General features: G+C 41.6%; 1 protein-coding gene across 1 annotated transcript; it reads right to left on the reverse strand.

Moving 5' to 3' along the window:
- Window positions 1-21,906: 21,906 nt before the first annotated feature.
- On the reverse strand, window positions 21,907-93,385 carry MET (MET proto-oncogene, receptor tyrosine kinase). The gene is made up of 20 exons (XM_075716226.1): window positions 92,177-93,385; window positions 77,613-77,804; window positions 65,771-65,905; window positions 64,226-64,399; window positions 58,596-58,756; window positions 57,296-57,398; window positions 56,947-57,083; window positions 54,311-54,475; window positions 53,344-53,443; window positions 43,886-44,104; window positions 37,959-38,105; window positions 35,766-35,922; window positions 34,909-35,049; window positions 32,251-32,481; window positions 29,760-29,840; window positions 28,959-29,140; window positions 27,289-27,398; window positions 23,443-23,608; window positions 22,405-22,541; window positions 21,907-22,117 (listed from the first exon to the last, which is right to left on the reverse strand). Exons 1-20 carry the CDS (start codon window positions 93,374-93,376, stop codon window positions 21,907-21,909), a joined length of 4,149 nt encoding a protein of 1,382 aa, XP_075572341.1. The 5' UTR covers window positions 93,377-93,385.
- Window positions 93,386-144,179: the final 50,794 nt, after the last annotated feature.

Raw genomic sequence — 144,179 nt, forward strand, 5'->3', positions numbered from 1 at the left:
ACAGAGGGGTTAGCACAGCACACTTCCTCTGCCCTTCTGCACTGACCCCAAAGATTGAGATAAACAATGCAGAAAAACATAAATTACATTTTCATTCTTCTTACTCAAGACAGGTGATTGACGTTTGACCTATTGCATCTGTTCAGGTATATTTAGTGCCTACTTGTTTAAACTGGAGGATGTACTACACTGTTTCCTAGGACAAAAGTGGACTCCGGCCAAGCTCTGAGCCCCGCTCAGATGCTGCTCCTGGCAGAGGGCTAGGAGGAATGCCCAGAAAGGTGTGGCAGGCTGTGTCGCTGTTGCCTGTTCCTTTCTGTGGGAAGCGTCTCCCTGCAACCTGATACTTGTTGGTATCAGGCATAAATACACACATTCCTGCGGGTTGGTGGGAGGCATACTCCAGTTCCTGAGATTCCCAAATACGTATCAGATCTTAGGGCCTTGGAAACTGCCTGCCAATTTGTGTCTGTATTTTGGGGGAGCTGGTGTTTGCAAACCTCTTCGTACCTTATAGAACCTTAGCGATGAAAGCAAATAGGTTTGTTCTAGAGAAGTTGTTAAATCCTTACAACAGTGTTGGAAAGCAAGCTGTGACAGGAAGAAAGCAATAATAAAGCTCAGTTGTAGAGCAAACTTGAGACTGAGCTTCCTTCTTAGATAACACTTAGGATCTTTTAGCCTACAACAGATGTTCAAGAGGATGACTCAGTAGCCCTTCACCTACAGTGGAGGTCCCATTTATAGAGCAGCCCAGGTTAGAAGGGACCTTGAAAGATCATCTGGTCCAACCTTTCAAGGGAAAGGGAGCATAGGTGAGATTATCTAGCATCCTGTCCGATTGCATCTTGAAAACCTCCAATGATGGGGACTCTACCACTTTGCTGGGGAGGTTGTTCAAGTTAATGATTATTCTCACTGTAAAAAATGTCTTTCTTGTATCAAGATTTTTGTTGGTACCTTAGAACTTACTGTCCTTTGTTTTCTTTGCTCATGAAGTTCACAGTCCTGCTTACTGTGGCATTTTTAAGATTGTCGCAACATTCTTTATGCTTCACAACTGTAATATTTTTATTAATTTTGCATCATATTCTAAGTTTCTCACAGACACTGTGCATGTCATAATTATTTAGATGACCAACTTGATATTTAGAGTGGATATTTTTGGTCAGTTTTAGGGGCCTTTATTCCCGCATCTACCCTAGAAGCTCTTTATATGCTCCTCTTAGGATTGCATTCAGATCTTATCCAGGCTTGCTCTGTGACTTCCTACTCTGTTTCTATTCTTGGGAGTTTTCTCGGCTTCTTTCTCCACCGTGTCCCTTCCAAGAATAGTCAGCTATATATCTTGCCTTATGTAATTCAAATTCAAAGTCTTGCATTTGCCTTTCTTTTGACATGTACCTATGTTTTAGGAATTAGATACCAATGTTGTTTCTTAGATTTATCTTAAAATGCAGACCAGTAGTTTACTTCACTGGTTACAACAAGATTTAGTTCTCCCGTAAATTGAGGTGCTTCGAAGCAAATACACTCTTTCAAGAACTAAGAGTGGGATTATTTATTTGTGATACAGACTCTTTATTCAGGGATGGGAATGTGCAAAAGCAGGGTGAAAAAGAGCAAGTGTTGAGCATTTTAGAGGAAGGCAACCAAAGCAAGGAAATACACCTAAGTCTTACTGGCTGCTACTCCTGCTCCATCAGAGATGAGGAGGTTGCAGGTCTTGGAAGGCAATGGGCAATAGTGCAGCAGCATCTGCAAAGAGCTGAAGGCAACAAGAAGATGATAAGGATGAAGTGCTGTATACTAAAACATCTACTTTTGGTTCTAGTCAGTCCCAAGCTATCTTCTGGAAGGAGCAATGCTTATATAATCCAAATTATGTACAGATTTTCAGAGGTGCCAAAAAATTTCGTGTTCCACTGATTCTGAAGCCTGTAATCTTCATACATGGGGTATGTGTCAGTAGGTTTCTCCTAACATGTTTGTTATCTTTGCTATCTTAGTATGTTAACTGTTTAAAAGCCACAGCATTAGCTTTTAAAGTGTGGTCTCTGCCTGCCAACTTCTTTTCTTCACTGTCCCTTTGACTTCTTGAGTGTATTGTTTGATAAAGTTGTCAGACTTGCAGAAGTGCTTCATCCACAATTCTCTGATGAAAGAATCAAGATTTCCTTCTGAAATGTAAAATGAAGTACTGTCAAGCAAAAAAGAGTAGTGTCTGCTTATAAAACGTCTTTCATTACAGAATATCTTCTTTCAATGCTAATTTATTTATTTCTGATGCAATGTAAGGAACAACAGCGTAGTAAAACTGCATTCTAAAAGTATTCTTGAAGTTAGCAGTGCATCATGGATTGCCAGTACTGAGCAATTTTAGGGGTTTAAATTACAGCACCAGAGTTTTCAGGAAAAATAGGACAACTAGAAAAGTTTTCTCTAGAGTTGTTTACAGTGTCTGTGGAAAAGTTGCTAACTTAAACATTAGTCTGTGCTACAGTGATAAATATTTCATTAATAAATTATATCATAGCCATGTGCTGTTGACAGTGCTTTGGAAAGAAGAGTATTAGCATGTCTATTTTACAGCCTGTTTTTCAAAGGTAAATAAATTAGCTGTAGAGAGGTACAGCTACAGGGTTTCAAGGAGAACATTTATGAATCGTAAAGGGTTCAAAGAGTAATAAGGGACTGGAAAATGTGAGCAATCCAATCTGGTTAGTTTATCAGCAAAAATGTTAATAGGATGTTTTGATGTATTAGGCTATCACAGGATTCATGGCTAGAAGTTAAAACAGGACAAATTCAGGCTAAAAATAAACTTAGTATTAATAAATAAATTTAGTATTAATTGTCAGAGTAGTTGACTACTGGAACAATTTAACCAAGGTGTCGTGCTTTAGCCCCAGCCAGCAACTAAGCACCACGCAGCCGCTCGCTCACTCCCCCTGCCCCGGTGGGATGGGGGAGAGAATTGGAGGAGTAAGAGTGAGAAACACTCCTGGGTTGAGATAAGAACAGTTTAAAAATTGAAATAAAGTAAAATAGTAATGATAATAGTAACACTATAATAATAATAATAATATACAAAGCAAGTGATGCACAATGCAATTGCTCACCACCTGCAGACCGATACCCAGACAGCTCCCGAGCAGCGATCGCTGCTCCCCGGCCAACCCCCCCCAGTTTCTATACTGAGCATGACGTCATATGGTATGGAATAGCCCTTTGGTCAGTTTGGATCAACTGTCCTGGCTGTGCCCCCTCCCAGTTTCTTGTGCACCTGGCAGAGCATGGGAAGCTGCAAAGTCCTTGACTAGCATAAGCAGTACTTAGCAACAACTAAAACATCAGTGTGTTATCAGCATTATTCTCATACTAAATCCGAAACACAACATTATGCCTGCTACTAGGAAGAAAATTAACTATCCCAGCCAAAACCAGGACACAAGGCAACATTGGCACTAGCAATTTTAGAATAAAGATTGACCATTTTTCTAAAAGATATATTCTACAGTTCAGCAAGGACTTAAGGAGTCTTGTGGCCTGTGTTGCAGAAGAAGGTAGCAAGGAAGATCCTGAAGCAATCCTCTCTGGCATTGTATGGCATGATTTTCTGAGCCCTTTTGCCATTTAGCAACTGATGGAGAGAAACTCAAGTGAGAATGGAAGTGGCTCCATGGAAGAGCCAGAGAGGAGAGAGTATAGTTGGAGCATAATTAACTGGATCTAGCAAGGGTGGAGTACAGAAGGGGATCTGGCTTTTAAAAGGGAGTGAAGAAAAAGTACCAGGGAAATTACTGAGGTTAGAATGGGTATTAATGAAACAGGGAAGACCAGGGTCAAATAGAAAGTCTGTAAAAAGGTTTAGTAGAATATCTGAAATGGGATTATTTGGGGAGTATTTTTGATACTTAATTTATAAACACCTGAGTCTGAGCTGGTGATCCTTGGCTCCCATTACATCAACAGGGAGAAATAAGCACTCCAAGGGTGAGATTCATCTGACCTAGTTAAGGTGTCTGTCTTAGGATAAGATTATCAGCTGTAATGAGGTGGCTAGTTCAGACACAGCTATCTAAATATTAGGTGCCTGTGTTATGACAGCCAAATCCCCTTTCAGTGTTAGAAGATCAAAGGGCAAGAAGGTGATGGACCAAGGAAGGGGGACAAGGGCTAAGGGAAAAACACAAAGGACAGCTGAAGTTACACGGCTAAGGGAAGGGAGGAAGGACTACACCTGTAATTCAGCATTGCTCTGTGCTCCTCAGGAACCTGTACTTAAGGACGTAAAATCAGATGCTTCTCCACAAAGGACTTTGTACCAAGAAGGCTGTATTTGTGCCTTTATTGCAGCTCCTGCTTGGACATCAGGAATGCTGTATCAGTAGCTATTGATAATACAGAGAGCAGGACTAGGATTAACAAAGGGAGAGGACAGGCTGGGGATTAGGAAGCAGGAGGGAATAAGTTTAGGGTTCTGCGCCCCATGATGGCTGAAGAGGGCCTTCAAGATGACTGTGTGCCTTACAATAACTCTGAGACTTCTCCAGCATGAACCAGTCTGGGTCCTTTGGTGTACATTATTTGTTTGCCTTTGCTCTGTACCAGGATAGGTTGGGAAGAGAGGGGGGAGCAGGAGAAAGCAGCAATGGTGCTAGGAGAAAGCAGATAAAACTGAGGAAAGCAAACGAGCTGAAGCACTGCTCTCCTCAGCCATTGACTTGTTGCAGGAATAGAACATTAACTCACAGGAACAGAGCCACCACCTGATTTTGAAAAGCTCCATGAGGAAACACAAAAATTCCTTTCCTTCCCTCTCACTGAGCCTGGTTCCTGTTTAAATTTTTAGTTATTCCTTTCTGAAAAAGGAAAGTGTAGTCTTCTAGCTGGATTTATTTGCTTTCATTTTAAAGGAGACATTGTTTGGCAATTTTATTTTTCAACAGGAAATGGCAAATGTGCTGATTTGTTTAATGAAGTTGAGATTCACTGGAGGAGTCCAAATTCCTTTTTCTTTTACTTGCTGTAGAACTGAATGTCTTATGAAGCTAAAATCTCAATAAAGGTAAACCATGCAAGCAGATGTGGCTGAAGGGCTGAGAATTTCTGTGCCTGTGTGGAGAAAAGTGCCTCAGAGACAGTGGTACATCATGCTGCTTAACAGTGGTGTGGGTCCTTAATTTTTGATCTTGTGTCACATATTAGAAGAAATAGTAGGAAGAGGAGTTAGACTTTTGAAGTAAAGCAATGTAATTTTATTTTTATTGTTTGGCTTCTGAATAATGCACAAAATTAGTACTTGAGTACACTTGCTTCTGACCTCAGTAAAAGTCCTGGATGCTGCTAAATACTTGTGAAAATTAGGACGGTGTCTGAATGTTGATGTGGGAACATGGCTTCAGTCATCTACTTTTGAAACAGTTGCCATGTATTGATAAAAATCACATGAATCTGTTAAAAGATTTTTTTTTTTTTTAAATTCTGCACTCTGTAATAGAAGACTGGCGCAGATGGTGGTGCAATTTGCATATAGCAGTCACATAAACCCTGTCCTGCAGAACTTACCTGTGGCCTTAGAGCCCAAGATCTGCTTCCTTGGGAGATCTGTCAGTTCTTATCTCTGCACCAGGATGCAGTGAAACCACCTTAGATGTAAAAGAAACTGAGGAATTTATCTTACCATTCTCCTTCAGCAAAAGTAGTCCTATATATGACTGTAATAATTGTGGTGGTCTCCATTTTCTGGTGCTCTGGAAATTCGTAGGTCTCTGTCTGACTACAAGAGAGCCAGGATTTCACCCACCTGGATTCTGAAGTTGATGATGACCATGGGCCTTTTCAGGCAAGATTAAATGATCAGGAATCAAGGGAAGAGGTTACAGACAAATGGGCAGTATGTCTGTGGGAGGCAATGCCAAGTTTTACATGTCTATACATTGTCTAAAGATAGCATTTATCTTGTTTGACTTAAAAAAATCCCCCATTTTCTTATTTTGAGGCCGCAATTTTATGGTTAATTGGGTTATATAATGGTACAGAAGTCTGTGGCAAGGAGCAAAATTAATATCAGAAACATACAAAGCTCAATGCAGGAATTATCCGTCGTCTTATTTCATGCTTGTTTTGTACTTGGCTGTGATCGGCTTCATAGGCTTCATATTGACACCCTTTTATTCAATGGTTTACAAGGAAGAATTCCTGCCCCCTCCCCCAACCATTTCCACTATGGATTATCTCTATGGGAATGTGATTTTGATTAGGTTAATAATTCTGTCTGTTCCTGAGAAGTTTGTAAAAAGGGAAAAAAGATGGCTTTTTTTTATTGCAGTAAATTGGGATATAGGGAGAGTTGGTCAAATTCTCCCTCAACTGGCATGAAAGACAACTGACAAAAGTCTAATGCAAAACCAGAGGAAATACATCCCTCCATAATGCCCCCTCAAGAAGTAATCTTTTGGTTAAGAACAACTCAGAACAAAAGTAATACAAAGATTAAAGGTCAGATTATGCTACTTTCATTTCTCCGTGTTCAAGAAATACACAGAGGGGTAAAACACTATGCTTACTCTGAAAAAAATGCTGCCATTTTCCTCTTTGTGGCCCTTTAGCAAACATTTTGTGTGAACTAATTGGGAGTGGAAAATATTAAAACCAGAACTGTGTTTTGGAAGTAATTAATAACTCACTAAAGAATTTCAGTATCTAGATGAACTATTTGGAACGAAAGAAAATGCTTTTGATCCTGGAAAGGGAACAAAGTTTTATTCCATATGTGCTTTAAACAGTTTTCTGACTTTTAGAGAATTGCATTTGCTGTGTATCTGTGACTGTTTTAGCTCCTGTTGCTGCGGTTATAAGGATATCCCTGACTGATACGGATCATTAGTCTGACAGAAAGCCTCATGTACTTTCTTCCCAGATGGTAAGCTCAGGCTTTTGCAATCTGTGGAAGTTAGTGCAAATACTGTGTTCTACTTCCTTCCTCACCAGAAGATTTTGAACTTCTGGTTTTAGTCTCTCATGTCGGATCAGGATATACAGCAAAAAAAGGAGTCTCATCCCTGTTGTGCTGAGTAGGATGAGGTGCCGAAGAGATACAAATAGAGGAGGGATATCCAGGTGTGTAAGGTAACACCATCTAGTGTGAAGGAGGGGGGGTCTCTATTCTAACTACTCTTTTCCAAATTTTCGTAGCCCTCAAGTCAAAAGTCATTTTTAGGGAAAGAGGCAAAGGAGAGCAGCAAGGAGCCTTTGTATATGTTTCAAGTGCAACACAGGAGAAGACAAAGAGTTTTCTTGAAAATGTAATGGTGGCAGGATGTGAGACTTTGATAACCTATGAAAGACCTAGAAGGAATGATAATAAGTAGGAGGTGGTGAGACACAGGTGGACCACTGTTTTCGTGTGCTGATTGCTGACATGATGATATGAAAAGCTGTTTCTAAACCTAGTTGAGCTTATTTGCAGACCTGCTGTAACTGAGTCCAGCTTTCTCATGTGATCTGTGTCCTCGCACAGCGCTGGATGTTGTTTTCTGGCTGTTCCCTTATGTAGCATGTGATGGTTGGACCTGTATGTGTTCACTTCTGGTAGTTTTTAGCTCTTCATTGCTACTTACTTGTTTCTGGGTTTGGTCTTAACATTCCTTTTAGTCACGGTCTTTTCTTTGAGTCACATCAGGTTGCTGCTGCCACCATTGCTCCCTGCCTTGTGTGCTGGAACTTCTGTGAGTCAGAGAAGAAAGAGAAGACCTAGGAAAGGACTGGGAAAATGGGAGGGTGGAGAGGAGAGGGAAGTAGACCTCATGTCATGTTTTTTCCTTACAGCATATTGCCCTTCAATTTTTCCGTGCAATACAGCATGCATCTTGTTGTGGGCTATATTCCGAGGAAGGATTTTTCAAACGGGCTGTTAATAAACCCTCCATCTAGTCATAAAATTCTGTTGCAGCCCTCTAAACTTGGCAAAGTTGGGGTTTTGTCATGTGTGCGGTGGAGGACCTGGTGGGGTCACCTGCTGGCGACCAGCCCTGCAAATGGCCAAGGCTGGGAGGGACAGTGGTGAGGGCCTGCTCCTACCCATGGCACGAGGTGGAGGGGAGCGGACAAAAACGGGCCAGGTCTATGTCAACCCGAGGGCTTTGTTTTATGTTTTAACATTTACAGGAGTTTCTGTTAGCCAAGCAAAACAAAACAAAGGGAAACCAAAACAAATAGTGAAGTGGTTTCAGTGGGAGTTGATGGACTAGTTCCCCTAATGTCAAGGGAGGAGCTGATGAAGGAGACAGAGAGGAATTTCAGTCTCAACTAGGCTGCAAAATCTGAAGGATGCATGCTTGACTTCAGTGCATGCTGCACACATCTCTGTGCCCAATGTCATCTGAGACGTGCCTGACACTATTTCATATGGATTAAAGATTAGTAATACCAGGCTATAGGTGCAAAAAAATCTGGTGAAATATGAGTCCTTGGGGTAGAAAGGAATCTGAGACAATTGGCACAGAGATTGTAATCTTTACTTTCCCGCTGCAGGATATACAAGCCTTTATTTTATGCTCCCTTTTATAGTTTAAGGCAATTTATGTTAAGAGCTGACAATGAATGTACATTAATCTAGTGTAGAGGGCCAAGTATGATGCTAGGTGCAGTGGGAGGACTCTACAGGGTTTTGGGAAAAGGCAGCCAAGTCAGTATTCAGTGTTCCTGAAAGTGAACATTTAATAATAGGGGACATTAAAGCACCGAGAGAGAAGCATAAAATTGGGTGGCAACAAAATGGGTGAGGAATTCTGTAGAATCATGACTTCTGCGAGGGCTCCTCACGTGGGTTGGACCCTGGCTCTTCTAGGGAAGAGAGTTTAGAAGCAAGCTGTGTATGCTTTGTCAGTGACATATGGGCAAAAAAAAGTTAATGGCTTATATTTCTCTGATAAAAATGATCAGTGTCCATTAGCAAGGGGTATATTTAGCAGACCCTAAACAGATAATACACTACAAAAAATAAAATGGTATTATCCTTTTTCGTTTTCTATTTTTGCTCACTGTTGTGTATACATCTAATAAAAAGCCATGAAAGATATTCAGAGATTCTTATCTGATGTATTTTAGTGCATGTTATAAAGATACCATCTAAAGACAACAAAGAGATGTTCTGTTTTGAATCAGAACAGTTTAGAAACCTGGGAATTACTGTCAATGGAGAACTTCTATTTATTTCGGTTAATTCACAGTTAGTAGTTAAATCTACTCATCAAGTAGATTTATCTTTATAGTTTTATTCATTATACAAATGTAAATACGATGTAAGACTTGCTTCGTCTGGAAGTCACGTATTCCCCGATGGTAAGACTGGGGACTTCAGCCATATGGAGTGTGATAGTAATTTATCAGTCCTTTTTCATTAGCGTTAGGAAATAGCTGCAATAAGGACTGATGCGGGTGGCTCTGTGTGGTACCCTCTGAACACGGCGATGCACTAGATGGCACTGTTGGTTTGAGTTTTACCGTTGTCTTCCTCTTCCAGGGAACTTGTCTTAATTAGCTTCCTTTTGAAAACAAACATGCTGTTTCAACAGAGGGTCAGTGTACATTGTTCTGGGCTGCTGCTTTTATGTTTATAGTCATGAAATCAATATGTTGGAAGGGTAATTAATTTTTAACTTCAAGCCAATTGTAGATCAAATGCCAGTAGAGTTACTGGGTGGAGACAGTTTAATTTCTTTTGAAGCAATGATACTGATTAGCTGTAAAGGGTTTGCAGTGAGCTGCTAGAGATCCAGAAGACCTTCTGCTTTGAAATTCTGGTGTTAACTTTAAAGTAACATTATTACTGTGATACAGATTAATGAGTTGTGGCATAATTCTGATAAAGTTCCTCTCATGTACTTACTACATTTTGTCCTGTCAATTCCTATTTCAAAGCAGCTTTATTTGCTTTGACTATTCTGTTCCTATCAAAGGGATGGTACAAAGTCAACATTAAATTGATCAAACTCACTTTCTGCTTTTCATCTCTTTTCTCTCATTATCTGTCTTCAGGACTTTAGAGGGCCCACAGCTAAGGATGAGATGTGATCCTCCACACAGCAGCATATAGGATACTGTAAGAAGTGAGGGGATTCTGAAATCTCTCCAGCCCATGTGTGTGGGGTACACTGGTGTCCTGGCCTCCCTTCCCTTTCTCCTGCTTTCTAGGGCAGCTCTGGCCATCTTGCAGGTTGCTTACTTGGAGATACTTGCTAGCTAAATACTTCCAAGTGCTTTCAGCTCATCCCCTTGATGCTTCCTTGTCCTCTGAGCTGACCTTTCTTGACCATATTTTCATCCCTTGTCTCTCTTTCATCTTCTTCCTTGCCTCTGTTCTTCAACATTCAAACAAATTAGAATCACACTACTCAGCTCTCCATCCCTGTCTTACGACTTTAACATCTTCTTCCTGCTCCTTTTTTACAATCAATAAATGGGCCATTTTCATGGATAGGCTATTGATCACTTCTCCAGGTGCCTGGATTCTTTCTGATCTAGTGTCTGTGCTTTCCATTAGATTAAAATTTCACTACAGGCACTGGCTATCCATTCTTGGGCAAGTCTCAGAGCCTCTCTGCTGTCCTCATCTTCCTTGATCTCTTGGCCGACTTTTGATACTTTGATCATTTAATTGGATTTCATGCCAGGTAAAACCATGAGCATGGTTTAATCATAAATTAAACTTTTGTTTAGTCTAACATTAAAAAATAAGGCCAATTTCAAAACAAAAATATTTCTCTTTCTCTGAAAAAAGCCAGCCTATCGTATTTTTGGGCTTAAACTATTAATTAAATTCAGTCTGGACTGAACAACAATTTCTGTCTGTCTGAGTCATACTTTTGAGTAAATCTTATCAGTTAATGGGACGGTGTTACTGAACTGCGTTGCAAACGTCTCTGATTTCTGCTGGAACCAAGAATAGCCCTCAGTATGGATGGGCACAGCCATCAGCTATTGAGACTTGTCAGATTTTTAACCTTTTCAGGAAGACAAAACATCATAAGGAGGATAATGATCAGCAGAGGTTAGGGTCCACACCATTACATTTTCTGTCAGAAATGAATATTGCGAGTAATAAAGGCAAGACTGCAGTTACTGCAGCAGACTGCTCTGTAGACTGTAGTCTACAGTTGTTTGTAAGATATTAGATTAAGATCATGAAATTTATTCTAGTTTTGAGACAAACTAGAGATGGATATTTGCAGCATACGAGAAGACTGAAAAATCAATTATCATAACCACAAGAACTGAAAAGAAAAATCCATGCTGTCTTTCTGTCTGTCGGTTCTGCAGGATGCATTTTTCCAGTGATCTTAGTCACAATGCTTCAGAGTACTACTTTTATCAAAACTGACCATTTTGGGAGGTGTTGGGGTGGCAGAGTAACATATACTAATGTATTTACAGTAGGGGGAGCTGATGTTTAATGTGTGCATTTGTGAGTTTTTACTGCCGTGCCAGTCTTTGTACGGTATGAGTCATTACCAGTGAGCATGTAAGCACTGCAGAATAAATATCTTCTTCTCTCACTGGTTTGAGGGGCATACCTCTGCGTCTCTCACCCACCAGCTACAGTCATGATGGAGCTCTCTGGCTGGACAAGTGGCCTCAGAGGGCACTTGTTAGAAAGAGATACCTCCCGGGGCCCCTGGGCAGTCTTCCATGCGGTAGGTTTGGCATGAGAGAGAGTCTGGCAATAGTGTTAGGACGACATTGCAAACACCCAGCCTCAGCGCGCCTCCTCCCTTACCTACTGAAGTCTGATGTTTCCATCTTTCCAAATATCATAACTTCCTGTTACACCGCAAACAATGTCTCTTTTGTGCTCTTAGCTTTGCTCTGCTCCCTGGGTTTGGCCTGGATTCTGCCTGACCCATCTCATGAATAAGTGCTCAAGAAATTCTTTGACTTACAGCACTCTATTTAGAAGCCAGAGATCTCTAGTTCTCTGGCACTGCCTGGCTGGAATATGCAAGTTATTCAAAGTTAATTGATCAAAGTTACTTAAAATAGAGACAACGTAAGTGTGAAACAACAGAGTACATATACATTCAAAAATATGAAGAAGTGTCATTCTTATAAGTTAATTTTGTTGGGTAATGTGGGTTAAGGGATTGAAGGATTTGGGTTCCAACTAACTTGAATTCCTGCTCCTGGCTTTGCCGTAGCTCTTTGGGTGAAAGCTGTCCTCTTGGTGAGGCAGCTTTCCTGACTGCAATGGTTCAGCGAAGGTAATCACAAAAGAATTAATTAGGGAAGGGACATTGTCCTGAGATAAACGTAGGATATATACTTAAAAAAGAGAGGACTCAGAGAATTGCAGACCCATCTAACTTGTATAACCAGCAAGATCCTCAAGCAAGTTACTAATTTGCCTTGTTAGCACCTAGAGCCATAGTTCTCAATCCACATCTGTTTGTGGACAAAACCACTAAGCACGTAATGTGCTGTAGTACCTTGCTTTTCCAGACAACTTGGATTATATTGCTAGTGGCTTTCTTTAGCCATGAGCAACAGAGCTGCTGACCTAATCACTCTATAAAGTAGTACATTTTGAGAGTACCGAGTTCAGCCTTGGCACCACACTTAAGAAATGTGGATAAACTGGGAAGAAGCAGCAAGAAGAAAGTTACAATGTTTAGAAAATAAAGGATATGAGTAAGGGTTGAAAAAAACTTTTTAGCTTAGAAAAGATGAGATTAAGATGCGACATCTTTGCTTGAAGTTTTTCTGTAAATAATATGACAGTCATTTGTTGGCTATGCAGCCAGTGTTGGGGCAAAAAAGAAAGGGGGAGGGGTGTCTCATGCTGCAGCAAGGAAGACTTAGAAAAGAAATCCAGGAGAACTTTAGCACTATACAAATAATGAAGCCCTGAAATCCTTTTAGCTTGCACAGGGTTTTTTTTAAGAAAACTTTAGACAAATGCTTGCGAAGGCAGCTTAGGTGCGTTCACCCTATCTTAGTGACATGGGATGGACCAAATGATCTCCTGACATTTCTTCCAGCCCTACACTTCTGTGCAAGTGCTTTGAAGTTTATTGATGAAAAGCACTCTGTCCAAACTGGGTGGTACTATTTGTTATACTTCTTAGCCTAGTTACAAAGAGAAACTCTTCTTCCAAAATTGGTTCTTTCTGTTCATTCTGTGGTCAGCTTTCCTCCTCAGGCCTTGGCACTTGCCATTATCATAGCAGGCTGAAATTGTCACTAGCTGTTTAAACAGAGGAGTGTTTGATTAGAAGCATCAAGAAAGGAAACAAGGAGGCTTTTACGATGACATTTCGATTAGGGAATTCTCCCAATGTTTCAGTATTTCCTAATCATGAGTAATTTTGGTATTCATTTCCTTAACCAGTCCTCCTCAGAGGACTCAGAGTCTCAGAGTGATTTTTGAGCTGTATGCTGTGGTCCCTGTTACTGGGTAATACCTTCATGTTGGGCAATGTACTGATGTTATCTCAGCTGATCACAGAGGTGGGATGGATTTGTCTCTTTTTCAACAGCCTTTTATCAGTTTACACTTGTCTTGAAGTATAAATTATTGTAAAATGAGGAACATCTCTCATATTCTCTAGTGTAGCTTGGCTCTCTGCGAGGATGTGTTATATATTCAGTCTGTACCTAAAGAAAACCCACTCCACAACATAGGTGTCTGAAGCTGTGGATACCTTTCACGTACATGAAAAATACAACGTTGGCATTGCAAAACATAGATAAACCAAAGCAGCAGCACTCCTCGTTCAGATCCTCTATATCTGACTGACAGAGCTTACCTCTCAGCTATGCTTTGCCACTAAATAGAAGTTCCCTTTCAATTCTGCAAGTCTGTCACTTTATGCTTAGATATTTGAAACTGGCAATACATCTGGGAAGTGAAAAAACACTGGGAAGCATTTCAGATCTTGAAGGAGTTGAACGCTTCAAACAGATGGCTTCTTTCCAGAGAAAGCTCTTCCAGCTTTCAGAAATGCTCCTCATAAAATTTGACCTAGCTGTTAGGGGTAGTATATAACTAAGGGGGGGTGGGGAGGAGTGCTACTAAACTTGTAGAAAATAGCATTGGGTACCTTGAGCAGTAAAATCCTTTGATCTCATTGCAGTCTCTAATTTCCTGATTGTGGCTGAATGTATGAACAATGGACAAAGTTTCTGTATTCTCATTCAGGTGGTAAAGGAAGTTTTGTTTTGTTTTTTTTTTTTTTTAGTTTTCTCTGAAATGAGATCTTCTAAGTCTGAATTCAGGTTGAAAATACCAGTGTGTTGCTCCTTTATGTTGTACTTTATGAATGAGTCTGTTTTATAATATCTGCTTGGCAGACTAGTGCATAAGTACAGTATAACAAATACGATCTAAACCAAGCATTTCATTAAGGAAGGACATTTGTTACTGGCTTTCAGTATGGGCTGTTAACCTTCATGGCCACCAATTTCCCTGCAATGAGGTTACTATTTTAACACCATTCAAGCTTTTATGCAGTAAAATATAGGACTACATAAATTTTAATGCAGTTGTGGTAAGTACTATAGGGACTTTGGAAGGGGATGCATGGGAAAAGTGCTGTGTTGATAATGATTTGTTCAGCGCAGCAATAAGGATTTGTTTATATTGATCATGACCATCCAGACATTATCTTCCTATTCAGGATTGTCTGCAGAAAATAATATTAGGTAGATATTTGCACACAGAACCTCCATATCATGATGCTTTCTGGTAGTGTGAAGATACTAGAGACTAGAAAAAGGACAAAGTATTTGGTAAATCAGTTCTGGTGGACAGAAGAACCCTCAAGTACTGCAGAGAATTCTACTTTCTGCCAAATAATCCAAAACCAGTTTCCCTGGACTCCTTCCCAACCAACTCAGCTTTGAAAAGAAACAAAACCTATTTCAAGATGTCCAGAATGGCCAATAGAACAGCCAAATAGGCTAGCAGATATATTTTGAAGGCATTCACTCTCCTAGACACATGACGTAGACTTAAGCATATTTTAAAATATTTTACTTTGTATTTTTGTGATGGTCTTCAGAAAATCCTACTGCTATAAATTAATGTTAAGATACCTAGCAAATTTATTTTATCATTGTTGTTGCAGATGTACTAATATTTCTCCAGGATATTTTTTATTAAACTTAATATTCACAAAAAGAAGTAGAAATAGTCCTGGTATAGATGCCCTTTATTGACCTGCATTTCATACAGCAGCCCAGGTTTACACTTGCCAGTGAGTTGAGTTTGTTTTCATCGCTTCAGTGACATGATTCAACATTCATGGGGACTGGCACAGGCCTGACAAACCTTTACCCTCTCCCCATCTGATTCAGAGCTGCTGTTCAAAAGTTCTGCCAATAGCTGCAACAATTTGGTGCTTCAGAGGTGTACGGAGGACACGAGTGCCAGAGCGTTTCTACAGTTATTGAGCCATTGACCTTAGAGGGAAATACTTCGAATGCTGTTATGGGTCTTGTGGCCAGGTGGCAGGTATATTACACAGGCATGGATGGTAATTTAATAAGCAGGCTGATTTCTACAGACATGTTTCCTGTAACTGAAAATGAATTAAGAAGCTATTCAGATACTTACCTTTCTCTACAAAATGCAGAAGTTACATGGTGACAGTGTTTTTATCTTCTGCAGCTGGTTGTCCTTCCTGTAGCAGTAACCTCTTCTAAGGAAGAGCTTTCCTTAAGAAAACTATTAGCATATGATTGGGGTTGGATGTGACTCATTGCTTGTTATGTCCCACTTGCTGACTACAGTTTATGTGTCACATCATTGCACGTGTTTGCCATGAGTTCTGCACCATGATCTCCAACAGGCTGCAGCTCCGCTGTCTTTCTTGAATTGCCTGTATTTTTCTCTGAGCCACACAAAAGATAGAGAATATACCACCGCTGTCTGAAGTGCTTTTTTTCCTCGCTAATTAAAGCGCAAACTGTATTTTTAGCATTTGTTTTTGGTTTTGTCGTACTTGCAAAGTTATGCCAACAGCTTCAGTGAGCTACAGCCTCATGGCAGCTGAGGTGTCCATGTTTGGTCATGCACCCTAAAGTTTTTGGCAATAGCATTTTTCATGTCCTAAAGGAGGATATTCCGCTGTCATTTATACCAGAGAGGCGCTCAACGTGTGCTTGGTAATTAGAACTCTGGCAAGTGTTAATACATAGTGTTTGTAGAAATACCCAGGGCCTCGGAGGCCCAAGCGAGGATGACTTCCCTGTTAAATTGTCGTAATGAATGTGAGAAGACATTCAGCAGATACTAATGAACCTCCTAACGGTGCTAGGCTGTGGCAAAGTACTTACTACTGAAAGAGAAAAGTGCATGGAAACCAGATTAAATAAATCACCCTTCTTTGGTGTTCTACCTTGGATTGTGCAAACAAAATCCTATCAAGCCTGACCTACAGCTTCTTGCTATATTCACTTAAACTTGTGTCCAGTTTTGGGCCCCTCAATACAAGAAAGACATTGAGGTGCTGGAGCATGTTCAGAGAAGGGCAACGAAGCTGGTGAAGGGTCTGGAGCACAGGCCTTATGAGGAGCGGCTGAGGGAACTGGGGTTGTTTAGCCTGGAGAAGAGGAGGCTGAGGGGAGACCTTATCGCTCTCTACAACTGCCTGAAAGGAGGCTGTAGTGAGGTGGGTGTTGATCTCTTCTCCCAAGTAGTTAGTGATAGGACGAGAGGAAATGGGCTCAAGCTGCGCCAGGGGAGGTTTAGGTTGCAAATTAGGAAAAATTTCTTTATGGAAAGGGTGGTCAAGAATTGGAACAGGCTGCCCAGAGAGGTGGTGGAGTCCCCATCCCTGGAAGTGTTCAAAAAACGGGTAGATGTGGCACTTCGGGACATGGTTTAGTCTAGCCTACCCTTGATTGGCTTAGAGTAGACTTGGTAGTGTGGGTTAATGGTTGGACTGGATGATCTTAAAGGTCTTTTCCAACCTAAATGATTCTATGAATCTAAATCCCTGACTACAACCATGCTCCTTTGTTGAACTCGGGCACCTCGTAAGGCTGCAGACCCAGAAGGTCAGTCTGCTGCCCCGAGGCTTCCTGTGCCAACTCCAGACCAGGGGAAGGAAGGGATGAGGTGACGGCAGGGGGAAAAGAAATCTGAATGTGCCTCTCCTCCTCCCTCTAACCCCAAATAAGCTAACAGCTGATAAACTAAAAGCCCTGCATGGTCTGCATGTCAGAGTCTCCCATTTAAGCCTGATTCGGCTGGACTGCACCTGATTGCTGTTCAGCCGGGAGGCTCTCCCTGGGCTGACCCCGGCAGGGATTTACCCTCGGCCGAGGGCTTGTCCCCAGGGATGGTGTGTTGTGAGGAGGCTGCTGGCTCTGGAGAGGAAAGCACCGGAGTTAGTAGTAACACCAGCCAGGGAAGCAGTGTTCCTTACAAAACAGAAACCTTTTCTCTCTGTTCCCCCGGAGGTCGTGGAGTGGCTACAAGTGCTTGACCTTAATCAGAAAAAGAGTCTTTTGGCATCCTCATTGGAAGTGATTACACCTTGAGCGTTAGCAGGTGGATGGGGATTTCAAAAGGCAAGTTCAGGTTTAATGTCAGAGCATATAATTCTAGTTCCAGGGTGAGGGACTGATCTCCTCCAGGCTGGTATCTGCTGAGTCAGTCCAGTTGCTCTGAATTCTCCCTGCTGTCTGTGAGATCACAATTTCTTGTGAATGTTTTAACTAATCGGTCTGGCAAAATCCTAAGATTTTGTATGTATTTCTTTGATACTCAGGTCATTACCTATTTGCTAAAAATAATGGAAATTGGAATTTCTCAGGAATAGGTGTTTTGTTTAGTGAGTAAAAAACCCATTACGATTTGAATTTCATTTATCTGCTATGACCTTTTCCTGGGATATAGTGTTATGGCTGAATTCCAGAAACAAAATTTCTAAAATTTCTAACAAAATTTCATGAAATTTCTAAATTTCATGTTTAGGTTTAAAATTATTTTTATGCCCTTTTGCAGTTGCTCACCTGTACTGCTTCTGCCACTGTAACAAAAATTGCAGTGTACCTTTCCTCTTCATTTATCTACGTAAGGCATGTAGGTTCATTCTTCATGATTTAATTTAATGCCCGAGACAGAAAATTAGCCATATGCAAAGCCTTAGCAACCCAATGGTACCATGTACCGTTTTCCTTGATTTTTAGAGACCTTTAATATTTTTGGATGTATTGAAAATCTTCCTTAAAATTTCTGTGGGGTGAGGTTATCCCTCCCTATTTTTTTAATCTCTTGGCTTTTGTGTAGGGTATCTGTTATGCAAAGTTTTGACCACAGGCCACTGTTGATATTCATGCAGGAGGAAGGCTGCCAGTGTAAGTCAGCTGAAGATCTGTTGCAGCGTGTACCTGGCAGAAACAAAGTTACTAGGGTGAAAAACTGAGCATGGGAAGCTTGTGATTGCATTGACCCTTTCAAAAAGGCAATAAATAGCATCCCTTAGAAATCATGAGAAGTAGTCAGAGGAATGTGTTACAAATCTGGTATTTAAGTTTAGACCATCATTTGGTTGTGTGTTATGCTGGTTTAGATTGAAGACCCTGGTATTAATAGCGGACTGTCGTAAAACCGTGGAGATTTTTTTACTGACTTTTCAGGGAAATCCTGAGAATGTATTGCAAAATAAATTAGATGTAAATAATTAGAATAAAAAACATCAGACCTTTTAGCTGGATTGGGCTTGTGACACAATAGAAGAATGTTTTCATCCTTAGCTGCTATTTTCAATGCCTTTTTTCCCCAAAATACACTTTGAGTTGAAACCGAGCATATACATTTTCTGTTCAGAACTAAATGTGTCTGGAGAAAATGTGTTTTGATGTTGGCTTGCTTGACATTTTGAAATTATAAGAGTGTATAAATGCTGGTTTTGATCAGCCAGACTTTGTGCATTAAAATATTTCTGAGTGAGTTAAGTATAAAATGTCCCCCTGAGGTAAGCCGCTGGAGAAATGAGCTTTTAGTGTGTTGTCTGGCTTAAGAGTGGCACAGGACAGTGCATGTTGCAGTGTTTGTGGGGCACCTACTTAAAATGCACTTCACAGAAGTGATCTTGTGAATTCAGTGGGAGGCATCTAATGTAACTGGGAGGAAATGCGTGGGAGAAGAGCAGGGCTGGCTTCTGTTCCCCCAGAAGAACCAAGAGCCCTGGGGACTGCAATGCCTTCTCTCTTCAGGTGTCGCAAATACAAAGCACCTTGCAGAGATGAAACGTGTGGTGGATGACCATGAGGGACATAGGGTCAGGTGCTTGAACTTTCTTGTGGATCATGACTGATTAGGGAGTTTGGATGCTAAATGTAAGCCCTGGCATCCTTCTTGGGCCAAGCGGCTACTCTTTATGGTGCCCAAATTCTGAGCTTCAAATGTCACCTCCAACTCTTAAGTGCATGAAGAATTTTAAGGCTCTGCATGTGGTTAGGCAAGAGACTTCCTATGCAAACAGACTATGCCATAGTTGTTCATGACAAATATTCTGCACCTTTCTCTGATCTATTAATGGGTCGGAGGCTGAGGAATGGCGTGTCTGATTTATTGGTGCGCCCTCCATATTTTTATGTTTCTGAGTTGTTTCCTCTCTCTCACACAGTTCCACAGGTTGCTCTTCCTGTGTTAGTCAGAAAAAGCATAGACTTTTATCAGCTTAACAGTCAAATGTTAACAGTAATTACAGTACTTGGAGTGTAAAGTATTACAACAATTCATTTTAATAACATGTTTATTAGGTCGTAACAACAACTATAAACATAAGTACCATTCAGCTCTTTTGCAGATATATGAACTTACTAACATCAAATCTTTATCAGAATCACGTATTCTTACAGGTGTCCCAGACACAACATTAACTTTATTAAGCAAAAGTTCATAAATAGTAAAAATGTCCTCTGTTTCACATTGCAGCGTTCCTCAAGCATGTATGTACAAGTTTTGGAGTATCTTCTCCAAATCTATGTGTCATAAACTTCCTTAGCTCTTTTAACTACCATAGAGATGATTTTTTTTATGCCTGCAGCAAAGCCTTTTGTCCTTGAGCAATCTACAAATAGTATTGCTCTCAGCAGACATGAAAGTTTGTTTCTGAAATGAAAGTGGTGATGAAACACAATAACAGTATTATCTGCTCATAGTTTGCCTACACACTCTGCCCTCATTATAAATCTTTCAATTATAACACTGTCTCCCAAGAACAATATGTGTCCCTTATATCAGTTCTTTATCTGCACTACCTCTATTTGAAGATCTTAAAATGGTTGGCTTGCAGCAACGGAGATATTATATTTAGGGTGGAGTGTGTTTACAGTCAGTTCTTTTCCTTTTTAATATTTACACAGTATTTTTTTAAGGTTGCTACAATTTATGAACCATGTACATTGACAGACATTTTCTGAAATGTTCACAGTGCAGTATTTTGTGGCCTAACCAAACTCTGTAAATGTCATTAAAAATAAACTTTTTTTTAATATAAAAATAGAATACTTTATGTGTTTACACCAACAAACCCAGTTCTATCCTATACTAAACAAGCTATACAGTAGTATGCACAGAATTCCACAGGAACAGAAATGACATGTGATGCTTGCCCTAAAGCTATAGTACTCTTCTCTGATGCATGAAAGTTTTATTTACTATCTCCTTTCAAAGTTACTTTTCTGGTCATAATTTAGGAATAAAAGTAGGTATCATAATTCACTGGGTTGTGTGATCCAAGAAGAGGCTAGAGGTGCCTAAAGCTGTTTCTTCTTTTGATTGGTCTTCTCGGCTCTGTAGGGCTGGCATGAAGAAGTTACTAACAATCCTGCTATGGCAGTGTCTTTTTAGGTCAGGGCTGGCTGCGATGCCTCTGCTCTTTACTCACCTTTGGCGGCAGCTCCACCCAAGGGTAGGTGGCAGAGCTTCAGCGACTTGCCGTGTGACTCACCAGACAGCAGCTCCAAAAGGTTGCCAGCCTGCCTGTCTCCTCTTCCTCTAGAATAATGTAGTCCATATTACTACATGCCAGGGATTAGCCTGGCATTTAATGTGGATGCCTTCAAGTTTTTATTCTCAGAGAGTGGTTAATTCTTTATTGAAAGAAATGGAGGCTTTGCATTTTTCAGTAGGAGATCTGTCGATATAGGCTGTTACTCAAAGAAGTGGTTGAATGTTGGAATAAAGTTGATGCTAGGAATACTTTAAGCTGGATGATTTTCCCTTCATTTTATGTACCGTCTGACTACACCAGAGGACTGACAAGGCTGACATACTTATTTTACTGCACACCATTTTTTGATGTTGATTTCTGTTAAGACATTTACCATGAGGCTGGCGCTCCTGGCTGTCTATGTTCTAAGAAACCCTGTTGATATAGTGCAAAAATCCAAAGTTTGGACTGTGCAGGAGGAAAATACATTTTAAACTCTTGTAACTCTCATTGCTTGTCTTAGCCTTTTGTGTGAAAACCATTTCTGCACCACTCATTATCCTAAAGTACATGCAACAGTAACAGTCCTTCCAGCCGTATTGATTGGTATTCTACTTTCTCCTTCATGGTATTAATGATGAATCTTTGTTCTTGGGTCTGAGCACACATTAATGAGAGCTAGTGGGGACTAGCTCTGGATGGTAGCACACAATGTTTCCATTTGGTAAATTGATGCAGTTGTCCAAATACTTGAAAATTACTGTGATGGTTTATAGAATCCCATAGCCTTAAACACCATGATGTCATGTCCTTGTACTAGTGCAACTTGGGCAACAACATAAACATGTGCAACGGTGTTCTCACAAAGATCGGGCAGTAAAAACTAGTGGACAAAATGTTTTGCTTTTTGTTCATACAACCAAGAATTAATTTTCCTCTATTTTAGACATACCCGTCATGTGTCAACATCCATGTCTGTGTTGTCTTGTGATGATAGAAGAGAAGGATAGGGAGCAATGCACTTCACGTTGACATAAGTAGCATTGACATGAACGTAGTGTTCCCCAATAAAAGTGGAGAAGATTGTTGATATTTTTGAAACAAGTTCAGAAAATGCTGGACGCATCTCAGGTTTTGGATGCCAGCACTTCAGCATAACTTCATACCTGTCATTCAAATAAAAGAAGTGTTCAATTATGAAATCATGTAAAAAGGGGGGAAAAAAAAAACCCTCTTTCCTCCCACAGTCTCACGTATTATATCAGAATAAGCAGCATTTGCAGAAGGCTTTGCAAACTATTTACTGCCGGGTTAGTTCAGTTGGTTAGAACACGGTGCTAATAACGCCAAGTTCACAGGTTCAATCCCTGCTTACTGCATGGGGGTTGGGCTCGATGATCTCTCAAGGTCCCTTCCAACCCAAAGCATTCTATGATTCTATGATTCTACTTACAGTGGGTCGGGGCAGTATTCAGGTTGTAGCAGCCTTCGTCCTTGTAATAAGTAAACAGTTATATCAAAAGAATTTACATCAGGATAAGGTGGTGCCCCTCGAGTCATAAGTTCCCATAACAACACACCAAAGGACCACTAAGAAAACAAAGAAATAAATAATAAGTGATAGGGTTGGAGGGCTTTACATTCCAGATTTCGAATATGGTTTGACAGATTTAAGCATTCAAATGCATGGATTTTCCCTTTGAAAAGTTATTTTACTGCATTCAGCTTTCTTTTAAGTGGGCTAATAAATGCTGTAGGGACTTGAGGAGCCACTTAAATTAGAGCCAGAGAAACTCAGCTAAGTAAATGAAAGAAAATAAAAGCCTATAGGCCTGCTACTTAGCTGGTATAAATTGGCAGACCTCTTTTGAGGTTAATGGAGCTCTGCCAATTTACATGAGCTGATGATCTGACTAGCCCTGTGTAAATACATGAAGAGAATATACATGGTGAAAATTCTATGCATCACAGGCTAATTTGAATATGGATTGAAAGGAGAGCGAAAATACAAAGTGATCCAGCCAACTAATGACTTCATGTTATGATTTTTTCTTCATAAATGGCCAGGTAATACTTGAGATTGCTGTAGGCAGTCAGTAAGTCTTTATAAAGCAAACAAGGTCTTTTGGGAACTATTACATTTTACTACTGTCGAAGTTAACCTGTTTTGTCAAGCTTTCCAGAGCCCCTCCTGTAGCAGGGTTCAGCTCCAGCTTGGCCTCTCGGAATGTCCTTAGTTTCCCTTGGAGTGGGATTAAACTCCTAATTCTTTCCTGAGCAGTAACAGATAATCAGGTCAACAGCTTGTTGCTTTGTGATTGGGACAAATACCTTTTCTGGATGTAGAAACAGTCTCTTATTCTTATGTGAACTAAAGTGAGATTCAAATACAAGTTTTGGTTTGGAGTTAGTCCATTCATTAAACACTAGAGAGATGTCTCAGGCAATATAATAGAAACTAATAGGTGATACAAATATATTTGTACATTACCACATCTGACTTTGTTGTGAACTTCTGAGTTTGTAAACTTTCTAAAGCCATCCATTTCACTGGCAGTTTGGCTCCTGTTTTATTGTGCACACTGTAGTATTCTTTATCATAGACATCTCTAGCAAGACCAAAATCAGCAACCTTGACAGTGAATTTTTCATCCAACCTAGAGAAATGACAAAAAGTATTATCTACAACTGAGCAGGCAAGATTTACAGTGATGGTGGATTATAATGAGTGACTTGCATTTTTGAGACTGTGACTTTGGAAGGCGGTATTTTGTCTTGGATCTATTAACTAATGTAACACTGAAACAAAAAGTGCAGCAAAGTATATTTGATACCCATTTAACACAGTGAATGAACTCAGGAAATTACCAATATTGTTTTGATAATATAATTTGAATTACAGTTCTTTTAAAACAATTGCTCTGTGTAAAAAGGTTTTTGCTAATAGCCTATACATCCTGATTGAGTGCTACATCATTTCTTCCACAGCTGTTTCTTCTTCCGTATCCTTAGAAACCTCTCATTTTTATTTCCAAGTCAAGGTATCACCTTTCCTATTCACTTTCAGTTTTGATAAGGAAGGACCCATCATTATCTCAGTGACTGCCAATATATAATAATGCAGTCCTGTAAATAAGGATGTGTGTGGTGTTTGTACTGGGAAGGAATGGTGGCATAAGGAAAGTTCTGCTGGGGTTACAGCTCAGCCATACCAGAAGATCTCCCTAGCTTTGCCCCTCCTAAGCTTGGTGTTTGTCCTGATAAGCAGTATCATTGTCAGAAAACAGATAGAGCATGGGTGTTGACATGCTTAAGCCTATCCTTCATTATGTGTGCAGACCTAGCCACAGCAAACACCTGCTTCTGGGCTTCTTTGCAGAATCACACAATCGCAGAATGGGTGAGGTTGGAAGGGACCTCTGAAGATCATCTAGTTCACCACCACCTCCCCTGCTCAAAGCAGGGTCAGCTCCTGCAGGTTTCCCAGGACCATGGCCAGTTGGGTTTTGAATATCTGCAAGGATGGAAACTCCACAACCTTTCTGGGCAACCTGTGTCAGTGTTCAGTCATCCTTACAATAAAACCGTTTCTTCCAATGTTTAAATGCAATTTTCTCTCTTTCAATTTGTGCCCACTGCCTCCTGGCCTGTCCCTGGGCACCACTAAGAAGAATCTGGCTTCATCTTCTTTACTCCACCATATCGTTTGTATTTATATGTATGGATAAGATCCCCCTGAGACTTCTCCAGGATAAACAATCCCATCTCTCTCAGCCTCTACATGTGGCATTTCCCTATCTTGAATTTATGAGGTTTCCGTCTGGACAATGCTCTGGTCTGTTGAAGTCCCTCTTGAACAGCACACGACCATCTGCTGTATTTACTGATGTAATAACTAAATCAATACCAATGAAAGGAGTAGGAGGGAACTTTGGTGGGTCAACAGGGGACAGTTTATGCCACAGCAGGTTTCTGCACCTCTTCCAGGATAGTCAAGAGTCCACAGGGACTGTATTTGCATCCTGGTTTCCTTTCTGATGGACATCGCCATTGTGACAGGGGCGGTGCTTCTGAGTGCTGGATTGCAGAAGGCCACTGGGGAATGTGGGTCTTCAACCCTACCTCTTCTCATGTGGCAGTGGCTCTCCAGGCTCTGAAGTGCTGAGCCATATAGAAGTACAAGAGGAGCCATTCAGTTGGCAATGTGAGACATCCTGGTAGCTGTTCCCTCCTCACCCAAGGAAGAGACAGTAGGCTGGAGGGAATGTCCTATTGCCACTATTTGGACTTTAGATGAACCAGGACTTCTATCCAGTAACCCCATTCCTTTCTCCTTAGGAAGCCTGAAAATCATAGAATCATAGAATCATAGAATCATCTAGGTTGGAAAAGACCTCTAAGATCATCCAGTCCAACCATTAACCTACACTACCAAGCCCACTCTAGACTAATCAAGGGTAGACCAGACTAAACCATATCCCGAAGTGCCACATCTACCCGTTTTTTAAACGCCTCCAGGGATGGTGACTCCACCACCTCTCTGGGCAGCCTGTTCCAATGCCTGACCACCCTTTCCGTAAAGAAATTTTTCCTAATTTCCAGTCTAAACCTCCCCTGGCGCAGCTTAAGCCCATTTCCTCTTGTCCTATCGCTAGCTACTTGGGAGAAGAGACCAACACCCACCTCACCACAACCTCCTTTCAGGTAGTTGTAGAGAGCGATAAGGTCTCCCCTCAGCCTCCTCTTTTCCAGGCTAAACAACCCCAGTTCCCTCAGCCGCTCCTCATAAGACTTGTTCTCCAGACCCTTCACCAGCTTCGTTGCCCGCCTCTGAACACGCTCCAGCACCTCAATGTCTTTCTTGTAGTGAGGGGCCCAAAACTGGACACAGTATTCCAGGTGCGGCCTCACCAGTGCCGAGTACAGGGGGACAATCACCTCCCTGCTCCTGCTGGCCACAGCATTCCTGATACAAGCCAGGATGCTGTTGGCCTTCTTGGCCACCTGGGCACACTGCTGGCTCATGTTCAGCCGGCTATCTACTAACACCCCCAGGTCCTTTTCGGCCAGGCAGCTTTCCAGCCACTCCTCCCCAAGCCTGTAGCGTTGCATGGGGTTGTTGTGACCGAAGTGCAGGACCCGGCACTTGGCCTTGTTGAACCTCATACAGTTGGCCACGGCCCATCGATCCAGTCTGTCCAGGTCCCTCTGCAGGGCCATCCTACCCTCGAGCAGATCGACACTCCCACCCAATTTGGTGTCGTCTGCAAACTTACTGAGGGTGCACTCGATCCCCTCATCCAGATCATTGATAAAGATATTGAACAAGACTGGCCCTAAAACAGAGCCCTGGGGAACACCGCTCGTGACCGGCCGCCAACTGGACTTAACACCATTTATCACTACTCTCTGGGCTCGGCCACCCAACCAGTTCTTTACCCAGCGAAGAGTATGCCTGTCTAAGCCGTGAGCTGCCAGCTTCCCAAGGAGGATATTGTTGCTTGTGGCTTTTTTCCTCCCTTAAAACCAGCAGCTGTAAGACAATGTTCTTTTTCAGAGGCTGTCCAGCTGCACGAGTGTGCACCCTTTGAAAAAGAATAAGAAATCTGATGTCACAGTTGAATAACCTTTTTGCAGCCAGAGTTCCAGATTATGACGTGCTAAAAATAAATCCTAACGTTTAATGCGGTACCTCATTAATTCACAACATAGGTGATGAATCAGCATAATAGTATCAGCAACTCCTGTATCAGTCTTTGTGTGAACTGAACTGTCTGGCTACCTAGACACTAGTAAGATTCTTTGCATGCTCTGTTTTTTTAATGTTAATTTGTGTCTGCAACTGAGCCAAAGTAAGCTCATACTCATGTAATGAAAGATTACTGTCAATAAGTCTCACTGCTGTTTCTTTGCATTCCTGTTTTTCTCACAAAGTTCCCCTGTGTTCCTCTCCCTCCTGTTAGGTGCGGCAGCAGAGACGTGCTGCTTCTGAAGACGTTGGGTGGAAGCACAGCAAGTTGAGACAACAGCAGTTTAACTTCCCTTAGGAGATGCCTTTTAAATGCTCTAACCAATGATTTTGAGAGACTACACTTTCACCTCAGCTTTTCTTATTTCCCACACTCAAAAAAAAAAGCTTATGTGTAAGAAGTGAGCCCTTAGCAACCTGAGTGGCTCATCAGTATGCAAGACAAACATCAGTATAATCATGGAACAATGAAAAAAACACCCTATTTTGACTAAAAAAGGAAAATCCTGGAAGCTTTCATTTACCTCATCTCACTGTCTTACACAAAAGAGTATGCTAGCATGGCTGGAATTAGGTGTTTGTACTTACATACAGTTTCTTGCTGCCAAGTCTCTATGGACAAACTTTTTGCTTGCAAGGTATTTCATCCCTTTTGCGACCTGAAGGCCAAATCCAATTAAATCTTTTACTGTTGGGTTCTGTAAAATACAAACATTTGTGATACAATGAACACAGAAGCCCAAGGAGCAGACTGGTTTTTGCTGTGGCTCTCAGTTTTTGGCACAACTAGCTTGCCACCAGAATGATCAAGACAGGTTGGTGCTTGTAGTAAAACTGGCGTAAGTTTAGGTCAAGTTCTTACCTCCAGTGGGGAAATACACTTTATGAAATCAAAAAACCTGACAGACTCCAGCAGAGTGGAGCTTGCAGCATAAGCAGCATGAGATGGGCTGGGAAGTGGAACAGTATGCTGAAACCTCAACATCACATTTGTGAACTCAGAATAATAGCATGTAACTCTGTAAAAGGTGCTAACGATGAACTTGGAGCTGATCAGCTGGAAATGACCAAGAAAGGAGAGAGTCCTATTTGGGGCAAAGTAAGTGCAAGCTATCATCAATATGATGCCATGGAAAAGGCAAATGAGGCCTTAGCGGTTACCAAAGAAAGATTTTCCACAAGGATTGGTATCTCTTTCTGCCGGTCTACAAGGTGAGGCCTTACTGAAAATGTTAAATATAGAAATAAATATAAACATGAAACTGTAATTCTTTTATCCAACATCATGACTTGTTATGTAGTAGTATGGTCCGACAGATTTTTGTGTTGTTGCCATTGCTCCATATATTCTGTGGAACAATCCTGTTCAACTGTGCTGCTATTCTATTTCAGGAAGGACCATGGCACTATTCACAGGCTAGGTCCCTGGTGCTTGTAGAATGAAAGAAGCTCAAAAGGGAAGAGGTCCCTACCTCAGAAAGCTTAACTCCCCCAACAATTTTTCAAGATGCATTTTTTTTTTTTTAATTTTACTGGCTATTGTTGATTGTCATAGAGGCAGGGATGAAATCCCATTGGTTCAAAAGTCACTTTATATTGTCCTAGCACTGTGAAATGGGTGAAATACTACAGTATAAAGTGAGCTTACGCTAACTGAGCTAAGACCTGTGGTCTCATACTTGAGAGAAAGCAGTGAGACACATTTGAGAAATCTGCAGTCTTTCAATGAAACTTGGGAAAATCTCTGATAAGAGAGTACTCATTGTTTATATAACAATTGCTGTTTTTCTCTTTTAAAGATAAGAAGAAAAAATATTGATAATAATGGGACTGTGACACTGTCTAGCTGGACATGAAGATCCCTCACCTAGAAGTTGGAAGAGCAGATGGTGACAACTGGCACAGCTGTGCTGAATTCAACAGAGATGTGCCAGTTTAAACCAGCAGATGGTTGGGCCCCTTGACTTAGATCTCATAAACACATTTGTTTATAAAGAGGCTTACGGATGGGAAATGAGAAATACTTATTGCTGATAATTTCTGGGAAACATTCTGGAGAGGAATTTGAGGGGGAAGGGAAGGAGTGGCAGCACTGTGGTTGGGCTTGGTGCCAGCCTAAGCAAGTGCTAAAGGTTAAGGTGTAGTAACAGCAGCAAGTTATAGACGTAATGTAATTATCAGAGCTTATAACCTGTGGTGTTGGAGCAGGGCGTGGCTAGACATGCATTACCATTTTGTAGACCTCACGATGTACTTACATGAGTCTCATTCCTAATGAAGTTTCGAAGATCTCCGTGTTTCATGTATGGAAGAACAACTAAGGGGGAGCCTTCATTGGGCAAACAGATTCCCAGGAGCGACAGAACATTGGGATGAGTGAAATCTTTCATGATTATTCCTTCTTTCAGAAACTGAGCTACTTCTTCCAGGTCTGTAATCCCTGAGAAATCCAGTAATAAAATGAAATAATTAAAAAAAAATGCAAACAAACTACGGTTCATTTCTGTACAGCATGTCATTGCACAACAAAGTGATAATAAGAAGCTACAAACACGATCCCCACCTCCCACATTACAACTAGGTTATGTGCATCAGTTTTCTTACAATGACTAAATACAGTTTGTTGGTGACTTCAATTCCGTTTCTCCTTTTCTTATTATGAATTATTTAGAACTGAATAACAACACTTGAGTAAAGCCTTTAATAAATGTTGTTACAGCTTCTTCCTGTTTTTCCAGCAGCTTTGCCCACTCTTTAGCAATTTAACTTCCAAAAACAAATCTTTAGTAGTCAGTAGAATAAAAAATGACACTGACTTTCCCTCATTTTCCTCTGTCCTTTTCTTTGTAGAGGAAATACATGGGCACTTCATTTGTTGCACAAATATATGCCAATGCCTTGTGGTAATCCAAAGTCATTGGAATTGCTCCAGAGATAAATCTGGTCCAGCTGCAACTAAGAATCTTTGTTTGTAAAATTACACTTCACTGTAATTAATTAGTTCACCCCAGTTATCTTTGGAATGATGGTAATGTCTCGCTATTAAAAATGTAACTCACTATTCAGTGACTTCACAGCACAATGAATTTTTCTGCCATCGTTATCCAGCAACGTCCCATGGTACACACACCCAAAATGTCCTGTGTAAAAAATGAGCAAGATTAGCTTTAATAAGTAAAATTAGCTTTCTGGTATTTTCCACTGAGTCGCAATTATGATTTAATAAAGTGATCACACTCCATTTCTGTCCAATTCCCAACACTTGTAATGTATACTTCATAACGAACACATAAAACAATCATTACATAAAGCCATCATTACATAAAATAAAAACTTTATTTGCAGCATAATTGATATTTCTTGACCTAGATGGAGAATATAAATAATGACAAGGCTGGCGCCACAACTGCTTCATATTCTTGGAATGACTATGCACACAAAACCCATGTCAGCCCATTCCCACCACGCTCTCCTGTTAGATATATGTCAAAGGAAGACACTGGAAGGCACAGGGAAGCAATTAGAAGGAGCTGATGCGACCACTGGATCGGTGGTTCCCGGGGATCTGCAAGCCCATGCTAAGTGGTCCACTGGACTGTACAGCCTTCATGCATCTTCAGTGGCAAGTTGCATAAGGAGGGTCACTGTGGGCTTACAGTCTCTCAGGTTGTGCTATTCCATGGAAAATGTTCAATGTTAAAAGTGGTGTATTGGCCATGAAAGGTTTGGGAGTGGCTCTACTGATCGCAGACTGACCACATCACTAGTCGGCAGTCTACAGTCTCTGCTGTGGCCTAGTTCCTAGTGCAAAATATCACTAAAAGATGATGAGCGAAATTTGCCTTCTTGCTGGTGATCTAAGCAGTGAAATAAACTGCCAGTGACACCGAAATCCTTCCTGATCCTGTGCTTTCCTGTGAAGCCATCAGGGTAGTCTGCAGAGCAGCGAAACCTACTATGATAAGTCAGATTGACCTGTCTGGGACACACAGAGAACTTTGAGTTCCAGGCACATGCATTAATTTATTCAAATTAAATTATGTACGTGTAATGGTTGCTTTCCTTCACAGATGTACTATTTACTGGACACTTTAAAAATATTAATACTTGCAGTTAGAAAGCAAAATAGTTTTTTTGTCAAGTGTGAGTTCTGCGGAGAACAAGACTATCTGATTAATTCTACCAGGTTCCAGTCATAAGTGCTGGTGAGAGCCCAATTGGCTTTGATTTTGGCTTGGGGTAAAATTAATACAAAGTTTGTTTTACAAAAGCAGCTAAAATCCCATCAGACCACAGATTGTTTGGAGCCTGGGCACAAATCCTAAAGCTTGGATTGGGTGTGTCTGAAATATTTTTGGGTTTGGCCTATTTCTAGTTATGGAGGAGAAAATTAAAAAAGGTTAATTATATTGGTCTCATTCCTGATATTTTTCAACTTTTAAAAAATGGGAAATTACTTGGCCTTTTCTGAAACAAGAAAGAAAAGAAAAAGGCCCACCCTTGCTTTGGGGATGATGAAGTGTATGTAATACATGGAAGGGAAACACACTGAATGTTTATTTGATTTGTGGCTATTTTCCTGCAAAAGAGGCATTAGGAATATCACTTATAGCCAAATTTTTATCAGTATTCTGATAGTCAGCAAGAGACTGCTCATGCATGATCTGCAGAAGTATTGAAAATCCAGTTTCTACTTGGGCTACCAACAGGTACTCAATTAGGTCAGAGTTTAATAAATGCCCCTAACAGAAATACTGGCTCAGGCTATGAAGGAGGGAGGGAACCTGCTTATGGAGATGTAGAGGAATAGGAGTCATAGGAGAAATTCAGAAAAATACGTGACTTGCTCTATCAGGAACAAAAATAAGGGGAAGTGAATCAGGAGCTATGCATTACTGCAGCTGGGATGACAGAGGAATGAGGGGGCACGGAGAGCCTTTGGCAGGAGGAAACAAACAGCAAATTCCTCAGAGCTGGGGGAAATTTGTGGAGGAAAAAGGGGTGTGTGCATTTCACCTGGCCCATGGGGACTTTCACTGAATGCACTGGTGACTGCAGGAGTTTTCACTGCGGTGTAGCCACCTTGCCAGCTCTCAGGCTCTGAGTTTAAGGTCGCTGCTGCCCCTGCCTCGGCATCCCCTGCCATTTAGGTGTGTGCCTTAGGCTTGTGCAATATTCTGCGGCAGCCTCACTCTTGCACCACAGCCTCATGGATCAGAAGCCCTGGCTGAGCTTTCCAATAGCCTGGAAAAGGGTGACAATGAGGCAGCTGAGGGGGAACCAGCAAGTCTCTGAGTTCCCAAAGGAGCCCCATTAATTGGCAGACTCCCTCCCTCTGGTGTCTTCTCCAACTGATCAAACGCACAACCCTTCATCTGACTTCAAAAGAGAACCCCTTGGTTCTCCCCTTGATTTGGTGCATGGGATGCAGTGCTGCAAGAGGTAAAAAGCTTGAAAAACCTCTGTGTAGCCACCTTATTCAGAATGGTTTATAGTGAATGGGTGCGCAAAAAGAACAGCAGTTTGCAATGCAAAAGTCGCGGTACCCACCTCTTCCTATCACTTCACTGAAGTGCACAATCAGGCTGTCGGCACCAATAACCACATGCTGCACTTCTTTGACCAGGTCAGGGTTTAAGGCACTGATGTCAATGTGGACATTAGTTTGGAGAAGTGGACTGGCTAAATCTGAGTCCCCGCTGGACAGAATTGGGGAGAGGTCAGAGTGAGGATACTGGGCAGGTCTGCACGATCCATTCTGAGACATGCTTGGAAACTGATCTGCAAGAGGAACAGAAACTGTTATAATCCTTTCAGACTTCTCCTTGGAAAATGCAGAGCTTTATTTCATTGGTGAGCATGGGTTTGAGTTTATCAGTTTGGAAGTGGCTTGGCTTTGCAGAAGTTTTGGTCACAAAGGGAAAATGAAAATATGCATTGCTGATCTGCCAAAATCCAGGAAAACCATGTCACTAGAAACTTATGCTTGTCTCAGCTCTACTTTTATGAAAGTAAATGGCAAAACTTCCACTTTTCTGTGGGGATGGAATGAAGCCGTGTCACTTCTTGCCAAGTGTCGGTTATAGCATTTCTAGTAATAGGGAGTAACAAGATTAAAATGGAAAAATGACAGCGATATGGGAGGAGGAAGTAGTGATCAATTAAAAACATGAAACCTTTTATTATTGTCATGTTTTAATTTGATAGGGAACTTTACATTTCATGAAGGTTTCCAAACTGCTGGTGACTAGCTATATTTATCCAATGGTAAATATTCAACCAGGGAAATGCCTAGAGGTGATTCATATCCTGTAACTACTGAAGATAATACAGTTGGTGCTAGTCATGAAAAGAACATGAGCCAGCTGATTTAAAATAGCAGAAATTAAAATGTTTCAGTCAAGCAAGGAGTATTTATTTGAGAAAATTATTTTAGTCAACAGCATGTTGTTCAGGTATTGTAAATTGCTTTTGTTGAAAAGATTTTTCCCCTAGCATTTTGTGTAATAGAATCAAGGAACTAAGTTTAATTTACACCAGTTTCAGTCTGGAATGATTCCAGTGGAGTGAATGAGCAGAATTTAGCCCAGGGTCAAAAAGAAAAAAAGGGAATAAATTTAACAACAGAAATTATCAGATATTTTATCACAAAGAGTAAAAGGTGTTGTACAGACATGTCATATATTTATGTATAAAACCTGGGAAGTTTTCATATAGGGCTGTTATCACTCTAGATGCTGAGAACTCAGTGCTGCTCTATCTAGAAGCGAAAATACAAACTCTTATATTAACAAAGCCACGTTTATGTCACCAAGAGCAAATATCTATTTAATAATCACAGTAAAATATTCCACCCATGGCTGAAAAATGTTTTTTACAGCTGCTACATGTAAATCTGCATGTTTTCTAATGTTCCTGTAATTTTATTCTTTGACAGTAATTGATGTGAACATTCCTACAGGACATTAAGTGAGTGCACCTCCTCCTTGGGTGCTCTCTCTGCTGTGCTTTGCCAGTGGACAGTGGCTCCAGGACCGCTGCAGATTTACCTTCCACCAAGTCTCTGCATAGTTTTGTCTCGTGTACCACTTTCCCTTCTAAACAGTGGCACAGGCTTTCCTTTTCCTTTGGGAATCTTTCAATCAGGAAACTTCCTGTGCGAGCTGGCAGCAGCAATTAAAGAATCATTAAAGGAAGCTGGGAACTGGCCTGGCTCTCAAAGAGCCCCACAATTGGGGATTACAAAGGTTGAATAAGGATTTGGAGTGACGTCTGTTGAGTTGTATATGGCAGCACCTGAAATAGTACAAGACTATGTCTACACCAAGACTAACAAATATCTGTGATATCTCAAATATCATAATATGATAACCCCTAATAGTTCAAAACTCTTTAATGGTAATCACAGAACATGGTCTCCACATGCCTTAAAGGACATGTTCAGCCTAAAGCAGTAGGATTAATGCAGCAGAGTGCTTTTATAGAGAATACCCACTCTAAAATGGTGTTACAAGGCACAAAAATGTATTCAGCATAGGGTTATTCTTCCCTCATGCCCACAGGCGTGAAACTGAACAGCCTGTTTCCTGAGACTAACATCTCAGTACACATGGACTTCCCCTCAGTTTGTCACAGTTTTCACATCCCTTTGGCTTAATTTTTAAAATGAACATTTCTGTCTCATACATTGTGCCATTTTATGGGAGGGGCATGAACAGACAAAAGAATATCAGTTTACAAAACTCCATGTCCCATGTTGGGCTGGCAGAACTGCTTTATAATGACTGTATGAAGTCACTGAGACACACTAAACCTATGGCCACTCGATGCTATCCTTAAAATCACTTTTTTCAGAGTGTATTTACGCATGGTGTGATGGACCTCATGATAACACAAAATCATTACACCCACTAGCTCCTAATAAATTGTGGAGCATACTTACAGAGAGTTTTTACTAATAGCATTTTATATATTCCTCCAACCTGAATAAAAGTAAAAATCCTTTGCACCTTAATCTTTGGAAGGACCTGAGAAGCTCAGTTCAAATAGCAAGCCTATGAACACATGAAAGTCCCAAACAATGCAGACACAGACAAACCAGATGAGAAACTGAAATTGAGATATTGATCAAAATAGCTATCTTCTGAAGACATATGAAAAGTGAGATGTATAAAATACCATCCGTACAGACTCATAATAGAGGTGTACCTTCTAGAAAAGTTGATCTGTAGTCTACAGATTCGCTTGAAACCATTTCTGTTGTTGGGCTTACACTCCTCGCGCTCACCAGCCTGTCCAGGTGAGGAGTGTGCACTCTGCCATCATAGCGCACTAGGTCACTTCCCAGATCTGAAGGGGGAGGAGAAACAAATATTAGAAAACCCTCATGTTTGCTGTGTGCCAACATTCATTTAGGTATTTATTTAAGTTTAGATGTTCTGCTCTGCTGGGAAGAGGGTTGGGTTGTTGCTGAGGCAGGCATGTGCAGGACCTGAACTTGAGCTATTTGTACAGCACAAGATTTGCTGTAATGTGTGTTAAAGCCCCACTCTTGGCCACACTGGAAGATCCAAGAGAGCTTCGAAGTGTCATGATCTGATTGTGATACTGTGTGAGAACAAGACCTGGTTATATACTAGCTCCCCTCGTCCTCCCGCCTTGCGTAGGGCAGCAGTTCCCACTGGAAGGAAACCCAGGGACAGGGGCCAGAGAGGAGGCACACTCTGACCAAGTTCCCAATTTGGGCCAAGTACTTGTGATTCCACGCATGTCATTTACTCGTCCCCTCTTCCAAGGCTGATTGGGGAAGAGAAGTTACTAAGTTTTGCTAATAGCTCAGAGTTCCTCTGAAATCCTTGTCCTTTAGGCATAGTGTGGCCCTTCACCCAGCTCAGGCGAGAGCCAAGGGCTGAAATGTAACTAAACATTGGACTTGATTGTGAAACCTCTGCTGACAGGTTACAGCTGGGCATTGCATGGCAGTTAAGAAAAGCATAAATTGACGTCAGTTTTTAAAATCTAAGATATAATAATGGAATTGTTTGATGGAGTTGACTATGATGGACCTTTAATTTGTTTCTTCTTCCTTCTCCAGAGGAAAAACACCAAAAAGATAAAAATTAAAACTGATGTTGAAACAGCTCCAGCAATTAGTCCTGTGAAATTCTGATCTTGCTGGATCAGCACTTTTCCGATAACTGTTGACAAAACTTCTTGCTTCCACTGAAAAAAAAACAAAGAAGAAAAACAGTGTGATGATTTCAAAATGCAAGAAAGAAGTAGATTATTAGTACTAAAATATGAGCTGATATGTCTCATATGTATTAAAGCTTGATTTTGTGAAGCTATACTGTGGTAAGACACTGGGAGTGGAGAAATTATTGTATTGGTGTATGCAAAAGCAGATCTACATTTTTATGATTCATTACATGCCTTCAGGAGCTCCAGTAGTGCCACGGCTATATGTGTGCTACACCGCACACACGGCACACGCTCACACACACACTCTGGATAACAGGGTCTTGCTGCTACCAGATGTTAATTTAAAATGCTAAGTTCATACTTTTACTCAAATGGGGCAGGGAAATATATGGGCCTATTGATATGTGGGCTGAGATGTATGTTAAAACAAATTAGCCCAAATGTCTTTAATATGTGTCCTTCTGGCATAAATACGCTGTAATATCAAACTCTCTCTCTGTTGACAGCATGCCTGTATTTTAGTTCCCAAGGTCACGTGAATCTGTCCTTTGCCAGCTTCGAGCTTGTCGACAGTTTAAAGAAACAAAACAAAACAAAACACCAACCCCAAAAATCAACAACCAAACAAACACCAAGCAGCTAACAGGACAAAACTGTTTTAGGTCACACAGCACTAGCTCAGTCAGTTGGAATGCATTTGGCCATCTTTTCTCTTCCTCCCGTGGAATTCATTCCTCTGGGTACTGTAATGATGGATTTGCCCGTCAAAAGAGCAAATTTTCTTCTTCGCTGGGCAGACTGCAATTTCTGAGGCTCCTTGTCAGTAAACAAGCAGAAACCTTATTTAACCCCTTTATGTTGTGTTCTTTTCTGTGTAGGAAATATGTGTCACGCATTTCTGTTTCTCAGAGGTTAAGGAAATATCACATAGTAGAACTGATTGAATGTAGTGCCAGTCCTGGTTGCATATGTAAAAATACAAACAAGTACAGAATGCAACATATGCACAAGTATTATATGAAACTAGGCATTCACAGGTTGGGGAAACAGATTTGCCAAAAGGAGAGGTGCAACTAATTTTATAGTTTGCCTGATACATCCAAGAAATTTAATTTGTACTTTTCAAAGTAAATTAATATTGAAGTAAATTAACATTTACTGTATTGACAAAGCAAATCAGTTATTACTATTTACTTAGGATGCAGTAGCACATAGGAATACCATTCATGGTCCAGGATCCTGTTGAGATGAATGCCATAAAGACACAGAAAAAATAGATGGTCCCTGCTCCAAAGAGCTTGCATAGACTTTGATCCCAGTCACACTTACATGACTGGCAAAGTTTCCATTGTTTTCTATGAATCAGAGTCCATTATCATCAAATTTCATAGTTTAAAGGTAATTTCCTTCCTCTGTGATTTTCCTTTTTTTATATTTAAAAAAAATCCAAAGATACTGAAAGATTTGTGTCTTATTCTATGAATCAGTAGGTCAAAACTGTCTACAATTTAAATTTGCAGTAGCACTCTCAATGACTCTAGTGAGACCACCTTTAGAACAATAATTTTAGAACTCAAACATTTGTCCTGAGGGTCTGCATCTTACAAAAATAATTGAAAAGAAATTTTAAAAAGAAGACAAAAAATTGTTTCAGAAAGGATCTGATCCTATTGACTGCAGCAGAATTTTTCACTAAAAAAAAGGACTTGTGAGCTCCAAAACAAACCTACTCCATTATAGCTTCCCATTCTTCCCCATAGGTTTCCTCTTGTGTTTGGATTAACAACTATGATTTTATTTCTGTGCTTACTTTAGGTTCTGCTTTGTGCCTAAGGCTCCAGAAAGTCCCTGTACGAACAGGTAATAACAACAATAATGATAATGTTTCTTTTAAATTAGTCAATATGATTTGAATTTCCATCCCAAACAAACAGGGATAGAGATATCTCTGTAATCACAGGCTTAGGCTTAGATTTAAAGTTTATAGGTTCAATAGTGACATTGAGAATGATAATAAAAATGGCATTAATATCTCATGTGTGATGTAGCTGCCTCACCTCTATATTTAGCTCGCTGTTGGATTTCAGGAGATCGCTGGGAACCGTACACAGAATTGATTCCGACTGCAGGAGGAGGTTTTCGCAGCTTTTATTTCCAACTTTTAGCACCTCTCCTTTAACAGCTTCTGGATCAATATAATTTCCCTTGGGGAAAAAAAAAAATCAATTTCATATTACATAACCGTCTCACAGAAGTTAAGGAGAAGCCCTTTTATTACCTTGGAAAATGTTTTTAATAGAAAAACGATTGTGAAATAAAAGACTAATGCAAATTTACATTGCCCTGTCAATATGCATGTATCAGTTTTTTTCATGTAAATGGGAGTTTGACAGTCAGGCCAGAGGGGGATGATAAAGTTTATGGATAAAATCTGCTGTCACTAATACTTATACAGCCCATACAGACTTCTAAAAATGTAAATGTCCAAGGGATAAATTCTCTTGGTCCTGTTTAGATTTTTGCATAATTTGCACAAGAAAGGAAGCATTATGTAACCCTGTTTTTTATACAAAACTGACATTATATTATCCACAAACTAAAGGCATCTCAGACATTTTGTTTTGCAAGTGGTTATGGTAGCAGGAGTGAAGCTTTCAAAAAGAATTAATTATAATAATAAAAATGCACAAGTCTGTTAAAATTGTGTTCCACAGACCAAAGAGGAACAAACCCTAGTAAAGATGACAGCATGAAAAGTGCACTCCCTACTCAGAAAACCTGCTTTCACATCCCAGACTTGGATGAAATATTATTCCTTCTGGTATTGTGATAGTAGTGTCCAAAGGCCAAGTTCAGGATCTTTTGCGCTCAGGAGGGTGTCAGTATTTAAGAAGCTGCTGTACCCCATGTACAGCCCAGCTTAAGATAAGATGAAAGAACAGGCATATTAAATGGGAGTAAAAGGGGAGAAGGGAGGATGGGGAGTAACACAAATACAGGCTATTTATGTGGGCTGGATCTGGGAGTTTCTTATGAGAAGGGAGGAAGGTGTCATGGCTGATACTGCTATGAGGCCTCATACACTGGAAAGAAAACAAGAATCTCATTCTGAGGAGCAAAAAAAATCTTACTTTGGAATATGTTTTGAGTCTGCTGCAGAATCAGACTGAGCCCTGGGAAAATGTTAATAAAAATACAGGAGAGCCAGTTTAACGTCCTCTTTTGACTGGCAAAGCCACATCTCAGGTGAGTGCTATTTAATTGCTGACCAAACAAGTCCATTTTGCACTCCATCTTCTGTCTACTTGGACCCATTCTGTTTTGTGTTAATTAAGTAAATATTCAATGTTCATTGCTTGTTAGTATGGAGGCTTGCTGCAGATTGTGAGCCAGTCATGTTAAAATCTTTCCTTTGAATGATGTACCTCAAAAGACTTGAATGTGGGTCTTCCATCTCCAGGACAAATGTACTATGCTGGAGAGTGTGGGTGAGTGGCCTCTCTTTTTCTTCTACACCAAATCTTAGAATTTTTTCTCCACCAAACTGATACTTACCGAAAGGAAAAAAAAAAAAAAAAAAAAATATATATACTGATGTTTCCCAAGGTGGTCCTTAGCCATTTACAATGAAGACAGTAGTTTTAACTTATAATCATTACCATTATATTACCTTTAATATATTATAGTTTCATATATATGCAGTATAATATCTCAGTATATTGAGAGTTTCAAAACTCTTTCAGCAGTGGTTTTGCTCTTCTAAGGATCACAGAATTTGCCTGTGATTTTAAGAAAAGGAGGAAACTGACTCATCTGAGATCTGGGAAACAATATTTTCTATTTTAAAATGCATATTACCCCCTTCTTACTGAGCAATGCCCTTGCACACAAGCTGGAGAAGCTAGTTACTGGACTGAGTAGCTGTTGCAAACCAATCTAATAGACCAACTACCTCACAACTTAGAGAGATGGGAATAATTTGGGTGAAGGTGTAGAAGCAGTAGAAGGACCACAAACCAAGGTGTGGAAATTTTGAGATTGGTGTCAGAAAAATTTGTGAGGTTTCTAAGCAGAGTGAGTTGGCTTGGGAAGAATGAAGAGTTACTGCAGCTGCAGAGCTTCCATTTCAGCTTGCTCAGGTTTCCATATTGCAGTCTCTTGGACCAGACATTGAGAAAAACATAATTTTCTGTGTGATGTGGATGAAGATTGAAAATAGAGTGACCTATAAATAGACAATTTAACAAGTCTTGTCGTGGTCTTAGTTTTACAGCAGATGTGCCAGAGGACAGTCAAGATCTTGGATGTGATGTGTAACATGAAATAACAATTGTGCTACTTTTTTTTGTAGTGGAAGATTTGTATTTATAAATACAACTTAGTCACCTAGTGGCCCATTCCTAGGCCTCCTCTTGGAGCATGCAGGGAGTCCCCACACCAGGTTGGTGCACAAGCACAACCCCAGACCAGGACAGGCCTCTGGGCAGACTGAGGTAAGAAACTGTTTCTTTCCTTATCTGTTTGTTAGTTTTTTTCACAGCTAAGACACACTGGGCTGTCAGCAGGCCAGCTTGCAGGTCTGAGTAGTGGGTTCCATGGGAGGCAGCAAGTAGACTCTGTCCTCTTGAGCAGACTCAGGTCTTTGGTCATCCCCAACAGCAAAACACCAGAATTTCTCCTGCCTTGAGAGCTTCCCGTGTTGGTGGGAGACGGGAGCCCTTCTGAAGTGGTGTCTTCACAGTGTTGAAGCAGAGAAGTGTCTCAAGCTACTCTGCCATGACCCCTCTGACTGGGGCATTGTGGACACTGAGAGACTCCAAAGAGCCACATACTTGGCAGAGGAAGACAGTGATGATGTGGGACCTTGAGAGACTTGGTAGTGTGGAAGACAAAAGGGCTGGCACTGAAGACAAGAAGGGCTGGCATTCATGGCACACAGTTCCCTGACTGTGTTTTAGATAGCAGACTTAATATTTTCTTGTGTGTAACATTTTCTTACAAATACATCTTCTGGTCATCAGGGGAAACCAAACAGAACCTTTCAATCGCTACCCACCATCATTTGATGAAAGCCAAATATGTCACACTAGATTAGTTTGATTGAAAAACTTGTGATAAAAGCTCCCTCCACCCCTCTGAAACTAATTAAGAAAAAGATAAAAGAACTTTGGTTTGGTAGAACAGACTGTTCACTGAAGCAAGCTGCCATTTAATTTCATGCTGAGCTTGCTTAATTACTGCACAAAACATGACCATGAGGCATGTAAACTTGTGTGTGTGTATTTTTGAATGTGGGTACGGGGCAAGGGGAAAGTGTTGCCAATATAGCTTGTAATGACCTTTTGGCTCCTGACTATAATTTCTGAAAGTCGCCTCAGTGTTTTGATAGAAGCGTCCCACTATAACTAATTCTATTTAGAAGAAGATGTTAAATTGGTGCTTGTTCATGCTTTGTTCTAGGAGACCAGCTTTCACTAATGTTATTCTCCAGTTAGTTGCCGGGAAATAACCAGAGCAGTAGGCTTTGGTAGACATCTGCATCGGGTGCCATGACTACAGGTGACATCAATAGTACAAAACTGTGACTTTGGTCAGTTGTCAGTGGGACAGTCCTCAGCCAGCCTTTCTCATCTGAATGGCTTCTTCCCAGCAATAAACAGCACTAGGGACTTCTTCAGGGAGAATAAAAGGTTCAAGAGTAAAAGAAGAGAGTTAAAAAACCAACTAGTTTTTAACCTTCAGTCTCTAAGAAGATTATGGAGCAAGTCCTCATAGAAGCATTTCCAGGCAGAGGAAGGACAAGAACGTGATTGGGAACAGCCAGCACAGGTTTCCTAAGGCTGGGTTTTGCCTGAGCAGCCTGATTGCCTTCTGTGCAGAGACAACTGGCTCTGTAGATGAAGGGAGAGCACCAGACAATGTTTACCTTGATTTTAGCAACACAATCTCTCCTAGCAATGAAAACAAACTGGGATGATATGGACTGGATGGATGGACTATAAGGTGGGTGAAAAACTGACTGGCCATCAGCTCAAATCTTAGAAGTCTAGCAAGCGGCATTCATCAATGGCTAATACTGGGACCAATACTGCTTAAAATCTTTATTGACAACCTGGACAAAGGGACAGGATGCACTGTCCTTGTACTTTCAGATGACATCAAATTTAGGAAAATGACTGATATACTGGACCACAAGGGGAAATGAGACAGCAGTGTGCCATTGTAGTGATAAAGGCTCAGCACACACTTTAGCAGCAGCGAAGCCAGTAGATTGAAAGTGATTGTTCTCTGCTCAGCACTTGTGAGGCCACACCTGGAGAACTGTGTCGAGTTTTGAACCCCACAGAACAAGAGAGATACTGACAAACTGGACGAAGTACAGTAGAGGGCCACTGAGCTAGGAAGGGAGCTGAAGCACAGGATGCACAATACAGGGCTAGTGGAGCTGGGTTTTTTAAAGCTGTAAAATCTTCATTCTTGGAGCTTTTCAAAACTCATCTAGACAAGGCCATAGGCAACCTGACCTAATTTTTAACTTAGCCCTGTTTTGAGCAAGGGAGTTAGACTACGAAGACCTCCAGAGGTTCCTTGCAATCTAAGTTACTCTATGATTCTTCTCAAATTAGTCTTCTTTCCAACTGGTTGATATGCATGACCTGGAAAATACTGGAAAACACTGCTGTCACTGCACAGAAGCACTAAGCCATGCAGCAGCTATATATATTCCCAGCTCTCCATTGACCCGCACACCAGAACTCTTTCTAGCGTTTCTCCATAACTGAACAGGAGAATTGCTCTGCATTGAGGAAGGGGTGATTGTACGGCCACAAGTTCCAAGTAGAAAAACTAAACAAAAAAATGAAAATCAGGCTGATTATTCTTTGGAATATTCCCAAAACACTTTGTGGAGACAGATCAACATTCAGAGTTTGACTGGAACCCAGCATGTCTGACAGAGGCACTGAGGTAATGCCCTCTGATTTCCTGCAGCTCAGGAGCTGGCCCAGCTAGACCATCTTGGAGTCAAAGACCTCAGGGCTTCCAGATTTCATGGCTGTCATAGGGGAAAAGTTTTGGCTTACAGAGCTATGGAGCAGCTACACAAACAGCATTAAGGCTGACTCTCTCCTGTAAAGCTTTTTTTATAGATTATATTCTATATAAATTACAGATATTCTTTATAAATTACATGTACATAATAATAAAGTTTCATAAACATTCATTGTAAGTTAGAAATACCTGTATTTATACTGTTTCTATTTGATACTCTAACTCAGAAAAGCACTAGATTTCAAGAAATCGGGCTCTCGCAAAATGGATTTAACTTTCTCTGCAGCACTTCAGTAGAGAGCAGCCTGCGCCTGCAAGGGCCCCAGATTCCTAAGAGATGTTTCTCAGTGCTGTGTAGGCTATTCTCAGTGCTCTTTTAACAGGCACTCAGCATCAACTTTGCATTTTTCATGGATCCATAAATATTTAGGCTACAGCGGTGACTGATCCTCATGGGTGACTTTGTGCCCAGGCCAGAGTTTTCCTCAGCTCTAGAGAGCCAAAGCTGCTAGGCCACTTTCTAAAGGCAACTCCACGTCTTTTGTGAAGAAGGACACAAAACCATGTGATAGTAAGAGCCGGGACTCACATGGAGACCACACACTTCAGGTTCTGGGCTGCTGGCCATATTTAATCCTGAACTGGTGACGCAGCTCATTGGAAGCTGACACAGCATGGTCCTCCCACGAGGATGACGAAAGCCTCTCTCCCACCCCACCCGATGCCAGCGACCACCCTGGTATATCTTTGTTTTCAGCTCTGCATCTTTTAAGTTGTGACAGCTGGGGGCTCGGGTGAACGCAGTACTGAAAACACTTCTCTCTCTGCACTTGCCTCCTTGGGGCTTCCTTTATTTCATCAAAATGTCTGTTCCACGCTATGCTGCTGATGTGCGCTTGCGAATAATTTGAAAACTTATTTCAACGTTTCTTACCTTAATTTCCAGAACGTTGTGGTTGCCTCTTGAGATGAACACTGGCTTTTCAAAATGCTTAAATACAGGATTATTTACGTAATCAAAATCAAAGTACAAAGAGCTGACGCCATCAAAAATAAAGAACACTTTGGTTACAAAGGGTGGTTGAAGATTGAAGGCTTTCAGTGAAGGAGTTGTACAGCAGATTATCTCTGAGCTAGAGCGGTGGCTACATGCCTATAAGAAAGAAAGAAAGGTAATTGGAGTAAGTACGTGCATAGGAAGTCACTGATGAATGTCACTGTTCTTTAACAATACACATATATTGAAAAAATAAACACCAGAGGTCTTGTTCTTCTTTAACCAAAGCAAAATCCTGATCAGTGCTACACAGCGTTTATTTAGAGCTGGGAGAAAAGTATAAAAACTTCATGTCAATGGTGTTTGCACTCTTGTTGAGGAAACGTTCAAGTAAACAAGCTTCCTGGCCTGATTGTTCACAGCACTTTTAAGGTAAATATTTTGCAGATAATTAATGGAAAATTATTTCCAAAGCCAAGGAACATCAGGAGGCTACCCTGTACTGGGACACAAAGCAGCCATAATACAGTTGATCCAGTCTATGCCAGAGGGACTGCCACATGGATTTCTCTCCTTTTTACGCTACCAAAGCAATAGCAAGGGACCAGAAGAGAAGGTAAAAATAGGGCTAATTAATCTGACTGAAATAATGGAAAACAAAAGTAAAGCACCACTTACCCACAGTGTAGGTAAGTGGCTATGTTTCCAGAAAGGCACTGCAGATGCTGTGAGAAAGCGCTTTAAAGCCAAAGCCACCTTGGGATTCTGGGCCACAAAAGCTCAGCAAAGTGTATCTGCTTCCTAAAAATGCATGTGTAAGGCCCCAGACGTGCGGCATTCAGTGCTTAGGTACACAGGTGTCATGCAAGTCCCTCCTGGGAGTGTTGCCTGCGGGACGTGCTTCACGCTGTGTCTCCTTGGACGCACTGGGATGAGATGTTTGCCCCTCACTGCAGGGCAGGAGCTGCGGGACAGCAGGCGTGAAGCCACGCTTGCTCCTCACTCTGCCATTATTCCTCGTGAGGACCTGCTCTGGAAGTGCTTCCCAGGTGAAAGCCACTGGTCTTCTACACTTCAGAAGACCTGCCAGAGCATGCTTTGTGCTGTGGGGGTGCAATCCAGCATGAAATGTCTGGCCAGGGTGCTTCCCTCTATCCCATACCACCTTGACACTGGACTGGTGAGACAGACAAGACGGACCCAGGTCCTTCCTGAAAGGATGGCTCTGTTGCAAGCAAGGACAGCGGGGATTTGTAGGCAGCCTGATCTGAAGTCGAGTTTAAGCAGTTTGCAGGGTTAATATGAATCCTTGCAGATGGAATTTATCCAGCCTGCATCCAGACTGGAGTTAGTTGGGTAAACTGCCTTTATAGTCAACAGGGAAACAACAGGCTCACCTAGAGTGGGACTCATCCGATCCATTTTAGACAACAGCTTTAATTAGATTAACGGTGCTCTAGAAGGGTCAACTTCTCTCTCTTGACTCTGAAAGCTTCGACATGACTAATTTGATTATAATGCCAACAGCACATCTAGAAGCATCGATGGGAGGCACGGTGGGTGCTGGGCGGCATCACGCAAACCGCAGGGTGGCTGGTTTGTGACTGTATCGTGTACCCCCTTCGCTGTGCCTCCCTTTCATGCTGCCTACTGCGGATATGGTTGAAGGACTTCTGGCACAGAGTTGTTTCAGCTCCACAGAAGTATTTCTCTTCCAACTGTATAAACCTTCTGTAAGTAGTTCCCTGTACACTGTGCCCTGACAGCAGAGATTACACTTTTTTTATACATAAATAGAGTGGCTGACATGTGGCCTAGTAAGAAAGGGGCTTAGCTCCTAGTCATCATAAATCTTACATTTGCTGTACAAGAAATTTCCCTGGAAAACCAACAGTGCTGTTGAGTACCTTTGCGCATCTAGAGAAGGCCAAAAAATACAGATTTTTCTGTTTTGTTTTTCAAATTAAATTGGTTCTCATTATAAAATGCTGCCTGAAGGAGCTGTGAAATTAGTTTACATTTGTCTCTAACATGCTAAATTAATGCAATGTAATTTTGCTGTTTCAAATCAGTGACATAACCGTTCAAGATATATCGGTTATATACTCACATTAGCTTGGAAAGTGGGATTAAATTAGCTATTTGCAAATCAGCACTTTTTCTTATCACCGCAGCAATTCATGTTTCTGTGCATAATACTGTGAAATCTTGAATCTGCCAAGGGAAACATTTTCAAGGTTCTGAAACTGAGCACTAGAGTTTTAGAGCTCTACTACAAGGGTTACATGTCTGTGAGCTGTGAGTTCGGCACTCAGTTAAATAATTTGGAGCAGCTCTTAGTGATGCTAATGGGACTTACACCTATGTAACTAACAGCACTTTTAGATTCCTAGCACAAATTCAGAAATATTTGTGCATCCCCCATGACAACAAGGTAATCTGTGGGACACAAGACAAGGCAGAATTTCGGTCCGTTTGCTTACAGTATTAGACTGTTCTTCCTCTTTTGAATACCTTGTTATACACCATTTACCATATCTCAGGCTTTGTTGTATCACATGGATCTAGAAATTCATTTGAATCAGTATGGTAATAATAAGATGCATCATTAGTATAATGTATGATCAAGCCATGCTTTTCCATGATATATGAATATTTGTAAAGATATCTATCATATTGTGTCGATTCTAAAAAGGGATTACTAAAATATATATAATTCTAAAACCAAATATGTCCCAGGTAATCATTATATTTATTTGATTAATGTAAATTCATTAGACTTTTTATCTACTGTACAGTAGTGGTGTCCCTTAAATGAATAGCAGTGGTATTTATAACTTAGTTTGTGGCTATCTATTAGAATCAGATACTTTACTTTATCAGGCTGGTCTCTGAAGAAGAAGCTTTCAGAAAATGATAAAAATCTAATAATACTCTTTGGAGGGGATGCAATGTGACTGATTGGTAAGGTCAAGAAAAATCTTATTTGCAATGCCCTTATTGGTACATGATTTGACATGACATTTTTACCTTGAAATTGGTTTTAACAATTGAAGAATATGACGGTTTAGTTTTCAAGAAATATTGGATTGAAGATCTATAAGAAAAAAACTCTAATTCAATCTATTGCCTTCTCAATTAAGATACTGCCTATCACCCAGCACCTTTAACTTTTATTTAATTATGCTTTAAAGTACATTCACTTTAAAAGCTAGGCCTACATTCTTCTTGTGACTATAATCCACATCTGAAGACAATAAGGAAGAAAAGATGTAAAAATTATGGAGCATTTCACAAGCATAAGTAAATACTATACCCCAAAGGGAATAATAATCCATTGCACAATGCATATGAGTCATGACTTAAAGGTATGTATTCTTGTTTCATTTGTAAAATATGACCCTTGAGGCAATTAATTCAAACCTGACCTACAGAATCTGAACTTCGATGCCCAATTCAATTTTTTTTCATCTGATAGAACAACAGGAAAAGTATGAGGGAGGATCTCTGAGCTCCAGAGGTCTCCCAGCAGCTGACCCAGATAAGAGAGGGGCGGTTGGATGTGTATTACAGGATCTGTAGCAGTCAGAAGGGAGAAAAGGGCCAATTTGTCCTTTCATAAAAAGTAAACTTTTGGAGTTCCAGTGAGGAATGAAGTATGGATGAGATTAAAGACAGGCCGGGAGACTCTCCAACTGTCTTTGCCAAAGGATGATTTCTCAATCAAAAGAGATGAGAATTCAGGTCTGAATTGAGGAAAGCCTATTCAGAAGGCTCTTCTGTGTGGGTGAGAAACTGAGCAGTGACACTCAAGCAGGGTATTTGGAAAATTTTTCAGAGAACTCATTGGCTTTTGCAGCCATTTCAGGTAGTGCAATGAATGGTCCTAGTGGATCAGTAGCATTTTTATTCTAGTTGTCTTCTTGGATGAAGGCATGGGAGATGATACTTCCAGTCTATCAGATCATTGGACCAGAAGGTAGAGTAAAACATCTCTTGCTCCTGGGTCTGAGAGTCAGACGTTCGCACAACATGACCAATACTGACTGGGAGTCTAAATTCTTCCCTGGCCTTAGGAAGGTCAAGGTACCTGCTAGCACCACCTCCATGGCACCCCGGCTTTCCCCTGACACCCCCTGCTGCACTCTCTCCTTGCCAGGAGACATGCATGAGATGCAGATTCGGCACAGAAAGACAGGCCAATGGTTCCTCTCCATGAGGGAAACTCTTTGCTGGGCTTCTGTGGCAGCTTTATGCCACAGAGTCAACACAGACAGAGGCTCCAGCTCTGAGTGTCTTCAGATAGGTAGTCAGGAATATCTTCAATAATCACACACTCACCATCCACAATTTCCAGGGTATTTCTTCTATCATTATTTAATAAATCTAAGATAGACACTCACAGGTGAATTCTAGGCATTTTGATGAGTATTACGAGTATGGATTGTTCACGGACTTGTGAGCACTGAAGGAACTTCAGGGTATTTTAAAATTTTCCTGTAATACAGCAGGAAATGGCATCTAGCAGGCAGCAATTAAGAAATGCTAAATATCTACTTACTGAAGAAAGAATTAAAAGTCTGTGAAAAGAGATGATCTTGCATAGCTATAGGGTCAGTTCTTGAAGGTCATGCATTAAAAGGTGTGTCCTGGTTTCAGCTGGGATAGAGTTAATTTTCTTCCTAGTAGCAGGCATAGTGCTGTGTTTTGGATTTAGTAGGAGAAGAATGCTGATAACACACTGATGTTTTAGTTGTTGCTAAGTACTGCTTATGCTAGTCAAGGACTTTTCAGCTTCCCATGCTCTGCCAGGTACACAAGAAACTGGGAGGGGGCACAACCAGAATAGTTGATCCAAACTGACCAAAGGGCTATTCCATACCACATGACGTCATGCTCAGTATATAAGCTGGGGGGGTGGCCGGGGAGCAGCAATCGCTGCTCGGGAACTGTCTGGGTATTGGTCGGTGGGTGGTGAGCAATTGCATTGTGCATCACTTACTTTGTATATTGTTATTACTATTATTATTATATTGTTATTATTATTATTTTACTTTATTTTATTTCAATTATTAAACTGTTCTTATCTCAACCCGTGAGTGTTTCTCACTCTTACTCCTCCGATTCTCTTCCCCGTCCCACCGGGGCAGGGGGAGTGAGCGAGCGGCTGCGTGGTGCTGAGCTGCTGGCTGGGGCTAAACCACGACAAGGTGCTTCTCCCTAATTTTGCAACCTTGCATATCTTGGGACATTCATGGTTAGAAGACATTAAGCAGTGGGAATATATATCCAAATTAGGTAATGGATGGAATATTAAAATGCTGCAGTGAAGGATCCCCGAATGACCACTTGTTCACTATTGGGGAATCAATGCAAAGTACAGGTTTTCAAAGAGAAAATATTGGCCTTAGGTGCTTCAGGAGCAGAAGAATCATCCAGCACGACTTACAGCAGAGGTTAGAAGACACTTATTTTGTAACAGGCTGCTGATCAAACACCATTCCAAACTGTGCAAAGTTTCTTCACAGGCACAATGCAAAGTGAAAGGAAGGAATGAGCTACTTCCTCCTTGTGCACCTCACACAGGAACTGGATGTGTGAGCAGAAGTGAGAGGGTTTGTGTATCCTTATGCATTATCCAGAGCTGTTGGGAATTTATGCAGCACTGCCTAAATTAATATTTTTTGTTCCTAGTCAGAACAAATGGTCAAAAGAACTCATTAAATAGAAATTAAAAAGAAACACATTGCAAGTATTGAAACATACGGTTCAATAACTCTAGAACATTTTTGCACTCGTTGAAATACCAAATTCGAAGAAGGCAAAATGTATTATTTTGATAGTGTTAACATAGAATGTAATATAAACACAACTAGCATTAACACAGTATTGAATAATTTTAAGGAAATTTTAATAAATACAAAATGAAAATGATAAAGTTGAAGCAAGGCATTTTTGCCTTATAGAAGAAAAAGTTTCAGAAATATTGAACTTCAAACATGAAAGCTGAAAAGCTCTACTTAAAAGTTTCTTCTATAGGGGACTGGCATATTACCCCCAAAACTTTTCAGTCTCAGTGAAACTGCATTTCTTATGGGAGTTGTTCCAGAAGAACTCTTTTGCCAGTTGTACCTCTCATCTCTTCCACCAGGATGGAAAGAAACAGGCAGAGAAGCGCAGAAGCCCCAGGGCACATCAGCTGGCTCGACTCCCTGAGGCTTTGGGATGCAGAGCATCCCCAACAGCTCCTGCTGCTTATAAAAGTGACCCTCCACTCATAGCATGACTCCATCAGGGCTCTAGGCTACAATTAAGCCTGAGGGAGTGAATTAAGGGTCTGGGGACAGATAGCTGACAGAAAAAGGTGAGAGCTCTTTTAAATCGGGCACCAACAGTTTTAAGCAAATTGGAGAGGGTCTGGGAGGTGGCAGAAAGAAGGAGTAGAGCTCTAGGAAACAACACTTATCAGGGGGATTTGGAGCGGTTTGGTTTGGTTTAACTGGAAAAGAGAAAGGCTGAATCATAATGTAGTGCAAATATGTAAAATTAGCAGGAGAGACTGGTAATCTGTTGTTTGTGTCCACTGAGGGTTAAACAAGAAGATAGCTAATTAGCAGCTAGGGTTTGGGTTAATTATTAGAAAGTAGTCTTTCCAAACCACTAGGTAAGCAGGTAGAGCAGCTCTCTCCAAAGCTTGTTTAAGCAAGGTTGTGAAATTTCTTTCACAAGGAGCTTTATTAACAGCCTAGACAAATATCCATCAGGCAGTGGTCTGCGTACATTTGTTCCTGCCACAGGGAAGCGAGCCAGGCTAGGTCTTTGTGGTCCCTCCCAGCTGTACTTTCCTTTGATGCTTTGGGATGTGTTTCAGTGCTGGCTTTGGTTTTCCCAAGAGCCAGAGTTTCTGAATGCTGACAAAAGCAGCTTCTTGGAGGAGGCTGGTGAGAGAAAACTGAAATGAAAAAGGGCTTAAATAACCATTAAAAAAAAGTACTCAGTTAGCTCTCCCCTCCCAAACTAAGGAAGCAAAAAGATATGTAACCTCTGCTACAGGACTTCTTGATCATTTTGGTTTGTATTGTACTGTTTGTCTGGGTTTGGCCTATTCAGGAGCACAACCTGTTTTCTCCTTTATAAATGGGATAGCTTTGGATCCCTGATGGAAATAGTTCCTCATCGTTGTTTATTTTTGTAATGACTGGATGAAAGTTTGTTTTTTTGGCATATCGCTCATGCAAAGGGCCCAGAATCTCCAGTGCAGGATGGGGCAGGCTGCAGCCATAGGCATCCTCTGTCAGCAATTTCCTCAGTTACACATTGCAATCTTGTTTTGCCACTTATAAACCTTCCCCTTCTCCCTGAGAACTAATATCCTTCCTTGAGAAATAAGCTCGAGGTAAAGACTAGTGGCAGAACAAATGGCAAGCAGAGCTGGGCTGCTACAGAGGCAGGGAAAGCCACTGAGTGCCAGAAGCCTTTAATTTCAATAGAGCAAAATATATTACTTGGGCAGTGTCAAAGTATAAAACATTCTGGATTATAATCTGTTTGAGGTTATATTCCATGCTTTGTGCAGGGAGAATGAATTTGTGTACAGCTGCTTTTACGCTGGGGCAGATTCTTAGAGATCAGCAGTGGTAGGGGACAGGTACCCTTAGGGAAAAGGAGGGTCAGACCTGCCTCTTCTTGTGTGTTGGCAAATATCACACACACTGCAAGGTATGAAAAGGAAAAGAATAAGGGAGATAATTCTGATTGTCTGTGTCCATGTCTTTTTTCAATAGACGGTTAAAAGGCAGGATGGCAGCAAACCACTGCTCAAAGGAAAGGTTGCTCCCCAATATTTGGGGGAGAGAGTAAACTCTACAGTGTTCATTGCCTGGAGTTGCCAGTCACTTTTGGACAGTGGATTTAATTCTTTAAAACTTCTGATCCTTTCAAATCTGTTCAAATTCTGAGGAAGTCCCAAATATTTGACAAGCAAGGTATGCAGAATCAGGGCCTGAAGAGAAGCAATATTGCATATTCTCATAGGGGAACAGAGAAAGCAAGTGAATGATCTTTACTTCAAAAGAAAATCCGCTCAAATCCACACAAAGCAAAATCTGAAGAGCTGATTTCAGCAATCATCTTTTCTTTGGAAATCTTTTGTACTTATGCCCACATTACTCAAAACCTAATAAATTTTGAGTTTGGTTGATTTCACTGAAATGTTTTGCGTTCCGTCTCATGCGTAAAGTGTCTTTTTGATAACATTGAAGACCATGTTTCGTTGCAGGGGCACTGACTTTGAGATTAAAATCTGAACACATTCACTTACAAGCCATGATTACATCCAGCTGAAATTCAGGTCCTGACACTCATAATATTATACAAATTAGGATCATGAAGAATATTATGACCTTGAAGCTATAAAAGGCTGCAAATTTGCAGACATACTGTTTAAAATGCTTTGAGCAAACCTAGGTCTAATACTTATAATTCAATACAGGAAATAGTGGATGATGATCATTAGAAATAAACTGAGAAGATGAGTAGTAACGTAGCATGTCATAAAGAGTGTAGGTCAATTTAGCTTCAGTTAGGCTAAACAGACCTTACAAGATAAGAAAATGTTGGGGGTGCAAGACAAATGTGTAGGCAAAAGCTTACAGTTCCAGTACAACTAGCCAATAGATGTCATCTTTGTCTTATAAATATTAAAGTAGATCACATGATCATGTCTGAACACCTTATTTAGATTTAGACACTGTGTATTATCAACTCAGGTAACAAAAGAAGGCTCAGATCCCTGACTGACCCTCTGTTCAGGCAGAGAGAGGTACCCAACGGCAAAAGCCCAAACCTTTCTTTAAACTTAGTTGGTGGACTTTGATAAGTTAGAAAAGATTTACCCCAATAGGTAATTTGGCAATCAGAAATTCTTTGGAATAATATTTACTTTTTATTTTACATATTTACTTTTCCTCTTTCTTTGATGCCTGTTCTGTTTTCCTTTTATATCCAGTCACCATTTGAATATATTTCTTACCTATCACACAATAGCATTTGGACTTGCCATGTAATCTGACATACCTATATTGCATTGCTCTGTGTTTAGTCACTGAATTTGCATTGTTAAATTGCAATACAAAAATCTTGTTATCAGATACTATAAAGCCTTATTTCTTTGGAACAGATTCCTTAGAAACTGTGGTTCTACCCCTGGCTGAATTTCAAATTTGTTGTTGAGTTTTGCCTATGCAGTGGAAACAGTCTGTGCAGAAAACACCAAAATGTTGGTGGAAGCCCCGAAGTTTCGAGGCAAAAATCAAAGTATTTTGACTGAAAATTCTGTGCCATTCACCACACAAAGATGACAAGATAACAGATTGTCTTCTGCAAGACTGACTCACCACAGAGAAGTTCATTCCCAGTTTAGGTACAGTGATCACCATCTGAGGAAAGCACACTGAGTTCAAGTTGATTCCCTGAGCTGTGATTGTACTTCCACCACTAGGAAAAATTAGAAAAAAAAAAAAGAAAAAGCAGATGAGTAGGATAATGATACATCTGCTATGATAATCTTAATTACAAATTATATTTTAGAGTAAATGACAACATAAAACCAGAATTAGGGATATATGGGGTGAATGCAAATACATAGCTCTGAGCAGTGAGATTATTTTTCTGGGAAACAAATTTTACACTTGCTATAACAACTAATCAAATACAAGAAAAGAAAAACAATTTTTAAAATTGTAGTATGCCAGGATATAAAACAAATGTGTACATTTTAAAGGAAGGTGTATATTTGTTCTTAGCATTTGCTAACTTACTTATTGCTTTCAGTGGTGCTGAAAAAGGTGCCTTTTTTACTGCTGACATTTTTTTGGCAAAGGCAGATGGCTTGGATTAGAGCTACTGAGACCATAAATATGTCACTTAAAAACACACACATACTACCATACATATATATTCATAATATTTATGTAGCGCTGGATTTAGACTATTTTAAAATCCATTTGCTCTCCTGAGTACCACTGACTTGTCACATTAAATGATTTTCCTCACTAATCAGCGTAATGTCCAGGCGCAGTATAGGAGACACACTTAGCTGTACAGCAGGTATCTCAGCAGGACATCACAGGTTCGCTCAGCAGCAGCCAGGAGTTAAATCACATAAAGAAAAGAGGCACCCTTCCCTCTTCTCCTTCACCTCTGGAAGGAAATGATCTGCCCTCTGCAACTGCACCATAATAGGAGCAATTGGCATGGCAGATAGAGATAAAAATGCAATTTCTTTTGATAGATTGCTGCGTGGCGTAGCCGTTCTTCTTTCGTTCATTACTTTTCTTATTTCTGCAAGAAACTTTTACTCACCTAAGAAAAGATTTGGCCGGATGAATTTTTAAAACAACGGGGTCTTCTCTGTACGTGAAATGACCGCTTGCGTCTCGAATAGCTTCGTCGATTCCCACCCTCACACGATACTCCTGGGGAATTCGTTGTGCTGGAGTGTAGCACTCCGCAGTGCTCACCGATATGCTGGAAGGACAGAAAAAGGCTTGCTTGTCAGCATTATAAAACATGTACTCGGTTTGAAACACTGTCCTTTAGTGAGCCCCACTAAGGATCCGCTTGTAAAAAATCTGTCATTGCTTCCCACACTGGGTGGTCATATTCCAACAAATAAGCACGGCATGAGGTAGAAACAGCAACACCACTGCTTGGGCTCAAGATTCATCTTAATTCGGTTGAGTTGCCACCTTGCCTGCTGGAAGGTGTTTCCCCAGTGCTGGCAGCAGCCACGTCAGCCCCAGCACCCTGCAAAGGCAGCTTCCAGCCTGGAAAACGACAGCACGTTCCAGGTTTAAGGGGAATGACTTGTTCTGCTGTAACCAAGGGATAGCATCTTTCTCTCTCCAATCCACAGGATTCACCCTGTGTTAAAAACGTGAAGAAAAGGTGCTGGTGGGGGATGTACGAGCATGTCAGAGATGCCCTGCCCTGGGGGCACCTCCTGACTCCAGGCACTGCTGAGGGGCAGGCAGAGGGCAAAGAGAAGGGAGGAGAAGGTGAAAATTGAGGAAGAGCTGGCCCCATTCAGCACAGCAGCAGATTCTCTGGGATATTCACCTTTCCCTTGCTTTCTCATGCTTGGCCCTGGAAGTCCTCCTTCTGCACTGAGCTCAGTGGGTGAGCGGGCAGCGGAGGGGTGAAGGATCCTGAAGCTTGAAGTGTGGCTGCAGGGAGCAGAGCACATCAGAGGCAAGGGTAACAACTGACTGGAGAAGCAAATGTAACTCTACCAGCTGTTTTCAGTGATTTGGACCTAATCACATCCAGGAGCCCTCCAAGTGAGGCCATTCTCAAAGGATGTGAGAGGTTGTCTCCAAATTAGACAAAAAGGGCATTTGCTGCCACTTCTGAAGCTTTCCAGGAAGGTGGGGTTCACCGTGTGCTGTAGGGGTTAATGATTCGTTCATATGTATCTGGAAGCTTTTTACCATCTTTTAAAGGAAACAATAAACTCTTGATCTAGCTGCCCTCAGAACTGGGGGAAGCTGCCAGTTCAGATAAATACCTGCCCTGAGAAACTGGCTAAGACCTGTGCAGAAGTCTCCAGACAGCTCGGCTGGTGAGAAAGAGGGGTGCTGGAGATGCTTACTGGATGAGCCCCAGCTACGGTTTGATACCTAGAGGTCCACCTGACCAAAGCAGATGTCTGCCTCTGAGCTGGCTGTCATCTCACTGCCACAGTAGGTGTCTCAAATGGATCAGATGAATCATTCCCAAAAGGTTTATTTACTTGTCCATTAGTTGACCAGCTGAGATGATGACATCAATAAATGCCACCCTAAACTATTAAGTAGCCACTGAACAGAAGTGCTGAAGATCTTGGTAGTGATTAAATATCAGACTTGAATACCTAAATCCCTTTCTTGATTTAGTCAGACTTAGCTGATTTGATCAAGAGCATACAATAAATCGTTTAGCAGCAAAGAATAAAATTCAGCTCTCCTCACTTTGAGTCTGATGTTAACTAATAGGCTATTGCATCCCCGTGTTCTCCGCAAGTGTGATGTTTCACCACTATGACTTTACATAATCATTAGGAGAGACTCAAAATTTAGAGGAATTGATGGACATCCTGTTTCTGGACCACAGTGGGACAGATTCTGCCTGGGGCCACAGAGGTGACAATTCTGGAGCCACCCTGCTGTACCTGAAAACAGGACCAAGCAGGATTTGCGCCGTGGTAGAAAGGCTACCAAAGTCAGAACACTTGTCTGCCCATAGCAAAGAATTTGTGCTTGGTATTTAGCATTTATATTCAGCTGGGATTGAGGGCATTTCCACACAGAGCTTGTCAAAGATTCTTGACTGAGCTCCTACTGGATCCAGTACAGAGCCACAAGAAATTCTGGCTTAATCCTCAAAACAAGTTTATATACACCAGGAAAAGTCCCAAAATGATGCTGCCTCAGGTTTGGAGGCTGTTCACTGATAGTAGAAATAGCTGCTCCTCTGCGCAGGATACACATTCCCACACTGCTCCTGTTTCCACCGAACAAACCAGTAGGAAATGGTAACCCACACCCACTGGACACGCACTGGGAGCTGCTGCGTGAACAGCAGCTCTTGCTAATGCAAGAGAGCAGGCTATAATGTGTGTCTATATTGTGTGGGAGTCGGGGTGACAAAAATGATGGGAAATGGGCAGTTTCCAGTCCATTAGAAGCTGATTTGCTACTCCTCTGTGCAACCTTTTAATGAGGTTAATGAAGGCATTACAGAATAAACAAGTCTTCTAGGAAACCGTAGTTCCTTCTAGGAACCTTTCAGACATCCTAAACTCAGGATGTAATCCAGAACTGAATGCTCATTGAAGCATCAATTCTCCGATATGTAACACAGGGAGAGGAGAGCAACACGTTTGTGGTTTTTTTTACTCCCAAACATTTCAATCAAGCCATTTCAATATTCAAGGCATCACTTTTTAGTAAGTACATTACCTTTTCAAGGTGCATGGTTTCTCACCAATAAAAATCCTTCTGGATTTTCCACTGTTTAGGTATTTTCCCGCTACAGTTAGCAATGTTCCTCCAGATTTGGGGCCATAAGTGGGAGAGATACTTGTTATTACAGGATTCTGAGGGGGGGTAAAAATAAGAACAGTGGATTGTTAAATTATTTTCAAAATGTGAGAGGAAGAATTTTAAAACATTTATTAGCATTTCCATGAAGTAATAATAAAGCAAACAGGAATATAGAATTATCATACTGGATTGGACTCATGAGGAATCTCCTTCCAGTTAATATTGAAGCTAATTTTGACAATAAAGTTTTAATCATAGTGCTTACCACGTATGAAAATGTATTGAACAGTGTTTTGCCATGTCCAACAGAAACACTACTGGATATATTAAAACTTGGATTTTTTGCAGCAGGAACCGTGCATTCCAGCCTTTGGAAAACAAGGAAAAAGATGTGATTACATTTTTTTTCTGGCTTGATCTTTTGTACTAAAATTGAATCACTTCAAACTCATAATAATGGAGGATCCATACTAAACAAATCATCAATCTGTGAGAGTCAGGGGCATTTCAGAAATAACAGCTAAAAGAACTGTAGTCATCTTCTTTAATACTAAATACAAACAGTGTGGTGTTTATACTGGGCCAGAGAAAATAATATTAGTATATCCAATAAATTTCAGAAAAAAAGCAGTATGCTAGAGAAAACAAATACCTCCCATTCAATGGCTGAGTTGTTTTTTGGAATTTTCCTTTAGTGCCAAATTTTGGCAGACAACAGAATTAGAAAAAATGCATCATATACACAAGTTCGTTGTATAAATTTAAATATTACCAGAAATTAAACTTGAACTTTTGTGGCAGCGTGTGTCAATGTATTATATTGCATTTATACAGTCTCATACATGAGCTAGTCTCCTTAAATCATTTTGTTTGCATTAACACTGTTCAGAATAGCAGTTAGGAGAGTGCTCAGTATTTCTGGAGGGTGATCTTTTTGCTGCTATCTATATGAATGGGGAAGCCGTGCCATGATTTGCACTTTGCTTTGGCGGTAGATAGTCATATGCTTTGAACTGAGAGAGGATATTCATTGAACTTCCTATTTCTTCAAGATAACAACCAGAATAACCTCTGCCTTAAACTTAAGCCATTATCCCACTGCCTCAAATACTTATTTCTGAGGAGGAGGAGGAGAGGTGCAGCCGAGGGTCGTAGCCCTCTGGATGACGAAATACCTGCATCTTCTCACATTTCTCGCCAGCAGCTTCACAGATCAGGAAGACGGAGGTGACATAACTGAGCCCAGCAGGATCCTGGCCAAAGGAACCTGCCCCCTTTTCAAACCTTTGAATAGTTTCATTCTTGCTAGCTCCCGCAGATGTTGAACAGCATTTCGCAGACAAACCAGAAAAAGCTGCTGCAGGAGCTATCGGCATTAACTAGATTTATTTGATCTCCATTTCGAGCACTTTTTTCTTGGGGAGCTTATCACCAAGGGATTGTTTCCTGTCTGAAATTTCAGAATCGGAGATGACACTTATAGACTGAATGTTTATATCGTAAAAAAATCCATGCCACATAAAGAACATCTGTATAAAAGGAAGTTCATATTTTAGGTTTCTTACTTGTTTTTGTTGCTTGATTTTGCTTCCAGAGCACAAATTTGTCCTCCAATATGGACTACTGTATTTTTAAATTCAAATCTATTATTTTTGCTGAATCCAAAGTCCCATCCACACAGCGTCAGTTTTGTCCCGCCTTCTAAGGGAGCACTGCTTGGGAGAATCTGTTAAAAAAAATATTGTGTTAATTACATCAGGTTTTCTTGAACTTCAAATGGAGTTAAAGAATGTGCAAAGGAATAATTCTAGAAAAGCATTTCTTCTGGTAGACTATGTCCTACCATTCATCTTAATTGTTCTTCACCTTTCATTTGTCACATTATGAGCTTTCTCTGACAGTAGCAATAAATAACAAAACCTATACTAGAAAGCTTTGAAGGATAGTGTTTAGGGGCACTGAACAAGCTGTGCATTGTAATAGTCTTTTAAATCCTGCCATTCTTGTCTTTCACATCTTATTTCTGGCATGTTAAACATACAATGTACTTATTTTGTTAGAAGCTGAATGCTGAACACAAAAGAGCCCCAAAATGACCATTTTTTGTCAGCTTGATGAAAGTCAGGTACAGAGTGAAGTAGCTTCAAAGACACCAAAATCCGGTATTGCAGTGGCTGTGATAAAGTTAACGTGACTTCTGCTATTCTTTCCTTAAATCTTTTACATTTGGTCACCTCTAATTCTGAGTTAAAAATAAACTACCCCTCAGAAACAGAGAGACAATCTACAAAGGAAATGCTTTTTTTTTCTGTATATTGTAAATTGTCCTGTAAAATATAACAATGGTGGGAAAAATGTAGGAACACTATAGAAGTCTTACAAAACTCAGTAAAAGTACTGGTCAGTACTGCCAGTAAAAAAAAAAAAAAAAAAAAAAAAAAAAAAAGACATTGGTTCAGGGTTTATGGGGACTTTTAACAATACTGCATAATTCTGCAAACATACCAGTACCACTGGACAAACAGAGAATGAAAGACCAAATATACTTGTGGTCATAGTGCCTAAATGTCTTAGACTTAATGCTTTAGTGATAGTAATTTTGCCCCTAAAATGCAATACAGCTGTGCCTTTCAAAGGACCCGACTTCATTTTCAAGCTGAAAGGAAAGTGTTTGAGAGATACTTGGCTATTATTTCATCTGGAAATGCAGTAAGACAGCACATTTCTTTTCAACTCTCTTGTAGCTGTACTTCAAGACTCTCACAAATGAACTATTGTAGATAGAAAGGCAGCTGAAGAATACTTCAAAAGAATTATACCATATTTTCTATATGGGGAAATTTACTGCCTCCATTAGAAACCAGACAAAGAGTCTGCTCTAAAACGCACTGAAGCCAGTAGGAATCTTTCCGATTTTAATGAGCTTTGAATCAGCTCTCAATGAGCAAAGAAGAGGGAACCTATGCAGGAACAGTACTTTTGCACAAATCCCATAAAAAGGGAGCGAAGTTTGCACAGCCCCCTGACACACAACACTGCAGCTAAGAGCATGGAGCAGCACTGTGTCCCGTGGACTCTGTGCTATTCCCAAGTTTAACTTTCCCTTATTTCTTTGTTATTTTTTCTTTGAAATCTGGATTGACTTCAGATCCTAGTTTTCCACTCTACTTAGTGTCTTAGCACACTATCTATTTTTGGAGTAACAAAACCCTAGCAGAGACTGAAATTGCTCTGTGGGGGTACAGGATGTCTTGATGTTTTGTACAATAATGCATTGACGTGTGGCATTTGAAGAGTTTGAGATGTAATCCATAAGTTAGCAAAATAAAGGCATTAAAATCAGGCTTCACAAAGCCATACAGAATAAAAACTGAAGGCACTTAACTGGTTTTGGGTGATCTTATCTACCAAAAGGGACTTGTGATGGCAGCCCATGCGCCTTAACTGATGGAGAGTAGAAGTACTTACTGCATTCTGCCAGCAAATTTAGGAAGCAAGATCTCTAAGTAGATAGCAAAAAATAAACCAAATCTTAAACTTTTGTATTTAAGTTCTGCAGAAATTCCCCTGGAGTGTTTTTATTCACGTCTCTATTTTTGCTCCATCTGTTCTGTACGATGAAACCTCTGAAAGTCAAATGTGGTTTCCCAGACTTGTTCTTGGGAGAGTTGACAGGAATAAACAGTGGACCTCCTGGACTTTGAACTGAGGTATATATAGGCATCGTCTGTGTGCTTACATCACGCAGATAGTAACAGAAAGTAAGCAAAACCCAAATCAGTTATAAATGCTATGAAATTCAGGATTCAAAAGTTCTGTATAGCAAGGAAACTCCACTGATAACATGGAGCATGTCTTGCTGCAAGGCCTGCCGTTCTGCTTGTCCCTGCTGCTCTCTGGACTTTGGGTTAAAGGAGAGAAAGTTAACTTTTCTTTTTTTGAAACATTTAAAGCATTGTGTTTTCCTTTTGTTTATGTTGACAGCCATTATGCTAATATCCATTCACATACTTTATAAATTTTTGGAAGAAAGTATCTTTTTATTAAAGTTGCAATGGCCCATTCCTTTTAATTACGAGGCAAGAACATGTACAGGCCACATGTGAAATTTCCAGCAAAACCTCTATCCTAAACAGGCAGCAGAAGGGCTGATGTTCTTCATGCATCTGAGACAAAAGCCAGCTAAAATGACTCACTTTAAAAACAACAACAAACCATGTCAGGTTGTTCACCACAACAAAGAATCAAAAGGGAGAGCAATTTATTTCTTCTTTTACGCCAGTCACCTTTCAGCCTGACCCGAACGCCGCACGCAGATGCCTGCAATTTGTTCCAGCACGAAGCCATCTCCCAGGAGCCTCCCTCGAGTCCCCCGGCTCTCCTCCAGCACCGCGTGTCCCGGCTGACAAAACACGCCCCGCTGCTGGCCCAGGCGGTGGATGGCAGTGGGGTAGGGTGCTGGGGTGCGGGCTGGCAGCCGGGCCGTGGCGGGGGCGTGTGCCGGTGCCAGCCCTGCTGCACTCCCTGTAATTTGGGGGATGCCTGGGCAGTGCTGGAGCCACCCGCGTCTCCAATGGAAAGTGCTTAAAGCAGGGCAGGGAGGCGAAGGATCTGCAGGACTCCATGGGAAAACGCTATGTTTCTTCTCTGCCATCCCTCATGAGGGCAAAATCTCTTTTTTTTTTTTTTTTCCCCCCATTGTGCACCACTGTGTAATAACCTCAGAAAACTTTGTTGAGGACTTAGCTAACACCCATTGGACCAAACCCTCAGAGAAGCTCTGTGTTCCCTCAGGTTAAAGCGATCGTATGACATATCTCGAGCAATCTCTCCCTCCGAAAGCTGCAAAATATTAGGGGGGGGTTTGGACTGAATTTCAGATACTATGCAAAGAAGGTCATCCTCTGTTTGTTAGGAACAAAACAAGATTGTTTCTCATATTTTATGCATATGGGTTTAAAGACAGATCAGAAGATGATGAATAATCTGTTTTATATTTTTTTCAGTAATAATGTTAAATGTCATGGTCCAGTAGAGCATGAAATCTGTCTTAACAGCTAGCAATCCAAAGGGATTTAAGTACTCAGCTGCATTTTTTTTCCTTACAAGCCTTCTAGAAGCAACTTCTACCAATGTGGGCACGCTGTAATTCGAGATTCACTTTAAGATCCATCAGTGCCACAGATCCATATTCATTACAGGGGCAGACTGGGCTTGTGCTGAGCAGGCAGGGCTGAGCCACGTGGGGAAGGGGAGCACCCGGCCGGCCCCATGCCTGCTCCCACCGCCCCACATCCAAGGCGCGCTGCCCTGGGTGAGTCCTCCCGCAACTTCGCGGGGACTGCAGAGGTGGCTTTGGGGATGCACCTCTCATCCTAAGCATCTCTGCATGGGCTCCGGGTGCTTGCTGCTTAAACTGCTGAGCACACACACACTTGAAATTAAAGAGGGCTATATGAGCTCAGCACCTCTGAAAATCTGAAACTAAGCAGTTCAGAGCCTTAGAAAGCTTTTTGGAGGTGTGACAGCATACAGCCACTGCTGGAAAGTTTTGCCAAGAAAAAATACTAAGGGATGCTACTTGTGCTTGAGCTCTAGGAAAGACAAAACAAGCTGTGCAGTAGAGGTGTGAGTGGCTTGGTCCTGCAGAGGTATATGAAAATGTATCAGGACTAATTTTCAGTGTATCCCTTTGAATTGGTGATTCATAGTCTCATACAAACTAGGGCCAGAAAGGACTATTTGATCATCTAATACAGCCTTTTTGAAATAAATATATTCTTGTCTAAAGGGAAAGTAAACTATTCACATTCTGCGTTAGCAGTTTTTTTACATCTCCTTTGCCCAAAGGTAAATGGCAAAAGAAGGCAAGGCAAACACACGCCCACCCCCCTTTTCATCCATTTTGGGTTTGATTCCCATAACGCGCCATTGTTGGTTCATTGAATTTTGCCTGTGTTCGTCCTAAGTTTTGTATCTGAAAGGTGAACATGGAAAAGAAAAAAAAAAAACCCTGTAAACATGTGTTTGTAGATTTGTTTCTAGATAATTAGCAGTTTTGCCTGTCTATTCTTTAAAAAGTTGTTGGACAGGAAATCATCTGCCTGGTTGAAAGAAATACATTATTTATTTAAAAAACCCTTTTGTCTCCCTTTCTCTCTGAGAGTTTAGCATGTCAACTTTTCATCTCCATTTATAAGCTGTATGCCCGTAAAGGAAAATGTATTTGTAACTACACGGTGCAGTTTAAATGCACTAAAAAAAGTAAACGGGTATAAGAGCTACCAGAAAGTTTTATGCTTGTCCTTCCCTCAGTTTTCTAGTCCGCTAACTGCCCTGTAAACCTCCGCCTTCGCAACTAAGTCAGCCGGGATGATTCGGTTACATGTGCAGCCGGCCGGTACGAATCCTGCGTTGACCATAGCTAAATTAAAACAGGAACGCGCCAGTGCCGCTGTCCCCTCGTCCGTGTGGTTTCGTTCCCGCACACCCTTGATGGGCTTTGGCCGGCTGGCAGCAGCCTCCGGCTCTCCCCATCCCAGGGAGGGGTGCAGCTACAGGCTCGCCCCCCTCGGTGGCGAGCGGACCCACGGGAACGAGGTGCCAGGGAGGGACCTTGGGAAAAATCCATCTCCCCCAGGGTGGTGTTTTGGTTGACAGCTCTGTCGCAGAGCTTAGGTAAGGGAGAGAGGGACTTGTCCCCACAGGGAAACACCACCCTCTCCGCCAACGCTGGAGCCGGAATGGGGACAGATGAGGAGCGGGGGCTGGAGCCCTTCCGCGTTGGGTCAGGCTGTGGCAGCTGTGGGTGGGAAGCGCTTTCCTCCACCTCCTCCCTTTGAGAGGGGTCTGAGAGGAAGGGCGCTCCTTTTTGTGACTGGCCTTTCCCGTCAGAGCCCTGCCAGGCTGGCTCAGACCCATGTCGTTTCCCCGCCACGCGTGCTTTGCAGGGCTGAGGCTCTCCCGTGGCAAGCCAGGATGATGTGACAGACCCATCCGTGAGCACCCGAACCCGCCGCATTCAGGAAGAGTCCGTGCGTCCGGCCGGAGCCTTTATGGACACTGAGGCCGCGGAGAAGGCGAGGAGAGCAGACACTTCATTTATCATAATCGCGTAAAAACAAACAGAAAATGTCCGCGGAGCGCAGACCGCGTTCTTCCCTCAGAGATAAGTATGAGAAATCCAGCGGTTTACCTCATAAACCCTAGGCAAGCAGGTCTCCTGGGTCCAGGTGCCGCCAGGGCACTCGGGAGACCGGAGGCACTGCTGGCTGCACCAGCCACACTGCATGAAGGCAGGTGCCAGCAGGCACTGGCTGCAGGACCTGAAGTGGTGGCAGCCCGGCCCCTTCAGCGGGATCTTCGATATCTGTCGATGGAAAGACATGATGCACAGATCCTTTTAATACGTACACTAAGCGGCAAGGAGAGTCTCTATTTATGCAACACGCTGTGGTGCTGCTCAGATTTCAGATGTGCAAGCTGCGGTTCGACTTCTCTTTAGCTCAGTAATTATAGGATCTTATAAGTAATTTAATTGACATGATTTTAAATTCGCTTGGGAGAAACCCTAAAGGCATCTCAATGTTATATACAGTTACTACCAGCATCTGGTGTTTACAGCAAGATAGCATTTTTTGCTGATGGAAAAAGAAAACAGCAGTGTGCTCTTACCAATTGTGCGCTAGTTCTTGGAAAAAACAGTGTGTCTCAGTATGTCTTAGTTCATTCATTTGTAAAAATAGGCACGATGGCTATTTCAGCTTTGGCAAGGCTGTATTAATATCTGCGACACACAGCACGTGACTGCCCAGGTACTTGTTTTTTAAGACCTACCACCGAAAAATCTACGCTATACCTAAAACATGAATTCAAATTTATATTATTTAAAATATCAGGATAGTTATGATAATAGTCACTCTAAATATATAAGTACTATTTTCAGTCAAAATTTTAAAATGAGTATATAATTACATTACTTACCTTCCTTAAAATTATTTTGGACATTTTCTTGAAGATTGCTCTTATAAATATCTCATACATTTCTAGTAAATGATTAATAACCATCTTTACTAATGGCTGATGTATTTCTGTGAATTCTTATAGAACTCAAGGGGTCAAATTATTGCTTACGATTACGGTTTAGGATTATCTGTAATGTTATCTGCTGATGTTTTAAATCCATTCTACAATGCATATCTACTTATGACAATAGCATATTTATGACAGCTCTTCATCTTTTATTAACTCTTTGCAGACTATATGTGAAAGCAATCTTGAAACCTTACTATGAACACTGACTCCCAATTTTAAACACACCCATGTAACTCTTGCACACACACCCCTCCTTAAAAAGTTATAACATTATGACACAAACCAACAAAAGCCAGGAAACTCTGAGCACCATTCTTTCCTCAAGCCATTGTGTGTTTTTTCTTTGCAAGCACTTGAATTAAGGACAGGGTTTCAGCCTTAAAATTTGCATTTCCTGGCTTTTGTTGGTTTATATCACAGCTCTTACACTATTTAAACATTTCTCAATATTAGGTTGTCAGTTTGTTAAGTAGGGAAAAAAAAAATCTTGGAGGAAACTTGCCCCTCCAATGTTCCCAAGGGAATGGCAAGGCTGGGAGGATGCAGAGCATAAAGCAGCAGTGTGAATAGTTGCTCTTACTGAAAGTTGCTGCTCTGACAGCAGGTTTATACAGTGCACAGAAGGATTAGATTATGAACCACTCACCTTTTTCCCAGTCACTACCAGGGTATAGCCATCATCTGCTAATGAATTCTCGACAACAACTTGGGGAGAGACGGGGTGGGAGTCTAGCTGAAAGCTGACATGTGGAGCTGTGGGTTCTGAGCGGGAAACCACTATCTAAGAAAGAAAGAAATTGGGAAAATCAGCAGGCAGCATGTGACACAAATGCACGCTGCTCAGCAGTCTCACGTTCCTACCACTTCTCTGCTTACATTAATTACTGTGCATTACATTGCATAATATTTTGCATAATGTTCCATCATGATCTGATTAAAGAGCTATAAAATCTACTTTATTTAACATAGCAAAATCATGGCTGTTGGAGTATCCTCAAAATACATCGTATTTATTAAAATATGAAGGAGTCATTGCATGTTTTCTAGTTCTTTAATTTCAGGTATTTTTAAATCAGCCATAAAAAATGAAGATGGGTCATTTAGCGCTGTGCATTTAAGAAGAATTTTATCTACAATGTCTATTTAAAATAATCTTAAAACTCCAAGCCTTCAAAAGTCAAAGCTATTTCCATTTATTTTCACTTTGGTCCTTCAGTTTGAAAAATAAACTTTACCCTGGGTCAATAGTATCTGGTCTTGATGCATGTGGGGCCATTAGAGCGCAAAGCCATGGCAGGTGCAGGTTGCGCCGTGAGCAGCTCTACAGAGCTACAGGTACATGGACCTCAATTCCCAGAGCTGGCAAGGTGGCTATTGCTACAGGCAGGCTCTTTGCAAGACGTGGCTGGGCACCTCGAGATCTGTCTCCTGCTGATTTCTGCGGGAGCTGGGTGTCCAGAACAGAGCACTCAAAGCACCTCTTAAATGACAGGGAGAGCTGGAGGCTTCTCTGGAAGGTGTTCCAAAACAGGAGCCTAATTTGGTTGTCCTGAAGCCCCTTTGCAAGAGCCCTCTCTCTCTCTCTCTCTCTCTTGATTTTAGGAGATCTTAGGGAGATTAGTCACACTAGTATGAAATTCCCCCACTAGTCATCTCTCTGCATCTTGAGTTACCTAAATACTTCTGAGAATTTGGGCCTATTCCTGCAAACACACGCTTAACTTTACTACTGTAACTTTGTTGACTTTAATGGGATGAGTCATGGCTGTTAAGCACAGGCATAAAGTATCTGCAGATTGGGGTGGATATTCGATAGCAAGATTTTATAGGCTTGGGTCTGCAATCCCGAAGGATGTGCGTCCAAATGTGATAGCATCAGGCAACAAAGGCAGAGGATTGTTTACATGAGGGAAGATCATGTTCATGTTTCAAAAGCTGCGTCACGTGTAGTTTACTTAAGGAATTTAGATAATCAATATTTGCTGAGAAGTTGAGATTCAATGGGGTTCATTATTTAAAAAGATTGAAGCCATTCTGGAAAGAACTTGTATGTCAAACATTTAATTTTTCACCGTAATGTAGCTTTTCTTCTGACTCCAAAGGCAGCATCAGAACAGCTAGGACATTGACTTACACGATTTCACTGGCTTTTCGCACTGCCAAGGTCTTTCAACAAGATGGCTGAATCCAAAACTAGACTTAGAGATGCTGTAATTACAGCTGATGTTTTGTTGTAATTCAAGACGTAAATAAAATATATGAGCAGTTAATTCATGGTGATAAGTGCTTCACATCCCAGAGGTATTTACAGTTTGGGGTTACAAGAGGCTTTTTTTCTTTAAAATGAAACTGGCTTTGTTAAAGACTTTGCTATGGGTTTGTTTCACAGTACAGAAAGTGCAGCTTTCAGAAATCAATAAGGTCTGATCATTTTCGGTGACACAGAAGTATGGTCTCTGACTCGGTGTATTAGGGCATGAGCTCTGTTTTTATATTCAGGACAATGAAAAATAGAATGGACTGCAAAGCTGCATGAAAAAGCTTGATTAATGTTGGCATTATGGGGAGAGGTAGCACCACAGCTGCAAATACCTTTTTAGTTGATCATTAGCCGTGTCTCATCTCGAATACCCACTGCTATAAAATGCTAAGAATTCTTTTCTATCATTAATCCAGGCTTCCTCTTATTGCCAAGCATTCTTTTTGATTGAGCCACAGTGTTAACCCTTTAAACACATCTGTGTTGCAACCTCAGAGCAATACATGAAAATTTGGATCCCACCTCTACAATCTTGGAAAAATTATTCAGTACTTTAAACACTGACTGACCTTTATTTTACTGAGGCTGATAGTCAAATCACCTGCTCAAAGCCCCAGTGAATAGACTTTGACCTCATGACATACAGGGAGCTCACATTACACTTCCTAACTCATTTGGGACTATGGAATAGAAGTTCGGATTTTGCTTAGAACTAATCTACCAGCCTACAGTGTTGCCGTAACAGATACTAGATGCAAAAATGCTCTTTCTGGTCTGTATAACTGTGCGGTTTTTGCACGCATCAGCCCAGTCCTTGAAATTCTATCTTACCCTTATCCAACATAATCCTGAAGAAAAAGGCAATTTGAAGATAGCTTCTACAGCACGAAGAAGAGGCTACTTAGGACGCCAGTGTTGTTCTCAGAAACCTCTGATTTTTATTGCTTGGGACTGGGATGGTATGCTTACAGTGTGGCTTTAATCTACCGTGGACACATTGCCATACAGGGGCTACTTCTGCCATGGAAATGGTTCAATACTACAGAAGGATTTATCTTGACAAAGACTCTAAAGTGCTGGGTTTTTTTTTTTTTTTTTTCTTGAGGGGCGGTGGTGGGTTGGGGCATTTTTACATTTTAATAATTCATTTAATAACCAAGCATTTCTCCAGAGTGTAAGAAAGAGAAATGAAGGCATATTTATGTGCCTGCACTAAAGCAGTTAGGAGAGAGGGAATGGAGAGGGAATGTCTTGCACAGATAAATAATTGACTAAAAGAGAACAAACAGATGTTAGCAGTAAGTGGTCAGTCCTTGCAATAGTGAGAAGTCACCAGAGGTGTTCTGCAGGGTGTCTGTGCTGGGATCCATACTGTTCAACATACTCATAAATGAGTTGGAGAAGTGGTTGAGCAGTCCAGTGACAAAGTTTTTTGATGATCTGAAGGTATTCAAGGTGCTAAGGATGAGGACAGACTATGAAGGATGGCAGAAGGACTTTACAAGACAGCATGTCAAGGCTATAAAATGGCAGGTGAAGTACAACAAAGAAGATTAATTTAAAGCAGTATACGACAGATAGTTCCATCAAAACATCATCTGACTGCTCAGCAGCAGGCAAAAAACCAAATAAAAACTTAGGAATTATTAGAAAAAGATTAGAGAACAAATCAGAAAACATCCTGTCATATAAATTCATGGCTTGCCCGAACCTTGAATTCTTTGTGTAGTTCTGGTTGCCTCATGACAAAAAGAGTATGTTAAAATGTGAAAAGGTTCAGAGAAGGGTAACAAAGATGATCAAAAGGCTGTAATCAACAATGAGTAGGGTAGGTGTGGAAATGCTATGAAAAAGCCGTACAGAATCATGAGTGGGTAGAGACTGACTATTTACTCTCTTCTAATAAAAGTACTAAACACCATCAAAAGACCAAAGTGAGAGTCAGGTTCAAAGCAAACAAAAGAGCAAGGCTTCCTAGCAATATGTGATGACCTATGGGACTCCTTGCCGAAGGATGTGAATGCAAGAGGAATAGACATTCAAAGGGAAACTCCACATGTGCATGGAAAGAGCTAAACAGACAAAACCCAATAGCTCAGGAAATCCCCAGAATGGAAAATAGTTGGAGGCTTGAAGCAGAAGGTATTACGTATGTTGCCTGGGCCCCTAGGCATCCACTTGTCACCACTGCAGGAGACAGAGCACTGAGCTAGATGGACCCTTCGTTTAAACCCATGTGGCTCTTCTGATATTCTTACAAATAACCCTTCCGAGAATCACATTCATTATCACTAACTACAACCCCAGACATCCTTCTCAAAGCAAACACAATACTTATGTCCCTCTATTTAAGAGAAAAACAAAATAGTATGTGGTGTTTCAGCATAGCTCAAAGTACTTCCATGAAGAAAACAGCCAACAGTTAATTAATTAATGAATATATTAATTAATATATCCTTTATACCAGAAGTCAGTGATCCCTTAGGTCCATGAACATTAAAATAATTCATTTAAATATTCTTTCATTGCCATCAGCTAGTATTAATGTTAAGTAAGAAGACTTGACTCTAGGTTTGTTTATGCGTAATATGGCAAATTAAGACTATAATAACTTGAGTTGAGAAACAGTATGCAACAGCTTCTTTTAAAAATAATTCTGATGCTCAGTTCTGCTAGTCAGCAGGATTGAATTACAAATGTTACTGTCTGCATGTTGAAATATCTTCTGCAAAAATGAGAGGCCTTCTAAAAGCAATCCCATCTAAGTATCATATTGTTATTTTTTCCCTAGATGTCTGGCAGGTGTAGGCCATTACCCAGCAGAGATAGGCTCAGGGTTAACTTTATTGTGTAACGCCTCACATGCCCTGGGATATGCAGCGTAGCCTTGCAAAGGGCACATATGTAGCTCTCTAAACGCTGTATATCATTCTAATCCATGGAGAGTATAATGGATCTCCTCTGAAGGGTGGAAACTCTTCTCCTCAAACTTTAAACTTTATTAAAACATGTGCGCTCTCAAACCAGTTATTTGGCACCAGGTGTTAATTTTAATTGGACTATATGGATTTTGCATTATGCAATATTTGATATTTTTTCTGGGAGCATCAAGATACATTCTTTACCACAGAAAGAACTGCTATTAGCAAACTGTTAAAAGTTGAGCTATAGATATGAAAATGTTGCTTATCTAGAGTTTGCCACAGTTTTCTGTTGGTTTAACAATGATAAAGTGGGAAAGATTGCAACTATGGGCATTCCTACAAATGCATGTGTGCATTGTTTGCATTTAGCTTTAAATAGGTCAGACTGCCAGTATCGAAAAGCCAGGTGAATTGCTCAACCACAGAGGCGGGACAGCAGTGGACACTGAGGACAGCCTTTGCAATGACGCCATGGGCACCCCATCACTCCTCCTCCTGCCTCTGTAAGGTTTAAGGTCGGTGCTCATGTATTTCTTGACCTCCTCGCGCTTGCTTCCAACATAGCTTTTATTATGACTATATTTGTCCAGCGGGACAGGAACTAAGTCAAAAGATGTTTGAGCAGTTCAAAGGTGGAAATGGCTTCCAGTATGCTGTGGTATAAACTGGATTTGCATGACCATGCTGAAAAATGCAAAGCTCTGTACTTCCTTGCTCTGTGTCAACTCATTTTGCTGACAGGCACCATGGCTTTGAGCCTCGATTCCTGGAGAGGCAAGGCCTTGCCACTTTGCTGTTTGCAAGAGAAGAGCAACGCTGAAGGCTTGGCTCTCTTCTTGCTGAATTCTGGGACAAATTTTTCCAAGCCTTGACTGCAGTTACAAATAAAAAGCAGATGTGATTATTTTTGTCTATACTGATTTCTGTAGCATGCATTATGTTCCCTGGCATGTAATCTGTGAAAGCAGCTATGACACATGCTAATTTCTCTCTTTTCAGGGAAATGAGATATGTGTGTTAAAGTTTGGTGGTGGTGGTGGTGTTTGTTTTTAATCATAAGTATTCCTGGGAAATGAGTGTGACTACCAAGTGTTCTGTCTACTTGGATGTGAAAGACAACAGGTTTGTGCTCAGCGTGTGAAAATTTCCCAGACCATTGATCAGTGCGAGCCCAGTTCCTATTCCTCATCAGACAGAATCAGGGGCACCAAATGAACTGATAAGGCAGCAGGTTAAGGAAACCCCAAAGGAAGCTCTTCATCATTCAAAGCAGAATGGAATTATTGAAGTAATCTTCACAGCGTACTGTAGAGGACAAAACAACAAATAATTTCAAAAACAATAAGCAAAATTGATGGTAAAGAAGTCCATCAATGACTATTAAATGCCAGATATGGGTGCAATTTCCAGCTCAGGGAATCTCTGGGCCACTGAGTGCCAAGAAGCAGGAGGGTACAGGGAGAAGTATAACTGTGTGCTTTTACTTGCTTCATACCTCTCCCTTATCTATTTTAGCCCCTGTCAGAGATAGGAGACTGTGCTCCTTGAACCTTTAACCAATATGTCCTTCCTGAGCTAAAAATACGATTAAAAATACTGGGATATAATGGGTCCCTAGAATAAGGCTTATTATTATTCTGTATTGTTTCGTGTCTAACAAGTGCAAAGAGGCCCCGAGGAGGGTGACTGGCCTGTTGTGTGATGTGCTCTACTCCGAAAAGGCCTATCTGTGTCATCATGCTTTGGTTCTCGTGCCTGAAGCCATTTTCAGTTTAGAATCTGTTCAGACATGACAGTGCGTGACCATGGTTTGCTAACACTTGGCTTCTCAGCTAGAGCTGGCTCATGCCCAGCCAGATTGGACAGGACTGCAGCCAGCAGTATGTATACCCATGGGAAGACCCTTTCCTTACCTCCAGGAGCAACAGGATGGACGTCCTACTGCCCCGTGAAGACGAGAGGGTGCATGGGGGAGCTCCTCACTCTGCACACAGCCCAGTGCTGCCCCACTGCGCACTGAGTTTCACTGGTATAGTCAGAAGGATGAGATGGCCCTGCTGCCAAAATTGCATTTAAAGCGAGTGGTTGCCCACAATAGTTGTAAAATATACAGTGGAAACTTCTCTATCCCTCTCTTCCTCAAGAAGGTCACCACAAGCAGTGCATTTGCTCGAGCTTTACCTCAGTGAGGCCAGCTTCAAGTGTAGGGAGCACACGCAGTATTCTGCTTCCAAACATAGTGTTATGCTGAAAACCAGGCTCTGCATACCTCAAGGGCATCGGTCTCTCGTTCCTTGTTAAGGCCAGACCAAAGTGAGCTTTTCAGAATAAATCTTGTAAAACTTTCCCATATCCCACTCTCCCCTGAGCTATCAGAAAGATTTCCTCTTCCTGAAGAACTTTGCTCTTTTCTTCATCACTCAAAAGTCACTCTCTGAAATAATATCAAGCTCCAGGCCCCCCGCCCAAAAAAAAACCCCCAAACCCCCACCTTGGAACTGAGCAAAACTAGAAGATATTTTATCTTTTTATTGTTTATCTTCTTTTTTTTTTTTTTTTTTTTTTTTGACAAACTATAATCTCCCCAAATACTGGCTGGTAATGAAAGTGTCTTTTCCAGTTGTGAGTCGTATTCTCAGGATAGCTTCTTTGGCTTGAGCGAGTAAGGCTGCTTTACACCAGCTGAAAATCTGATTCCCCAACTACAGCAGTGTGACTGGGTGCTGTTTTCTAATCAAATAACCACTGTGAAATACCTGATTCACTTTGCACCCAACAGCTGTACTTTCAGCCTGTGTTCCCAGTCACACTCTGAAAATAAGCACAATAAGAAAGGCCGAAACAGCTGCAACTTCTCAACAGAAAAAAAAAGGGGGGGAAAAAAGCTTGTTGTCAGGCTCCAGCTTAGGAAGGAAGCAGAACCATTTTTCTTTTCCGTCTCATGCATGTCAGCTGTCTTAGAAAAATTATTACTGCTCTGTTTTGTAACAGAAACTCCACAATATTTGGTAAACTACAAACTCCAACCTATTCATGGCCAAATACAGATTTAATGTTTCTGATGCAGCCAAAACATGCTTAGTATGTCAATGGGCTGCAATTACTCTCCAGGAGAGCTTTGGAATTCACCTCCTGGCCCCAATTATCCTCCTTAAAAGAACTCATGAATCTTCTGTATTTGGACCATCCAGATCAATTTGATTTTAGTTTTAGATTTTGGCTGAAAACAAAACACATTTAGTGAAGGAGGCTGTATTTCCTTTTCAGTATTAGTGCTTTCCAGAGCTGTTTAAGTGAATAATTCTATTTAATCGAACTAAGAGCACAAGCAGGAAACAACAGGTGACTATTCCTTGGTTGGATAAAAGATACCTGCTTTTGCATTCTGAATATTACTGGCTCCTCAGATGACTTTCTTTAAAATAAGCAAAATACAGGCTGTATTCTGAGTTGGGTCATTAGCACAGTTTTGATGGGTAATGCCATAAGTTTCAGTGGAATCACTTGTAAAGACAGGAGCTATTCATTGTGATACGTCTCTAAACACATCAAAACTCCCAAATCAGGTAGCCATCATCTACAGAAGGAAAAACTTTGTTCTCAGAAACTACATGTTAAAACTTCTGTTGACTTTTGCAGCAATGCTGTGCTATAGTCGTGTGGTAAAGAGAGAAAAATGGATGGAGATGGAAACAAAGTCAGAGAAGAGGTGTCAGTAAGAAGGCAGAAAGTGATGAGCAGAAGGAAGTGCAAAAGGAGACAAAAGACAGCAAGAAAAAGGAAAGAAAGAAAAGAAGGAGAATCAAGTGGTTGGCTGCTGATCAAGTGCAAGCAAGTATAATGGGAGACTATGAGAAACATTTTCAAACAAATTTCTCTCAGGTTGAGTATTAGTAGCTTGCTGCTGCACCTACTGGCTTCCACAGCGCAGGCTTGGAGCTTCAATTCAATTCAAGTGGCATGATCATTATGTTTTAATCATCTTTTTTTTCTCCACAAAGTGTTTCATAACAATTAAAGGAAACTCTAAATTAATACAGAAAAAACGTGCACTAAATGTTCATTACTTTCACCAAGCTGTTTCATATTTGGGCACTTCAGGGTGCGGTTGTCAGAGACAGAGGTACTGTACTACTATTTCTTTTAATCTCATGGATGACTGCTAGTGCTGAAATTTGTCACAAACTAAATTGTCTAAATATGGTAAGGTTTGGTATTTCAAAGAGGATACAAGATTAACTGGATTCACTGGAAGGGCTGAGTTGATTTTCTAATTTTAGAAACCTATATATGAATATTTTTTTCTTTTGCTTTTAAATAGTTGGCATGAAAATATGTTTGCAAGATATTAATACAATATAACCAGTTTTAAAACAGGTTCCCTGACAGGTAGAATTTTACAACTAATTTTCTCTGAAAGCATACCTACCTCTGAAAGGATACAGTCAACTCTGAATAACTACAAGTTACAAGGGGATTGCACAGGAAAATCCAATATTTGTATGTACAAAGAGCTAAAAATATGAGTGCAAATGACTGTGCAAAAGTGAGGTGCGTAACAAGTGAAAAACTGAGGATTCTTTGCAATATGTTCCAGTAGATTTGTGAATGAAACAAAAAAGAACATAATTACTTTTTTTTTTATAAAAAATGTGGGGAAGTGCTTGGGGATATCTTTTTGATAAATTAAGTCATTGTTAGATTATCCTGATTTTTTTTAACCCATTTTACTTCAGTAATGGTCATTTAATAGCTCAATTTTTAATGATCTCCATCTCATTGCAGTTAATAGCTATATTTCCATAGAAACACTGCAAATCTGCTTTAGTTGGGCATTTGCTAATGAACATGTTTGAAAGCACTTCCTAGATAACTATTAGTGGGGAAAAAAAAAAAAAAAGATTTAATGTAAGTGGACATTAAATTCTGCAAAAAAGCTGTGTCTTCTGTATCCTACAGACCTACTATCCCTTTCAAGATCATTTAAAGGCAAAACAAATACTAACCTTTTTATTTGGAGGTAGTGTCATTAAAGGTAGTCAGTATGCTTGTTCTCCTGCTGGTTTGCACCAAACCCTCAAAGAAAGAGCTCCTTCTTATTACAATATGAGCCTAATGCTGACTTCCCCCTTTAGCTCAAGCCAATCTAATTCAATGATGAGAATATTTCTGCTAATGGTAATGTGCCATTTACACAATAGCCTTTCTTTTGATCCATAGCTGAACCTGGAATGGGAAATGTATTCTGGAAATATTTTAGTTGTTCCTTGAGTTGGGCAAATGTCTGAATGAAGTGTGTGGTGCAGGGCTTGAATGAATAATTTAAAGAATGTTACAAATAAAAATAATGCTGCTTTGTGCTTTCCACCAAAGCTCCCTAAAAGCTTTGTGACAGCCCAGAAGAAATGCAGCGAGTAGGACAGTAGTTGTTATTAACTGTATTTTGTAGATAAGGAAATGGCTTCAGAAAGGTTAAATTGCTCACGTTCACTGTGTGAGCCAGTGTCTACATTTACGAACAGAGCGTAGGTTGCTCCTGTGCTCAGTGCGTAGCTCTTAGCATTTGCCTTTCCTGTGCTGAAGACAAACTGCAGATTAAAGTTACCAAGGTCATCACTGGAAGTTCAGGTAAGACTGGCAGGTTTGTCACTGAACATTTTGTTAAATTCCTATCTTTTAGGAGGAAAGAGAAACATGATTTTCTACAGTTTTTCATCTGTCCTTTGTGGTAAACCACTTTGACCTCCTTTCCTGTAGGAGCATTACGGATTTTGCATTATGGGGAAGGTTCTATGTCCAGTCTGTGCAGAAGACAGAAGTGGAGGTCTAGGATTCTCTTTGTCCAAAAAGGGTGCCAATAGCGGGTTAACAAATACCGGGGACAATACGTAACCCTACTTACTGTATGTGGCAAGGACAGAGAATGAGGAGAAGGGAGAGAAGGAAGGGAAGGCTTGTTAGTTAATCTTATTTGATGACTTACACCACGCAGAGATTTTTATGAAAAGGTGCAAGTGCCAAAGTGTTTTCTGATGGAAGGTTTTGGGAAATGGGAAAGCTGGAAGGGCACAGCAACTCATGATGGCAAATCTCATCTGTTTTCAGTTAATGATGGTTGGGGGACAACGCTACTAACTTTGATGACTATCTGCAGCCTACAGAGCAAGAAGGGCCAAAGATTGCCAATACTTGAGGAAGCCCACTAGAAGGCAAATAGTACTGGTGGAGTGAAAGGACACAGGTCCTTGGGTGCAAGAGGGATCCAGGCTGAGATGCATATCCAGGCTGGACCCTGTGGCAGCTGGAGAAGCCAAGCTCTCCAAGGTGGTCACTGCAGGATGACAGTGCTTGAAATAAGATGGGTGAATAAAGGAATCCCTTGGTGCTTTCAGAGTATTTTGTCTTCGATATTTGATTTTGACTGCCAAGTTTTTAAAAGATTCTTGGCCCTATGGGTTAGATTTATTTCATTAGTCACCTACAAAGAAGTCATGTAGTGTAATCTACCTGTCTAGATTGGTTATATACTCGGTTGAGGGAGGCAGAATCCTCAGGAGGGTGATTGACCACTTTTTATGGAAAACCTGCTTTAGGACAGGAAGAATGGCTGTCCAAAAGAACAGAGTGAGAAGAGAATGAGCAAGAGCGCGAAAATCTAAGATACACTCAGAGACACTCGAAAGGTGGAGGAGGAGCTAATCTCAATTCTAGAGCTGTGAGTCATAGGCTATGGGTACATTAGCAAGTAATTTGGTGCCAGAGGAGTGCATCAGTATATAGAAACAACTAATGCCAAGGCTCCTGCTTTTGCACTGTAAACTCTCTCGGCATTTTACTTTGAACTAGGTTTAATCTGATCCTCTGGACCAAATGACCGTATGAAGCATATATCTGAAGCTGTTTGAAGAATCATTCACTGTTTTGGACCTTTCTGCCCCAGCTGGGGTTGGAGAATATTTGATGTGTATCCAAGACAGAGCTTTCAGTTTAGCTTCCTTTGAAAGAAATCTAGTTTGTATGGACCAAAACTGCTCTGTGAACTGAACCAGCTGGACTAAGTGAACATCATGGTGGAATTTGCTCCAAAACCATTGCTCCAAACCACAAAGCCCATGTAAACACTTAAACAGCTGAATGCTCTACTAGGCACTTTGTTTATATTCCAGGGTCTCTGTTTTACTCAGCAATTTCAATTTTCTAATGCCCTGTTAAACTGGGATAATACTGTTCCACACTTTTCACCATCCTGCTAAACTCCAGTAGTTCTTTTTTTTTTATTGTGAAGGTGTCATAGTAATATTTACCTGCATGAAGCGGCCCTCCGAAGTTCCCAGATTAGCAACAGTAAGGTTCCCTTTGGTGAAGACAGATATTGATGTTAACAGGACGCTGTTGAACTGGCCCATGAACAAGTCAACCCTCTGCAAAGGAGTTGTAACTTCTAAGCGATATTCATCATCTTGTGCTCTGCAGTATGAAGCATTTCTTGAAAAAGCCTGTTAGAAAATGAAATACAGATGAGTACTGTCTTTATGAGTAGGAATAGATCTTTGTCAGAGTGAAGTCATTTAGCACAAATGCATTTGACCAAAAGTATTTTAAAATGTTTCAAACTTAATTGCTTCATCAGTTATGATGTTCCATGAGGAAGGCAACGACTTCTTAATGTTATGGGAATGTTTCTTTCAACTTTTTTTTATCCTGTCTGTTGGGAATAAGACATAGGGTCTTTATTTAACCAGATGATATGTGTACAAACACATATATCAGGTATCCTTTCTCTTAGTGACTTCCGTAATGCTGTTTCTCCAGGGGCTTCAGAATTCCTTGACTGAAGAGCCTGCCCAGTGACACACCTGCTTCTAAAAGCGATTCCTAGAAAATGATTGTCTAAAAACGTTGCAATCTTTTTAACTTTTTTTTTTGCATTAAAATAACAATTTCCAGTATTCTTTTCTTTCTATTCTCTTTTCAACACCTTTTTCAGTGATAAGACAGAAAAGGGGAGAAAAAGATGGAGAAAGAGAAAAGGGAGATAAGCCAGGAAAAATATGTTTCTGATTGCATGTTTAAATGAAACTATGGGGAAGCCAGCTTTTTATAATTACTTAGGCTGTTGTATTGATCATCTATGGCTCATGCACTATTTCGTCCAATCTCTGTATGTCTTGAGTGTACTGTAATAGTTGCTGCATTTGCAGGATTTTCTCTTTCAGTTTGGGAATAGAGATTGCATGTTTTTAATTTTCATTGGAAAAATTCTTGAACAATACACTTTAAGTTATCTCCAGAGAAGAATATAACCTGCTGTCCTGACAATTCAATAGTAATCTATTAACTGATAATTCCATTACTATTGATACTACATCATCTGTTTTGGTGAGATCGTACAGATAATAACCAGGAACCCCCTAAAGGATCTCTAACCAGTTTAAATTTGGAAGTCATCTAGCATGTTCCCACTCTGACATACTTTATGAATAAATGTGTAGGGAGATTATAAAAGATCTTATGGTGGTTCCCTCTGTTGAAATCAATAGAGCGCTTCCTTTTCCCTTTTTTTTTATCGATTTGTTGCTGTTGGTTACAAATATATTTTAATTTTTTTTTAAAAAGCTTGAATTAAACCTTTTAAAGACAGTCAGTCTTTCCACTAAATTAAATAGGTCTGGATCACACCCTTAAAGAACAAGTAGGAGTAAAATTTTTTCTTATTTTCTTGATTCAGATGGGTTTCCTTCTACTACCAATAATCAATGTACTATAAGAAAGCAAGCGATGAACCAAGAATTTCTTGCTGGCTTAACTCTGGTGAATTCTGGAGAAAAAACAAGGCACTGAAAATGCTATAACAAAACATTCAACCTAATAGCTCAGTCCTTTGCTGTTGAATGGATGGGGCTCTGAGCAACCTGATCTGGTTAAAGCTGTCCCTGCTCACTGCAGGGGGGTTGGGCTAGGTGATCTCTAAAGGTCCCTTCCAACCCAAAGCATTCTATGATTCTATGAATTGTAACGTTTCTGAACTGTGCACAGCAACAGCACTGGCGGGTGAAGTTTTCTATGATCCCTAGGAGCTCCAGTCAGCTGTGGTGCCAGCTTTTCTCCGGGTGCACTGTCAATTTACTGTACAATTTAGGTAAAAAACTGCGTAAGACCAAGCGAGCAACTGAAACCTCTGTGCACTGCCTAATGATACAGAAAGAAGGCTTCCAGATTAGATCTGATACAGCATCGACTTAACAGTTTGGTTATCCACATGCTAAAGTGTTTGCTGTATTAGTTTTGGTATTAACTGTTACAGTATGGTGTGTTTTGCTCAGCAGGAACTGAACTAATACTTTACACTATGCACACTGAACATTTGTTGAATAGACTTTAAATATTTTTGACTGATCAACAAGGGACAAATTTAGCTTGTCTTTGCTTTGGCCACCAAACAAGCTAAAAGCTTTTCTTTGGCCACCAAACAAGCTAAAAGCTTTATTCTTTTGCACTCATATCCTATCCAGTCTAAAAGTATTTCTGAAACATCTGTGCAAAGATTACTCATACAATGAGTATGAATAGTTCAAGTGCAGAAAGATGTACAGTTTTCATGCTTTTTGAAATAAGGCAGATTTCTGAGTTTACCCTCCCCCAACTCAGGATCTCTGCTCTACACTGTAACTCCTTTTTTGCCATGAGCAAACGACTTTGGGGAGAGATGTTTCTGTGCTAACCTTAAAAAAGTACTTCCTCCTGTGTAGTCATCTTAACACAATTTGAACATCCTGACACACCTCATGAAACCCTGTTCAAGCTCTTTTTAACAAGTGGCTAGAATTTCCTGCTTGCCCCAGCACCTTTCCTAGCTTCTCCAAAGTCAGTTTAGCCACAAAGTCAGCTCAGCCTTCCTCAGAGGTGTCGTAATTTTGGGTATCTGCCCAAGAACCTGCAGACTGCTCCACATATGGCACTCTCAAAACCTGGCGCTTCATGGATTAACCATAATGTAAGGTTAGCTGTTTAAGAAATAGGAAGGCTTTGATCTTTGAGTAGAAATGCAGAGATTAAAAGGCTACTTAGAAAACTAAAGGAAGATTGATAACACGGAAAACTTCAGCAAAGAAGCTGCTTTAAATTAACTCTTTGAAGCCTGAATCTCTCCCTCCCTCCCTCTCTCTCCGTATACACATAAGTATCCATTTGGCTGTCAATGTGGAAAAATAACTGATGTCAGATGATGCACTCTGGATATTATGCCAAGTTCCAGTGACAAATCACGCAACTATTGAAATGGACGATTAGAGAGCGGGTAAGTGCTTGGGTTGGGCTATATTGCTTCTCTTGTAGGATGAGAGGTGCCAATTGCGTGTGTGATTCATAGTGAGGGCTTTGTGAAGCTGGTGTAGGTGTACCACTGGAATGCAAGGAGGTGTGAGCAAACCCTGCCTTTTGACTGTGTCCAGAAGGGTAGGAGATAACCAACACTATCTTGTTTGTTCATAGGGGAAGTTGCGATGTTTCAGAATTTAACCTGGATTCAATCCACAGACGACGAACATGCCAAAAAAGTCTCTAGACATCATTGAGCTGGGCTATCAGGAGCTGTCGCTGTTTGGCAGTTAACTGATAATTTATATATCATATTCAGTGAGAATAAAAATAATATTTTGGACAGAGTTGCACATTTGAAGCCAAAAGTGCAAAGCAGGGAGGAAATTTTAAAGCCACTAACGAAAAATCTCAAAAAAATACTCAGGTCAGTGTCAGAACCAATTATAGAGTCTAGTCTCTAATCTGAATAGCTAGACTCGGGGGGGGGGGGGGGGGGCGGGGAATCACAATTTTAACCAAACACTTTTTTGAAACTTTTCTATTATTTGCAGCAACTGCAGTTTGGAGAAACACTCCTCCAGGCTTGTCCTTCTAGAGCTGGCCAAAACCTGTTCTTCGTTAAGTGCAGTGCTCAGTTAGAAAGCGCTATTATGTGTAATGTCTTCATATTATGTTTAATGTCTTGAATAAACTAGAAATTAATGGCTTAATCACTGCAGAACATTTAACACTGTCTTGTGAGTGATTTGGAGGAAATAATTAAAATTAAAATTTAATTTGACAAATTGGAGAAATGGTCTGAAAGTAACTAGGTAAAATTTCCTAGTGTCAATTGTAAAATACTACAGTTATGAAGGAGAACTCAAGAGAAAGTAGGAATAAGCAGCAGTCTTATATCCTGCTGGTTTGTTTATACGACTTCTAACTTGTTGGCTGTCAGGAATCAGATTCCTAAGTATCAACTTTTGTTTTCTGCTATGGATCCTGGGGAGTCTCCCTCAAGAGAAGTGGGCACCTACAAGTGCGGACAACATTTCTCCTTTGAGCATCTCTATGGTGTAACATGGAGCAGGGGGAAATGAGCTACTGCTAAATGAGCTGGATCCTGATATCTGCAAATGGCAAAAAACCTTTTTCAAAGAAACTGCTGTAGAGTGAATGAATACATGATTCTACATAACAAATAGATTCCCAAGGCAATTAAAAATGGAGACGATGTATGTTGCTTATCTGTTCTGTTGTGGAGGTCAGTGAATTAAGATGAATAATAAAACTACCATTTTCAGGAGTGTGTCCTACTGGAATCAAGCACATAATGGTGGAGAATTTACGTGATCAGCTGACTCTGAACAGGAAGAGTAACTGTGAGGAACACAAAAGAAATTTTCTTGGGTATTTTTATCCAACACACTTGTGCTATTCTGTGATATATTGGAATTTTCTGGGTAGTTTGTAGTATTTCTCTTCATAAGTGCATTTGATCACTGCTTCTCTCCATGTGAATTACAAGAAGTGAAATTCTGGCCCCAATAACTCCTTGAAGAGGATGAGTGACTTAATAAGCATCAAGTTGGAGGGCTGTTAGAGGGCTGGAGTTAGAACCTGTATTGTCTGTTTCCCAGTCCCATGTAAATAAAAGTGAAGGATATTATAAATTTGGCCTGTCTATCATTGTTATCTTTGAAAGGAATTACTCCTTAAATTTCATAAACCTCATAAATATTCCCAGCTGTCACATACCGGTCTTTTTAATTCTGGACTCAGTTAGAGATGACTGCTAAGGTCCTTGTACTTACAGCTCTTTGACAAAATGGGGAGAGGAGAGAAATAACCAGGACAAACTTTCTGGCTTCTGGCACATTTACAGACTCTGTTCACTTCATGCCTTCTTCTGTCAGTTCTCTTGGCAAAGGGACTATCTGCCTTCCCCTTTCCCACGTGGTTTCATGCCATAGCTGGTCAGAGTCAATAAAGCGTAATGGAGAAGAGGAGAAATACTTAAATAGCTTTCTACTATGCTATCACAAAGGAGTATTTTTTCCTTTGCAATTTGCAAGACAAAGTTTGTGAAATGGACAAAATTTTACTACTAGCAATTCTAAAAAGTCATAGTCACGTTTATTGTTCTCACTATACATAACTGTCACAGGGTGTCTGAATTCTTTATGGTTATGAGCACATTCAATGATGATACATGGAAAAAATATGGACACATTTAATTTTTGGAAGTAATTGACCGGAAAAAAATCTCTTGTGAACAAACTCCAGCACTCTACAACAAGCAGAGGAGAAGTCAGCCAGAACTGAGGAACATGAGAAACAGAAATTCTTTGGATGTAGCATATTCGCTTTTGCCAACATGATCAACTGCAAGTCCACAGCGAGACTCCTCACCCGCTGGGTCAGCGTAACTGCCATGTGAGTTCCCAAAACTCGCTGCTGCATTTCCAAGAGGAGCAATTGTGGGAAAATAAACAGGGATGGCCATGTATCAGTACTAGTCATAGGTACTGTTCAATAGCAGGCCAAATGCACGAGTTGTCTTCCTTATTGGCACCAAGACTGCATTCGTATTCTCCCATTTCACTCCCATTATCTAATATTGTTGATTAAGAGGTTGAGTCTTTTGTATTGAACTATTTCACATATTCATATTGATAAGGTCAGTAAGTCCTCAGAAAGAGGTATCCCAAAAGGATGAGTCAGCTATTATTTGCTGCAGAGACTACAAGGAAGCTAGACTAGAGCAGGCTGCTGGGGATATGCAGTGTGTACCCCACCTGCTGCTCTCACAGAACAGAAAGACAGCTAATTTCCATGTTAATGTGGCCGTGATAGGTACTAGGTATGCTGAATTTCTCTTTATTTTTCAAGCCCTATTTTGTCAGACAACTAACTTGGTCTTCCCAAGAATACCATGTTCTTGGGAAGTGGAACAGAAATCACTCAGAAGTCACATCACAAAAGAAAAGTGTTTGAAAACACAGTATTCAAAATGCTATGTGCTTTGTAAAACAGATTCCTGCACAGTAGCACCAGATATCCTTACCAAGTACTTCTTGTAAACCTAAGGAAGGGAAAAAAAGAGTAAGAAATGGAACAGTTCAATTTTGCCAGTGGACACAAATTTACGTGCTAAACAATTCCCATAGAAGCAGATCCACCATGCTTCTGGTTTCTTCTTGACCAGTGAAAGGCACCTCGAGGGTGTAGGTGCTGTGAACTCGGTCCAGTGTTCATGGAGAACTGAACACATCTGGGGCAGGGGACTGGGTTCTGTTTCTAAGAACTTCTGCTGAGGCACTGAGCTTTACTCTAAATGGTAAAAGAGTTTTTTCCTCTTTTTGTTTGAAACAAGGAATTGTTTCCCTCTTCTTCCTTCCTCCTCTTCCCAATATTCCTCATGTATTTGAAAGCAATTTAAAGATTTTTTTTTTTTTATAAAATACAGGAGAAATATGTTCCCTTTCTGAGAATAAACTTTTCAAATCTCAGCTGCAAAGTAGGAGACTTGAAGAAAAAGCAAGCAACTGGAAACAGTCCTTTAAGATGGAAACAATCAGGCAATCCTAACTACGCAGTGGCCACTGTTCTCTGTTGCTACTGCCTGGAGATGGTCTGAGTTACACAGTAAACCAACCCTTCAAAATACTACTTGTTGCAAAATAAGGAACAATTTAGAGGGAATTACTGAAGGATTCATTACCTTTAAGCTACATTTTCAACTTCAAGGACTTGATCTAGAACTCACTGAAGTCAAGGTAAAGATTACAAAAATTTTTATGACTCCTAGAGAAAGAGAAATTTTTTAAAGAATTCCATTGATGTAAAATTTTACATAGTATTATCCCACTAACTCTTAATACTTGTTGCTTTGATCTACTTCACTGCTAAAATGAGAGGGGGGAAGGAAGTTACTGTACTGATGCTCCACTTAAGGTAATAGGTAAAGAAACATCCATGTTAAATGTAATTAGTTAATACAAATTAAGATGATTACATGTTCTATTGTCAAGATCATTCAAAGGCTTATTTGCTTTTGTCATTGAATAGTGCTGCATTAGTTCTCATAATCTGGTTAGTGCATTAGCACTAAGTAAATCCTATTGATTCAGCAGATAAAATGGACCTAAGTAATCTTTGTATTTTGCTGATTTCCCTTATATTAATTCAACATTTAACTCAGTATACAGATTATCAAAAGAGAGGTGTTGACTAATTACACATTTTGAAGAAATAAAATAATGCATCGGAGATGTTGTGTTGAGAAAAGCAGTTTTGCTGTACATTTGTAGTGTGCATCAGGTGCATTTTTCATAGAAGTCCTTATTTACACGGAAGCTGTGATGAAACAGAAAAGCTGTGAATTCCAAGTAGAGCAGTTATCCTAAAATAATGCTGAGTGTGGAGAGTCTTATTCCAAGATAACATTGCACAACAACTGCATGTCTAGCCAAAACAGTGGTGCAAGAGATGTGTGGGATAGAAAGGAGTCCAGAAAGCAGGAAAAAAATCACACAATTTGCCCTGATTTCCACAGGCTGTGTCTAAAAGCAGGGTAACATCTGTCTTAAGAAAATGAAGGTCTTATTATCATTTCCCCCAAGATCACACCTCCTCTAACATTTCATTGTTTTCACCCACACCATAGACAGTACAAGTAGTGTTTCTTTGTGACCTACACTTGCTTTCTGAACCATTATGCCATGGATCTTCTTCCTTAGCAGTGGGGTTTTTTTTAATTTACTCTGGGATTTGACTCTGGTTTCACTTGTATCTTTGGAAATGAGGAGTAATTGCACTCTGATGCAAAAGCTGTCTGAGATCAGAAACCCACATGCCACCTAGAAAGTTCGAGTAACACAACACTCTCCTGAATAATAATTACCTACTGTTGCTTTAGTGAGCAATAATGACGGCAATATGTGGTCCTGAGTCAGATCAAGTAGAGTAAGTAGAGAAACTGCTGAGGTAAGGCTGGTGCTGAGTGAGCTGAAAGGCACATGTCTGCTTTGTCAGGATTTATGTGTGTCTCTATCATTTGGCAGCAGATCCTGAGGAAAATTCATTGCTTGCTCAGATGCCTCAACTACCTACCAAATCCAGGTGGGATGAATCCAGGACTTAGACCTGCATGCAGTGCACTGCAGAACTGGCTTCTCTTTCTCTGGAACATGGAATTGTTTATAAAGAAATCCAAGCAGCTCTTTCAGGAGGGGCTGACACAGTCCCATTGCAGAATAACCATCAGCAGACTAGCCAGGAACTTAATCTGGGGCAAAGGAACCTTAGAATTTGGTCTGAACCCAGGAAAGGAGGCTTAGATATGAATATTACACATCTCTAGTGAGTGTCCTTAATGCTGCATACCTGCTAGTCTACATTTTAGGCATCTTTTCTTGTGGGACTGCAAAGGTTTTCAAACTTGCAAAGTTACATAGGATAAGAAAATAATTCTGTGTTCAGTTCTAGTTTTTAGTGTTATTTAAGGGCCTTCTGAAACTCTGAGACATAAAAACCACATGACCAGAGAATCTAGATGTCCATATTAAAAAAAAAAAAAAATTTACTTTCTGCCTGAATTTATTTCTGTGCAATTCCAGAGAAAGGCAGCAGAGTCACTCTTCTGCACTAATAACTAATAGGGAACCCTGCCTTCAGTGGAAGAATTTGATTAAAAAGTCTGGAAATGGAACATTATTAGTAACTCTGGCTGATAAAGCAGTGCCCTTTACAGAAAATGGTAGTTTAACGGATACCACTTTTTCACAGAGAAATCCAGCTTTCATTGAGAAGATGATAAAACATCAAGCAGCAGCACTGGGAGGCAAACAGAGAGAGGCTTCTAACAGGAGATCAGGAGAAGGAAACTCTGTAGTTTTTGCAGCACTCAGGGACTAACAGGTCACCCCCTAGACCCCACAGCTCCTGGGGCTTGGAACAGGAGAGTCTGCAAAGATACCTACCACTCAGGGCGGTATGGCACTTTCCAAAGAAACTCCCTGACCTGCATTTTTCCTTGCCTTGCCTTTTTCTTGGGAACTCCCTTGTGAGGGTGTCCACGTGGCCAGTCCCCGGGACAGAGCAGACCTTACCTCTGTAGTTACACCTGTGCTGAATCTGGCCCAGCCTGAGATAACCATAGCCGTACCTATGCTCATACCATACCACCTACACACTAATAGCTATATCTCTGCCCTTACCCATACCTATGCTCATACCATACCACCTACACACTAATAGCTATATCTCTGCCCTTACCCATACCCATACCCATACCCATACCCATACCCATACCCATACCCATACCCATACCCATACCCATACCCATGCCTCCCTCATATGCAGCTTAACCGGAGTTCAGACTCCTCCTGCAATCCCTTAGGCCATGCTATTTGCCCCAGTCGGGTCTTGCATGGCCAGCTGGGTAGGTAGCCACGTACCTAATGGTGGAGGGGAGCTGGGTGGTGAGCACACCCTGCCTTGCACTGTGTTGTACAGGGCACAGTGGGGACCCTTGGGATACCACCTGGGCTTTGAGCAGACAGGCAGCAAGTGCAGAACAGGAACGTGGATGCAGCCTGTCACCTTACTGCTGTGGTTTAAGCCTGTTTCAAAGGGCGTCAGTGCACATTGCCCATTACCCAGTCCCTCTTAGTTTATTCTTCATAGACGTCAGAACCCATAAAGAAGCTCGCACAAAATGTGTACGGATGGGAGCAGGCTTCGTGCCAGGCAGAGGGCTGTATGCCATTTGATATAGCATTTCCAGAAGAATAAATGACTGAACCAATCCAACAGATTCTGGTGTCTGACTTTTAGAGAAAATATTCAGGCACATTCTACTTGCAATATAAAAAACATTTCCTCCATGCTGTGAGATTATCTAAATAAGCTACATCAATCCTCCCTAATCATTGAGATGTGGTGTTATTTTTTAAATCTGCCAAAAAATTTAAGCCAAATGGTGTGGGATATTACAGTTACAGGGCCTCAAAAGAGTTATTTGTCTCTGTTTATTTTATTAAATATTCCTAGACATACCCTTAGGATGACAGATCAATAAGTGCCTTTGTGGTTTCCTGATAAAAGGCAGCAATTATTTTCTTCCATTACAATATAAGCATAACCCAATTTTACTCATCTATCATGTGTGTAATGGTAGTAAAGAAGCATCACCATGTGTTTATTTTACTGTCACTTTATCTTTTGTTTTGGTGATCTTCTGTTTTCATTTCACATTCTTCCAACTGTTTGTGCCTTTCATTTGAAGGGAGTGGCGACCAGTGTGTCTTGCTTTAGGACATTTGTTGGGAATATGGTGGCAAAAGCCTGTCTGTGGTTTCTCTTTTCCTGTAAGGTGAATGGAGTACTTTAGGCTTTCACCTGAACTTACCTGCAGAAGAAACAAAACCATGGGAACTTTACAGAGCTGAACTTGGATTTCGTTTTTAGAGATGCTTTTCCATGAAAGTCAATAGTGATTGAAGTTGGGTATCAGAGGAGAATTGAGCTCACAATTGTTTAGCATATAAGAGGCGCAGAAAGGCTAAACAAAGTCCATAAGATCATGATCTAACTAATAACAATTGAAATGTATACTTGAGATTGTCAAGGCTAAACTCAACCCATCTTCCTCACTTGGAGAATCACATTTAATCTGTGACAGAGGTGCACACTACCGGACCATGACTGCAAATGAAGCAAGCAGCATTTGTCTCCTCATCTAAGTACTCCTCTGCTTTGAGGATTACCACACCAGGGCTGATAGTGACTAATTGTGACCAAATAAAGTCTGCTAAAAGCCTACATCCAGTTTTCTCTTCACTGTGGGTGAGGAGATTCCTGAACAGTGATTCAAAACCCTCCACAGCAGCTACCTCTCAAGATATCCTTGTCCTGACTCGGGCAATAAACCCCCTTTACTATGACCTCAAATTTTTCTTTTAATTCAAAGCCAGTTCTGTTTCCTCCTTGCTGTTATTGAAGTGTCAGCCAGCTCTTCACTGAAGGAAATTATTAGGAAGTGCTAACTGGTCACAGCTCTGCTGAGTTACATCTGATATCAATCAGATGTGCCATCAGATTCACTTTTCCTAACCCTGACTTCAATGAGTCCAGGTTTTGGCTTTTTACGTATTTCACTTAAACACAACTGGAAATGTTTTATTTTGATTCTATAAAGTTTTCCATGAGCACTGGAATAAGTGAAGCACAGTTGTGTATGGATTTCTATCTTGTGGTTGGTTGACTTTGCTGTCCAGCTAAGCTCTGACGGAGACTTTTCCCATGGGTGAGCAATACCTGCTTTGGTCCCTGTGAGTCTTTCCGATGTTCATAAAGGACACCCTTAAACTTCATCGGTTTCCATAGCCTGAGCATATATTGCATCTGTCTCTGGATTCACACCTTTAAGATTTCTTATTGTTGATGTTTTCAGGACAACTAACAGAAAGACAGGCATACAATAGCATGACCACATAAACTTCATTCCTTTAGGAAACAAGGCTAAAACCAAATTTTGTCAAACACATCAAGATGAGTTGAAGTATTTTTTTTTAAATGCTGAAAATCTGAGAAGAACGAGATAAGGAAGTGTTTTGGATGTTTTATTCTGGTTTATTTTGGTCTAATTCTACCTTAAGCAGCCTCAGACTAAACAGTCCTGAGGGACAGCCACTTAAAAAGATGGACTACCCCAAGTCCAACAAAATTATGTACAATTGTCTTGTGGGACTTTTTTTGATAAGATGAAATGACCTTCATCAATCAGACTCTAACTGTAAATTATCTGATAGCACTCTCTTACAAACATTGCTAAAGGCTCATTTTTCTTTTTAATGTTGAAGTTAGTGGTATACCATATTTACTGCTGTACTGTTTTCACTGTCCTATGACTTAATCTCACAGTGGTCAGTGCCTTTCACTTGCATCAGTGGTCTGTGGTTTTATTCTCTCAACATCAAAGAGAAAGATCATCTTGGCTACATTGCAAAATGCAAGTTTTGATTTTTGCCAAAATAAACTGTGACAAACTCTCACAGTTTATAAAAGCTTTAAGTTGAAGGTGACTTACAAAAGGGGAAAAATGGGTTATGCCCTCGTGTATGTTTTTATAATGTATAAAAAAGGGCCTAAGAAGAGTTGAGGGGTTTGGGACTCTTTTTTTTGTTATTATTTTATCACCAGCAAAATCAAGGAAGACCAGATTTGACATTCCTGACACAAGCATAAGAAATAATGTGCTTTCCTTCTTCTGCCTGTTCCTTCACTTCCTTCACCTTCCAACCTTGCAGGTCTATTTTACACACCTGAGAAAAATGGGTGTAAAAAGGATGCCTGGCAAATTCTTGCCAATCTTTTTGGCCGATTGAAACCTGAAAATACTCACAGGACACTTTTTATTGGAGCCTGAATGAGTCCTCTGGAATAAAGCAAATGAAATGGAATGGCAAAGCTTGACAGTCTTGATATTTCAGTGTTAAGCAAACAATCAAGACAAAAATTTCTGACTGCCTTTATGCCATTTAAAGGAACCACAAGAAATCACAGAAACAGTTTTCCCTTTATCAATTTAATGTAGCAGAAATCAGAGTTCTGATGACATTTCTTGAAAATGGGCAACTATAATAAACTGTCTGCAGTATGAGACATTCAGTTCTGATATGCAAAGCAGCAGCAGACTCTGGGAAAGCTTTTGAAACAGGAAAGTACTTCCCAGCATGTGAAAAATGGCAAATTATTCTGTCAATATTTTAATGATATACTTTGTTATGAAAAGATCACCTTATGAAATGGGTGTATAGGCAAGTATAGAATGAGATAAGTTAAAGGCCACAAGCTTTAAAGACAGTAACTCACAACTAAAACATCCCAGGAATAAGGAAAAAAGGTACTTTCAGAGAAGAACAATGTTAATTGTTAAAAACTAACTGAAAAATTTAAAAAAAAGATATTAAGACCTGAAATGAAAAATAACACAGTGAAGAAAGATAACAAGTTAACTGTGCTGAAAGTTTTCTAACTTGCTTTTACTTCCTGAAAATCGCCTTTCTCTCCAAAAAAAAGGAATAAAATGCTACGTCTGTTGTGGCTGCTGTATAAGCATCCACCAGCAAAGCCTACATCTGTGTTAACACCTGGAGCTTGCGATAAGCAGTCGTCCCCTGAATGCTGAGGCTGCTGTGATGATGCTCAGACTCGGTCACCCCACCTCCGAGCACATTCCTGCTACTGGGGAGAAGCCACAGCAGCTCTGTAATGGATGCTTCTCCCCAGACCACCCTGTCTCACCCCAGGGAGTGAAGAGCAGCCCTTCTCTTGCATGCAAGAGGCTCCCAGCTCCAACAGGGCATGTGCCACTGCCCTGTCCTGGTGTCATAGAATCATAGAATGGTCTGGGTTGGAAGGGATCTCCAAAGGTCATCCAGTTCCTGTGCTGGGCAGCCGTGCTGAGGAAGGCTCTGGTGGCATAGGGGTGATGAAGGCCTGTGGTTCCCACTCTCACCAGGAGCCAACCCAACAATGGGGAACGATGGATCCCATCCAGCCCCAAATGCAGGTTGAGCTGTTGCTCCATCCTGACACAGGCCTCATCCTGGCTCACGAGGCTGAGCAGAGCCCCATCATAAGAGCTCTGGCCCTGCCCTCTGGTAGAGGACAGTGTGCCACCTCGGAGCTCCAATATTCTTGTATCTGAGAAAAGAAAGCTCCCCAGAGAGGACATTTAAGGCCCTGCTGCATAAGCAGGTACAACTGAAAGCTCTGATGCTTCATGTTTCAAAATAAATGTTAAAAGTACCCGATTCCCAGATTCTGTATTTCCTTTAAAAGAACTGACACCAGCACAGACACTGGCCAGAAGGGAAGAAATGACTTCTGTGCTTCCTTCACATACAATATTTCGATGGTTGGAAAGCAGCAGCCACCTGAACACATGGTGCACAGAGAGGCAACCCTCCCACCCGAGACTACCGGTATCCTCATTCAGATACCCTTTTCATAGGCACTTCTTTCATTAAGAAAACCGATTTCAGTGGGACCATTTATGTATCAAGCATGAGTAATTGTATTACAATCTGGCTCTTCATGGCATGTGCCAAACCAGCTCTTTCATTTTTTTTCTAAGGAGGGCAGTGATTCAGCATTAACATAGTTGAAAATATGACTGATATTTTCAGGGACTCCTCAGTGCACATGGATACTAATGTTAATGAATACTTTTTTGAGATATTAAAATAAATAACTGCCTAAATATTCCATTTATTTGCATCACAGTCTCCCAAGAAAAACAATTACCTAGAAATTAAAAAAAAAAGTACTTTTTTCCCCAGTTCCACTAATACTTTTTTAGCACCATAAGGACCTCAGTGATTTTCATGCTCAATTTACATGAACTAATCCTTACAGAGATGAATCATCAGCAATGCTAAGTAATCTGAAAGGATCAGGGACTTATATTTTGTAGCTGAAACTGAAGGGACTGCTACCTGGCAATGGAGTAGGCAAAGAGAAAATGAGAGAATGTAACAAATTAATTGTCACTTACCCTGTTCAAGCAGTATTTGCTCTCTTTCCCATAAAAGTGCTGGAGACATTTCATGTTCTGCTTGTCGACAATCTTGTTGAAGAACTCGTTGATGGTTCGCACGGAGACGGCACAGACAGCAGATCTGTTGGTTGGTTCAGAAGAGTCTGGTTTGCTTTGTGCAAAAACGCCGTAGAGAATATCATCGTTCAACCCAAGGCCCATTTCGTGGGCTAGAGCTGCCCCTGGCTTGCTTACATAGGCAGCTTGCAAAATGTTGAATACCTCCTTTCGGATGGACCTCTTCCTCCGCTTTTCAGTAAAAATACACTCAAGAGGCATTTCCATGTAAGAACGCATCTCTGAGTCTAAAGTGCAGAAGCGGATAATTCTAGTGTGAAAAGCCTGGGAGTCGAGAGATTCTCTCTGGACAGTCAGAAAATAGACAAAGTGATCATTTTCAAAGGCATGGACATACCTAATGGGATATGAGTCACGGAACTGAGGGAGGATATCTATATAAGACTGATCTGTGAGAAATTCAAAACCATCCTGTGTTTCTTTTAACCTTCTGACCGATATTGAATGCAGCACATGAGGAGGCTGAAATGTAGATGTCACAGTATTTCCAACAAAGAAGTTGACAAACCTGTCCTTTTCGGTCACCAAAACTTTGGTTCCTAAAGTGCTTACAACACAGTCAGGACAATTATCGGCTTCTCCGTCCACCCGGGGTGAATACATGCAGTGCACCTCACTTCCAATGTCAGCAGGGTTGTCAGGGTGAATGATGTGACGGTAGCAGACGCCTCCAGACACACTACCACAGCTGATGAGCTGATCATCATAATAAGTTTCTAAGAGCAGTGCCATGTTGACATTATCCTTCCACATGCTGTTAGATAAATTGGCTTTATCTTTGCAGTCTTCGCATGGTGTGCAGTCAGGGTTCTCCAAAATGGGCCCAGTCTTGTACACAGAAATGTTCTGGAGAGTTTCATTTAGTACATAAATCTTGTTGACTGCTCCAATATAAACATGATGCTTGTATAAAACTACATTCTGAATCGGTGTTTCTGCGATAAAGTTGGGAAGATCATATTTGACACTCAAATTCATCTCTGATTTTTTAGCTGCTTCTTTGCATTGTCCATGGCTCCGCTGCAGCAAGGCAAATAGGAATACGATAAACCCAGAAGGATATGCAGTAAAAGGCTTCATTGTCAGAGATTTAATCTGTCAAAATATATTTAAAGGAAAGAGTGGTTATATTTCATGTACTAAAACATCAGTTTATCAGTCAACAGAAATCCATTTCTAGGCTGCATGTATTAGCTGAACTATTTCAGTTTAAGAAGTGTTGTAACCTTGCAGTAGTGTCATTAATAGTCTTACGCTAGCAACTGCTACGATTACTGTTCTTTGTGGGTACTCATTTCACTGCTTTCAGAACAATTCACAGAAGGATTTTCTTATGATGAATTTTGCAAGACCCCTCGGTGTGTTGTACAGCAGCAGAAGAGAGATGACTAGTTTCACATTGGCATTGAACCAGCCGACTGATATGGTTTAGAAGATGATGGTGCACAGGTAGCTGAAAGCAAATCTGCTCAGGACACTCAGGACACAACTGCATGCAAAGCAGTTGTAGCGCTTCAGTGTGTGGATATAAGATATTTGGCGTGTTCCTCAAGGGGCTGAGCTGTTTCTTAGCACAGCTGCTCAAAAATGAGAAATAGGAAAGACATGAAATAATGTGAAGATTTGAGCTGGACGTGGCCTCTTTTATTCTGTTGATATTTTTGATTAACCAAGGAAGAGACTTTTCTCCACCAGACCAAAGGAAGAAACCCCTTTCTCTCCCTCCCTCCCTCCAGCTCTCCAAATCACTGTCTTTCATAAGGGCCCGGTTTGGAATAAAGATTTTTTTTTTTTTTTCAGCCAGCTCTACTTCTTGGAATAGCCATTTTTTCCCTAGTGTTGACAAGGTTTTGTAATATATTGTTAGAATATTTTATGCATCATGTGGTGCCTGGCATGTGCAAGTTTTATTTTAGGCCCTGTACCACAGCAGTAAGTCACTCTGGTGAACCTTTACAAGATACAGGCGTATCACTGTATTGTAAACAAAGGGGTATCAAGTGACCTACAGCCATTAACTGATGAAATCAAAAAAACCTAGCGCTCTTCTTTTTTTCACTTCTCCACACAATTGTTTGATGTGGCTTGAAAAACCAAAGGCAGATGACTAGTGTGATATTTCGCCCCCTCTGAAGATCAATTAAATGAACTGTGGTTACAAGCGTTTCCATGCAGTGTCCATGCTATGCCCTGTCACACCAGACATTTTCTGTTAATGCCATGACACAGTTGTTAAGCCAAATTTAGCTTCTTCACGGAGAAAACAATTATGCATTCTAACAGCAATATGATCACATACTTTGGGAAAATACTTATAGTTTGGCTATAGTTAAGCGATTGTTGCTAATAGAGAAATGCTTATGACCACTGAAAGGATTTTAAATAGACAATCTTGAAAATTACAAACTAATAATAGGAACCAGGATCTCTGTATTGACTTTTTATTTCACTAAGACTTTCAGCAAAATGGAAAGCTGACTATAGACCAGAGCTGTTTCAGCTGTGTATAAATTCAGTGTTTTCACTAGACTGGTTAAAACAATCCATCAATAATTCTCCTGTGTTCCTTGTGACATTTTATTTCAGCATCCACCAAACTCTTTCTGTGGCTTACCTCATTAATTACACAAAATAATAGGTTTTGGAAACAAAGAATTGTTCTTCCCTGTTACCTGATAAGAATCATGATTGAGAGCTGGGGATAAAAATCAGAAACACAGACTATTTGCAAGCATTAGCTGGTAAGAACAAGTCACACTTCTGGTACTGAGAAATGAAGATCTTCCTTCGAATCAACAACATTTTCTGATATTAATTAGTGATTACAGAACGCTGGAAACAAATCAAACATGAATTTAAGTTTAAAAGAAAAAGAAAAGAAAAAAGAGCAGGGATATTGCTACAATTAGAAAATAGCCCCAGTACACAAGGTGCTGACTTCTATATTGTATAGGGCAGGAAACCGCTTTCTCATCCTCTGAAACTTCTTGCTATTACAGAATTTTTCCTGCTCTGTGCTCGAATGAAACCAAGAGCTTTCAAAGTTTGTGTGAAACACCCAGAAGTCACACCCAATCCAAGAACACCCGTGTTCATGCCCCTGCCTTGCCGGTGCTGAGCGAAGGTCCCCGCAGTGGGAGGAGTGGGAGCCTGGTCCGACTGCCTCCTTTCAGCCAGCACTTCCACCCAAGCAACTGCTAACACTGATACATTCCTGAAGATTCACTTCTGACAAGTCAACATGTTCTGACAAATACTAGATTAAGCAGAAAATTCCGAAAGTGCTCTATTTCTGACACAAAGTGGAGGCAGGTATATTGTTTACTGCAATGAGTTTAAACCCAAGTAACAGAGATGACACTGCAGTGGAGAGAGAAAACAATAGGTGGGACAATAGTTAGATGAAGATGAGGATGAGGATGATCAACCATCAGTACAGGAAAAAAGATGCAAGGTTACTTGACAGGCACCTACTTTGTTGCAGTATATTCTGTGCTATGTCCTTGTTTTAATATGTTCCCAAATAGATTTCCCACCCAGTATGCCCCTCAGTCTTCAGTTTACAATCCTCCCCATTCTTCCAGTGTCTGAAAGCGAGGATCCCTAGCTGTTCAACAGTAAATACCAGTGTGCGCTGCAGAGGGATTTAGAGCCATAAATACAGTCTGACTTATTCTTTCCCTCAAACCACATCTTGGGATGTGAGGCCAGTCTCCTTGGATAGGCTACTCTGCCTACATGCAGATAAAACAGTGCTGGTTTGAATCTGTGCTCTGGAGACAGAAAATTCCTCGTTAGACTCCTTTAGCAAATGAGATCCAAAGCAAAGAGCTTAACAGCAAGAGCAAGGGTGGGATTCAGTGTGATGCAAAGGATGCCAGGAATAATAGGTACTGTATTTCACCACTACAGGAAGGAAAATATGAGCAATAAATGAAAACTAAGTCATCTTTGCCTTCATATCTGAGCTCCATCATTGTGTCTTCCTTTGTATGCTTTTGAGGTGTTTCATGCGTCCTCCTAGAGAGAAACCTGCTGATTCCCACCTATGGGAAGCTCAGGCTCAGATTTATGGGCAACTCTAGGAAAGATGGTTCCCCACAATGCATGTCTCCGGCACACTGTGTATCTTTCCTTAAGCTGCCTGAAATCAGAAGACACATGCTCTACTGTGAGACATTTATAGCTTAGGGAGGACATAGGAGTTATGTGAAGAGTACAGTGAGCAACTCCTTTTTTTAGCCATTTGTTTTTTCACAGTCCTCACATCGTATACACTCCACTGTTCCTCAATGAGGCTCCCGTGATATTTGGTGCCTCTTTTTATCTGTATTTGGCCCAGGGTCTTTTCCTATTCCACTGCTGCAGCCTGCAGCACAGAGTTGCTTTTTTGTAAGCTCCAGGCCAGGTCATTGCAAACACACCTCACTTGAATACATCCTGAAGAAGCAGGAAAACTTTGGAGAATTAAAAATTCAGTCCCACCTCTCTTCAAAAGTCCTATAGTCCCAGTTGTCCTTAGCACATACTAGAATGTAATTTCAGTTGAACTTAAGCACTTAAAGAGTTTTGCTGAATTAGAACCAAAATACTTAGGCTATAGATACACTTTTTGAGTCAAGTCAAAGAACTAGTTGCTGCCTATCAGTTGCAAAAGGAAAACAAGTAATCCCTTTGTTTCTCTACTTGGTTTCAATGATGGATGCTGTTCATTCTTTTGTGACCTTCCCGTGACTTGTGTGTCAGTGTGTCTTTCATGTGTCTACAGAAGACTTGTAAGCTTTGGCCTGTGATAACTATCAGCAAGCAATAGCTGTGGATGGATTATTTCTTTTGTAAGAGATATTTTCAAAGCCTGTGTCATGATGTGCTCATTTTTCCATCCCTCAGCAGACACTAACTTGTATAACTGATGAGAAAATGGATTTTGGTCAACCGTTGCAAGTGGCTAGTAATGATGTGTCATATTAGTGTGCCTGGCAACCTCAAGTGCTACGGCTGATGCTTCTTGCCGGGCTTGGTCTTGAGTGTTTGTGTACAATTAACAGCTTCCCAATAGCAATCGTTTTCCTACAAGTTTCATTCTCCCTAATTATGGCCTGGGTGATAATTTGTAAACATCGAACATCATGTCTCCTCTTCACACTCTTTGCCACCGTACTGACAAGTCAGGCCTGGCCTTATCGTGGAATAATGTTCAAGCTGTCATATGCAAGGAAGCCAGAAAAAAAGAGTCATGCTTCTTTCCTAGCCCTCATTTCAACAACTCTGGTCCCATTTAACTCTGATCACAAGGCACCCCATGCATCTGCACAAGCTAAGGCAACATGCTGACACGAAAGCAAGCGTTTTGTCGGTCGGTGCATCTCATGTTTCCTTGCTTTATTACAGAAAAGGAAATGACAGGGTCCTGCATGTCCCACATAGAGCGTGTTTGTACAAGAACACATTTAGTCTTCAGATAGGTCATTTGAGGTTAGGTACAGCAGAGCCATGTTAATTCATATTTCGCAAACTCTGTTGTCAGCAAATGGTAGCCTTTTCTCTTCTTTAAGGAACTATTTGATAGTGTAGTTTTATATTTTTTCCACTGGGTTAGCACATCTTGTTACTGTAGGCTCTGACAGACTTGTGGTAGCAAATTTATATAGGATAACCATAGTGATTGCTGCTCCTGAGAGTCCAGTTTGCTTTACTATCCTGGACCAAAATCCGTGCCAGTTCAGGACCTGATTCCCTGTGGATTAGACACCCTACTATGGAGAGAGCAGCATCATTTAACAGGACAGGGCAACTGAGTGGGGGAAATGATAACAGCTCCATCCATCCAACTTTAATCTGTTGTTGCAAATCTGTCACAGCACTGGCACCAGCTTCAACAGACTAAGCTCACAGTGGACGTGTTCATCAGACTTTTCAATTAACTGATTGCATCTGTTGACAAGATCGGTTATATGTAAATCAATTATTGAGGTTAATGTGTTTTCTATGTCCACAGATTAAAAATGTTCTTAAGTCAGAATTGCTAACCTGAATTACCTACCTTGGTTAAAATAACAGAGAGAACAAGGAAATTTGAGAAAGTCAGCCAGCAACAAATGTACAAATGATCCCTGAGTTGAATTCAAATGGCTAATCTGAGTTAAAATCCATGTTCCCTTGTCTTGAGCACTATTTTTACTCTAGTTTAGGTTACTATCCTGACTAGGATGGGAACATAACTTTCCTGCAGCATGATACGTACACTAACATGATGCATTTTCCCAGTGCATAGAGTCACAGGGCTAAGTAGTGGTGATTTAGGTCATAAATTCATTCATAACAGAGCACAATAGAGCATAACAGAGCATTCATAACACTCCCAAGAGGTGTGTGTGCGTGCACATGGCTGATGGTGAAGAACTGGTGGGGAGGGCACAGCCTAGGCAATTGCTGGAGGATCTACCATTAACTAAATCTTCTACATATCCAGTGCAGTCGTGTGTGTCAGAAGAAATTGCTTTCATTAGCATGTTCAACAGATCTGTAAGCCTTTTCTTACAATATTCAAATACAAAAAAAGAATCTAAATTCTCCCTGCATAAAATATACTCTTGAATATACACAGTCCATTACTGGGTCAAATATACCATTGTAATTCATAGCAGCTATCAATAGAAGCATTTTCATTGTCTACCAGGTTTATTTTTAACAGGCATTAAAACACAAGAACACTAATCTATCCTTCGCAGTGGAGAAAATGTTATTCTTATACTCATTTAGCATTATTTTTTGTAGGTGTCCTGCAGTGCAATAAACTGTAGAGTGTTTTCTTTGAAACTTGCTTCAGATCTTAACATCCTAAGGCCAACTCATGTCTTGGGTCTGTAGCACAACTGGATCTATTTAATAATTTTCTGTTGTGATGGGCTACGGTGGCACTACAGATTCTTCCATAACAAACCACAGCGAACACTCACTCATATATAATGAATGAGTGGAGCAGATCAAGAGCTATACATTGTTCAGAAAGACTAATTTAAAAGGTGGTATACAGCATTTGTTGTTATTCAGGGAAATTTCTCATGTGAGGAAATAGTACTCATTCTAAGGGCTGAGGAATCAATTCCATAAAGAACAGGAACTAGAAAAGAAGTTCAAAATACACAAAGAATAATTGAAAAACGTGGAGGAAATACCCACAATAAGGTAGGTCCTTCGTTGTTTGTTTGTGCTTATATTTCCAGATGGGTTTGGATCTTTAAATACAGGAGGACAGCTTTTCACATCTGGATGCATAAGGATGGAAGGATTTTTAAAAAAATTATTGTATTGTTTGGCAATAGCAAGAAAATAGAAAGTAAACTTTGAACACAACACAACACTATTGATCCACTCTATTCATCTGAAATGCAAGTCAGCAATTGTGGAGCTTCAGTTAGAAAATCCTTTTGATGCTATAGTGTCTCTTTACCACTACACTGGCAGTAAAAGAAATCCAGTTCTAGCACAGACTTAAGCTTGATATCTACAGCAAATAATTCAGCCTGAAAACTGACATGTGAACATCTTATTCAGTCCAAGTGTTCAGTTGAAGTAGAAAAGGAGCTGTGTGTGGGGTTGAATAACATGTTATGCTTGTTATTGTACATGTCATGACCAATTACACAAGGTAAGGTTGGTCTTCTGTTTCAGGTGAGTGAACATGGAGATATTTGGGTTTCACTCCCAGTTTTTCACATGTTTGGACAGACTAATTCATCTCTTAATGTATTTTCACTGCATATGGAAAGCAAAGACCTTTATTGACTCTAACCAGTTGAGATAAATGCAGACACATGCCCTGGTTCACCAAGGAAGTCACACAAGCTCGGGTAAAGATGCAAGTCCTTTTTGGTGTGTGTAAAACCACCTTACATTAGGAGAACACAGTTTTCTTGTATCTCTGAGTCGATCCTGTTGATCAACTTCTTGCATGAGTCTGAGCATTTTGTGGTTGTCTGTACAGAACGGGGACAGTGTAATTTCCTTGGAATGTAGTTCCTCCTTTCTTAAAGAGCCAAGTTGGCAAACCTGGCTGCAAGCACAGTTTTAGCTCGATTCCCTTAACTACTCTCAGCACTTACTTAGATTTTCTACTTTATGCTTTATGGTTGTAACATCTATCTACCTGAATTCTTGCATTGAAATGCAGAGCAGATTTTGGAAGCCTTTCCTGTCTTGTAAAGCTAACAACCTTCCATACTGTGATAATTAAAGGAATGGCATGGGTCATAAAATGAAAAAGATTAAAAGGCAGATAGCCATGAGTAACCAAGACAGCATACTGATTTGATCTAAATGTTCTAACAGCAATTATGAATGATCTTGATGCAGGGCATTTCCTGCAGTTTAATTGTCATTTGGTGCTAATGGTTCTTAGGAGTCCCTGAGACAATAACCCTTCATAGCCAAACATTAATCACGTTAAGGAAAAAAAAAAAAAAGTTCTGTACATCAATAGATAGTGATGATAAAGTATATTATATGAAAACTGTACTAAAAGCTCTACATGCACACCAAATTATTCAGTCTCCTTTTGATGTCATTGTAAGTATAATAAGTATAATAATAACAGCAACTAAAACTCAACAAGTCCCAGAATTCCTCCAAGGTGTGGTACAAATACCTAGGATACCAAGCAAAAGGAATTGTGCTGGCTCTGTTCTTTTCTCTGAAAGAGTTGGCAGCACGATGTCAGGCAGCGGCTTTTCTGCTCTGCAGGCACACATAAAGCATGCCACTGGGTGCCATGACTTCACCCTTCTCAGTCAATGTGTCTCCAAGAGCCACAAGGCAAATTAGTGACAAAACCTAGGGTCAAGGATTTCCAATAGGTTGCTGACGCCTTGCTTGATACATAGCTCGTCAAGCCAAGATGTCATGGTCAAACTTTGTGCAGGGTCCCAGTGAGATCAGCACGTCTGTAATAGTGAGCTGGGCCCCTGGATTCGGAGAACTTGCCAAAGGGCTGGAACGAGACCGTCAGCTCTCCTTTACTCAGCCTGCTGGGGAGTGGCTTATCCAGGTACAGGAGAAACCAGGAAAAAGTTCTGCTTGTGGACCTGTGTCGGCACTGCACAGGGGTCTTTAGGTTGCCTCCAGGCCCACTCCTTGCATCTAGGAGCTTTTATGAGGCTGATGAACCGGTCTGGCTTGGCACAGCCCATTGGGCTGAGACTGTGATTTGTCCACATGTGTTGTATTTAGTGCTGGAAAGTAGACTGCACTCCTTCCATGCCCAAGCTGGTTCCACAAGCACTATAACCATGACTGTGTAATGTTGTACAAAACACAAACTGCCTCTATGCAAAACTAACTCCGTGGTCTTTGCCTCATGAAAAAATGTGGTGCAGACCCTCTGAACGGCTACAGAGAAAACTGGATTGGCTGCGTTTGTAAACCACCCAGTGAAAGTAATGAAGTCTACATTTACTTCTTAGCTTAGCAGAACACATCCTTTATCTGGTGCCAAAGTTAATAACCTGATGGTCTACTTACCTTCATAGCAGCTTTTTGATAATCAAACAGGAGCAATGTCAAGGATAGTGTTCATTTCCCATCTGTGTTTGGTTAGGAGGTTATGACCTTTTCTTTTTAATGCTGACCTCACTTTTGTCACTGCAAGTTTATGTTATTGCAATGCACTTTAACTGATGCCCTACTTTCACTCAGTTTAGAAACTGAGTTAATGATGGCTCATTGGCATGACTGCTGCCTTGCTGTGAACCTGTGATTCATGATATGCTTCCAAGGACTTTATGGTATTGGTGTTCATAAATCCCAAAATGGCCTGGGACCAGCCTATCTGACATCCCGGCTCTCACCAGAGACAACAGTGTCACAGCTGCAATCAGTAGAGTGGCTGATCTGGAGCAGCCTCAGCTCCTGTTTTTTGGCAGATCTCCTTCAGCAAGGGTCTGTCAGCCACAGCCTTTACTCTGAAATATTGTGCTGACCTTCAGAAGATGCTGAAAAGCTCAGTAGTTTGAAGAAGGTGTTCAGGGATGGCTGAGCGGTCTGAGTTTTTTAATGCTAATGAGGTCTTTTTTTTTTTTTTTTTCCCCTGAACAGATTGTTCAGCTGCTTCATTTACTTTCTTTCAGCCTTTCTCCTCCCCTCATTTTGGGGAGATCTGGGAAGCTTAAATATGCAACCGCTGCTCTCAGGGTTCTTGTTTATACAGGGCCTGGTACCAGGTTTTGGACTTGTTCAGGTTCTGGAGTGTCTCCTTTGGAAATCTGGAGCCAGATTCAAGGAGTTTGTGAGATAAGCAAAGAGGCTGTTTCCAAACTTCAGAGAGTATTTACCCTTCTCATAGGGGTGACATGGGGATAAATTAGCTCATTCTTACAAAACACCTCCGAAATATGAAGGGCTTAGTGCCAGTGTTCACAATGGGCACAGCACAGCAAGGCTGAGCTGTAGGATGGTGCCTTGCCATAAAGCAGTTGATTTAAAACCATGGTCTTCATCCCCACATGAACAGGTTGGCCAAAGACCTAAATGTGGGACTAGAGCTTGGCTCTGCCCGTCTCTGCCACCTGCCCTCCCCTGTGAGGGGATCTCTCCTGCCCTTCTGCCGTGAGAGATCCAGCATCCCACCCCGACGGCTGTTCCTCGCTCTCCTTCTCCTGTCCCAGTGGGAAGATGCAGAGAGTGGAAGGCGTGGATGCGACTCCTCCTAGGCAACATGGTCCTTAAGCTTTGGAACCGAGCAGGCCAGGAGGAAGAGCAGGGATTTAGCGTGGGACTGGAGGCAGCCTGTCAGCAGCAGGACCCGTCTGCGGTGCCTGGCTCCATCCTGTCCGGGGACTGCAAGCGAGCTTAGCTGGGAGCTGTAACCCGGCCAGGACGGAGGGCCTCTTACTGCTCCATGTGATTTCTTCTCCTGCAGAGCTGAAGCTCAGGTGAGATCCAGGGCATAGTCAGCACAAAGTGCAGGCACCGGTTAATCTATGCACCTGAGAGCTTTGTGGCCAGTGAGTGTTAGCTTTCTGGATCCCTTTCTTGGACTTACGCCCTGAACTCACTCTAAACCCCATTTTAGATGCCAAAGTAGCCTCTCTGGATCTTACCCATAATTTTAAGCTTGGTCTGCTTATCCAAAAGGAAAATAAAATGGCAGTGGTAAAATTGGAAATGTCAGTTAATGTGTGTTTTTAATTTAGGACTTTATATGGCAACAATTGCTCCTGAGCATGAGGTTTTGTTAAGTAGTTGATAGCACTGAATTCAACACTTCAGGCACTGAGCAAAAGTCACTGTCATTTTACAAGAATATTTTCTTTTACATCCTCGATCCTACTTAAAATATTCAAATTGTATTGTATCGGTTATTAGCACCATGTATGTCATGTTCAAATACAAAAAGGGACTACTCATGCGATTAATAATTACTCACTTGAGCAATTTAAATTTGAACAAGATACAGCTGTTGGGGGTGATGATGGGACAGATCTAAACTCTTACACATCTGGATTTTCACACGAAAGCCTGGTTTCAGACCTAAGGTTTGTCAGGATAAGTTACATTCCTTTACTGTGAAGCCACCACATTTTCCAAGACGACTCTGCACTCTTTATGCAAACAATATTCTCATCGATTCCTGTGATAGCTGAGCTGACTAAGGACTAGAAAACGGGGTGCTTAAAACAGCCTGAAAGGCAGAAGATCTGTTGACATGACAGAATCTCAATATTACCTCATTTAAAATGAGCAATAGATGATACAGGGTAAATACTGAGATGTAGAAGGCATAACTTAACAGGGATGATAGGTGCAGAAGGGTAAATCTTTAAAAATCTTATATATTGTTAATGAAGATAATCATTACTCTTTAAAGAAAGACTGAATTAACCTACATTGCATTTCCAAGTAACTAGCTAATGGACACGGGCATTACCTTTTCATATGTCTTTGAAAACCCTATAAACCCTGCCTAGTCAAATATTTGACTGACGGGCTTTTACCCCTATTAATAGCATGCAATGGAGGTCTCGGTAAATAACCTACCTTCAGATCTGCCATTTGCAGAAGGGAAAGGGGCACTTTCTCATCCTTTAGCCACCTCTTATTGCTCCTTGCTGCTTCCTGAAAGGCTTTTTGTACTGTGAAAACAATTCACTGGTTGTTACCTTATTTTTGTGCCCTGCAGGGATTTCAGGTGCATACTCTCCTCCGATAAGCAGGAAGCCCTCCTGCTGCAGTCAGGGGAACTTTGGAAGCCACGCGTGCTTATCTGCAGGCAGAGGTTGGCCCAGCTTGCATTTAGTTTACGAGAGAAATGTGGTATTATTTGCATAAAAGGAGTTCTTTCAAAACATGTTATATGAAAACCTCTCAATTTGAAAACAAACAAAAAAACCCATGCAGCAGTTTTCAGGAAGCAGCAAAGATGCCTCTGAGCCAACCCCAAGTTGATTTTATCATGCCATCTTACATCTGAAGAAGAATAAACACATACTTATTTTTGTAAATGTGTTTTCAGGAGGAAAGAAAAACTCCAGAGAACAAGCAAACAGTCCTCCTGACTGAGAATGACGATGCACAGTGTTTTCCCTTTTTAGCCCTGCAGAAAAATCATGGGATTCAGTTCTGCAATTAGAAGGTCATTAATGATTTTTGTGATTTCATGCACTCAGTGCTGACTTTACCTACCCTGGCTGGCTCTCATCTCTCCCACCTCCTGTTAGAACACTCTGCATTCAGAGCTCCTCCTCTCCTGTAGCCTGCCATAGTTATCCAGGAAAAAAGATAACTGCTGTTGGTCAGGTCTTTCTGAATATAACCAGGAGAGGGAGGGAATCATCCCTTTCTTACAAATGGACATGCCTTGCAATCCATCTCTTTTGTATACATAAGGTCGGGATAATAAGGACAAAAATGCAATGGAATTTAATACAAAGAAGAGTAACTGAATTCTATGGGATTTAATGGAAGATAAAATGTAATGGGGTTTTAACATATTGCAGTTCTGAAGCACAAACAGAATTGATACTAAATTTCATAGGCTAGTTCAAAAACTAGGTTCCCACGTTGGGTAGATTCAATAAGATTTTCCCATTGTGGAAATCTGAAGAGCCAAGCTGGAGAACTGGCAAGATCTGGAGAATGTCACAGGTGAGGACATCCCCAGACTGGCTGTTTAAACCTCCGAGAAGGTAAAAGGACACAGTGAAATGTTGCCACCGTGCCATGTTCTCTGTTGATTCATATGTAAGGCCAGTGTTTTTGGGAATTTCAGATTCTGACTGCAATATACTTAATAAACACTAAATACTAGGAAATGGGGAAAACAAAGCAAAGCATAGAAATAAAGCCATAGTACAAGTGTGGGTCCTCTACCTGTTCTCAACATTTGCATAGTTTCCACTGAAGGAGATGGAATTTACTTGTATCCAGACACCCTGAGTTTAACTAAATGCACCTACATCCTGATGGGGGGAACACCCCCATTTACTATTTGGAAGTGCTGTAAACACAAACAAGGATAAAACCCATAATTATGCAGCACTCCGTCCTTGAACACATATGGGAAGGCAACAACAAAGCGGATGCTGAAGTTTTCCTTCATCAGAAGAGTTAAACAACAGTTAAGATAAAGTTTCCAATCAGCTACTGTGGGCTAAAGCACATCCTCAAACACGCACAACATTTTCCACCGATTTGAATGGACGGTAAGCACATTTTTCAGGGTGAAATTTGGTTTATGTACTCTGATGCAGAAGTGCTTAATCACATTGGGAGCTTCACATTGGCTCACTGCTTCACTGGAGTCCAATACTGTTTGCATTCTACCTACTTTCTAAAGCGTTATTAATATTGCGATTGTATTTTTTTACTGCAGCTTTGGGCATTTGTAAGAATGATATCAAATACCGGGTACTAACACAAAACATTTTTCCCCAGGAAAAATATTAGCCTCTAATCCAAAGAGCAAAAGCAATAAACCTAAAGAGTTTAAGCAAAGGTTTTGCAGGACAGTAATATATCACATTTAAAATTAGTACCCACTTTCTAGAAGTAGACAGGAAAACTGAATATAACTCCAGTAATTCATTTAACATTTTCAATGACATTAGGAAAGAGGAATTAATCAACTTTTGACATGAATTCAACTACCAACACCTTTCATTGTCTCCAGCAAAGCTGCCTCTCTCCACTTTATCCTGCTTTCTCAGACCTGACCGATACAATCTGGTATTTTTGGATGGGAAGACACATGAAAATGATATAATAATACCTATAACAGATATGGCGATATATAATAACAGATAAAAGGATATATAATTCCCATAACAGAAATCCTAATACAATTTTGGCTGTGTCACAGTCTTGAAGATGGAGAGAAATCCAAGCCTCAGTTACCCCAGCATATATCTGAAGACAGATGAAGCTTGTGAAATTATTTCAGTTTTACAGAGCAAAACATGTTATTTTCTAGTCATGCATTTGGGACAACCCACAGATTTGGGAATTTTCTCAAAGGCTGGGGTTACTTGGAAACCTGCTACCTTTATCCTCATAGGATCACCCATGGGGTAGGTGTGAAGGGGGGGAGAAACAAACCCCTATGTGTTAATAAATATCGCTAATGGTCCTGAAATTTTGGTGATTTAGTTTGGGCCAACCAATCCAAAAAGTATTCTTATTCATGACAAAGCTAAAGACAAAACAATAAAAAAGCCAGGTACATCTCTAGGCATTCACATGGCACAACAGACCTCTACCAAGCTTGAAACCATGCTAGCTAGAACAGTTTCAACATGGAAAAAATACCGTAAATGAAAGGTGAGGTTCAGCATCCAGCTCAAACAAACTAAAAAATAAACAAAGAAACAAAAGAAATAGTATCTCCTAAAATAAGGAGAAAATAAGTAAGTTTGGAATTCTAAGTGCAGCTGGTAATTGTTTTCATCTGCTCATTAGACATGCTCAGGAAGGAATTCTGCTTCCACAAAATTTAGACAAAAAATAAATAGTTCCTGCAGGAATTATCCATTTGTACAAATATTAATGAGAAAAATTTCATGTGGAAAAAGATACCTCAATCTTCTATTAAAGCTGAAGGAGAGGAAATCCATTTTGCAAACACACACAAATGCAGAGCAAAACCCAGTGTCCATGAAGAGTCAGTGGCAAAACTCCCAGGGACAACCGTGAGGCCACAGTCTTGCTCACCGTTCCTACCAGGCAAGTAGCACAACCACAAAAGGAGGTATAAAAACCAAGTTGCTTAAGACCCACGTGTTGTAGGTCCAAGCCGTTGTGGGTGATAGAGGGACTGGAATTCAGCTGAGGGCAATGTTCTGCCAGATGTGGGCAGGGACCGCAGCTGGCACAGCTGAGGCTGGGATGCGGACATCCCACACTGGGGCCATGTGGCTCTCAGCCCTAACAAATGCTCAGTGTAATCAGTCCATTAGTCCAGGTTTCTCCCAGTCCCAGACAGTTGTTTAAAATGAGCATCACTTGAAGCAAACCAGAAACCTTAACACTGTATTTAATAAATAACTATAACTTTACTGCCTAAATTCAGGGTGGTCCAGCCTCATTACTGTTATAGGCAAAATGCCTTTCTGTGTCTCGTAACAACAACTCTCCCCTCTGAAGAGGGTTCAGCTATGGCATGTGGGGTGCAGAGGCACACTACAAGGTCACAAACATAGGCACCCCTGATAGCAAGAGGCAGGAGCGTTATATATGCTTTATTTTCTGGTCACCAGCCCATGTCTACACAGCTGAAAGCCCTTCAGGTACTGCATGCAATCCTTTTGTGGTTGGGCTCTTGCCTGGAGGCCACCTGTTGGGCTACTCTTCAGTCTATAAAGAGAATCAGAAGATTTTATGGGACTGTCTCCAGCCACAACCAAAGCTATGATTCTAGCCATTTTATAAAATAAATTATACATTTGGCAAATTTCATATCCTTATGCTGAAAGAACATCTGCCCGAAGCCAAAAACTTCCTGTGTGGGAAGTGAACAACTCACATTGTATAAAATTGTCAATAAAAGTTAATTACTTATTGCTTAAATCTAGGTGTCTTTATAACCGTGCCACCTCAATTAACCGAGTCTGCTTGTAGAAGCATAACTGAGAGGCCCCTATGCTTCATCACCAACTCCAGAGCCATGCTATTTTGAAAATAAAAGACCTGTATCCTGTCCAAAAAATAAACTCTGGAGGTGACTTGCCATGTTGCCATTTTGGATTACAAAAAAAAAAAAAAAAACCAACCAACCCCAAAAAAACTCAGCCAACACACAGGGGAAGGCTTAATTCCAGCAAACACACACATAAACAGGAAATCTCTCTCCAATCAGAAGGTATTTTTCCTTCGTACAATGGGGTTCAAAGATGTGTCATCATATAGTTTAAAACAATTGCTAAGGAACCTTACCATTTCTAATAGCTTAGGAGTAGAGTAGGCTTCCATGCTCGAAAGCCTGTCTGAACTTGCATGGGAAGCACACAAACACTAACAAATATATGCTGGCTTAGGCCAGTGCAGAGTTTTTAATCAATAAGCATGTCAAGCTAGGGGACGGGGAGGGGAGGGAATCAATTTTCAGAAGGCAAATGGTAACAACTGTAGATTTAATCAAATTGCAGCTGCAATCCCTTACTATTCTCAATATTTTTGAAAGAAAGTAGCTCCATGGCAAAGAATGAATTTCAATAAATGTCACATATTTAGTTATATTGCTGATTTTTTAAATTTATCAGGCTAGGTCACTGATCCTTCACAGAAATGATACCAGGACATGTCAAAAAGATTCTGATACTGTTTAGTTGGATAAACATCAAAATGAAGGAGCTATGGTAGAGGAAAGCAACTTACATAGAAATTGTTATTTCTCTGCGACTACAGGAAAAAAGATACGCCAATGTGACCCTTCAAAGAGAGGTTAAAGCTGCAGCGTACACAACAAAATGGATAGCTATCAAATACCATGGCGATGGCTGTGGTGTGAACACTTGAGCAAAATGAAAATCTTCTGAAAGCATTCGGCAATTTTGCTTTCGCATGCATTTGCAACCAAATTTATCACGAATTCAAATGAGATCCCTTCCACTGCCTTCCATACAAAAGGACAATTGCATGTTCATTTTCTTGGGATAAGCAGAAGAGACTATCATGGAGCCATAGGATGTGCAAAAAAAAAAGCATTTTCTTTAAGTATTTTGAGCTTATTAAACTCAGCATTACAGAAACTCTTCTGTTATTGACACCTGCTTGAAAAATGAAATGCTCTGAGGCATTTGCTTCCCTGGAGACTGGTGTGCCTGGGGGAGAGGCGGAGGAGAGGGGTTTCAGGGCATCCACAGCCTCCCTGTTTGCACCGCATGCACCCTGCGCCTGGGTTATGCACACAGCCTCTCCTTAAAATATAAGGGTTACAAAACCCTTAAAATTTGAGGGTTATAAACGCCTCAAATTCTTTATCTCCACTTCTATTTTCCACTCTGCTATTTGGTGTACTCAAGCGCAACTAATTCAAGGAAGGTCCATCTGAGACAAGGGGACTCGGTCACCACCCAGCCACATCAAGTGGCTGAAAAAAGATCACAGCGCGACTAAAAAGTCTCAGAACAGATAAAAAAAAAAAAAAAAAAAAAAAAAAAAAAAAAAAGGCAATCTACTTGGGAACACTGTTTCCTTCAAAGAGTTACATCCTAGACCAATTTGGTCTGATAACTTCACTTCTCCTTTATTTTTCTAATGTTTAAAATTGGAGGAAAAAGATACTTTATCTTCTTGTACAACATCACAGTTTTCCTGAAGGCAAATAGCTTGGCAATTTGCTAGATTTGTTAATGCTAGAGGAAACAAGTTAGCACACATACCATGTGTTTGAATGCCTTTGGAAATTAGATTGAAACACTGATTTGATTTCCTAAAAGGTATCTTAAACAAGGCAAGGTTAGAGATTTGGAGAGTAATGAGAATTTGTGTGACTTCAAACAGCTCTACATAAAACAGACCTGATATTCTGGGGGGAAAAAGGTCACCTAATTATTCGTTTCCTGAAGGCCCTGTCTATACTACGTTTCCCCTGGGCAAGGAAACTGATTTAAAAATGGCTCCTGCTAACATGCTCGCATCAGTCGCCATGTACGAGATATAGATTTGTTAAAACCATTGCCAAGAAAAACGCAACACTTTTACACAGAGAGAACAACGGAAACCTTCCTGGCTTGGCTGCGAGGGGAGGGACAGGCAAAGAGGTGCCATCTGCGGAGTCCTCCGTGGAGCCATGGTCCTGCCTCCTTGGTGACGGCGTGCTGCTCAGCACCACGTGGTGTGACCGTCGGTGGCGAGTTGCATGGGTTTAATTACAGGCTAGAAACTTTGTGTGGGAGGCAAAATCGCAGGCTGCGGCCACGGTGAACAAGATGCACAGGTTGATGGCTCGGCTGAGGGTAACAGCCTCATGAAACATGGAATTGCATCACTGGCTCGAAGGCCAGCCAGCGAGGCAGCAACGGGGAGGTGGGGGTGGGAAGCCTGGGCACAAGGGCTTCACTGGAACCAGCCACGAAGGTGTGGCTGCCACCCAAAATCTTAGGCAGGTTTGTTGGAAGTATCACACTGCAAACCCTTCCTTGCCTTTTGCACCAAACAGATCCTGGTTTTCGCGTTGCTGCCGTTTCAGAGAACGCTATTCAGCTACCCTATCGCTTTCTCATTCAAGAAATGCTGTGCGTTTCTGTAGTGCTGAGAGAGCCTAAGCAGGATTTCCCTTACGCTAGCTACCTCCACAAACACACACGGAGATGCAGAACCTCTCCTTGCTTTCTGCCTGAAGCGAGTAGAGTCTAGGCACACCACCACCACAAGGCAATCGTGGTACAAAGCCCATCACCCAGAGGTCTGGGACTCCCACCGCTGCAGCCCAGGCTCTCCGGCTACCCCAGCGCAGCACGTTGCTGGCATCAGGTTCCCTTTGCGGCTGTGAAGGCAAGGCTGCTGCTCTCGCACTGCAGCCAGCTGTGCCAGTTACTCTCTGGAGTCCTGGAAGCCAGATTTGGGAGGCAGCAGGCTTTGAATTTCTACTCTGAGTCGAAAAATACAGAGCAGTCACTTGCAGATCATAGAAAAATGAGAGTAGGCGGGCTGTCCCCTTCAGTTGCATCGGACCAGGAGGAGGAGGTTACGGGTCATCAGGTAAGGTACCAGAAAACTACAAATGCAGGAAAATCAGGATGGGAAAGGGACATGTCCTGGGAGGACAACATTTCCTACTCAGTTTTGCATTCAGGAGCTGCTTATTGAACCTCTGCTGAGTTTTGGCTTTCTGGCTGGCTTGCCCTGACTCAGTGTGCCCCCATCCATCTCTAGGCTGCACTGCCGTCTCCTCTGAGTAGATGGCACCTCCACAAATCACTCTCAAGCCACAACATGTGCAATTTAGTTTACCAGTAAAGAACTGCTATGCAGTGATTATCCTTTAGAGGAAAGGGGGGGGGGGGGGGCGGGGGGAAAGGAAGAAAAAAGCCCGGTAGGATAATAAAGATAATTCATTCCCTCCCCACCAAAAAAGCAAAGAAGCTGACTCTCTTTTCTGTAAATAGAGAGATGAATGTTTTACAAAACATTCCTTTTTCCAAATGATTCAGTTTGTATTAGAAGGCAGTCAGAAAAAGAAACATACAGTGCTGAAGAAGGGTTAGGACGCACAAAGAACAAGCGATACAGTCATTCTCTAACTTACTTTGTTTTCAACATGCAGCTCCTGCCAAAGCCTAGCTTTTTGCTCTCGCAGTGTATGATCTGTAAACATTTAACCAGCTCTTAGAGAAACATGTGAGACACTTTATCTTGCCTGATTATGAATCCAAACCTCTCAGATCCCCCCTCCCCCCCCCCCCAAAAAAAAAGACGAAGAAAAAGACAAAGACAAAAAAAAGACACCATGCTTTTCTTGCTGGTGGACAATGCAAAAAGCACCTGTAGGATGAAAGCAAATGAACTACCAGACGTGGCACAGGTTCTTGGCAAAAAAATTGCATTGCAGCTTGAATAACCTCCTACAGGTTACAAACGCACAGTTTGCGAAACATCACTGTTACTCGATTCTTAATCCCCATTTCAAGATGTATGTGCGAAACTTCAGATTTCTAAGGAGTGCGTTTTAGGATTTATAAAGCCGAAGACCGCTTAACTTAACGCTGACATGGAAACAGTGGTGGAATGCCATTATACGGTGCGAATTATTTACCGTTTGAAGCAAACCCTGCCTTTAAAAATGGTTAAAAAAAAAAAAAAAAAAAAAAGCCCAAACCGCAATACGAGCGCAAGGAAGACCGTGAAAGGTGTACCAGCGTAAAGCACAGATCCCCAGGCTGGGGAACGCCACAGGCTCACCCCGAGCCCTCAGCCTGACGGGGGGCGGCCGGACCGGCCACCGCACACCCACACCTCGCAGCCAGCGTCTCCGAGCGGCAACTTCCCCGCCTCGGCAGCCGCGCCGCAAGCAGCCTCGGGCGCTGCCGCCGCGCCCGCGGAGCGGGAAGGGGCAGGGGCAGGGGCTGGGGCTGGGGCAGGGGCTGGGGCAGGGGCTGGGGCAGGGGCTGGGGCAGGGGCTGGGGCTGGGGCTGGGGCTGGGGCTGGGGCAGGGGCTGGGGCTGGGGCTGGGGCTGGGGCTGGGGCTGGGGCAGGGGCTGGGGCAGGGGCTGGGGCAGGGGCAGGGGCAGGGGCTGGGGCAGGGGCTGGGGCTGGGGCTGGGGCAGGGGCTGGGGCTGGGGCAGGGGCAGGGGCTGGGGCAGGGGCAGGGGCTGGGGCAGGGGCAGGGGCTGGGGCTGGGGCTGGGGCTGGGGCTGGGGCAGGGGCAGGGGCTGGGGCTGGGGCTGGGGCTGGGGCAGGGGCTGGGGCTGGGGCTGGGGCAGGGGCTGGGGCAGGGGCAGGGGCTGGGGCAGGGGCTGGGGCAGGGGCAGGGGCTGGGGCTGGGGCAGGGGCAGGGGCTGGGGCTGGGGCTGGGGCTGGGGCAGGGGCTGGGGCAGGGGCTGGGGCTGGGGCAGGGGCTGCGCGCCCGCCGCAAGCCGCCGGGCCGCTGCGGAGAGCGGCCCGGGGAGCGCTGCCCGCCCTGCCCGGCCCGGACTTCGCGGGCGTCCTCTGCTGCGGGCGCCCTGCGGAGCCCGGCCGGGCAGCGGCGGGCCGATGCGGCGGCCCCGCAGCGCGGCTCACCTGCGCCCCCGGCCCGCCCGGCGCGGGGGCTGCCTGCCCGGGGAGGGCAGCGGCGGCCCCGGAGCGCCGCGCTCCCGCGAAGTTCCCGGGCGGGGCACGGCGCGGCGCGGCGCGGCAGCCGGGCCGCTCCCCGTCCTTCCCCCGCTCCTGCCTCATCCCGCTCCCCCCCGGCTCGCCCCGTCCTCCCCGCGCCTGCCGGTGCTTACCGGAGCGGAGCGGGCTGCGCGCCGGCACCGCCGCCGGAGGGGCGAGCGCTGCACGCCGGCGGGCTGGCTCCGCGCTCCTCGCCCAGGCACCCGGCACGGCCCAGCCCGGGCGGGGCGGGGCGGAGCGGGGCGCAGCTGGGCGCACCTCGGCGACCCCGCGGCGCTCTGCCCGCTCCCCCCCCGCCGCCCCGCAGCCCCTCGGCCGCCGCGGGCTCGGCCCGCCCGGCCCCGCGCTCCCTCCCTACCTGGGGGGCGGCGGGGGCTGTGCGCCCCGGCGGGCAGGGGCCTCCCGCCCGGCACCTGGGCTGCGGGGCGGCTCTGCGCGCCCTTCCCTCCGGCGCCGCCGCCGCGCTGGTGGCGGCTCCCAGCGGTAAATCAGCCGGTCCCCTCCGCTCCCCCCGCCCCTCCGGCGCGGTCCTGACCTGCCTGTGACTCACCACGTCGCAGGAGCCCGGGTGCGCGGCGGGGGGGGGAAGAGGGGGCGCCTCCGTCCCTCCCTCGCTCTCCGCTCCCTCCTTCCCCCCTTCCCTCACGGCCAGGCTCCCCCAGCCTGCGGGCAGGAGGGATGGCTGTCGCTCCCCAGACGGGCAACGCCACGAAGGCAGCCGCCCTGAGCGGCCCTTACCCCGCACCCCGGCCTTTTCAGGCCGAGGGGTACCGGTGGCACGGCCCCCGCTGCGCTCTCGCCCGCTGGGCACCCTCAGGTGTCTGATGCTAAAGCCTTACCCTGAGAGGGCAGGACCTGGACACCTCCGGGCTTGTCCCCAGACCCCACGGGCTGTAGTAGCGAGCAAATTCAGCCCATATTGCCCCTGTCGTAGCGTCAGTGCTGGCCGTGCTCTCAACATCTGTCCACAGTTAATTCCGAGTAAATGACCCCAATTCGTACAGACCGTCAAGTAGCCGTCTCTCCCCACACGTGCTTCCTACGGGGTACTAAACGGCACGGGTTGGGGTCTCTCCCTCGCAAGGTTTGCAAGGCAGACGGTGTCTTCGTCTTTCAGAGGTGCTGAGAAACCGAGTCGCCGAGCAATGCCCTGTACGCTTGTGGAGCTGCTGAGAGACTGCAAGTCTCAACACCAGGGCCTGCACCAGAAGACCCATCTTTTTGGTGTAATGAGTTTCAGCAGCTACTGATTTAAACCAGGTTTGAAGTGAAAGGCTCCATATTCCAATAGCAGTTATTGGAGACATCTATTTTTTCCCTTTGCATGCCTCCTTTTTTGGCCCCAGCTCTGCTCCCCTTAATCATACCATTTAAACTGATGAATGTTTTGCATGAGTAAAGTACAAGGAACTGTAAGAAACGTTGCCCAGTTTCATGATTAACCATGGGAAAAATGTCAGCCCTTCCATCAAAACATTCTGAAAGGAAAATTAAATAAAGTATTGTATGTATTTGGTTTAGGCCTGGGATGTCACCATGATGTGTATATAGACAAAGCTGTACATCAGAACAAAATGCTTTTAAATAGCAGCTAGCCAGCCTTCCACTAATCTGCATCAGCAGCACTTTCACAATTTGTTTATCTGTCTCCTCTTTTCTATGGGCTTTTTGGCACTAGTGATAAAGACATCTAACCTAGCTATAAACGATCTCTCTGCAAAAACAAATGGATGATCGAGGCAGCATGTAACCTTTTATGTGTTTAACTTGTGAAATTCTTACTCTGTGGTATCTTTTACTGACAACAGATAGCAAAAAAGACAGCCTGTTTCGGTAAGAAAAGTGCACGATGGCTACAGGTGAGGTTATACTTACTGCCTCCTCACTTCATGTATGCTAGCAACACACTAAAAATTACACCAAGTGAAAATAAAACCAGCTTCTTCTTCTGATTCCTGAAAGATAAGGTTGCTAAAAACTAACCGGCAATACAGGCGTTCCGACTGAGCTGATCTCATTTGTTTGAAGTCCCTGAAAGTCTGTCCGTTTACTTCAGTGACCTTTATTTCAATTAGTACTCAGCAGTACTTAGAAAAGGAAGATTGGGAAGCAACACACACAGTGCCAGCCCCAAGAGGGAAAAGCGTGGTTACAGTGAGATCGTACTACTCACTGGGCTTCAGTTACTGATCAGTTAATCAGCATGCATCCATACAGTTACACCAGATTTGGAAGAATTTTCGTTAGTTTTGAAAGAAAGTGATAAAGAAAAAGATTTCAGTCCCATCTTCATCCTCTTAAGGATAGCCCCACGTGTTATCTGGTCTTAGTCCGCTCCTCTGCTCCCTACGCACCTGCCTGGGCTGAACAGCCAGTGCCTGAGCTGTTATCAGCAGGACAGCCTGTGCTGTTCTAAAGCAAACAAATGGATTGTCACTAACATAAAAAGGAGAAACAGATGTTTCCTTTCCATTTTGACCATGCCAATGCCATGTTATTTTAGGTTAGCTGTATGAGACAACTACACCTCAGCGGGACTTTGATAATCCTCGGATACTCCCTGCACTGTGCTTGCAATGATGTGTATGCACCATGAACAGCCTCTCAGAGGCTTGAAGCACCTTTACGGTGCAGGAAGAGGTGAAAAAGAAACTACAACCTTCTTAGTTATCATCCTGTTGTTCTTAAAACTTTTGCTCTCTTCTCTCCCTTGTCCAAAAGGAGCTGGTCCTCTGCACTCTGTTAAGGCGTCTGGCATAAGTGTGATGGTATGGCACATTTTAGAAAGCTGACGGCACTGGAAAAAAACAATTCAAGAGTGTAAAGGAGAGTCTGTCGGGGTGATCTATTCAGCAAGAGATTTGGAACGCACTGGGGAGAGCATGGGCACGTGCTTCCCAGCCCTGACGTGTTTCAAGATAGGAAGCTGATGAGCAAACGCTATCACTTGTCCAGGAATACAAACATACAGTTAGAAAAGTGAGTTGCAAGGCTATGTTTAAGTTGAACTTTCCAACATAAAGATGAGGAATGAAAACACAGAGTGATTTATATTTCTGTGTATTGGCAGTAGCACACCCACAACACACTAAGGGGCCCAGTTCAGTCCTATGGGCTTGATTTTGACTTCTGTTCAGAGCCTAAGAAATAGTTTATTGTAACTACAGGTAGCAAAATGGAGTCCAAAGACCAGATTCACCTAGGTACCCAACTCCTATTTAAATTCAATAAGGAGAAGATATTTAAATCTCTCTGTGAATCTGGGTCTAACCACCTTTTTTAAACCTGCAGAATCAAAAATGGGTCTACTATGCATTTCTGTAGGATCACGCTATACTATATGGCACCACAGCTGTATGGTGCCATCAGTGGATTTGCTCTTTGTCCTCCACTGCAGTCACTCACACCTTTGGGAGCAGATGTAAAATGCACATGTCATTGTGAGACTCCAGAGACTTCAGACTTAGCGGGGCTTACTCATGAGTAAATGATTTCACAAGGATCAAGACAGTGGAAAGGAATTAATTTAATGCTTGAGAACATGGAAGACAAAGACCTGTAGACCTGAGCTTAGCAGTGGTGGGTATCAGGTACCCTCCTGCCACGGTGCCCTGCAACGTGGACTGACAGTAATTCAGTCTGAGTCTCCCTGGGGGGTGATGTACAGAAAAAGAGCCTTAGATGACTCCACCCAACCCAGCTGCCTTACAGACCAGTGATCCAAAGGTAAAATATCAGTGCAACAGCCCACTGGGGTAATGTGTAACTGTAATTCCTTTAGACCCTGCTTTACTGGAAGGCAGCCTGGCTGCAAATGCCAGGGGCAGCTCAGGGGAAGGGGTTGTGCCTGAGGCACAGTTCCCTGTGACTACTTTGTGCCTTCAAGTCATCTGACAAAGTCTGTCTTTCACTTCTGTCTTCCCTGGGCTCAAAAGGCACATGGTGGGCAGGGACGGACGGTGTTGACTGGGGAACTGGGGTCTGGAGAAAACACGCCCGTGACGATTGTTCTGCCTCTCTGGGAACCAGGCTAAATATCACAACTGATACAGAACTGTAGGCTCCAAAGATTTGATCATCACTGCCTTTTATGGCTATTTATTAATTATCTAGGCATTTATTAACTAAGCCTGTAGATTCGGCAAGCTAAGTAGGTACTTTCTGTTTGTTTGTAAGAGGGTCAACAATGGCACTAGAAGAAATTTCAGGCTGTGGCTGAAGGTTGCAAGAGTCCCTTGCAAAGACAGGAACAGAAATCCCCAGCTAGAAATCCTAATCCGTAACCACTGAGCTACCTTGGGCAGCTCACCATTTGCATGGAAACACAGATCGTAACCAAAGATGTTTCAGTTACTCGTTGCACTGTGGATCACAGGTGATCTCTTTTCTCTATTTATTGACTGAGCAAAGGGAAGTCCTTTGTTTAACTTGATGGAGTTTTTCTCCTTATTTGTCTTTCTGGTTGTAACTGAACACCACAACTGGGCAATTCCAAAATCTGCACGGTGCAAGCATCAACTAACTGGATTGCTTGAGAACGGAGGAAAATACGGATGGGGTTCGTGCATCTGAAGTCTGGATTGCCATGGGTCTGTGCCTCTGTTGTGCCAGCCCCAGCGCCTTGGTGACCATGTGGGAAGCTGGTATATGAATTTCAGGAATCCAGCAAAAATAATTAATCACTAAAAAGAACAAGATTAGTTTACAAACAGATCAGCTCTTCAAATCCATCTGCTATGCAGTAACATGAGTGCTAATGCCTGCACTAGCAACAAAAGGATGAGTTCAGAGACGGAGGAGGAGGGTGGGCTTGCAGCAGCCAAGATTTAACTTTAGTTTAAACCAAGGAGATACCTCACCCTCCAGAAAGCAGCAGGGAAACTGGGAGGAGATGGTGTGGATTGCAGGGCTGCTGCCCACCTTAGCCTTGCCTCCCTTTCTAATGGTGTTGAAATACGTTAAGTCCCTGAATGAATATCTCTGAATGTACAAAACCAAGAAATCATTTCAGGAATGGAAAGCTGAATGGTCTTCATGGTTTTATGCTCACATCCCTGAAATGGATACAAGCGCAGTAGCCCTCACTGCACTCACTGAGCTCACACAGCAGAAGCAAAGGCTTTCCAGCACACACTGTAGAGGACTTTTCTAGCGTAGCTCATCATGAACTGCTTCAGGCAAAGCACAGTGGCAGAAACTAAGCCTAATACCATATACGTGCCACTTTGGCACAGCAGACTTGTTTGCATAACTGGAAATGAAGCAGATGATATTCAGAAGTCAGATATTTACAAAGTGAGGAATTTGCTGTGTATTATATTCATATGTTCACTGGTATTGCACATTTAGTTGTCTTAAAATGGTCTGATAAGTATAACTGTTTCTTGACATTCTTTTCAGTACATTTTAAATGCATTTGCCCCCCTTTTTTCGACTGCAAAGGTGTTGCATTTGTCTTGTAGTAAAATCACTCTGAATATCGTATTTCCAGTGTTGCAAGATTATCTTTGGACCAACTGTGAGAAATTTTCAGAAGTCTCTTTTCAGTCTGGTTCCTGTGACTCAGGTGCAGCGGTGTTTTTTTTTTTTTTTCCTTCAGTTTTCTGGTTGTGTTTACAAAGGTCATAGCAGCCAGATCATTGGAAATAGAAAATCTGCCTATTTAAAAGCACAGGGACAGATCCTGCCTCCGGCTATGTGTGCACCTGGTGAGCAGGGGAAGGGTGTGACTGTACTAACACACGTGTGAGCACACGTGAACAAACACAGTCCGGATTCAGCCTCCTTTTGAAGGACATAAGCTTCACTAGGGATAATTGGATGCCTAAAGCACATACCTAAGTCTGGTGATGCCAAGTGCCATGGGCATTTGCAGCCTGGTTTCTGTGGTTGTGCTCATCGTTGACGGAGCTCTGCAGTGTGTCATTTGCACAAGTATTTCCATTGGTGAGCTCCTGCAAGTTGGAAAAGAACTGTCACCTTTGTCTGAAAGCATCTCAGAATGCTACTGCCTAAGGTAATGCTGCTGTAAGCACTATCTCAGAGGGAAACTGAGAGAGATTTGAGAAAGAAAATTCCCTTTGTTTTCTGCTTACTTCTTTCATTTATAGCACTTTGTTATCAGATCAACTCAAAGATTTTTCCTCAATAATTTTTTCAACCTGGGAGAGAGGAAAGCACTTTAAAACCCAGAAATTATCATTGTAAAACTTCCATAAACTGCCAGGGAATACAGAAGAAAATAGATCCTGTATCAACCTATATTTGCTTGGCATAATGTTGACCAGGCGTCAAGTGGAAAGAGAGGGGAGGCATTACAGAACGTGTTTGGTAATGAAATCAGTTGCACACATAAGTGCTTGCAGACTTGGGAGCTTGCATCTTAGCTCTCTGTAACTACCAAAGTGGAGGTCTTTGGCAAAACCTCAGACTGATGTAGTTTATAGTGAGACTTTGCCTGACATGCTTACTTTTGGAGAACTGTGTCTAGGTTTCATCATCATCTTTTCACCACCTCTAAGGGCTTATACACAGAATTATTTGTTGATCTGGAAAACCTGGTCCTTTATGCACATATGAGTGTACCAGATTTGTCTTCTACATGGCCATGAAGAAGGAGGACACAGTTCTAAAAATTCATAGTGGCTTTTTACTTAATGTCATTAAATATGAGTTATTTCCCAGATGTGGTTTAGAATGTGTTGCATTTTATATACAATACCTATTCTGATACATTTTTAAAGATAAAGAAATGTATTCTGTGACCAAGCCAATTTATTGTAAGTCAGGCCTGGATTTGGTTCATTATCATTAAAGAATCTGCATTTTTAAGTTAACTTTAGAATAACATTGTTGATTCTGTAATGATGTAAGTATATGGTATTTGCCAAAAGCTGTATTTCATAAGGCTGGTTTAGGATACAGCCCAACTCATAAGAATCTTGATAGGAGATTATTCCTTTCAATAACTTTCATAATTTAATTAGACACATGTGCTGATTACAAATCTAGTACTATGGAGAATGAAGTCAATGTTAAAATCCCATTATTTTAAATTAGGCAGGAGCACACCCATAATGTGTAGCCAGGAAATATTTGTGCCCTTAACAATACATCTATACTGATAGCAATATGTTTCTTCACAAAAAAAAAAAAAAAAAAAAAAAAAAAAAAAAAAAAAAAAAGAAAAGAAAAGAAAAAAAAAGGAAAAATCAGAGTGTCCTTGTACTATTATTAAAATTTTACCATTTTTATTCCTTTGGGAGCTATTAACACTGCTGCGTAACATCCAGAGAGAAGGCACGTTTAACATGCCAGCAAGGACTCCGGTGAGTTTAAAGTTTAACTTTGAGTTTGGGAACATTTTCAAATCAAATGAAACAAGGAGTTTCTAGGTAATACTGAGCCAAACCAAAAGTGATTACTTCAGCAGTGTAATGTTATGTTTCACTTTCCTCTATCTGCTATCTGAGAGTTTTTTAACAAAGGCGAAATTCAAAGTTAAAATGTGGGTTTTGTAAGAACACCTTCCTGATTTTGGTCACTTTCATAGGTTTAGTTTTATCTCTAAGAAGGAACAAAAGCACCCCACCAAGAACTGGGCAGCAGGAAAGAGGGGAACAGTAGGGCAAAACCAATCCAGCTCAGGAGATTTAGCCGTATAATGAATATATCAGAAGTGAGGAACTGGAAGGTGATGCTTTTTTCCAAATTAAATCACAGTACTTGCCCTGCCTACCTGCCCAGCCTGCTTGCAGAGGGCTGGGGAAGGCTCAGGCGTCGTGTGCTGTTCTTTACCTGGCTCGGTGGTAGCTGCACATCTGTGCCAGTCCCTCATAGATATGGTGACTGTGTCTGCCCTCGGTTTGGCAGGGTTTTTTTTAATAGCATGCTCATTATACAGAAATATTTTCATTTGACAGACAATTTAAATGATCCTATAAAAGCTGCAATTACCATCAGGACAAATCCAGCTCTGATTGACTCCCACGTTAGCTCCCAAAGTTTGACTCCCAACTATGAGACAAGAAAGATTTTACCCTTTCTTTCTTCTTTCTTACATATGCTCTTCCCCCTTATAGCTGTCTCCCATGTTAATGTACTGAAGAACATCTCAAACATCTGCTGTCTTAATCCTCCCCAAAAACCACTGCTGAGAAGTGCTATTAGCTTCATTTTACTGACGAGGGACTGAGGAACAGAGAAAACCACTCTCCTGTCTAAGGTAAGACAGGAAGGAAACCTCTAGAGAAGCAGAGGGAGGAAAGTAGGTCTAATATAGAATTATCTTTCTGAAGGTCCAAAAATCCTAAAGGAAACTTTTTTTTTGATACCTAAATAGGTCAAGAAGGTAAGCCTCATGTGAAAATAAAATTTAAAAGACAGCTTTGAAATTGGGACCTTGAGTTATGAAGCTAATTCTGAAAATATTCCTTTTGCCAGCGCTTTGTTGTTGATCTATACATTAGTAACTTACTTGCACAGCTGGCGGCTCACATAACTGCTTGTTTGTGAAATCCAGGTATTTTTGTATGCAACGGTTTCTTCAGAAACAGGGAAGAAATCAGAGTTATTTGGATCATCTGCCTTGAGCATCCTGCTCACCAGATGAAGGAGGTCACCTCAGTCGCCTTGATCAAGTCAGCTTGTGAGGTCAGTTGGCCATTTGAAGCATCCAGGTCACTTCAGCCTGTCCTCTCAGTCCCCTGAGGAATAAAGGGTTAGTTCTACAAAACTCTCAGAAGTTACACTGAAGGCAATGCAGGGAGATTGGCCATTCATCGGGGGTTTTCAGTTTCCTCTGAATGTGCAAGCCTAGACAGATCTTTTACATCTTAAAGTAGCTTTTAATGCTTTTCTCGGAGCTAAAATATATTGTGAACATTTTGCTGGTATGTGTTAGTGCTCTTTAATGACAATAATGAGGTAATAACTGTTAACATTCTCTTCGAAAGCTGTGATGTGTCTCATTGCACACATCCTATTGGCATTAATCAGGAAGAGGCCTAATCTCAACCCAAACATGTCAGGGGAGTGGCTGGGGTGGAGGTGTGTCTGGAGATAAAAAGGAAAGGCTGCTCCTTTTGAGGAAGGAAAGGAAGGTCGCCAGCCCCATCACCCTGCCGTGGGGTGACCTCTGTGTTAGGGGTGGGTTTGCCCCTGCTCCCAGCCTCTCCTCTCACCTGGGCAAGACCCAGCTCACTTCACACACCTTTTGAGATGCCCAAGCTGGGGATCTTGTCAGTCTGGTCTCCTTGTATAGTAAATGGCAGCACAGAAGAAAACATCTGAGAACGTAATTCAGTGCATCTAAAATGTGAATCACTTTGGTTTTCTTCATATACTACATACAAGATGCAGGACATCTAATGCTTCTTATCTGGTTTTCAGTTAAAGACTGGCAATCAGAGAAGAAGAACCCAGCCTTTTTGCCTGCGTGCTACCAGGGAAGCACCGAGGCAAATGCAAGAGATGGAAGTTTCAAAACCAATTAATGTAGATCAAGTCTCAATGGAAATATTTGAGCTAAGTTTTGTTATCTCCAGTGTTATTCAAAAGATTTTGAAGCAGGGCATTTTTGTTTTGAGAGAGAAAGCAGACAAAATCCACAGATGAAAATAAAAACCCAACCCTTATACAGCTCCTAAATTTCTCCTTAATTTCTTAGCTCAAGGCTGCTGACGTTTTTTCTCATTATGAAAGGTAACATTAGACATCACTTTAGAGTTCTCTCTTTTTTTTTTTTAAGATTAAAGATGCAGCAGAGTATACAGGGATAATTTCACTAGTTGTGATAATTAAGAGTTTCATTAAAGTTTCATTAAAAGCATGGCTAATGAGATACACTTGGACTACCAATCTACTTCTGCCACAGTAGTTTTGGAGATCTTAAATGGACACCAAGAGGCGGCAGAGATTTTGGCTCATGGACCACCTTGTTTGTCTTCCTCTGTTCATATCTTAGCAGTTCCAATAGTCCAATCAACATTTACTTTACATGGAACAGGTTGCCATTTTTAAATTTGAAAGTTTCCAGTAAGGGATTTCCTAGTCAAACTTTGATGTTTTTTCACCGGCTTGAGCGTAAACCTCACATGCCTCCTTCCTAGATGGGAAGCAGCCTCCCTGCCTTTTGTAGGGATTCAGGGCGGGCTCTACCTGTCCTGATACCCCTGCCTGGTCTTCGAGCTCAGCACTGCTCTGAATACCTACGGATGGGTTGGAAAGGCTACAGAGATGTCACTCAGACCGAACCTGCAATTTAGAGACAGGCCAGGTGTGAGCATCTGGAGGCAGGTCTGAGGTGAGGCCAACCCTGGGCAGGGCATGTGGTGGTGGCATGCCTCAGGCTTGCAGCAGGACACAGGTGACAGAGGAAGGCTGAAAGCTGTGTCTTAACCAGGCATAGCCTCAGCTGCTGGAGATGGGAGATGTCCACAGAGAAGCAGAAAGGCTGACTAGGACAGAGGGATGAAGTGTGTCTTGTGGATGATGAGAGTAATTTTAGATGTCTGAATGTATCCTGAACTGGCTGACACCTCCACGCAGTGTGGCCCGAGCACCCAGCTCACACACAGACACCTGCAAGTAGGCACCTCCAGGCAGGTGCCTCCATCACTGAGCTGAGGTCATCTGGAATGGTAATAGAGCTGGGACCGTGGCGGAGATGTTACCTGTGGGCGAGATTACCCTGGGAGAGAGACTGGAGAAGGGGATTGAGAGAGACATGAGGAGAGCTGGAAAGGGAAAGAGAAGAAGATGACACGGAGGAGTGGTCAGGAGAGAAGGAAGAGGTACAATCACAGATGTGAGTTTTCAAGAAGAGGACCATAGCTGCCATGGAGCCTAGCTGGTTGTTTCGGAAAGAGCTGACAGGTCGAGCTAGCCAACGGCGTGGCTCTTGCTCCAAGAGGTGGCTAGGAAATCCCAGCACCGGCCCTGCTGAGAAAAACCCCCTTTGTGTGTTCACGGCCTCACATCCCTGGCGTTTATTGAAGAACTTGATAGAGTAAGGGAGGAAAGTTCACGTTGGATGTAGAAAAGTTTGGAATTGATATACTGTGTTTAAATAAGATTACATTAATTCATCATCCTCCTGGGAATCCGACAGATCCTGACAGATGCGATCTATCCAATTGCATTAATCTTCTCAAAGTCACGAGAACCCTGTGTGGGCCACCCGGCTCCACGTCGGCACAGAGCCAAGAGCCAGGGTGATGGCCACAACCCCAGCCCTCGGGACAGAGCAAAACAGCCAGTGAGCAGCCTTACAGCGAGTGCGAAGGAAACAGCAGCCAGGGAATTCAAATGAAACCACTTGTTAAATTCTGCATGACCTTTTCCTTCATTTGCAATAGGGAAGTTGTGTTTCTTGGGGAAGACTAGAATAGGACAAGGGTATCTTCCCCTTCAGATATTCTTAGTAGTTCTGCATTCTTAGTGTTTTTAAAAATATAATGCAGATATATTTTCATGAACATAGGGACATATTTTGTATTCCACTTCCTAAATAAGGAGCTTTTCATTAAAGAGATCTGATACAAGCTAACATAGGCCTAACATTCAGTGATTTTGCTAAATAACACAGTCAAGGCCTTCTAAATAAATCTGAAATAGGGAGACATTGCCATTAATTTTTTCTTTTACTACTGTAAATTAAAGTAGTTTTTGAGGACTGGCTGATTTCAGGGTGTGATGTTCTGATTTCTCTGCAGGATATGATCATGTCTGAATTCAGCATCATTCATGGGCCTCTGTAGGCACTCCAGCACTGAACACCCAGGAACATGAGAGATGCCTCACGGGAAGCTGGCTCCTCATCTTTACACAAGAGTTTCTGCCTTTTCTTAGGAAAATAATTTTTCATTGTCAGGTTTGGGAAATGAAGGATATGTCTCAAATACTTCCCCAAATTTTTCAAAACTGAAGTGATAAATATCACAATGACTTTTAGATATTTTAAAAGAAAATTAATGTTTCAGGGTGCAACACTAAGAAAACTATGACACTGCCACCTCGTGGATTCTGAGATAATATCTAGATCATATTTTACCATCACTATTTACATAGTGGCATAAATGTTTGTTGCACTTCACCACCAAATAGTAGCTCGTTTCTTACGCACAGAATTTTAAAATATATAATCCATATTTTTGTAAGTATTTAAGCTTCTAATGATACAGACGAGCATCATACTATGATTTATGTAAGCAATTGCTTATGTGATGTTCGTAACACTTCCTTTCTGTTTGAAAGTTAGGAGGCATATTCTCACATAAGCAATGCTTTAAAAGCACTATTAGTCTAAACTTGCCACTTAGTTCCTCTATAGCATCCACAAAAGCTAATGCTACATTGAGATGTAGTGATTCTTGCGAATTGTGCCTGGGATTTAATTCTTCTAAAATTGTTGTAGGCTGCTAATATAAGGAATAAAAGACTTGTCCATGTGTAATTGTTCGTTGTGATATAAACTGAGTTTCATAACTCACTTCTGAGAAAGTCTGGGGTATGTGCACCTGAGGATTCCTATCACATCTGGTATTCTGGTGTATAAATAATGTGGACTGAGAAGTGCTCTATTCTATTGGACCCAATGAATCCAGAAAAAGGGAAAAAAGCAAAGGAATCTTTTTTTTTCTGAAGGATCTGAACCATTCCTTCAGCACATCATCAAGTGACTGCCTACTGAATCAAGGCATGAGGAAAAAAACCCAAATTATGGCAAATTCAATGCCATTTTTGCTTTTTGAGTTACCAAGAGCAGCACCAGGATGCCCAAATCCCATATGTGTGGGAGGCAATATCTGAAGCAGAGCTTCTTGTAAAACATTGCTGCAGCTTGATGTGTGGTGTGAATCCGTTCTGAGACCAAACTATTGGCAGCTGTAATAAACCAGTGATATCAATATTTGTATCAAGACAGCTCTTCCCTTTAGGGGAATGAAAAATAGCACTTCTGCATATTTAAAAGTCAGCTATGAAGACATTTGTGAAAGAAGAGCTGTTGTGCTGTACAAAGACAAAGCAGAAGCTGGGGAAGGGCCTTAAGCCCCTTAAATAAACAGTGCCTGAAGACTGCTTTAGTACAAAAATGGGAAAACAGACACCATCACTGAAATAAACTCCATTATGGTTCATATTTAAGGCTAGACAGTGATTCATACTGTTTCACTAGACTCAGCATGCTGCAAAAGGCACTTGAAATAATTAACACTTAGAATTAAACTACTTAGATTTCACATCATCAAACATTTAACTTTCTGTAATTCCCTCTGCAGCTGTGATTTATTTGCATTTATTATTTTCTCTATTTACCAGTTCTCAGTTGCTTTTTAAGTTGCTCATACTTCCTTCTTCTGTAAGTCTGAACACTGGTTTATTGTTTTGGTTTTAGCTCTTGCATCTTACTCATACTCACACTTCTGCTGGCTAGTTAAAAAAATGCATTGCATCAAATATGGTCCTCAAATTGCTGAAAGGAGTTTTCTGTTTATTTATTTTAATCATTGCTTTCGCCTTACTTGGTATTCATAATGTGCTTACTCATTACTGCAGTTTGATTGTTTAATATTGGCAAGAATATAACTAAATATATTTTTCCTACTTCTCTCTCTCTCTCAAAAAAAAAATATTCATTTTGTTTTGATTAGGTTTAAGAAAGAACATATGTGAAGAGGAAGTCTCATTATATCCCAAAGCTTGTATCAAGAAATATAGATCAGAGTCCTCAATATGACAAAGTTAGGGAATTTGTGGAAACAAAGGCCCAATAGATAATTTGAGAAGAAGGGACCTGGGAAATATTAGAAAATTCATCAGCTTTGACAAAATGTCTTTGAAGGTATGGTTACACTGGGAAACTTCAGAAAGTATTTAACCATAGCAGTGAAGGAGAGGTCCAGGAAGAGACACTGACTACCTAAGTATATAAAAATTGCTATATTGGATCAGGACAAAGGTCCAAAAAACCCATCAAACTTCTGACAGTCACCCACAGCACATGTTTGGGGAAGAAGCATAAGACAATGCAAACATACAGGGACGTTTTCTCCAGTTTTCCTGCCCAGTTTCCAATACTCTGTGGCTGGAGGACTTTCTGAGTCAGCTGCCAATTCCTCAGACTTTTGTTTCATTGTTCTTGATGGACATTTCTTCCATCCATTTTTGTAATCATGTTTTGTACTTGTATATACTTCTGGCCTTCAGTGTTGTCTGCCAATGGGTTCCACTGTTTAACTAGAACCTGTGTGGGAAAACCCCCCAACACTTCCTCCTGTCTGTTTTCCCTCCTCTGTCTTGTTATTTTGTTCAATTTCTTCCAATTCCTGTATTTTTAGAAATACTGAATAATTTTTCCTTACTTTTTTTCTCTGTGGTGCTTTCACTTCTCTATACGTCTTACATTTTCCCCTCGTTGTGCCTTTTCCAGGCTGCCAAATCCCAATCAATTTAGTCTCTTTTTTTTTGCACATCATCCTTGCCACTGTATTCAAACCTTTTCTAGTTCAACCATGTTTTAATGACAGTCCCAGAAGCCTGTGAAAACAAATCTTTTCAGAACCAATAAGCTTTCCTTAATAATAATATAACGTTTCAGATTTTGAGAACATACAGGTTTCTTTTACAGTGTGTTTTCATTCAAAGTTATCTGGGGAGTTCATCACTCAGGTCTCAGAAGCCAAATTAATGTAAGCTGGGTGTGAACTGCACACCCACATGTGTACAATTGTTTCTTCATTGTTTTTACAATGTATTGCATGTATCTGGCTGTGTAATTCCTAGCCCTTGTGCTTTCTCAGTCAATTTGGGGAGAATCTGTTTATCCCTCAAGGGAAATTATGGGAAAGTACTGGCAGGCTATCAGCTTTTGACTGAGTTAGTCAACATCCTTGCTGCAAAATACCAGGTTAAAAAAAATTACAGGTCTAACTGTAGCCTTCAGTGGGATAAGTCACTTGCTCTCAAGATACATCCAAAGGAGGGTAAAATTTTTTGTTTGTGTGTGTAGGTGGACTTTGGGGTTAAAATTTGAAAAAGAGCTTTGGTTTATACTGCTGTGTCTTTACAGGCTATTTTGGTGAAGATTTTTACTAACCTTTGGAAAATGCTGCTATTATTATCCTTCTTGTGCTTGGCATTTGAAATAGTTATAGTGAGAAGATTGCCCAAAGCACGCTTGGATTAAAACCTGGAGTAAAGACAAAAGGTGCTGGTCAACATCTCTGAACAGAGCAGGGGGCTTGGAAGCAACCAAGTGCATGGATCTGCCTCTTGTTGATACCCACCAGAGCTGTTAAGCTGACAGAGGCCCCTGGATTTTGTTGATGAGCTGCTTTTCACAGAGCTCATCACCTCAGAATTCAAAACATAAAGCTCAGGCTCCTGTAATTGCTGAAAATGAGATTCACCGCACCTAATTTTGAGAGTGTGAAAGCCTGGTATGTAATGTAAACTAGTCAAATCCTGTCTGTAGTCAATGAAGAGAGATGGATCCACCTGGAGAACAACCATTCTGCCTACTTTAGACTTCACATTTAGCAGCCCACACAGCAACTGTAGAGCTGGCTGCTTAGAAAGTTACTGTTGGTGCTAGGTGATTCCCATCCTGAGAGCAATCATGGGCCAATACTCAAATGGAAAACAAACTGACTTGTAAAGGGAAAAGACTACAGCAAATGAGGATCCTAAGGGGAAACCTAAGATATATCCTGGCCGGTCACATTATTCTCCTCAAGGGACCTGGAGTCAGCTTGTAACTGCACTCCTCACTCCAAGTGTAAAATCTAGGAGTGGAAGGATGGTCATTAATCAAAGTCTTGAAAAAAGGTACAACACAGAAAGATGTAAATTAAAACGATAAGTCAGCAATGACTCTTGGAAAGCAGATATCAGACATCATACATAGTTGTCGGGCAGTTTCGGCTTGCCTTTGGCATTTTTCAGAACCGGTACGTATTAACTTCCCGGCAGCTCTGTGAGTGAACATGTGGACATCTGCTCTGGCGTGGCTGAGTTCAGAGGCAGGATGAAGTGAGGTGCCGCTACCAACACCCTCAGAAGACTCCAACTCTTCACCTTCATTACGTTCCCCAGGGGCACACCTTACCTGTCAAGGAGCAGGTTTGGCCCAGGGCACTTAGAGGCTGTGCGGCTGTGCTGCGAGGCAAGGCTTCGCTATAAATAAAACCGTCTTTGTGGGGCTAACTTCTCCTTAGGGCAGTGGCTCTTGTCTTGAGGCTGGTTCCCAGCACTGCAGGATAGAAACACACTGGTTGATGCAACGCTTCACATAACCTGAAGAAACTATCATAATACTTCAGAGAACGGAAGGATACTATAAATGTCTGTTTGGAGGCAAGGGGACACCATAAATTCCAGAAAGAAACTTACAGGGCAAAAATACAGACAGAAACTAAGAAAATAAATAAAACACTGCAGGCAAAAGTGAAAGCCAAACCAAACAGTAATAACTGCGAGAATATTTTGAATCTTACAACTGTAATTAACTATTTGAAGACGCACAATGTTTTTGATAAAAGCAGTGAGGGCTTATGTGATTAGATAACCATAAAACTAGTTTGTTGCAGAGTTTGATAACAAAGTCTTTCCTGATAGAGAACTCAGCTTTAAACATTATTTTGGAGAAATCTGAGAGCTGGAAATCATTTTGGAAGGGTGTTAGAAAGAGATTTCATCGTCTTGCTTCATGGAATTCAGCTTCATGGTTTCTGTTATACTTTGCAATACTTCATTTTAGAAAGGAAAGCTTGTAAATTTGAATAAGTAGAATCTTTTTTAAAAGTGGGTTTTGAAGAACAATTTAGCAGTTTTTTTTGTGACTTACCTTTCTGTATAGAAACAACTGTTTTCTGGAGGAAAATCTACTGTCTCCCAAGTAAACTTCCCTGATTTCCTAAAAAGAGTATTTTTTTCTGTAAGGATGATGCAATATTATAATGATTGATACCTTGAGCTTATCACTGCTCATTTTTTAATTAGCCTAAATATTAGTTGATTTTTTATTACTTGAAATAAACATTTCAGTTTAGGAACAGGAATGATTACTGTCATCTCAAGTCTGATCCTGCCATTTTGATGTTCTGTTTTAGAAAGAAGTTCCAGGTAATAATTATGCATTTATAACTGACACCTTCCATGTTACATTCTAACTTGTGCTCCAGAAAATACAGGAAAACATACAGAGAATAAAATTATACAGTATGAGTTGTAACTGGTCTATGATCTACAATACCAAGGGAGAGGACTACCTGCAGGTCTTCTCTTTCGAGGCACCTGCATGAAGGGCCACCATTATACTCACCACTGAATCCAATCTTTTCTTTATCACAGGAAAGACATCCCAGTTTAAAAAGAACCTCTTTTTTTCTGAGTTCCTCTGAAACAGCACCAAGAGACCTATACACAGATATTCCACCAAAAGGTTCACAGAGAGTGTTGTAAGACACAGTTTGGGACTAGAGGGATTGTCATCTGCACATTTACATGCCCTTGTCTCCTTATTTGAAATTAACTTTATGTTTAGTATAAATATATAAATATATATATATTTATACACTTCTTTTTTTTCCTGATGAAGGCAATGGTATTCAGTAGATGGCTGCTTAGGTAACCTGGCTTTGTTTGAATGTGAAGACTAGAGAGAACCTCTTATGTTACATAGGTATGTAATCTAACCCTGCCATTATTATTTGTTGCCTTTCTGTGTAACTAAAGTTCTGATTATGTTTCAGCTGTAAGGATGCAATTAAGTTCATGTGTAAGACTGTCTGCTACTGGCTATCCTGTTTTGCTTTTCACAGAAGCATTGCTTTTGTTACTTTAAGAAATACGGTAGACGAACACATATTATTTCAGGCAGTCATAGCATAAGAAGTTTAGAGATTTGAGTTATTTATAGTCTTGGAACAGGGAGGGGTTGTTTAAAATTTTACTCCCTGAAGCAATGTCAGTGTAAGTATGAATTCTTTTTTCCCTCTGAAGAACATAATTTTGTTCTCCCTAATGCTGTGGCACCAATGAACAGTGGTGCTCTGACAGAGGAACTATTTCTCAGAGCAAAAGGTTGGCCCATCTGGAACTGCTCAAGGGAGATGTACAAGAAGGTACAAGGTGTGACAGTGTTTCTGTGATCTGAACATGTTCCCTTGAAACTGGGCTAAGAGTCTTGAAATGGTTTCAGAAGACAGCATTTGATGGATGGTTATACCCAGGACTGAACCTCTTCGTATTTTACACAACACAACTTAATGATCAGTGTTCTCGGCAATAAGGAACTGCCTGTCTTGTAATGAGCTTCATTATGAACTGTAAAATTGCCAGGAACCTTAAGTATTTTGACCTGTTATAGTACATGCCTTCCTTAGCTCTGTTGTTGTCAGTATTCAGCGTAACTAAGCTAAAACTAACTTGGAAACATCTCTCGGGACTGGAAACACTCACTGTGAGTATAGTGGAGAAGTCTCCTGGGATTATAGTATCCCCAAGACATTCAGAATTCACATACTCTCCTTTCTCAGGACGTTTTTTTTAGCTTGATCACATGCATATACAGGGAGTTTTAGGAGGACTGCACAGTTTGGTTTTGTACTGTGACAGTAAAAATATACATTTCTGTGTCATATTCATCATAACATCATCTCTATTCTTGCTGGTATAGCTCTGCTTTGGATAATTCTCAAGAGAAAGGGCAAGACAATAATCAATTGTATCATCAGAAGGAGATGGATTGTATAAAATCCTCCAGAGACTCCTGGCACAGGAGCTGGCAGAGACCGAGTGAGCGCTCTACAGCCACTTTCCAGACTGTCCCACCCCTGGCTGCCAGGCTTCTTGCTGCTCCTCTGAACTTCTGCAATGCACCCAAGGCTGAGTTACAAGCCATGCACGCTCAGTGCTTCCCTGCTTTCTGGGAGTAGGGAATGGAGGGTGCAGCTGGCAGGGCCATCACACCTGCTCTTCAGAAGTGGCCAGCACACCTGGTTAGGGGTGTTACACACCACCAGTGCATCTCCATGCACAGGGAAGGCAGAAGTCAGTTGACTACCATCTTTGAGATGGTTTGACTTTTCTACTATAACCTCTACCTACAATGCACATGAATGACTATTTTTTTTTTTGTAGGATGTGCATTATATTCAAGAGGTATTAGCTTGATTTCAAACAAAATGAAAACACAAACTGTGCTGCTATAGAACTTACTATTTATGTGATAAATCACTCCAAATGTGCTGAAATGAAATCAAATGGAAGAGTGCAGTTGTTCAATATTATGTAGGAAAACTATAGAGTACTTAGACTTTACATTCTGAAGATGGGAGTCGTCTTGAAGAGGGTAAAACAATACCATGACATATTCCTGTTGATTCCAGTCAAGACAATTTCTTCTGCCTATCCATAGTCTATTTTAAAATGTACCTTTTTTTTTTTCCTACTACCAGCTTTATTCAAATGTAAATCTATTGACTTTAGCAGAGTTCTGATATTTATCTCATTTCCTCAGTGTATTGTCCAGTCTTACACATGCCTTTTCTCTCCTGAAAAACCCAAGGAAGAAAAACCCACCAAGGTCTATTATATGCAAACTGAAGCTCAGCATCTGGAAATTGTTGGAGGCTGAGGGGGTATTACTGGGTGCTGACACTGTTTTAATACCCTTTCATAGGCCTCTGAGGTTAGCTTGCTGTCAGATAGAATACTGGGCTGGGTGGACATATCTGTCTGACAAGTTACAGCCTTTATTAAATTCTTCTGATTGCTACTCTATTGTTACATTATTTGAATCCTCTCTTAGGGACACTAATCTAATTAAGCTATTTTTTAGAGTTTGAAAATACTAACATGAATAACAACAAAACCCAGCGTAATTAATAATTATGGGTTTTTTCCCTAGTGAAAGACCAATGACCAAAAAAACCCCACCAAACTCCTTTCCTCCTTACTCTGCAATGATATATGGCTAAACACAAGAAAGAGAAATGGTCAGCCTTTTTACAAGTGACAAGAGAGTTCCTACTGGATTTATCACAGCAATACTCCTTTGATGAGCCAGAAATCATGGAGGCATCCTAGGGAAGGATTTTTGTTTCTAGAGAGAATGGTTAAGGTCACTGGGAAAGCAAAGAAGAAAGTTTGTATTCATGCTGCTGCTACTAGAGACTTGGATTAACATTTGGGGCTTTAATTTGAGCAGTGTCAAATACCATAGTGCTTAGAAGCAGAAGTACAAATGTTTGCACTTAGAATTAAAGCTTTTATTCTTTTACCAAAGCGTATGCACTTGTAAGTTTTTAAATATAGAATCACATGTGAGACAAACTTGGCAGCCTAGGATGCTAAAAGATAGGAAGGTACCACTTCCAGGGTACTACCCTGTGGGCTGGGAGCCTGGAAACCTTGGCCAAGCCAGGAGCTGGGGTCCCCCCATCTCACCAATCATCTCACCATCTCCTAACCAATCTGGAGAGCTTTCCTTCTCTTTCTGTTTGGTAGCTTGGCAGTCTGGGGACTCACCTGAGGTGAGGGGGATCAGCACTCAGATCCTTCCACTACTTGGTGGGATGGGATTCCAGATCTCCCATTTCCAAGGTGTTTCTGGCCATTCTCTCTCATGCTTTTCTTCTGTTCGGCGTTGCATAAATATTTAGCATTGTAAGAGCAGCAATTAGAGCTTTCACATATGTTGTGGGAGAGGCAGTCTCTGACTCCTCTGAATATTTTATGCATGTGATCAGAAGCATCCTCAGATGGGAAGAACTGAGAGCGCCTTTGTTTAGATGACCCAGCAGTCCAGATGATAGAGTTGGAAGGTCAGAGGCTGCCACTGCAGGGACAGTACTGGTGGCACAGGACCATTGATCTGGCTGTATATGGCTTTCTTGCAGTTTTAATTCGGTTGGCAGGAAAGCACCTTTGCCATCCCAAATAGGTGCAAATAGGTACTTAATCAAAACATTAATTAGGATACCTGCATCTTCATCACAGCATGGTTTCTGCAGGATTAAATGCATTCCTAGTTATCAAGACAGTTCTCAAAGGATGGGCAAAGACCGCAATATCGTGGTGCTAGGTATGGAGCAGTGCTACTAGGGTTTAAATGAAAGAAGTGTGCTCAAACAGCTCGGTGTTGCCAAAATGTAGGTAGTACTGGTATACTCATGTGCAGAAATGCAGAAAGGCAGGAGGTTTTTTTGTGTGTATCTCTAGTGTTAAATGGAGGTTTGAAGGACGTTAATTTGGGACTTTGGGAGTCAGTTAGGAAACTCAGTCCCTGTTGTAAAGATAGTAATTGGAGGCAAAGAGGTTTCCCACACAGCAGAAGTCAGATTAAGCACCCAGTTGCTCAGACTGTGTGCATGCCTGTTTCACATAATGCAAAAAATCCTCACAATTGTACCTGTTCAGTTGTGAGCACCAAATGATAAAGAATAGCTGCCTAACAGCCTGCTTGGCCTTTAGCTATTTTTCTAAGCCTACAAGGAAAATTTGGCCAGCACAGTGGGAGAGAAGCTACACCCAAGTAAACAGCCTGATTCAGAGTTTCTTTCCTTTGGCTAAATGAAGTGTGCATAGCAGGGACTCAGCAACCCCAGTTTGGAGAGCACAGGATTCACAAACAGCAGCTTACTGCAGAAATACACTATATCATGCTGTAATGATCTTTCCCAAAGCATGACATTTGTTCACCCTTTCTGGGCTGGCAATGCTGGTACTCCTGGTTTCCAAAGCTCTTCCAAGGAATAGCTCTCTTATCACCCTGATGGCTGTGGCCTCCTCCCAAACCCCATGGATTATTCAGGGTACACAGCACAACAGGGTCTCCCAGGGAACACAGCCCAACGTCCTGCAAAGTGCCCCCGTCGCCACCGGCCCGGGGCTGAGGTTACTTCTGCAGAACAATAGGCTGAGCCGTATTTCACTGTCAGCGTGGTGACAAATGGTGGCCCGCTGAGACTCGGAGACGTATGTAACTTGGCTGGCAATCAATGGCAAAGGTCATGAGTTGTCGTCTTACATCTTAAAGCTCAATGAGACGGTTTTGTGCCATATTAGTCTCTGTGTATTAAGTTTCAGCAAAGAGGGGGCAGGGAAGGAGGAAAGAGATTTTTATCTGGAGTTAGGTGATGTTAAATGTTCTGAATAATTAGATAAGATCGTGTGTGTCAAACTCCGTGAAGAACAGATCATGTTTTCCGATAAAGTGTCTCTGATTCCCTCTGTCTCCCTGCCCTCCAGTACATACATGCATGCATGCACACACACGCACTTTTTAAGTGGTTTCAGGGCTCATTAAATAAAGCTGATAGCTCTAGAAAATGACATTCTTTCTCAGTGGGGCAATGAATCCATGCTCTGCACATTTTTGAAAGTCTCAAAAAGTAGCCAAAGTAGGTGAAAATTCACTTTCTGTGGCTGATCCTTTTATTGTCTGTATGGAGCTTGTAAAGCCTGACTAAGCACCCATTGCCTGGGCAGTGTCCCAGAGTTTACACCACAATGCCTGCTGCTGCTTCAGCTCAGTTTACTTTCAAAACTCCTATTGAATTTCCAAAGAGGTGTGCAAAGCTTACCAGGAACGGGCATATAAGGATACACACAATGTAATCCTGGCCCTGTTTGAAAGGAGCCTTGACCAAATCTGAGCCATGCTGGAAAAACCTGATGCGAGGATGTGATTATGCAGGGGTCTCACCGTGGGCTGCAGCTCCTTCCAAGACAGGGGGAGAAGCCAAGAGGAGGACTGGTCTTACCCCTTCTGCCGGAAGCCAAGTCCACTCTCACCCCAGGACTTAGCTCCTCCTAATGGAAAGAAGACATCTTCCTGAGCAAAGTGGCATTTTGAACATTCCTTTTATTCATATCCTCTCACTTCCCTGGCTGCTGTCACATCAATATTAAATTGGGACCTATGGTAGTTCATCAGGCAGAATGCCTGAAAGCTCTGGGAAGCAAACATATGACAGAGGTAGAAACACCAGGGAAATCACAAGAAAATCATTAAGGTGAAGAACATTTTCAAGACAGTGCCAACACTCCAGAGGTCTATCAGCCTGGGAGGACCGCAGCTTAGCTTTTTTAGTTCATTACAAACCATTAAATCTGGTGTCAGTAGAAAGTACATCCAGGGATGGACTTTCTGTCACTCTTCCCAGACAGATATCTTCTACAGCTGAATAAGTTTGTCTTCTGCACCCCACTTCCTGCAGAGGGAAACATGGGGAGCATCAGTTCCCATCTGCGGATTGCAGAGGAGCTGTTGTGTGGATTGACAGCCTGAGCATCCTTCTTCCACGGTGTGGGCGATAGGTCCAAGCAGGGAGGCTGCATACCCCTTTCCCGCAGATGTGTTGGCTGACGGCTCCCACGTGTGAAGGGGTTACAAAGTTTCTTGTGCGGTCTCACTGCAGTTTGCTCCTTACATACCTGCTTGGCAGTATTTTTTCTTGCTCTGCCTGACTGCTTGGAGAAAGGGGGGATGTGGGACTTTGGCTCGGCTGCATGCTGCAGTGGGGCTGTGGCAGGAGCCCCAGGCAGTTTGTGAACAAGGGCTCCCACAGCCGGTGATCCCTTGTGACCGATCCGGGGCACCCACAGGGCAGCCAGATTACAGCTGCTCAGGGTACATTATGAAAGCTGAGGCCACCACACTCAACCAAAAAATTATGAAGAAGGGAAAAAGTGAAAGCAGCCGTGAACATTCCCTTCCACGTTTGTTTTTCCAGTGCAAATGCTTTATGAGTACAAATAGATGAATGTTAGGCATGACGTTGTTATTCGCTCCTTCGAGCTCATACTTGTCTGTGAATCACCAAACTATTCGATGAAGAGCCATCTATGCTGAACAAGACCTGTGCCCGATGAATGTGAATGGGTATGCAAGGCACCGGGTCAGGGCAGGACTCTGCAGGGCTCATGGCAAAGGCTGTGAGCCCTCGGGTAAGCCAAGGCTCACTTACGGCACTCATCTGCAAGCAATTCTTGTAAGAGGTGCTGAGCAGGAATAATGTCAAGCCCTGCTCTTTTCTGATGGGTATTCTACACTTTGTATTGACGCATCCGTGAGGAAATAAATACTGTTTGAAAATACCTATACATACATGATTAGAGCTGCGAGGGGAGCAAAGGGAGGAAGTGGAGGCGAGTGTGAGCTCTCCCTTCCCCCAGCCGCCGCGCAGTGAGGCCACACGAACGAACAAAGCTGGTGCTCACAGCCTTACCCAAAGATAGTTTAAAATAAAGAGAAAGATAATACTTTTGAAACCAGGGCCATAATTACTATTTATTTCAACAGCAATTTGCCTTATTATGGTGCACAGCATTTGTTACCTAGGCAACAGGTTTCTGTAGAAGCCTGGCTCAAATTAAAGTAAATCAGGCAAGATCTAAAGTCAATATCAATATTATATTTTAATACCAAAAGACTAAGGAGTCAGCAATTTCACCTAAGTGTTGTATTTTTTATTGTTTTCATAGGCAGATACAAGCAGCGCAGTTTGCATCCAAGTAATGCTTTTCTCTTCTGTGCCTGACTGATCTTCTTCATATACATTTGCAAATAAAGTGACTTTTACAGAGTCCTGCTCTTTCCTGAGGAAATAATTGTGGGCATGGACAAGTGACATGCAATACTGCAATACATCCGATACTGCAGCCGTGTATAGAAGAAGCACCACTGATGTGTCTAACTTGCTATTTTAGTTTCAAGCCCAGCCTCCACATTGTTTATGAGCAGGTATGTGCTTTGCTGAGGGCTCAGATGGATATTCAGCGTACATCTGGGGATGAAAGCTTGGGGCTGGTCACCACCTTGGAACCTGTGCCCTCTTGGGTGATCTGAACAGATGAGCATGGGGGAGGTCGGGCTCCTTGGACCAGCTTATTCATGGGTTGCCCTAAGCATGGGTGCTTTGAGTGAAACTAATAGGCAGGGATATGTATGGAAAGCATCCATCCATGGATGGAGAGCATGACACGAGGCTCAATGTCCTTATGCTTGTCTGCTAGCCTGACTTAATTTCACAGAGTAAGCAGAGGCCAAACACTAGTTTATGAGTTCAAAACTAGTGTGAGGTTTGATGTTTTTCTCATCTACTGGCAAATAATTAAATTAAAGGACTGAACATTTACAAGTGGCATTTAGGGAATAGTGTGCAGATATACTTTCAAATGTAGCTTTTGGGGAAGAGAGGGTTGTATTTTAGGCCTTTCTCTTACCTGAAGGAACACTGGAAATGTAAATCAGTGAAGACATAACATTTTTAGGAAAGGAGTCTGACTCGAACAGATCTTTTAGAGTGCAAAGCAGAATGAATATAGAAAGGTAGAGCTAAGCAGTATGAACTATAAATATATTAATCTCTTCATAAATTTAGCTTAAAAAAAAGTTAGTCAGCAAACACTAGACAGCTTGGAAATGAACCATTGATCATTCTGAACTTTTTTTTTACATTTTTTCTCACTTGATTTCTGCTTTTTTGTTTTTTCTAACTACAGAACTTCTGTAGAAAAATCTGTCTTGAAAGTTCAGATGGGCCTAGAAAAAGTAATAGGAAGTTTGTAGTGAATAGCAATGTAGGAAGGCTCAAATATTCCCCTCTTTTAGACAGCTCTGCAACTATAATCCTTTAATGGGGGATTTTCCCTGCAGATTTTTGATCTATTATATAGATTTGACCAGCTATTATAGGCTTTCCTTTTTGGACTGGGCTTCTACTCTTGGCAAGCCACTGTCTTTGTTATCTAACCCTTCCTTAATGTACCTCAGTCAGCCTTTCTCCATCCCAGGGCTGCTGAAACATTAGGACTGTTGTAGCAATTATGGACAGACTCTGCAGCTGCTTTGTGGCCGCCTGTCCACCCTGGTTGCTTGTCCTTCACACCTCTCCAATGAAGGCAGCTTTTGGGCAGGGTACCAGCCTGCAGGGCTGGAGCTAGCTCAGTGTATTTGCTTTTAAGACAGTCACTCACCTTCTGGTGATGCTCTTCAGGGATGTGCCGTTTCCTTTTATCCTGCCTTTCACATAGTCTCTGAGAGTGCTGAAAAATCATTGAGAGAAAAGAAAGGTCCTGACCGTTAGAGCCATTGGGCAGCAAATATTTTGCTGGAAAAAAATCATTAAGATGCTGCAATATGATCCTAAGGCAGTGCCCACTTTCAGAGAGCCTTTACAAGTTCACGGCTGCCAATAAATCCCACAGTGATAAACAACCCCAGCTGCCCAATGTTGAGGGAACAGGAGCTTTTTAGTAGTCTTAAAGTACTTTGACTTGCTGTGCCACACTCAGTTGGGTTTTCAAATACGCACTTGGGGAAGTTGCTTCAGTTTGTGCTGAAAATGTCGGATGCTTTTCTTGCTAGTATGCATCTTGTCTGTTGATTCAGTATTTCTAATAATACCAGCAATCAAATGTAGGAAAGGCTGTTTCATCTTAATACAGATGGAGAAAGAGGTACACATGTTGAATCATTTGCTTGTTGGCAAAAGAAAGGAGTTTTACTCAGCTTTGGCAAAAATAGGCATTTATTAGTTGCTAAGTTTCCCCTGAATCCTTCCTGATTACCTCCTTCACAGGGTCTTAGGGAGGTGCAGGACTTTGGAGGTAACAGGTTTTGGATGAGGTGTTATCACTGGCATCTGTGACTGTTAATGATTAGCAAAGGTCCCTCGGTTCTTTTTTTCCGAGAATATCCTGGCCATACCCCAATTTCATAACATGCAAACTCCCCACTTCAGTTTTAATAAGCCATTGAACTGTGTATGCCACTGGACTGTTGTTTTTGGAGCTGCTCAGAAATTATTTTTCTTAATGAAAATTATGCCTTATGATGAAAAATGAAGTTCATGTTTTCGGTTGAAAATGGTTTTGTTTTGATACCTCAAGCATCTCATGGGAGCAGTAGTCTGTATGCTTCATACTCGAAAGCCTTCAGCTGTGTGGGCTTCTTAAACAAACTGCTCCTCCCTTGACCTGCTGTATGAGTTCCCGGTTGTAGGACTCGTTATATGATATCTAGTCCAACTACAAAACCTGGGCAACAGAGGGGACTGGAGACAGCTACAGCTTTCATGAACCACCACAGGGACAATCCTGAAATGTTTTGGGTTTTTAAGGGGTGGGGGTGGGGGGGGAAGAAAAAGATGATTTAGATTTCTGGTAATCTGCTTTAAGGAAAAAAGAAAAAAAGCTACTCTAGATTTCTGGTAATCTGCTTTTTGAAAAACGTGAAATTTTGTCCGGTAAATGGCTAGTTCTCACCAAGAAGTTAATTCAGCTGAAAACTGGCCAGAAAACAGTGTGAATTAAAAAAATTTGCATATCATTAACTGGTTTCCTTTTTTAAGGAATAATGCTGATTCTGTCAGAGAGCTGCTCTGTGCCATACCAGAGGAAGGTTTATAAGGCTTATGCTTGATGAAATTATAAATGGCTGCACCTGAGACATGCGCACACAGAGTACTGAACACAATGGAAACTGGGAAACATGAACTGACCACCTCCACTTGGCAGTTCAAACTCTTCTGCTGTGTCACAAACTTGTAGGATAAGCACTTTACTGCCTGAAAATACTGAACATTTTACATTACCCACAACTGCTTTCAAACAATTTCAGGCTGAATTTCAAGGTATTTGGACCAGAAGGTCTTGCATGGGAGGTTTTTTAACTGGCTTGGGTACTATTTTGCTACGGCTTAGCATGACTGCCTCCTGAATGTCATCTATTTTCCCATCTCTGTTCTCCATCTTGCTATATGATCTTAGGTTTCTTTAAAATAAATACATTGCCTTTTTAAATCAGAACCTGGCGTGTTGTTTTGTCCGCCCTATGGCAGCAGCAGGTCCTGATGTTACGTTCTCAGACACCTTCCTCTCCATGTTTCAGCTGGCTCTTCAGGTCCCTCATGTTGCTATTTGCACAAGTGGAGCTTTCTCATACTTTTGTGCACTTTGTTACAGGTCTCTGAATTGCCTGTATTAATCTCTAAGGATTCTTCTCCTCTTTTTACTGCAATGGGCTACCTCAGCCAGGTTTTGCAATGCTAAAATGAGCAAGCTGGGGAGAAGTTTCCTTCTATCCACACTGTGGATTTAAAATCCATTGGTTTATGGTGTGCTCAGTGCCAACTTTGCTTTCTTTGTGAGAATCAAAGATTTTCCACCTATAATAAAATGATTTGCTGGGCCTTATGGCTTTGTCTAAAATGCTTTATGCATTTATGGTCTCTGTTAAACTTGTGTTTTTCATGTCAACTGAACTGCTTGGTGAGGTATTCTAATTTCCTAGCTCCCCTGTGTTCATTTCTTTCTACGCCCATTCCCCCCACACCTTTTAACCACACAGCAGCAAAAAAGGCGTTCTTTGGTTAGTGGAAGTCAAGCATAGAATTTTCAGTTTCAGGCCAATTAAGGACTTTTGTACTACTTTAAAAGTAACAAGCACTGAGGAACAGCGAATTCACAGAAAATTGATGGGATTTAGGCACGTTAGTTGGTTTTATCCAGAAAACAAACTATTGTGTCTTCCAAGACACCTTATGTCTTTTGTCTTTCCCTTCTCCTGCTCCTGCAAGACTAATGGAGCAGACAGGATTCACTGACTGACTCTGATGTCAATGGGATGAAAGCCATGGCCAAACTGGGCTATGGGCTTTCAAGATGACCCGGTGTATTATTTTCTGATTGCCTTAATAAAGCTACTGTAGCAAATCTACAGCTGCCAGGATAATTTTAATACAATAATTGTCTTTCTTATAGTGGTATTATGTAATTATATTGTGCCCAGGAAAAAAATAGTCCTGCCATGCCTTCAGGATATTTCTGGAGGCTGCTCTTCTACAATATCCATTTTGATTGTTAATTTGATAGGTAAACCTGTTAGTTTACCTATCACGCAGTCAGTCTGGCTTCCTTTGTTATACATGACTATATAATGTAAGATCTACCTTTGATTCAAAGAGCTTGAATTGGCTGAGGGGTGATAACCGAACTGGCAGTCCTACTCTGAAATGTGAGTACCTGAACTGCAGCATTAGCTCCCATGTTTGCTAACTCTTTGGGATGTGGCCAGATCTCAAGTTCAAAGATGCTATTTTTTTAAAGACCCAGGGGTGTTTTGTCCGCATGGGCAAGTCAAGTTTGCTTCTCCCTAACTCATGGATTCTGCCTGTGTAACCTGTCTGGCAATACTGCAGCTCCTGCATCACCAAGAGCAGATGCAATTGGGTGTCCCTGTAGGTTCCTATAATGGTTCTGCAGAAACACGTGGAGTAAAGAGTAGTAAATGTGTACTGTGATTAGAAAGTAAGCAGGTATCCATCTACTAAATGGACCACGGCGCCCTCGGAATAAAAAACATATCTGCTGTACAGACACAGTTTGGAGAACAAATGAACCTTTCAGATGGTTTTCATTTATTGGTCTGTTCTGTCCAACATAGATATGGATGTTGATTCTTGCTTCCCAGAGAAGAGGACTGCGGTGATTGCAAACCTCTAGGTATTTTACATGTTTATTTAATCTTCTCCAAACAATTACCTAAAGCTTCTTGAAGATTAAAATTAATCAATTTATGCTTAATTGGACTGTGTTTCAAAAATCATGATATGTATCTTTATCCTAAGGTAGATTTAAAAATAACCAGAAAACATAACTACTGAGACTATAATTGAACAGCATTTATCTTTTTAATTGCTTGCTGGTTATGCTCTAGGCTTAGCATCTATGATCAAATATTCAACAAAATATCAGCAAGATTTTCTTACTAGACTCCGACTTAAGTGCCCAAAGTATAAATTAATTCTTACTTTTAGCTGCTAGTAATCGAGCCAGTACTCAGTATTTAGTATGCTGGATCTGTGATAGAAACGTCCCTGCTCAGGCAAGTGTCTTTGACTTCAGTACAGTATTAAATAAATAATGTTGTGACAATGTTTCAGAAATGTCATCACTCCTGCTTGTCAAATGGCTCTTCAACACTTTTACAAACCGGCCAATAGCAACGTGGCTTATTAACTAAGCTTAAATAGTGGCTCCGAAGATGTAACTTCATTTACAGATCAGAAGAGCTTTTACATTTCTGTCAGGGTGGTTTTCTGAACCATTGAACAAGATGCCAGGCACAGGGATGCTCTCAGAAAAACCAGGAGGAGCAGCGGTGCCACTCAGAAGAGGACCCCGTGAACTCCCCCACCACAGCCCCTCCGCATCCCTGCCGTGAATGACAGCGCTCTGATTAGCTGCTCCTTGGGGAGGGTTTCTTCCAGTTAGAGCAATATGTAGGCATCCACACACTCTGCCTCTCCCTATTTATTAAAAAAATAATAATCTGAAAAGCCTTTCTACCCATACTGTTGTACAACAATGAAATGGGGTAACTGCCCGTGCCTCTGATGTATAATCAGATTCCAGACACAATAGATTGGACAGCAGATTATCACTAACCCGGTCCCATTTAAGCTCAGGTGATAGACTATTCTCTTCCATTAATATGTTGACTTTTTTTTTTTATTCAAACAACGAAAATAGGAATATGGGATGAAGTAAGGAGGTGGATGTGGAACTG

The sequence above is a fragment of the Pelecanus crispus genome, chromosome 1 (assembly GCF_030463565.1).
Source record: "Pelecanus crispus isolate bPelCri1 chromosome 1, bPelCri1.pri, whole genome shotgun sequence".
NCBI lineage: Eukaryota > Metazoa > Chordata > Aves > Pelecaniformes > Pelecanidae > Pelecanus > Pelecanus crispus.

What these genes read in the sequence shown, in the direction of transcription:
- MET (XM_075716226.1), bottom strand. Translation starts at nt 93,376, where the DNA reads ATGAAGCCTTTTACTGCATATCCTTCTGGGTTTATCGTATTCCTATTT. An exon ending in GAAGAAGAAACAAATTAAAG is followed by an intron (nt 35,050 to 35,765) that starts GTCCATCATAGT and finishes CTCCCCCTTCAG; the next exon opens with ATCTGGGAAGTGACCTAGTG. An exon ending in TCATTAGGAATGAGACTCAT is followed by an intron (nt 27,399 to 28,958) that starts GTAAGTACATCG and finishes TGTATTTTACAG; the next exon opens with AACCCAACAGTAAAAGATTT.